The 144,179-nt window shown below is 47.9% G+C and overlaps 1 protein-coding gene across 4 annotated transcripts; it reads right to left on the bottom strand.

The window, feature by feature from the left end:
• Positions 1-37,892: 37,892 nt before the first annotated feature.
• On the bottom strand, positions 37,893-107,552 carry LOC119974650 (rhomboid domain-containing protein 2-like). 4 transcript variants are annotated; one of them, XR_005462546.1, is made up of 5 exons: positions 107,215-107,551; positions 88,913-89,311; positions 83,916-84,072; positions 77,496-77,647; positions 37,893-41,681 (listed from the first exon to the last, which is right to left on the bottom strand). XR_005462546.1 is itself a non-coding variant. In XM_038813722.1 (4 exons), exons 1-4 carry the CDS (start codon positions 107,441-107,443, stop codon positions 41,636-41,638), a joined length of 831 nt encoding a protein of 276 aa, XP_038669650.1. In that variant the 5' UTR covers positions 107,444-107,552; the 3' UTR covers positions 37,893-41,635. The 4 variants fall into 4 exon arrangements, 2 of the variants coding, with proteins under 2 accessions (XP_038669650.1, XP_038669649.1); XR_005462545.1 differs by lacking the exon at positions 37,893-41,681 and adding an exon at positions 44,537-44,709; XM_038813722.1 differs by lacking the exon at positions 77,496-77,647 and having other exon boundaries at positions 107,215-107,552.
• Between the last annotated feature and the right edge of the window lie 36,627 nt (positions 107,553-144,179).

Raw genomic sequence — 144,179 nt, 5'->3', positions numbered from 1 at the left:
GCCCGGTAATGCTTCCTTATCAAGATTTGTCCAATTCGGGGCAGCACGTGGCACAGTGGTTAGCACTGCTGCCTCACGGCGCTGACATCCCAGGTTCGATCCCAGCTCAGGGCCACTGTCCGTGTGGAGTGTGCATATTCTCCCCGTGTTTGTGTGGGTTTCACCCCCACAACCCAAAGATGTCCTGGTGAGGTGGATTGGCCACGCTAAATTGCCCCTTAATTCAAAAAAATTAATTGGGTACACTAAATTTATTTTTAAAAGAGTTATCCAATTCCGTTTTGAAAGTTACCTTTGGCAGCGCCCTCTGCGTGTGTCAACAGGGACTAAGAGGCTGGGGTGAGGGATAGGAAAATCATGGAGAAAGAGATCAAGATGGTTTCTTCCCACCTCCTTGCCCTTTTGCCAGTGGAGGCTCCAGTGCAGTGATGGCAACCTGCCCAGCAAGCATAGCAACGTAGGAGAAAATGTAGATCATTGAACCCGCTGAGTCCTCTCCACCATTCCAATAGATCATGGCTGGCCTTTACACCATTTTCCAGCGCTATCCCCATAATCCCTTGATATTATTAATATCCAGAAGTCCATCGATTTCTGTCCTGACCATGCTCAGTGATTGAGCTTCCACAGCCCCCTGAGTGAAGAAATTCCTTCTCAGCTCAATCCTAAATGGCCTGACTCTTAATCTGAGACTCGCTCCCTTGGTAGTAAATTCACCAACCAGGGGAAACATCCCATCCATATCTCTCCTCTCACACCTTGGAGGAATTTGATAGGTTTCAATGAGGTCACCTCTACTTCTTTGAAACTCTCGGGAATACAGGCCCAGTTTCATCAATCCCTCCTCAGAACCTCCTTTGCACTCCCTCGATGTAGGAACGCCAACCCTCCCGGAATGGCAGGGAGTCTCCTAGGATTGTCGTTAATCTCCCGAGTGCCAAACAAAGCCTTCTGGCAGATTTCAAACCGCGATATCAGTGGTGAAGGGGGCGGGCGCGCAGACAGGACTGGCCACCAGTCTTTGTTTGGTCTGCTCCATCCTTAATGGTGACACTGCAGATGTGCGTGTGAGTGGGGCCTGTGGCTGTACATCCTCAGGGCTTGCCAAATGTTCAGACTTTCCAGCCGGATGTGGCCACTTCACTTCCAAAAGTGTGGTTCTGACTGGCCACAGCAGCTCTCTGGTCCGAGATGTTTCAGTGATCCAGGGGAAGCAGGAGCTGGAGCTGGGAGTGTTCAGGATATCTTTCTCCTTAACCCAGGACAGCCCAAAAACCAGGTTAGAGGGCTTATCGTCAGAATAATGTGCACTTATTGTGTTAGCTTCTTCAGGCAGGGAGCTATTTCGGGCAGGGATGATCCTCTGGGAATGAGTTGGTATCGTCAAACGTTTCCAGATGTGCTCCTGCCAAGCCACCGGCTTTCCATGACATCACGTCCGGCGATATTTCCCGGAATATGTCCTCCAGAATTGACTATCCCACCTTTATGGCAAGTACATCCTTCCTATAATATTCACAGGAGGCCCGAGCAGACTTAAACTCAAAGGTTTATTCAGTTAAAGTAATGCGAGGCCACACCCTGGCAGCCAGTGCATCCAGTACAAGCTGGGACAATCCAAAGATACCGGTTCCAATCCTGGCTGGCTTTTATCTGTCCGATTCAACGGGCCCCGCTGTTTGGCCTCTGCCACTCAACGGGGAAGCTCGCATTCCACGAGTCCCACAGGGAGATCAATTGGAACATCCCCCGGGTCTCATGGGGGTTATTACACTTCCTCAGAGGAGGAGACCAAAACTGTACACAATACTCCAGGTGTCGTCTCACCAAGGTTCGATATAACTGCAGCAAGACATCTTTGCCCTTGCACTCAAATCTTCTTGCGATGAACGGCAACATACTATTGACCTTCCTAATCACTTGCTGCAGTTGTATATGTTAGCTTTCAGTGACTCATGAACAAGGACACGTAGGTACCTCTAGACATCAACACGCACCAATCTCTCACCATTCAAGAAATATTCTGCCTTTCTCTTTTTTCTACCAATGTGAATAACGTCACACATATTCACATTGTACTCCATCTGTCATATCCTTACCCAGTCACTTTGTATGTTTAAATCCCCTTGAACAGGCCAGCACCAATCACCCCCCTATCCCCAACCCACCCCTGCTGTATCTGCAGCTCACTAGGTGACAAGAGAAGCATGCAGAAGAGAAGGTCAGAGTAAGATGAGAAATAAATCCACCAGCAAGCCTGAGATCCTCCACAGGCCGAGGCTTGGCAATTTGCTCCCAATATCCTGGAGGCTGCAGGGAGGTGCTGGCGTGGTGGCTGCCATCGCCTCAGGTGCCAGCCGAAGGTAGTCTGCTGCTTCTTGCAGACTTCCATCCTGGCGATGCCGCCAGTTTTGAAAATGAAAACGGCAAGATGGCTTTACCCTCACACAGCTGCTAAAAATGGTAAACGCATGGGTAGTTGTCATCCACAGCCTGCCCAGCCATCCAGCAGTGACACGTTATCGAGCTTTTTAAATACCACCCCAAACGCGGACTGGGGGTTCCTGTTAGTCCCGGGTTGGGACATAAGTGTTGTAGACCGCAGGTGTGGCTTTACTATTAAGTTAAAATAAATTTGGTTTAACCTTTATCTTCATGTCTCCTGGATTACTACATACACTCTGACGGTATTGAGGAAGTGCTGCACTGTTCACGGTACCACCTACTGAGTTAAGCGTTAAACCCAGGTGGGCATAACAAAAGGTTCAGTGATACTATTTGTGAGAAAGAGCAGAGAGATTTTCCTGGTGTCCTTTATCCCTCATGAACACTGTAAGTGACTAAACCATACAGATTATAACTTTCCAGATTCTATTCTTAGGATTGTGTCATCAGCTAACCTGTGCCAGGGGCCACGACTTGGTCCCACCTCAGTTGGGGCATTACTAGTTCTCCCCAATCCCAACCAATATTTCTCAATCAACATTACAAAAACGGTTGATGTGGTCACTCTTACATGGCTGAGTGTAGGAGCTTGCTATTCACAAATATGATGGTGAGGTGGCACAGTGGTTAGTACAGTTGCCTCACCACACCAGACAATTTGGTTCGATCTCGGCCTTGGGTGACTGTGTGGAGTTTGAACGTTCTCCCCGTGTCCGCATGGGTTCACTCCAGGTGCTCCAGTTTCACACATAGATAGTAGAAACAGGAGGAGGCCATTCGGCCCTTTGAGCCTGCTCCGCCATTCTTTATGATTATGGCTGATTATCAAGTTCAATACCTTGATCCTGCCTTCCTCCCATATCTCTTGATTCTTTTAGCCCAAGAGCTATATCTAATTCCTTCTTGAAATTACACAACCTTTTGGCCTCAACTACGTTTTGTGGTAGAGAATTCCACAGATTCACCACTCTCGGAGTGAAGAAATTTCTCCTCACATCAGTCCTAAAAGGTTGACCCTCAATCTCAAACTATGATCCCTGGTTCTGGATTCCCCCACCATCGGGAACATTCTTTCTGAATCTACCCTGTCTAATCCTCCCACAGTACAAAGATGTGCCGGTTCGGTGGTTGGCCATGCTAAATATGTACCTTAGTGTCCAAAAGATGTACAGGTTCGGTGGGGTTGTGGGGATAGGGCTCAGGAGTGGGCCCAGGTCAGTCATTTTCAAACCCAGGGTCACGGCCGCAGGTGGGTCACAGGCGGGTGTCAGGAGGATCACGGGGCCATGTGTCATGCCATTCCCGATTGCGGGACAATGCTTCGGCTTTCCTGATTGCGGGAAGAAGTGCCCAATGGCGTGACCGGCTTTTAGAAATGCCAGCCGCGACCGGCTTTCAGATTACGGCCGTTCCGTGCATGTGTCAGTGCGCAGGCCCAGAGCCCAGTGGGACAGAATGCTTCCTCCTGACATCAGCGCGCTGACCCAGGTGCAGATCTTTTTATTTAATTCCTGGTGTCTTCCACCCTGGAACGGCGGCAGAGAGCAGGTCTGTAGCCACTGTAGCCACCTAAAATGGACACTGAACCAAACAAAATGGAGAATCGCTAAGACTGCAGGGAAAAACAGTTTAGCCAAGGCAAGCAGCCTGCAAACACTCATTAGCATTTTTGCAAGCAGCAAAACCAGTTTCTGGCCAGGTGGAAGATCTCAAACCAAAGGTGATAATGGCAGAACGTTTTACATACTAATGAGGCAGTCCAGATCTAGGCACACACAATGGCAACATTTGGGTTTGAATAAGATACTTTAAGTGGATGTCCAGACAGAGCGGCACCAGAAGTATCCACTATAGAAACCGCCCCCGCCATCGAGAAAGACCCTCACATTGGAGGAATTCAAAAGATATCGATTGGAAGCGATCCAATCGATACCTGAAGGTAAAGCCCGCCCAGGAAAAGGCAAGGACATTGGGGACCCCTATAAAAATAGACCCCCACACATGGTCCTGTCTGTTGTTTCGTGCTCCGGCTTTGACCAAGACCTTGAACGTGTATCCTGACTCCAGCCGTTGAGCACCAGCCGCCGAACCGTAAGTGCCAATACGACGCTCGCTACGCGAACCAAGCCCGCTAGACCCCGTGACCAGCACGCTTTCTGAAGGTTGCAGACCAAGACCGGGACGAAGGCCTCGCTCCCTGACCTTGCCTGTTCCTGTGTAGTTAAGTATTCTGTTTGCTTAGTTTAGTCATAGCTTAGTCCCTTAGTGTGTGCATGCGTATTTATTATAATTGTATAATAAATATTGATCGTTTGGAACTTACTAATCGGTGTATCGTTTTATTACTTTGAACCTGACCTTGAGATATTTGTGAGTTGTCTATACGGCAACTGGCGACTCCTGAGCTGAAAGATACATAGACAGAGCCTAGTGGTGTTAAGCAAACGGCCTTTAACAGAGGCAAGTTAATACACCCCAATAAACGCGTTTTACACCCATAGCAAAACGTGCAACAGGTCAAGCTGACATCACGTGTTCTGGACGCAAGAGAGATTTCCCCCGTTTTGCAGCTGTCACCAGTGCTGGTGCGAACTCCAGGGCCTCCAGGTGTTATGTGCAGGGCAGCACTGGGAAATGAAAGTTTAAAACCATCAAAACTTCAAAGACATTTGAAGACAAACTTCTTTATTTTGTTCAACGGATGCACTATGATCTTAAATCAGCAGCTGAGGTCTTTATCAGAAATGTAACATTGAATAACAAAGCAAGTGAGATCGTGAGGACCAAGCAGGCTCACCTGTCACATTAAAGATAAGTGAAAATAGTGGGTGGCAAAGTTCGAGGGGTGTGGGTCGTGAAGGATGGCAGGCATGGGTCACGAAGCTCGGCCAGCATGGGCCAATTGGTTAAAGTAGGTCCCGGCAAAAAGGTTTGAAAAACACTGGCCTCAGGAGACTGCTCTTTCAGAGAGTCGGTGCAGAATTGATTGTCCAAATGGGCTCTTTCTTCACTGTAAGGATTCTATGGCTGCTGCGTTTCCCACATTACAACGGTGACTACACTTCAAAAAGTACTCCATTGGCTGTGAAGAACATTGGGACATCCTGAGGTTATGAAAGGTGCTATATAAATGCAAATCTTTCTTACATAGCAGGTATTGGAATGTTTACTGCTCGAGTATCAGGGTGCACAATCACTGATGGAGTAGTCCAATTCTTTTCCAAAGTAACAGCCTTTAAAACTAATGAGATTCTGAAAATAAATAAACCACAAAATAATAACTGGGCTTTATTTCCCTACTATTTATGGATTTGACCAGCTACCAGGAAAAGCTAGTTGTTTTACATTAGCAACTAACGAGGAGGACAAGTGTTCATGTGATGATGGATCGTCCTGAAACACATAAACACTTCCTCCTCCTCATCAATCAACTCCAGGTTCCCCATGGAAAGTTAAACTTCCGTATATTCAGCCTGACTGCATAACCATCCATCAGTGAGTGAATATTATCACAATGAGAGTTTGGACAACCTGGCCTCCCCATTTAAAGAGGTACGTCGAAAGCAAAATACTGCAGATGCTGGAAGTCTGAAATAAAAACAGAAAACGTCGTACAGCTCAGCAGGTCTGGCAGCACGTGTGGAGAGAGAAACACAGTTAACATTTCGAGTCCATATGACTCTTCAGCGTTGAAGAGAGGGAGAAATGTGATGGATTTTATCTGTTTGAGAGAGGGTGGAGCAGGCGGAACATAGAAGAAGGTCAGTGATTGATGGGAGCTAGGCGAGATTGCAACAGAGATGTGAAGGTCACGATACAGGAAGCAATAATAGCAGGGGAAGGTGTTAGTAATGCCATGAAGGTAAGATATCAGAATATGTAAATGGACTAATAAAGGGCAGTGCTCAGTGAGACAAAAACATAAGGACAAGTGACAGGCGGCCACTTGGAACAAAAAATGTTCTTCATATTTTTTTTAAGGGTCAACATGGATGATGATGGTTGTTGAAAACAAACCTTGGCCGGTATTCTCCCCTACCCGGCGGGGCGGGGGGTCCGGGTGGGACGGAGTGGCGTGAACCACTCTGGCATCGGGCCTCCCCAAAGGTGCGGAATTCTCCGTACCTTTAGGGGCTAGGCCCACGCTGGAGTGGTTTCCGCTCCGCCGGCCGGCGCGAACGGCCTTTGGCGCCCCGCTAGCCAGGGCCGAAAGGCCTTCGCCGGCCGGTGGAAGTCCGCGCATGCGCCGGAGCATCAGCAGCTGCTGACGTCATACCAGCGCATGCGCAGGGATGGGGGTCACTTCCGCCCCCGCCATGGTGAAGGCCGTGGTGGGGGCGGAAGAAAAAGAGTGCCCCCATGGCACAGGCCCGCCCGCCAGTCAGTGGGCCCCGATCGCGGGCCAGGCCACCGTGGGGGCACCCCCCTGGGTCAGATTGCGCCCCCCCCCCCCAGGACGCCGGAGCCCGCCTATGCCGCCAATCCCGCCGGTACCAGAGGTGGTTTAAACCATGCCGGCATAAAAGGCCTGTCAGCGACGGGAGAATCGCCGCGGGGAGCCCGCCGGCTGGCGCAGCGCGATTCCCGACCCCGCCGAATCTCAGGGGGCGTGGAGAATTCGAGACACGGCGGGGGCAGGATTGACGCCGGACCCGGGCGATTCTCCGACCCGGCGGGGGGTCGGAGAATTCCGCCCCTTGTGTTTCATTAGAGTCATAGAGTTTTACAGCACAGAAGAGTCCTTTCGACCCATCATGTCTGAGTTGGCCATCAAGTACCTATCTATTTTAATCCCATTTTCCAGCAATAGTCATAAAGTTTCACAGTTACATTGTTGTTCTGATTTCAGTACCTACGCCACTGTATGAATTAGATCTATTTGGGACCCAGACATCAGTTCAACAACAGTGCAACACTTTCACCTAGTAAGACCTCCCAAAGGATCTTACCAGGAAGTGTATTATTAGGCAAAGTTTGACATTAAGCCACAGAGGGAGATATCAGGCCAGGTGAACAAAAACTTGGTCAGTAGGGTCTGAGGAGCATCTTAAAGGAGTTGAGTGGGAGAGAGCTTTAGAATGATAACTCAGGGCCTGGACATGGCTGAAAATTGAGGGACAAAGGAAATTAAAGATGCTTAAGAGGCCAGAATTAGAGGAAGGCACAGTTCTCCAAGGATCGTAGAGCTGAAGAAGCTCCTGCGAGAGAATCATGCGAATGGTTGCACAACATGAATATGGCATAAACACACCAATGAGAAAATTGAGTCTCTGTTACAAAAACTCAACCTCAATGGATGTTGATTTGTAACCAAAATCAAGAATAGCCTGAGTGGTTTATGGCGCAGAAAGGGTGTGAAAATTCTTTGTCCGTAGCCATAATTATGTCAGCACTTTACCAGCCACAGCCTTTGAGAAGGATGTGAAAACAATGAGAAGGCTGTGTTTGTTCTCGAGGAGCTGAAGACAAACAGCTCGGGGGAAATTTTAAAACAAAAAGCACACATCAGATTGTGTGCTTCAGGGTCATAAATTCACAAGTTCATCAGCAACAAGCAGCTCAAGGTGTTTTTCTTTTTGTCCCTGGTTCTCAATTTACTGCTGAAAACAAGAAAACGGTGTTTGAGGAAGATGTAGAAACCATCCAAGTTTTGTTGGAGTTTACCCTGAAATCTTCCGGATTTGAAGGTTCGTCTCCCACACACTGCAACCCTGTAGGATTGAGTCATTAAAATAGATTGTGTGCTTTATTTACTTTTCATTGAACAATTTTATTTAATAGCCATCATGAGATTGGAAACGGAGGAATAGGCTATTTGACTGGGTGAGGCCATTAGAAGTGCGAGGTCACATGATAATGTCGGCAATCGTGTGCTTTACTGATTTGCCTGTGATTCAATCCTGAGTATCTAACATTTTATTTGATTAAGGGGCAATTTAACATGGCCAATTCACCTACCCTGCACATCTTTGGGTTGTGGGGGTGGGACCCGCGCAGACAATGAGCAAACTCCATACGGACAGTGACCCGGGGCTGGGATCGAACCTGGGTCCTCGGTGCTGTGAGGTAGCGGTGCTAACCAGTGCGCCACCGTGCCACCCAGAGTATCCCTTGATTAGATTCCAGTTAATTGACTAAATTTCCTGCTTGTTTTTGGCGCCCAATGACTTCCGATGCTCTCAAGTAGATGCGCATGAAAGTCTGGTGATGGGAGGACTGAGGTAGTTATGCAGCCACCCACAGCCTGCTGACCCTGTCATGCTAACAAGAGAATGCAGCAAAACAAGGGGCATTGTGCGGTCGCACATTTGGCAGGCGGGGTGCGAGTTTTATTTTGATGGTGTGATGAACGTAAGAAATTGGTATATATATTATTGTAGGCAGTGAGGAGCCCCAAAAAGGTGAGTCAAAAGTACTTTATTTCCTACTCACAGTTTGTAAATGTAGCAACTCCGCAACAGTTCAAGTCCCAGCTGGGACCATCCTGGGATGCCGGCTCCCTCCAGGGCCGGTTTTTATCTTGAGGAATTAACGAGCCGACTGTTGGCCTCCACCCCTCAGCGGGGGAGCTCGTATTCCACAAGACCCATGGGCGATCAATCGGGTCATCACCATGGGTCTCATGGGGGTTATAACATGTATTGCATTTTCTATCTGTTGCAGTAAGGTTTTTTAAGCCTGAGTTCATGTCTATATCTCTATTGAATAATCTGGGTTAAGGTATCCACACTCTGTGGCTGCAAAAGGTGGAATTAAGATGTCATAAAAGTGAGATCATCATTCATTCCAACCATATGTATGTTTACAAAGAGAGGCCTAATAGATTTTTGTTTATAGAAATAAGATTCCCTAGAGATTAGGTGGTTTAAGACAGTGTCTTCAGACTTGGGTAAGCAGGTAAGGGGATTTGAATGGGATAACGATTATGTAATTAACGGGAGGAGCCAAGTCTATAGCAAGCAATTTAGTTTAGTTTCGCAAAGACAGCAAGACTTGCAGCTGGTGCCTGAAAGAGATTCTTTGTCTCTCCAAGTAATCTATATCCAGACGACAGCAAGTATCCTTGTATTTGCTAACTTTATTTATAAGTGGTGTTTGACCTGTGATGGGCTTTGCTTAATTGGAGATAGAGAAGATATCAGTTAGAAGTGAAAGCATTTTCTTTTTATTGTTAAGAATTGTTTAAAGCTATTTTTCTGTGATGTTAATGTAGTTTAATCCTGTGTTAATAACAAAGTTTGTTTTAATATAAAAGATACCTACTAGTGAGTGGAATCATCCCTGGAGTGAAGCATCCTTTCCTCACAGTTTTACAAATTTAAAAAAGTGTTTGAGGTTCCTGTCTGGTGTCCGAACAGAAGTTGGCGTCTGGTCTGGGATCTTAACAATGGAGTTTTGCCTCTTTGCTCCGTGTCTTGTTGGGAAGTTAGGTCAGCCTGCAGTGGTACGCAGAGTGCCGAGGTTCATCAGGTTCGATTGTGATTGCCCTTCCATCAGGCTGACTAACTTTGCAGCAACAAAATTCACTCATTGGTTTCACCCCTGTTTATTTACAAACTGATCTGGGTGTGGATAAGGCACTCATTACCCTTCCCGCCCGTAGGCCCATTGTGGCCCTCAAGCAGTCAAAGAATGGCCACTGATGAACATCATTCTGCCTCCGCTGCCTTAATAGGCTGGGCAGTGGAAGGTGGGCAAGAGTGGGATGGGTGTTTTCTCACCAAAGGTGGTCAAAGAGTTGGAAGGAGTGGGGTTACACCCTTAGGCAGGGTGTCCTGTGCTCATTGGGGAAACCTCTCTCCACTTGTACCTCTCCACCTGGCCTCCAAAACCCTCCCTCCTTGTAAACACATATATGGTTGGAATGAATGATGATCTCACTTTTGTGACATCTACCCCCACTCCCAAGGGTGCCTCCTCCCTCACTGGTCAAATAGCCCGGGTTTACCTGGGTCCCCTCACCATCAAGCATCTTTGTGGCTATGCCTGCAGTCCCAGCAACAATCACTACTGATCCTAATGCTGTTGGGACGGTAAGAGCTGCCAGACAATCAGATTGACCCGCAGCTCTTCAGGGCGGCCTTCCTTGTTAAGGAAGGCTTGTTAAGGCCATTGATAAGGGTAATATTGTTACAGCCTTTTTTAAACTTGATCGATTTCTGATTGACTTTTATAACAGGGGGAGTGAGCAAAACAGCACGCTGGTAAAATGTATCCCCTATGGAGGAATTTTTTTTAAAGACTAACATACAGATATAAAGATCCCCCGCCCCTGAGTAATAACTTTAACACAATTACTCAAGAACCTATTCTGAAGCAACTTATCATGCAAAGGAACAGATGACACAAAGGTTGGTGCAGTACAGGTAGAAGAGAAGTTTGAGGGCATGTAGGAGTAGTACAGAGAGATAAAGAAATAGAGAGAGAGATAGAGAGAAATATATGTGGAGATAAATAGAGAGAGATAAATAGGTAACATTAGAGATAGAGTGATGCATTCCATTCAACCCAGTGAGAGACCTGAAGACCTACTCACTCTTATGACCAATAATGCATAGTCTGTGTTTTGCAATAACCAACTCTCCACATTCATTTAAAATTTTTGTACAAAAAGAGAGGATAATTGTTAGAAAATGACAAACATACAGTACAGTTTAAGGAATGAATGACACATTGAACCTCTCAAAACCTAGGATCGAATATATATTCTACTTGACATTATCAAACCCCTTAGAATGATATCCCACAGACTGGCATTTAGCCAGTAAATACATTATAGAGTTTCCTTTATGTTCCATTGGATACTTAATCTTCAGTTAATGGAGGTTTATTGACCCCAGATTCTTTGAATGTTGAATTATGAATGCTTTTATAAATAACACTGCGAAATGTTTGAAATATGCAGAGGAGTATGCAGTGTTCCTGATAGTTGCATAGTAAGTCTATGGAGAAACACATTCTTCAGTTGTATGCTGATCTAACTGGAAATAGCAAAGTACTGTCACAATTCACTTCATCTGTTCCTTCACCAACAGCTTGGATTTACATACCGATTTTGGCATAGAAAATTACCCCAGAGGTGACTGCTGAGGGAGCATTCAGAACGAGATATTGATCTGGACGACAACTCCATTCTTTCGCTTACAATAATAATGATCTTTAATAGTGTCACAAGTAGGTTTACATAAACACTGCAATGAAGTTACTGTGAAAATCCCAGAGTCGCCACACTCCGCTGCCTGTTCGGATAATGAGGGACAATTCAGAATGTCCAATTCACCTAACAAACACGTCTTTCGGGACTTGTGGGAAGAAACCGGAACACCCAGAGGAAACCCACGCAGGCATGGGGTGAACGTGCAGACTCCGCACAGACAGTAACACAAGCGGGAATCGAACCTGGGGCCCTGGTGCTGTGAAGCAACAGTGCTAACCACTGTGCCACCGCACACCTGGTACTTTTACCCACACAAAAAAAAACTCTTGATCTCGTTGCAGAATATTCCAGTTGGTGCAGCAATCCCACTCCCAGCTGGAAATTATTGAATCTTGGTAATGCCAATGTGTGACTGGTACCAGCGATGTGTTCAGAACCAATACAAGGCACTTTGTTCTGTTCTGGCCCAAATGGGACTTATTCCTGAGTAATTGATTCACACTGGCACTGTTCATTTTTTTCCAAAACGATTATACAACACTGACCAGGAAGAAAATGAGTCCCCCCCCACGCCCCTCGCTGTTCCAGACAGTCATCCCCTCCCTACTCCAGGCAGACACCCACTCCCTACTCCAGACAGACTTGCCCTCCCTACTCCAGACAGTCATCCCCTCCCTACTCCAGACAGATACCCACTCCCTACTCCAGACAGACATGCCCTCCCTACTCCAGACAGACATGCCCTCCCTATTCCAGACAGTAACCCCTACCCCAAACACCTGCTCCCTACTCCAGACACCTCCTCCCTACTCCAGACAGACACCCCATCCCTACTCCAGGCAAACACCCCGTCCCTACTCCAGGCAGACACCCACTCTCTACTCCAGGCAGACACCCGCTCTCTACTCCAGGCAGACACCCGCTCTCTACTCCAGGCAGACACCCACTCTCTACTCCAGGCAGACACCCACTCTCTACTCCAGGCAGACACCCACTCTCTACTCCAGGCAGACACCCGCTCTCTACTCCAGGCAGACACCCGCTCTCTACTCCAGGCAGACACCCGCTCTCTACTCTAGACAGACATGTCCTCTCTACTCCAGACAGTCATCCCCTCCCTACTCCAGACAGACATGCCCTCCCTATTCCAGACAGTCACCCCTACCCCCAACACCCGCTCCCTACTCCAGACAGACACCCCATCCCTACTCCAGGCAAACACCCCGTCCCTACTCCAGACACACACACCCTCCCCGATCTAGACACCCCCTCCCTACTCAAGACAGACAACCCCTCCATTCTCCAGATACCTCCTCCCCACTCCAGACACACACACCCTCCCTGCTTCAGACACCCCCTCTCTACTCCAGACAGACAACCCCTCTCTACTCCAGACAGACATGCCCTCCCTACTCCAGACAGTCATCCCCTACCCCAGCCACCCGCTCCCTACCCCAGACACTCACACCCTCCCCGATTTAGACACCCCATCCCTACTCCAGGCAGACACTCCGTCCCTACTCCAGACAGACAACCCCTCTCTACTCCAGACAGACACCCCCTCCCTACTCCAGACACACACGCCCCCCCTACTCCAGGCAGACACCTCCCTACTCCAGACAGACACCCCCCTCCCTACTCCAGACACACACCCTCCCTGCTCCAGACACCCCCTCCCTGCTCCAGACAGACACCCCCTCCCTGCTTCAGACAGATACCCCCTCTCTTCTCCAGACACCTCCTCCCCACTCCAGACACACACACCCTCCCTGCTTCAGACACCCCCTCTCTACTCCAGACAGATACCCCCTCTCTACTCCAGACACCTCCTCCCTGCTCCAGACAGGCATCCCCTCCCTGCTCCAGACAGATACCCCCTTCCTTCTCCAGACGCCTCCTCCCTATTCGAGACACACACACCCTCTCTGCTTCAGACACCCCCTCTCTACTCCAGACAGACACCCCCCTGCTCCAGACAGACAGTCCCCCCCCCCCCCACACCAGACATTCCCCTGTGCTATCCTCATAATCACCTATCTTGCAAATCTTTGGACACCAAGGGGCAATTTAGCATGGTCAATCCACCTAATCTGTACATCGTTAGACTGTGGGAGGAAACCAGAGCACCCGGAGGAAAACCACGCAGACATGGGGAGACGGTGCAGACTCCTCACAGACAGTAGCCAATATTTATCAACATGATCTGGAGTAACAGGGAAGAAAGCTGTAAATTATTCCACAAAATTACCATTTGCTTTGCGTATCAAACAATCGGACCATTTGATCATCGCAATCTGTGGCTGGCTCCTCGGATCAATGTCCCACCCCACTGCTCGTGACTCAGGTGCATATTAGAAGGCGCCCGTCACAAAGGGCAAACATTACTCAAAACAAAAACACCAGCAATGCTCCACCTAAAACAAGTTTCAGCCACATACAATGCTAGAGGCATTTGCAAATCTTTTGACACTGCTGAAGCAGGTGTTGACTTGACATGACTCAGAGGCACCAAGCCCTCTTGAGGCGTGTCACACCTGCGTTAACTCATAATTTGTGTCACTGGAACCACCTCAGGATACAAACACTCAGAACAATTTTGCAATGTAGACATTCCTAGTGTAATCTTTGACAGCATTGCCCTGTACTGTCTCCTCAATATACCGACCCGCCTGTCAGTAGAATACAGCTTCTAATTTATTCCATCAAAGCGCTTAATAATCATAGAATCATAGAAGCCCTACAGTACAGAAGGAGGTCATCCGACCTACCAAGTCTGCACCAACCCTCCAAAAGAGCACCCCTACCAAGGCACATTCCTCACCCTATCCCCGCAACCCTATCTAACCTGCACATCTTGGGACACTAAGGGGCAATTTAGCACGGCCAATCCACCAAACCTGCACATCTTTGGACTGTGGGAGTAAACCGGAGCACCCGGAGAAAATCGACGCAGACACGGGGGGAAAGTGCAAACTGCATACAGTCACCCGAGGCCGGATTCAAACCCAGGTCCCTGGCACTGAAAGACAGCAGTGCTAACCAGTGTGCCACCCTGAACACGTCTATTAAATCCCATTCTAACTGTGATGAATGGTATCAGTAATTGCTGTAACTGTACCTTGCCTTTAATACATTGGCCCTTTAAGAACGGGCTTGGAACCCTGGGGGACTCCGCCTCTGGCTCCGCCCCCAGGAAACGGTATATAAGGTGATGCTCACTGGGCAGCATGCTGTGAGCACACTTCTCGGCAGCTGTCTGGGTCTCTGGTAATTAAAGCCTTTGAATTACCAATCTTCTCTCCTTTTTCGTAATTGAGGGTATCTCAATTTAATTACCCGACACATCAAGATGGACAGCGCTCTAAAGCCGGAGAAACTCAACCTAGACGCTCGGTCGCCGGAGGCCCCAGAAATGTTTAAATATTGGCTCCGTTGTTTTGAGGCCTATCTAGACTCCTCAGAGACTGAAGTCGACGGCGCTCGCAAGCTGAGCTTACTACATGCCCGGGTGGGCCACCGACTCTCCTCCGTGATCGAGAACGCTACGACATAAGAAACTGCGGTCGATATACTAAATAAACGCTTTGTAAAGCCAATTAACGAGGTACACGCCAGACATTTGCTCTCGACCTGCAGCCAGCGCTCCGGAGAAACTCTAGACGAATACGTGGAGAGACTCACTGCGCTCGCGAGGAACTGCAATCATAAAGAAGTGACGGCAGACGTGCACATGAACTTACATATTCGTGATGCCTTTGTGTCCAGTATCAGGTCCTCGTACATCCGGCAACGGCTCCTAGAAGACGGGGCAAAGGACCTCCAAGGCACGGTAACACTCGCCTCTTCTCTAGAAACAGCCCACCGTAACCTCCGTACACACTCCGCGGACCTTGCGAACCCCTCTCGATCCCCTCCAGACTCGGCCACGCTACAGACCTGCGCCACGCGGCTGTCTGCTCACTCCGGGGGTTCCCCATGCTATTTCTGTGGGCAAGGCCAGCACCCACGCCAGCGTTGCCCGGCCCGATTTGCAACGACTGCGGGAAGAAGGGGCACTTCGCTAAAGTCTGCCTGGCTGGGCCCAAAGGCCGCAAACAAAAGCCTCACCAGGCCCAGAAATCAAGCTCCCGGCCTCACAGGCCCCGCAACGCAGCCGCGCGGCGGCCAGACACGCCTACTTCCGCGTGTCATCGACCTCGTGCGAGTCATGGGGGCGACCATCTTGGCAGCGGCCACCTTCGAATCCCGACACGTGCGACCGACGGCGGCGGCCATTTTGTGACTCCAGGCGGCCATTTTGTGACTCCGACTTAACCGAGGACTCTGACTACCCGCAACTAGGAGCGATCACGCTCGATCAATCGTGGCCAAAGCACCTGCGGAACTCAATGATGTGGGTACAAATCAATGGCCACGACACTCCCTGCCTATTCGACTGCAGGAGCACAGAGAGCTTTATTCATCCAGACACGGTAAGGCGCTGCCTCCCAAACTATCGCCCTCGCTTCAGGGTCCCATTTGGTACAAATCACGAGGTATTGTGTCGCGGACCTCGCGATTCAAGGCGCTGAATACACCCGTTTTAAACTCTACATCCTCCCTCACATCTGCGCCCCCATGCTGCTCGGTCTAGACTTTCAGTGCAGCCACCGGTGCCTGACACTGAGGTTCGGCGGACCCCTGCCCCCACTCACGGTATGCAGCTTGGCGACACTCAAAGTTGCGCCCCCCCCCTCTTCGCGAACCTCACTCCCGACTGTAAGCCCGTCGCCACTAGGAGTCGGCGGTACAGTGCCCAAGACATGACTTTTATCAAGTCAGAGGTTCAGCGGCTACTAAAAGAGGGGGCCATAGAGGCCAGCAACAGCCCTTGGAGGGCTCAAGTATTGGTAGTCCGCTCTGGGGAAAAGCAACGAATGGTAGTGGATTATAGCCAGACCATAAACCGCTTTACGCAACTCGATGCGTACCCACTTCCCCGCATAGCGGAAATGGTGACTCAAATCGCCCAGTATCGAGTATTCTCCACGGTCGAACTAAAATCGGCCTATCATCAACTCCCTATCCGCCCAGAGGACCGCCCCTACACGGCTTTCGAAGCAGCCGGTCGGCTGTTTCACTTTCTCAGGGTCCCTTTTGGTGTCACAAACAGAATCTCCGTTTTCCAGAGGGCGATGGATCAAATGGTGGACCAGTACGGCTTACGGGCTACCTTCCCGTACTTGGACAACATCACCATCTGCGGCCATGACCAGCAGGACCACGACGCAAACCTGAGGAAGTTCCTCCAGACTGCCCGGGCCCTCAACCTCACATATAACAAAGAGAAATGCGTGTTCCACACAACTCGGCTAGCCATCCTCGGCTACGTCGTGGAAAACGAGGTCCTAGGCCCAGACCCCGACCGCATGCGTCCCCTTAAGGAACTCTCCCGTAGCCTCAAGGCACTCAAATGGTGCTTGGGGCTTTTCTCCTATTATGCCCAGTGGGTCCCCAAATATGCGGACAAAGCCCGACCACTCATTAAGACCACGGTTTTTTCCCCTGACGGCTGAGGCCCAGTCGACTTTCAGCCGTATCAAGGCCGACATCATCAAAGCCGCCATGCACGTGGTGGACGAAGCCATTCCCTTCCAGGTAGAAAGCGACGCATCAGACGTCGCCCTGGCTGCTACCCTCAACCAGGTGGGCAGACCAGTAGTGTTCTTCTCCCGAACCCTCACCGCCTCGGAAATTCAGCACTCTGCAGTCGAGAAGGAGGCACAAGCCATAGTGGAGGCCGTGCGGCACTGGAGGCACTACCTAGCTGGTAGAAGGTTCATCCTCATCATCGACCAACGGTCGGTTGCCTTTATGTTCGATAACACACAACGGGGCAAAATAAAGAATGACAAAATTCTGAGGTGGAGGATAGAGCTCTCCACCTACACGTACGATATTAAATATCGCCCGGGGAAGCTCAACGAGTCCCCAGATGCCCTGTCCCGCGGCACGTGCGCCAACGCGCAAAAGGACCGCCTGAGAGCCATCCACGATGACCTCTGCCACCCGGGGGTCACCCGGCTTGCCCATTTCATCAAGTCCCACAACCTACCTTACTCCACAGAGGAGGTCAAGGCCATGACTAAGGCATGCCAGATCTGTGCAGAGTGCAAACCGCACTTCTATCGACCAGACAGGGCTCGCCTGATAAAGGCCTCTGGGCCCTTTGAGCAACTAAGTGTGGACTTCAAAGGGCCCCTCCCGTCCACCAACTGCAACATCTATTTCCTCACCATTATCGATGAGTTCTCCCGCTTCCCTTTTGCTGTCCCCTGCCCCGATATGACTTCGGCCTCCGTGATGAAGGCACTGCACAGCATCTTCACACTGTTTGGTTTCCCCGCTTATATCCACAGCGACCGGGGTACATCGTTCATGAGCGATGAGGCACTCGAGCAGAACGACGAGTTATAACCCGCGGGGAAACGGGCAGGTGGAGAGGGAGAATGCGACAGTTTGGAAGGCTGTCCTTCTAGCCCTACGGTCAAGGAGTCTCCCAATCGCCCGCTGGCAGGAGGTCCTACCCGATGTCCTACATTCCATTAGGTCGCTCTTCTGTACAGCCACGAACGAGACCCCTCACAATCGTTTGTTTGTCTTCCCCAGGAAGTCCACCTCTGGGGTCTCGCTTCCACGTTGACTGAAGACTCCGGGACCAGTCCTACTCCGGAGACACGTGAGGAGCCATAAAACAGATCCGATAGTCGAGAGGGTCCAATTGCTACACGCAAACCCTCAATACGCCTACGTCGAGCACCCTGACGGCAGGCAGGACACCATCTCCCTGCGAGACCTGGCACCCGCCGGCTACCCTGCCGACCACCCCCCCCTCCTACTGACGCTCCCCTCCCCGCACCAACTGCCGACCCCGACAGCGCCCCCCCATAGCGCCCCCTGCCCCCCAGCTGGCGCCGGCACCAATCACTCTAGACACACCGGATAACCCCCCCCCCCCCCCCCCCCCCTCCAAAGCGGGCAAAGGCTCAGTCAACCGTGCTCCCGGATATACCATCAATGAAACCGACTGTATCCACGGCACCACCACCGGAGCGGAGAAGGTCAGCACGGACGGTCAGACCACCCAAAAGACTGAACGTATAACTCCACTTTCACCCCCGACAAACTATGTGTTTTTTTTTAAACAGGGGGTGAATGTGATGAATGGTATCGGTAACTACTGTAACACATAGGGCAGCACGGTAGCATGGTGGTTAGCATAAATGCTTCACAGCTCCAGGGTCCCAGGTTCGATTCCCGGCTGGGTCACTGTCTGTGCGGAGTCTGTACATCCTCCCCGTGTGTGCGTGGGTTTCCTCCGGGTGCTCCGGTTTCCTCCCACAGTCCAAAGATGTGCAGGTTAGGTGGGTTGGCCATGCTAAATTGCCCGTAGTGTCCTAAAAAGTAAGGTTAAGGGGGGGGGGTTGTTGGGTTACGGGTATAGGGTGGATACGTGGGTTTGAGTAGGGTGATCGTGGCTTGGCACAACATCGAGGGCCGAAGGGCCTGTTCTGTGCTGTACTGTTCTATGTTCTATTACCGTGAGCGGTATCCCATGCCTGGCGAACGTTTCTTTGCAGGCTTTGATGACTGCCTTCGACATGAGATCAGACAGTTTCACCACTTCTGGGTAACTGGAGAAGTAGTCGACCAAATACAGTGGGTAACACCAAATACCACAAATGCTGGAAATAAGAAACAAAAACAGAAAATGGTTGAAATATTCAGCAAGTCTGGAATAGCTGTGGCGAGTGAAACACAATGGATGGGATTCTCCAGTCTTGTCCATGGCACGACCCATTGCGAGAGAGAATGGAAAATGTGGCATTCCAGCCGAAACTCAAATTCATTCTTAGTGGCACCGGAAAATCCCAGGGAATCCGATGGTTCCTCACGTCAGAAGGCGTGAACAACGGGAAAAGCTGTTGACAGCGGCGGGACTGGGAGATCCAGCTGCCAGCCAATGGAGGGTCACCTCTGCCCCCCCCCCCCCCCCCCGCAAAACGCATCACTGGGAAAGAGGAAAATCCCACCCAGGACTGGGCGGAACCTTCCGCTATTTTTTCAGAATGTCAGTTTCAGTGGCATGTAGCTCTCCAGGTGCATAGCCCAGATCTCCCTCCAGGTTCGCTGAGAATCAGGGAAATGGGCGGGATTTTCGATACGCAATTGGATGGTGAATCATGGGTGAGCCGAAAATCGTGACTGGCCCTGGGTGGAATGGCAATGGGCCATGGGCCCCCGCCCCGACCACCCCCGGGACCAGGGTGTCCAGGCACAGACCACCATTGCCATGGCCTGCAAGGTAGCCAGCTTGCTGCGCAGCCCACTGACAGCGCGTCATGACCCATGGTTGCGGACGATGACACCGGATGCCCCCACCCCACCAGCCCAACATTCACACCCCACCAACCGCTCCCCCAACCCCACCACCCATCTATTCCACACCCTATCAACTGCAGCCCCCCCCCCCCCCCACAACCGATCACCATCGCTGGTGGGACATCACGCGGCCCACCCAAGGGGGACATCCAAAGTAGCCCCAACAGGAGGTTGCCCAACAGGAGCCGCAGAGCATACCGCTGGCATGGGTAGTACCCTGTTGGCAGGGATGGATGCTGGAGCCAGAGGCCCCTGCAGTGATGGGCACCGCCGGAACCTGGGGTGTGGTGCAGGGGGCAGAATGCAAGGGGAAGAGGCCGGGAGTGAGTGTCGGGATGGAGGAGGAGGCAGAGCGAGGGTACATGCGGGGGCAAGGGCTGCACTGCAGTTAGGGCCACCGTATAGCCATTGGGCCTGATTGGGAATGGGGGTACACACCATGCTAACAAGTCTGCCTTTCAACCCCTGCAAACAAAGAACCTCAGAATCCAATCAGGAATTGTGGCCTTCATCCCAGCCACCGCAGCCCTGGGAGATGCATTGAGGCAGGGCGAGCAGGGGCTGCTCGGGAATACCCTGAAGCAGCAGAGCCTGTCCCAGAGGAACAGAAGCCAGCGGTGAGGGTGGAGAACTGGCCACCCAACAGGCCGAGGAGGAGGCGGAAATAAGATGCTGCATCAGCCCTCGTGTGTACCGGCGTCGCCTGTTATTTGAGGACCTGCCGGGCCGGACATGCCGCCGTAGACTCTGGCTGAGCAGGGTCACGGCACACCGGGAACCGCGACGATATGGGGGAGGACACCTACTCCCAGTGACCATCAAGGTGACGGTCGCCCTGAATCCTTATGCCACGGGGTCCTTCCAGGCTCCGAGTGGGGGCCTGTCTGGGATCTCACAGACCTCGGTGCACAGGTGCATCCACACCGTCACGAAGGCCCAGTATTTCCGGTCGGCACAATATATCAAAATTAATGTAGACCCACCCAGCCCACGAGGATGTCCAGGCAGCGGGGTTCGCCACTTTCGCCAGGATGCCCACGGTCCAGGGTGTGAGCAACGGGGGGAGAACTGTGGTTGAGAAGTGAGAAGGAGAGGGAGGGGGAGGTGCAGGGTACTGAGGCGATGAGCGGTGTCTGACCTGGGGGCCCCGGCCCGTGCCCTTCCATTGTCTGCCCATCTCTCCACCATCCTCCACTCGCAACCCCCCCCCCCCCCCCCACCCCCCCCCCCCACCCCCCCCCCCACCCCCCCCCCCCCCCCCCCCCCCCCCCCCCCCCCCCCCCACCCCCCCGCCCCCCCCCCCCCCCCCCCCACCCCCCCCACCCATGCTCCATCTACAGCCAGCCCAGCCCAGTGCATCCCTCACACCCCTCTGAAAGAGCACCAAGGCAGGTTGGAAATTTTGTGCAGAGGTGTTTATTTTGAAAATAACAGGAGAACATCTCCATCTAAAAGAGATGGCTAGGGAAATTGCAGATGCACTAATGATGGTTTACCAAAATTCACTAGACTCTGGGGTGGTCCCGGTGGATTGGAAATTAGCAAACGTGACACCACTGTTTAAAAAAGGAGGTAGGCAGAGAGCAGGAAATTATAGGCCAGTGAGCTTTACGTCGGTAGTAGGGAAGATGCTGGAATCTATCATCAAGGAAGAAATAGCGAGGCATCTGGATAGAAATTGTCCCATTGGGCAGACGTAGCATGGGTTCATAAAGGGCAGGTCGTGCCTAACTAATTTAGTGGAATTTTTGAGGACATTACCAGTGCAGTAGATAACGGGGAGCCAATGGATGTGGTATATCTGGATTTCCAGAAAGCTTTTGACAAGGTGCCACACAAAAGGCTGCTGCATAAGATAAAGATGCATGGCATTAAGGGTAAAATAGTAGCATGGATTGAGGATTGGCTAATTAATAGAAAGCAAAGAGTGGGGATTAATGGGTGCTTCTCTGGTTGGCGATCAGTAGCTAGTGGTGTCACTCAGGGATCCGTGTTGGGCCCACAATTGTTCACAATCTACATAGATGATTTAGAGTTGGGGACCAAGGGCAATGTGTCCAAGTTTGCAGATGACACTAAGATGAGTGGTAAAGCGAAAAGTGCAGAGGATACTGGAAGATTGCAGAGGGATTTGGATAGGTTAAGTGAATGGGCTAGGGTCTGGCAAATGGAATACAATGTTGACAAATGTGAGGTTATCCATTTTGGTAGGAATAACAGCAAACGGGATTATTATTTAAACAATAAAATATTAAAGCATGCTGCTGTGCAGAGAGACCTGGGTGTGCTAGTGCATGAGTCACAGAAAGTTGGTTTACAGGTGATTAAGAAGGCAAATGGAATGTTGTCCTTCATTGCTAGAGGGATGGAGTTTAAGACTAGGGAGGTTATGCTGCAATTGTATAAGGTGTTAGTGAGGCCACACCTGGAGTATTGTGTTCAGTTTTGGTCTCCTTACTTGAGAAAGGACATACTGGCACTGGAGGGTGTGCAGAGGAGATTCACGAGATTAATCCCAGAGCTGAAGGGGTTGGATTACGAGGAGAGGTTGCGTAGACTGGGACTGTACTCGTTGGAATTTAGAAGGATGAGGGGGGTCTTATAGAAACATTTAAAATTATGAAGGGAATAGATAGGATAGATGCGGGCAGGTTGTTTCCACTGGCGGGTGAAAGCAGAACTAGGGGGCATAGCCTCAAAATAAGGGGAAGTAGATTTAGGACTGAGTTTAGGAGGAACTTCTTCACCCAAAGGGTTGTGAATCTATGGAATTCCTTGCCCAGTGAAGCAGTTGAGGCTCCTTCATTAAATGTTTTTAAGGTAAAGATAGATAGTTTTTTAAAGAAAAAAGGGATTAAGGGTTATGGTGTTCGGGCCGGAAAGTGGAGCTGAGTCCACAAAAGATCAGCCATGATCTCATTGAATGGCGGAACAGGCTCGAGGGGCCAGATGGCCTACTCCTGCTCCTAGTTCTTATATTCGTATAATGGTTTGTGGCCTAGCCCTTAACGCTATCAATTGTGCTGCATCCATGCAAATTTAACTGGTGTCTTCCTTTCTGGCCTTACATACCCTAATGCTCCACCTAGATGGATCTCCAGGTGGTACATCAGGGATGGAGGCAGCCTGCTGCTATTTCTCTCCTGTGATCTGGATGCCCTTTGGCGACTGGACCTGTATGGGCACGGCAATCGCTCAGGTTCCCCAGGTGGCGTGGTGCCACCCTGTTCTGCCTGCTGCCCATTGGATATGCGAGGGACTGGAGGGAGGGAGTCCAAGGTACTGGGGTGTTCCAGCGCCTCCATTGCGGGAGTCACCGGCAAAATCCCCATCACACCCTCCACCTTCAGAGTGCCCAATGAACCCCGTGCTTCTCCGTGGGCCAGGGGGCCACTGGAGAAGACTCCAGGGCTTCCCCGATCACCTTGCGCTGCCAGTCTTGGGAGGCTCACTCTCATCTCGACCAGGTTGTCCATGCCCGTGGTCATGGAGCACAGGGTCTGGGCCACCTACCTCTGGAATTGTGCCACATTACTCAGTGACTGTGCCACCTCTCTGAGACTGGCTCAGGTCAGCCAGCACTCGGGCAATGTTGATGACGCCCTCAGCCATAACCCGTTGTAACTGGGCCAAGCTCTGGAGTTCTCTGGAGTTTGCCCCAGGCCTTAGACATCCTGATCCATGGCCGATACCATCACCCCCATGCAGTGTTGGCACACACGTTCGGCACTGTCCCCTGCCCCTGCAGGAGGGCGGAGTCCTCCAACTGGACCTGCAGGTGCTGGATGGTTGCTGACAGCACCTCAGGTTGTCTCTGGCTCTGTGTCTGCATCGCCAACATCGATGGGACCGCCCTTTCCAGAAGCCGACACCCACATGGACAGCAGCTAGTCCCTGATGTCGAGCCACCCTCCAACCGTCCGCCCCCTCGGGCGTTCCTACCTCCTCCTGATGTACCGCTGCACATATGTGGTGCACACCAGATAGTGCCCCAGGCACCTCTACACTGAAGCCTCCTACCGAGGTGAGTGTCTCTGGGATGGCGGAGGGTGCTATAGACAACTGTGTCGGACAGTTGGTGTCGTCCTGGACTTGTGCTCCAGGGTGTCTCAGGCTGGCATTTGGGGGCTCTCTTTGCTTTCCTTTACTGCCTCGTTGCTGGAATCTGCTTGGGATTGGGGTCGGAGGCGGCGACAGTAGAAGGGCCTGCCTGGTCGCCAGGTGATCCTGCAAGACACAAGACATGGTGCATCATTGGAACATGGGTTGGACTGGTGGGTGGTGTGTGGTGGTTTGGGGTTGGTGAGGGGATCGTGTGGGGGGATCATTCCACGCCTGCCATAGGGACTTTGCAACTCAGCAGGGGCTCACTTGTTGCCCGATGCTGACCTCTGCCTCGGCGACTGCCCTCTCTCCTAGCCCACAAACCAGGTTCAGTGCGACGGTGTGGGGCCGCAGGTCCAGCAATCCCCCTCCAGTCTTCACTCTCTCCCATCGGTTATGCACCGCCTTCTCTTGGGAGAGTGGGGAAAGACAGAAAGCGCCCTTCAGAGGAGAGGAGGCAGAGCCCGTTGATCTTCCGGGAGCAAGCCCGTAAATGGCGGAGCCACGGAGGGGACACTACCAGCCATGATATTCCACCATAGAACTTCCTATCTCCAGATGTCAGAGGTCTAGTGCCAGAGATGACTGACTGTCCCGGGGGCAGAGGGCCACCTGTGCCAGGTGATGCAGGCGTTGGTACCACATGGTCTGGGAGTTCACTGTGGCCTATGGCCCTGAAAGTTACTGGCGCTGTGAATTTCTAAGCCAGTGGATCGTTTCAGGGCTACACAGGTGACTTGGGCAGCATCTCCCAGTCTGCAGCACACAAGTACATAAGATGCACTCTTTGCAAGGGCCCACATGCACATCAATTTGGACTGAGACCTGGCGACCGTGCATGCTTCGCCCACATAACAGGCATGGCCCCAGGTGCAGCCTGTCATCAACTGCACCCACATGGCTCTGCACTCCCCATGGTGACAATGGGGCACCATTTGTGAACCGCAAGGGGTACCACTCCCTCAATGTCCAGATCGTCTGTGACCATGTGATGCAGATCATGCAGGTCATAGATCATAGAATTTACAGTGCAGAAGGCCATTCGGCCCATCGAGTCTGCACCGGCTCTTGGAAAGAGCACCCTACCCAAGGTCAACATCTCCCCCTATCCCAATAACCCAGTAACCCCACCCAACACTAAGGGCAATTTTGGACACTAAGGGCAATTTATCATGGCCAATCCACCTAACCTGCACATCTTTGGACTGTGTGCCCATTTCCCAGGGAGCTGAGAACCCCGGTCCGATCCCGGCGACTGGTCTGTGTGGAGTTTTCACATCCTCCCCGTGTCTATGTGGGTTTCACCCTCACAATCAAAGATGTGCAAGGTAGGTGGATTGTGTGTGAGTGGGGTGAGGGTGGGTAGTCTGACACATGCAGCCCAGGAGGTGGGTAGCTGGTGGCTTCAGTGGCCAGGGCACCCGGCCATGGCGGCCAGTATGAGTGCCGGCATGTGGTGCAGGGTGGGGGTTTGGCCGCCCTCCGGGTGGTGAAGGTGGGGTTATGGGTGTGTGGGATGGGGGTTGGTGCCAGGGGTACAGTGCTGCCTACTCGCCCTGGTCGCCACTGGGGAGTGAAGTGTGTATATGCAGCTACAGCTTGTCAACCTCCTGCGTGTCAGTCACGAACCCGGCGACTCCCACACTGTTTCCCATTGGAATCGATTGTGTTCCACATGGCTAACCCCTTAACGGTCATTGAATCGGTTCAGGTGCGGCGCCAGTTGCACTGTCATGGAATTCCACGAATCCTGCCCCGGCATCAACACTTAGTCTCAGGAACGGAGAATCCGCCCGATGGTCAATGGACTCAACAAGGCCGCAAACGAAGCAAGCATCTTGGGAGTCCGTGAACTGGTGCTCAGACTGGAGTCCATCACCCACCTGTGCCACCTTGAGATTACGAGTGCCGTCGGATCCAAGCAGGACTGTTTTGAGCTGGATGACATTTGGTGTGACCGGACGTCCTCCATCGCGGGATGTGCCAAATCATGGGGTGTCATCCAGCCCACTCCTCCATCACCCAGCATGTCCCCGATCCTGGTCAGCCTGGCAGCCACAGCCCACCTCTCTGCCAGCCACCCAAAGTGACGTTGGTGGAGGTGCGGATTCCTGAGCAGTGGCTCCGTGACGACAGTCGCTACTCCAAACGGGGTAGAGCTGCAGTGCGAGGCAACCATGTTCCAGACTTTGATTAGGTTCTGGTAAAAGACGGGCAACGCCTGCAGGGATTTCCGAAGACCCCTCAGGTTTATGAACAGGAGATGTACATTATAGTTCAGGCCGTGCAGCTGGCAAAAGAAATACGTCGCCAGGCACACCATCTAGAAGGGGGCTTGATGTAAAGATTTCATACTCCAGTATTGCAGGAGTGACGTAATTGGCACATTTGACTCATCAAGGAAGGCTCAAGGTGCTTATTAGGCAATTGGGTTCCCCTGTGACAGGCGAGGAACACCTGATTCTTGTTAAGACAGCAATGTGCAGCCACCTTCATACTTAGCAGGCACCCCATTCCCCATGTTCTCATGGACTGTGGATTAAACGAGCCTCACACTTTGGACAGCCAAACTTTATGCCCTTATGGCCTGGCTGCCAAAATCAGTGGTATTTCTCTTCCAGACAGATTATGTCCTGAGGATACACTTTGCAGCCTGAGGGTGGGGCTTCATTCTGACTGCACTCATCCACCCCACCCCCATTGTGTTCTGCCCTCATTTAGCTGCCCAACATCCCTGGTTAGAGTCTCCTTTTCAGCCTGGCATTTCACAGAACCCCACCCAGGGACGACACAGTCACTGTGCTGACCCAGTGATTTTACCCACTCCTCCCCATCTCAAGCTGTCACGATAGAAGGGCAATCCCTCAGTGGAGAAATGACTTCAGGCCCAGCAAGGGGGACCTGAAACCATACACATCAGCCGCCAGACCCCTTGAAACCTGGAGGACCACAGCAATGAAGGGCTGCCAAGGTCAATGGGCAAACCCCTCAATCCCCACCCCTGAAATATTGAGACACAGCCTCCCGCCCCCCCCAAATCCCCAATCCCCAATCCCCCATCCCCCATCGGACCCGAGATCCTTATCTGTGTCCGCCACATACTCGGCAGTGCCGCCTCTCCCATTTATACCCACGATAGGGTGCTGGCAACCTGAGCACTTACCTCCAATATCCCCTCAGAGGGGAGGTCGCCGGGTTCTCGCTCTCACACAGCTGTTGTAAATCAGCGTGATGTCACACTGGCGCCCGATGAATTCTCGGGGGGGGGGGGGGGGGTAAAGTCCTGGTGATAGGGCTCACTAATGATATTTTAATGTATTTAAATAAGGTTCTTGACCTTCCTGGGCAGGAGCCTCATTATATTATTAACAAGGGTGTGGAAACGCGATTTCTCTGGTGAGAATCTCGTTGCCCGATACTTGTGGGATTTTGCACCCGCGCTGCCATTCTCGCTGACGGCTTTAATATGTAGTGAAATATATCAAAATGCTTCACAGGAATATTATCAAACAAAGTTTGACATTGAACCCCCACAAAATCATATAGGACAGGGTTGGTTAAGGTTTTTAAGGAGTGTCTTAAGTGAGGATGAGAGGCAGAAAGGGAATTACAGGTCTCAGAGCCTGGGCAGCTGAACCTGTTTAATGTTTTCTAAAGGTTGAGGCATTCAGTTTCTAGGCCCCACCTTTTGCGCAAGGCACATCAATCTCCTTCGAGCCAGCACTTCTTGAAACCAGTACAACAGAGGAAGTGAACCTCGGGCCTTATCCCTATTCGACACGTTCAGGTTCTGACTGGGAAAACTGGGGGAGGTTGTAAACTATTTCATGTACCATTGTCTATTGCTCCGTAATAACTTTAGTTCAGATTACCAAAGGCTCGTGCAGAAATGCTTCACATTCTAGTCTGTTATCAACGCAAGAGCTTTGGCTGTGGATTTAGTAGAATTTTTAACTGTCAGCTCCAGTGTACAATGTTCGGTTCAGTATGTAGTAAAGGAAATAGCAAAGAAAGAACTTGGGTGGAGAACGTTAGCAGCTGGATTCACAGTGCTATGAGTGTGGTTACGGATCTAAAATGGTGTCCATATACACATACTTATGGGGAAATCACACTAGTTGCTATATTGGTGCAGACGTTTGGGCTCAGAATGCTGGGGAAGTATGCTGACCTGGCAGATCACAATGTTCATCAGTGTACCACGCCAATTTGACACCAGCCACGCCATGGAGCTCAACAATCCAGCCGAAGTTCCCTCTTAATCTAACGGACCTGAACACTTGTAAACCCGTGAAGCAACAGGAAGGGTCCTAGTCCCTTCCCTCACCACTAGTTTTATTTAAAGGGTTTGGGATGATGGAATGGGTCCAGCAGAGAGGAAATCCAGGAGATTATTTATTATTTCGAGGATGGTTGTTGGTTCAATTTCTTCTAGCTGTTGCTACAATTTTATAATTGTTTGGTGCTTTCTACAGTTGCTCCAAGTTGCATAAGTCTACAGGGAGTTGGTGTGGCAGATGCTCAAGACGTTTTTGATGACTTCTGCACAAAACCAATTGCTTCCAAACATGAATTCAATGGTAGCCCTTCACTTTAGAATGCCATATTACACTGAGGATGAATAGAGGCCACGTATAGCAGGACAGACTGTTGGAAGAGGAAGGAGAAGGAGGGAGGGAAGGACTCTTAGCAATTCTCCTACCTTAGCCTGAGGGGGAAACAGTGCGTGTGATGTCCTTACTGTAATGATATGTAGATAGGTACACCAGTGAAGGGTTCATTATTACATCTCAGTGTAATTCAAACACGAGAGGGCACCACCAGTTCCCAGTATAAATATCAGATCTCAGGGAATCTTGGGTAGTGTTAGCAGACGAGAAGTATTGATCACAGCTCAAGAAATAGTTTAGATTAGAGAGAAGTAGCACGAGGACATCATTAGTTAATTCTAGATTATAGATTACTGTTTAACAGATTCAATCTTACTTCATTATAAATTTTAGCTCTGTATGATTGACTAAGAACAAGAAGATTCTTCACAAAATCCGAACTATTAAAGATAATTTTGAAGAAGAAAAAAGAAAACGCATTTTTTCTACTAACCTTGTAAGCTACTGGCAACTGGTGCTCAACGCACAGTAAAACTTCAAAGCCCAGGATGGAAGGTATCTAGGCACCTCAACAGCTTTGGTTTACTGGTTAATGTAGACAAGAATTGGAGGGTGTTTAATTAACAGTTCAAGCTCTATGCTGCAGTCCTTAGTCTGCAGGAACAGCCTGAAGAGAGCCATATCGCATTGCTGCTCACTGTAGCAGGTCCCCAAACAATTGAAATTTTCAACACGTTTTTCTTCAAAAGTGAGGCAGATAGCGAGAATTTTGACAAAGTTCTCAAACAATTAAATCGGCATTGCTCTCCTAAAAAAATGAAACCTTCGAACTCTATATATTTTGTACACGCACCAAGAACGTGGGCAAGCTATTTGATATCTTCCTCGCCAACTTGTGGTTGAATGCGCAGTCGTGCAATTTTAGTACCCTCCAGTCGTCAATGATATGTGACCAGATTGTTTTCGGGATTTCCAACGATAAGGTGCATGAACGACTTCTAAGGGAAACAGAGCTTCAACTTGAAAATGCTATCCAAATATGTCATGCTAGTGAGCTTGCAACAAAACAGATCAGCACATTGAATCTCCGGCATTTTGGGAGAAGGTAGAAGAGGCGCCGACGTCATTAGTGTGGTGATGCAGTCGAATAAAAAACATTCTCCCAGTGCGTGCGGCCATTTTGAGCAACTGACTCGATCCTCCATTTTATGACGCGATGTGGCAAACAGCATTTGCCATGGCAATGTCAAGCGTTTGGAAAGACATGTTCCAACTGTAATGGCAGAAATCATTTTGCAACATAACGTTTTGCCAGGGTCTGAACAAACAAAAAGTATCAACACAGTTGATAAAATGTGCCTCGAGGACACATTTTTTTGTGGGCATGATTTCCAGTGACGACAAGGAGACTCAATTCATGACAAACGACAATGTGTTTGTAACAATTTGTAGCAATAGTGAGTTAAAGGCAAATAATCATAAGTAATAATAATCTTTATTGTTACAAGTAGGCTGCCCTTAACACTGAAATGAATTATTGTGAAAAGCCCCTCGTCGCCACATTCCAGCGCTGGTCGGGTACACAGAGGGAACATTCAGAATGTCCAAATTACCTAACAGCACGTCTTTTGGGACTGTGGGAGGAAACCGGAGCACCCGGAGAAAACCCACGCAAACACAGGGAGAATGTGCAGACTCTATACAGACAGTGACCCAAGTCAGGAATCGAACCTGGGACCCTGGAGCTGTGAAGCAACAGTGCTACCCACTGTGCTACTGTGCCGCCCTGGATAAGGATAAATGGATAATACAATTAAAGATACATGACACAGTGATAACAGTCAAACTCGACACGGATGTGAGGGCCAATCTCATCAATCTGTCAGATGTAAAAAAGCTGCAAATTGAACTGAAAGTAGTCAACAAAACAGTATTGTTAAGAGGTTATAATGGAAATGAAATCACGTCGTTAGGAGCATGTCTAATAAAGATTATCAGAGCTCGATGTCAATGTAAAAGACAGAGTTTACACGTTGAAATTTTCCGTTGCAGCGGTGGATCGCAAATCTCTGCTGGGAGTAGAAGCTTGTGAGGAACTACAGCTAGTTAAGCAGGTTTACAGTAAAGGGGATGTGATGACACGCACAAAGCAATTCTGTACATAATATTATACATGACCTCCAACCACCAGGCGGCAGTGTAAACCCACCACATGACCCTGTGTCTGGGGAGTTGGGAGCAAGTCAGGATAGGCGTATTTTGCAGTAGGTTTATAATAGTTAGTTAGTGTTAGTAGTTTGTTATTTTATTTATTCTAGTTATCTTTACCACGCAGTTGTCTCATAATAAATTATTTAAATTAGATGATGTATTGTGCATCTTTCATATCTGCCAGTCTACAGAACATGACAACTGTGTCATGAGGGAAAAGTCCTTATCACCAGCTACACAGTGAGCATCTTAGAACCAGGCGCAAATGGAGTAGGAAAGAAGTGGAAGAGAAGGAACAGGAAGAGAGCAGGCAGCCTAGTCAGCCCCTTTTTGTCTTGGTTGACTGTGAAGAACTATTTGGAGTCTGATATCAGTAACCACAATCCCAATTCCCATTCACCAACTGTCACACGCCTTCCCTTTCCTCTGTTACTGACCATCACAGGCCTCACTTGACCACAGTGCAAAAACAAACATTCCAAATTAAATTTATAAATGACCTTGTCATATTACATAGAAAGGTCAACTATTCAGCTTTATGTATTCCCTCAATGCCCATCTTCCTTGGACCTTTATAAACATTACTACGCAAGAGTTTGCAGCGTGGCTGGTTTAAAGCTGGGGGAGACCGCAGGTGACCTTAACGGACAACCTCAAAGGCCCGGTACCGACTGCACTATGAGTGGCAGCAGTCTGGGCCGGCTGGCTAACTGGGTACTGGCTAAGTGTGATAATAATGATTGTTTTCCTGAGAGAGGGCAGCAGATACGTATACTCCATGGTGATACTGCCGCTCACCCAATAATTATAGTAATGTATGGAAGGGAAGATCACTGCACTGCTGTGACATCCTGGAGCAACACTCCGAGTGTCTCTACACCACAGGGACTGCAGCGGTTCAAGAGGGCAACTCACCACCACCTTCTCAAGGGCAATTAGGAATGGGCACTAAATATTGGCCTTACGGGGATGTCCATGTCCCGTGCAAAAAAAACCGCAAGCCTCTTTTGCACACTGCAATTCACAGACATGTTGGAGGAAGCTGATCTTACCGGAGCAGTCTGAGTTTCCATTGCAGCATTGCCGACCAGTGCTCCAGTGGAAGCTGTGATAATCAGCGTCTGACACTGCAGCATGGTTGGGTCCCCAAGTGTGCAAACAGAGTCGATCATCACCCTCACACTGGAAAGGGATAGACTCAGAGCTCTCCACTTCTGAGTCCACCTCCGAGGGTGGTGAGTGCCTGGAACTCGCTGCCGGGAGAGGCGGTGGAAGAATATACGATGGTGCAGTTTAAGAGGCACCTTGACAAATATATGAATAGGCTGGGAATAGAGAGATATGGAGCCCAGTAGTGCAGAGGGTTTTAGTTTTGACAGGCATCATGATCGGCGCAGGTTTGGAGGGCCGCAGGGCCCGTTCCTGTCTTGTACTGCTGTATGTTCTTTGCTCTGAACAAAGCCCTGTGGCAAGTGGGTGTTGGACCCCTCCATGCTCCTTGACATTAACTGCTGGATTTCTGACAGACTTCCCAAAACTCCAAACATTTTGTCCTGCACATCCAACTGCGTTCTTCTTAACCAACTCTTCTGTAGTGGAGCCTGTGTGTGTGTGTGTGTGGGATCACCCTTGCACCTGTGCTATACATTCCCCTTGCTCTGCCTGAAGACCAGACAAGCCAAGTGTCTCACCATGTGCGCTGATCCTGCCTGTAAAATACAGCCAGTGTCAGCATCTGGACTGGTGGCTGCGAGTGTGAGAGCAAGTGAACTCACTGTCATTACCATCATTCCGTTCCTGGTGTTTCCCTGGTCAGGTTGCAGCTCTTGGGTATCTGAAAGGAAAATGTCACAGACCTAGGCTTGTGGTACGGGGAGGGGAGGAAAGAAAGAGGCACAGGATTAATACCATCATTGGTAAATCAGGAGAGCCTGAGAGATGAGGTGAAGGTAGGCTGTGAGGAGGATTGGGTAAATGGATATCATTGTCTTCACAGGCTTCAGGCCTGCGACAGGTCCCAATCTCAGAAATAGGCATCCCAGTAGCAGGAAGTCTGTCAGTGAGTGTTGGGCAATATTATTGGCTGACATGGCAGTCATGGTTGAATAGCTAGCAGTATGTGCAAGGTTAGAGATCCGGCTGTGAAGCTTGTGGTTGTACCAAGTGTGTCAGGGTGCATGAAGCATATCTCCATGAGGTATATATCCTGATTAGTAGAGATGGTTGATGGCTGAGTAATGAGGGGATTTGAGCAATGGCTTAGATGATTGGTGCCTTTGGGAAGATGTGACATTTGAAAACGCATTCGCTGACATAAGAACATAAGAACTGGGACAGGGGTAGGCCATCTGGTCTCTCGAGCCTGGTCCGCCATTCAATGAGATCATGGCTGATCTTTTTTGGATTCAGCTCCACTTTCCGGCCTGAACACCAGAAGCCTTAATCCCTTTATTCTTCAAAAAACTATCAATCTTTACCTTAAAAACATGTAATGAAGGAGCCTCAACTGCTTCACTGGGCAAGGAATTCCATAGATTCACAACCCTTTGGGTGAAGAAGTTCCTCCTAAACTCAGTCCTAAATCTACTTCCCCTTATTTTGAGGGTATGCCCCCTAGTTCTGCTTTCACCCGCCAGTGGAAACAACCTGCCCGCATCAATCCCATCTATTCCCTTCAAAATTTTATACATTTCTATAAGATCCTCCCGCATTCTTCTAAATTCCAACAAGTACAGTTCCAGTATATCAACCTCTCCTCGTAATCCAACCCCTTCAGCTCTGGGATTAACCTAGTGAATCTCCTCTGCACACCCTCCAGCGCAAGTACATCCTTTCTCAGGTAAGGAGACCAAAACTGAACACAATACTCCAGGTGTGGCCTCACTAACACCTTATACAATTGCAGCATAACCTCCCTATTCTTAAACTCCATCCCTCTAGCAATGAAGGACAATATTCCATTTGCCTTCTTAATCACCTGTTGCACCTGTAAACCAACTTTTTGCAACTCATGCATGAGCACACCCAGGTCTCTCTGCACAGCAGCATGCTTTAATATTTTATCATTTAAATAATAATCCCTTTTGCTGTCATTCCCACCAAAATGGATAACCTTACATTTGTCAACATTGTATTCCATCTGCCAGACCCCAGCCCATTCACTTAACCTATCCAAATCCCTCTGCAGACTTCCGGTATCCTCTGCACTTTTTGCTTTACCACTCATCTTAGTGTCGTCTGCAAACCTGGACACATTGCACTTGGTCCCCAACTCCAAATCATCTATGTAAATTGTGAACAATTGTGGGCCCAACACTGAACCTTGAGGGACACCACTAGCTACTGATTGCCAACCAGAGAAACACCCATTAATCCCCACTCTTTGCTTTCTATTAATTAACCAATCCTCTATCCATGCTACTACTTTACCCTTAATGCCATGCATCTTTATCTCATGTAGCAACCTTTTGTGTGGCACCTTGTCAAAAGCTTTCTGGAAATCCAGATATACCACATCCATTGGCTTCCCGTAATCTACCGCACTGGTAATGCCCTCAAAAAATTCCACTAAATTAGTTAGGCACGACCTGCCCTTTATGAACCCATGCTGCGTCTGCCCAATGGGACAATTTCCATCCAGATGCCTCGCTATTTCTTCCTTGATGAATCTTCCCTCCTACCGAAGTTAAGCTAACTGGCCTATAATTACCCGCTTTCTGCCTACCTTCTTTTTTAAACAGTGGTGTCACGTTTGCTAATTTCCAATCCGCCGGGACCACCCCAGAGTCTAGTGAATTTTGGTAAATTCTCACTAGTGCATTTGCAATTTCCCTAGCCATCTCTTTTAGCACTCTGGGATGCATTCCATCAGGGCCAGGAGACCTGTCTACCTTTAGCCCCATTAGCTTGCCCATCACTACCTCCTTAGTGATAACAATCATCTCAAGGTCCTCACCTGTCATTGCCTCATTTCTATCAGTTGCTGGCATGTTATTTGTGTCTTCCACTGTGAAGACCAACCCAAAAAACCTGTTCAGTTCCTCAGCCATTTCCTCAACTCCCATTATTAAATCTCCCTTCTCATCCTCTAAAGGACCAATATTTACCTTAGCCTCTCTTTTTTGTTTTATATATTTGTAGAAACTTTTACTGTTTGTTTTTATATTCTGAGAAAGTTTACTCTCATAATCTATCTTACTCTTCTTTATTATTTTTTTAGTAGCTTTCTGTTGCCCCCTAAAGATTTCCTAGTCCTCTAGTGTCCCACTAATCTTTGCCACTTTGTATGCTTAACCACTTCCCTGAGGTGATTACATTTCTTACAGCATTGCTGCCAGATCCATTGTGATCAATGGGCATTGATTGGCGAAGACTCGATGGGCCAAATGGCCTACCTCAGTTCGTACGTCTTATGGTCTATAGTAATTCTGTATTTTTAATGCCTATACAATTTAACCCCACCTTGTACTTCAATAATTTTTCACACTCTCAGTGTGCTTCATAATGCTCTGCAGGAAGGAACTATTTTTTGATGTAGCGATGTAGGAAAAGTGACAACCAATTTGTGCACAGCAAGCTTCCGCAAAAAACAATGTGATAATGAACAGAACATATGCTTTTTAAAATGCAAGTTGAGTGATTAATGTTATTGAACCACACACGAGGCACAATTTCAAAATAAAGAGGATGCCTTGCCATTGATGCCACGAGGTTCACGCCCACAAAGAGTGAGAACCTAATTTTAATGCATTTTAATCAAGTTACATACGATTAATCAGTCCACCGTCACATGGTCCCTCCTAACTTAATAGTCATACTTCGCAAACGTGACGTCACATTGGCGAAGTTTACAACTTTTTTAGAATGGGATTTAGTCAAGGGGTTGCCTCCTGGGGTGCAAAGGTAGGTATGAACCCCAAGGGAGAGGCATATGCCTGGGCAGTGCCGTGGCACAGATTGACACTGCCAACCTGGCATTGCCAACCAGTGCCAAGTGGCAGTGCGAAGGGTGGGTGCTCATGGTGGGGAGCCTCGATAATTGAATGGGGGGGGTGGGGGTGTATGGCGTGTGGGGGGGAAAAGTCCAATAATTCTGCAGGAAAGGGTGGAGAGGGGGTTGGAAGATCCCCCGATACCTCCAGGGTGGCGTGGGGGACGGGGGAGAAGAGTCAAACATCAGTGCTGATTGGGACACCCTTCAAAGATGGCGTCCCAATCTCTGTGAAGCCGGGTACAGAGGGATAAACCCTGTCCACTCATTTCTTTCTCTCAAAGAGGCTCAAGGTTTGGAGGACAAAACTAGCCTGTGCACTACAATTGGCAGGTGGTGGGAAGGGAGAATCCCGCTGCCAGTGAGGACATGCTGCCGAGGAACACACAGCTGGGGAACTGGAGTATCCAGCCCCACTTGTGCGAGATCCAGATTATGTGGAATTGCAGGGATAGTGCAGGGGAGTTGGCCGAGGTAGGATGCTCTTTCGGACGGTCAGTGCAGACTCGATGGGCTGAATGGCCTCCATTTGTACTATAGGGATTCTAAGATAACACTTTACACAGTCAAATAAATGCACAATGAAAGAATTTACAGATGTTGATGATAGAGAGAGAATTGGGCGGAATTCTCCACTCCCCAAGTGGCGTGGGAGAATCGTGGGAGGGCCTCCCGACATTTTGTACACCCCCCTGGTGCCCCCAGCGATTCTACCCCACCCCCCCCCCCCCACTCCGGCTCGGAAAAAGCACCGCTCGCCGTTTTTCACGGCGAACGGCGATTCTCCGAGGCCGATGGGCCAAGCGACCGGCCCTTCACGCCTGTTTCACCACGGCAGCAACCACACCTGGTCGCTGCCATCGTGAAACGGGCAGCAGATGCCTGTTTGGGGCACCTAGGGGCCCGATTTGGACGGGAGCACCGCGACTGTGCTCGGGAGGGGACAGGCCCGCAATCGGTGCCCACCGATCGTCGGGCCAGCGTCCAAAATGGATGCACTCTTTCCTCTCCGCCGCCCGGCAAGATCAAGCCACCAAGTCTTGCCGGGCGGCGGAGGAGAAAGACGGCACCGAGCATGCGCGGGTTCATGCCGTCTGCACGTTGATGTCATCCGCGCATGCGCGGGTTGGAACCGGCAACCCGCGCATGCGCGGATGACATTAGAAAAGCGCCGTTCCCGCGTCATTCCAGGCACGACAAGGTAGCGGCCGGGAACGATGGGGGCCCGCTCCTAGCCCCCCGGGTGGGGGTGAATTAGGTGCGGGGAGCGGGCCCCCGAGGCCGTTGTGAAGCTCGGCCGATTTCATGACGACCATCCCGATTTTTAATCGGGAGCGGAGAATACCGCCCAAGGAGGTTTGGGGAACGAATTCCAGATCTTACTGTCTAGGAAATTACAAGCACAGCCACAAGTGATTAAAACCGGGAATGTGAAAGAGATACAGATCTCAGAAGGTTATCGGGCTAGAGGGAGTGACAGAGATGGCGAAGGGTGGGACCATTGAGCAATTAGAAAACAAGGATGAGAATTTTAAAATTAAAGTGTTAGTGGATTGGGAACCAATGCAGATCAGCAAGCACATGTGCAAACAGAATCTGGTACAAGTTAGGTTATGAGCAGCAGAGTTTTGGACGAGTTCAATTGGAAGCTGAAAGATGGGAATCCTGCGCGGGGAGCTTTGGAAAAGTCAAGTCCAGAGGCAACAAACATATGGATGTGGATTTCAACAGAAAATGAGCTGAGACAGTAGCAGAGTCAGGCAATGTTACAGAGGTGGGAGTAAGCAGTCTTGCTGATGGAGCATTTATCTGGTTGCTATGATCCGACAGGTAGTAAGTGCCATTCAAACCAAACTCTAAAGGTAAACTTGGCAAGCTATCACAACTCTTTTCTTTTTGTATTTCACCATGAGATGATAGGTGTAGGTGTACAGAAGTCAGGAGCTACAAATTCCAGTAATTAAAGCATTTATTAACAAAAAGAAAAGAAAACTTAAACACACAAGATTACATTTGCATAGTTAAAATTGTCTTGCTATTCCCCCTCCAAAAAAAACATACTTGGCTGAACTCACAAATATATACTCTTTTAGGCAACAGTCCCATATAGATATTAAAATGTCCAGTAATATTACCACAAGGCACAACTACCATCACTAAAGTGAGGCATACCCCATATTTCATTCCTCCCGTCCACTGTTCTGTAGAACTTCAAACTTCAGATACCAGATTGCTGCTTGCACCCCAAAATATTTCTGTATTTCTGCTTTCTGAAAAACAGAGTTTTGAGGTTATCTGGAAAGCCTTACCTTGCTCCTCCAAAGTTCTTTCTCAGCACAGAGAAACACTCCAGGAGGTCTTAAATGGCCACTCCCAAACACAGCACTCACATCTCTCTTTAAATATTTTTCCCTCTTTCATCTTTTCCCATTGTCCTTATCCTTCTTTGAAATTTACCTTTCCCAGAATGTAAAAATATTTTGTCTCTTTAGTGACTCTGCTTTTGGATAAAATAAATTTTAATAACTTTGTCTTATTATCTATAGCCTGTTCCAAGTAATTAACTTTTTTTACTTCACTTGGAAATTAAACAACTGAACATTACAAAGTTTCTTTATCTCCTAATGCAAATTTCTACCTATGTCTCATTTTCTTGTAGAACATCCACCTTGGCCATATTGATTTCAAATGCCTGTCTTTTATACCTAGCCCTTTTGATGTCCTTAACTCTGTAGGCACTCAGTTCCCAGTTTAGTTAATTTAGTCTCACACACACACACAGCCTCACAAGCCTGCTTCACAGGATACAACATGACAGTAGACCCTCAAAATATATATATTTAAAATACCCTCTCCTCATTCTTAAGCTTATTTCAGGGGTCAAAGCAGACACCAAGGTTGGTTCAGCTTCCGACAGCAGCCAAGGAGAAGAATGGTGTTGGTGGCTAGGGAATAGTGTTTGCAGCAGGGACCAGAGACAATGGCTTCCCTTTAATCTGTGCATGGCCATGCAACTATTGAGTGGTTAGAAAACAAGGATGAGAATTTTGCTTTATTAGTGGATTGGGCGCCACGTCTGAGGAGATGAGCTAGTATATTGTTGAAACATTGTTGAAGCTTTTCATCTTGCACTCATCCGGACAAACACAAGAATGCCAAATTTCAAACAATGACAAACATTTATACTGGAGGACAAAAGGGTGCTGATTGGTTGGCAAATCAACATTGATTGGCAGAGGCATTGCCCTGGAGAAAGGACAAGGAACATTGGCTCCCCAAGCTCCCAGGTAATTCAAAAAATGGCACGAGGCTTGAACATATTCATTCATTTTGTTTGCAGAGTGGGAATGTATGTCCCTTCTCACAAGTGTAAGTGAGCTACATCATGAGCTTGGTTGATTATCTTAAATGTTTTCTTTGTGTAACTATTGACACACTCAGGATTGTTCAGTAAGTGTTGCCCAATCACAGAATCACATCTAACAACAGAAGGTTTTTTTTTGGGGGGGGGGGGGTTATACAAGCGCATGCTGGTTGAGTACAGTTTGTACTCTGCCTATTATAAACAATGAAAGGAACATGCTGTTTGATTCAGTCAACTAATCACTAGGATGCACAACCCACATAAATGGTGTTGCACTGGCAGACTTTCATAGATAACGTTGTTCAATTGTGTGGTAGGCAGAATGTCTTTTTGGACTGTGGCAGAATAGTTGGAGGAAATATTTGCTCATGCAATAACTGACATAGAACACACAGTGTGACAAATCTGGACTGTGGAGGGAGTTGAGAAGGTAGTGATTAGGTAGAGTTGGGCGTTATCAGTGAAAGATTTGATGTAAAAAAACTCAAGTGGCCGAGTCAATTTTTTCAAGTCTTTAACCTTGTGGCTGACACAGGACAGTACCACTGAACCTCGAGCGATGCGCACAACATCCTCATTTTTATTAATTCCAAGACGACTCCAGTTGATATTACAAACCGGTCATCATGTACTAATTTCAGATTCTTCCACCAATGAGGCATCCGTGAATTTCCAAGCCTCAAAGCTCAACTAACAAACAACAAATGAGAAGTATAAGTGGACATGGACGTACAACCATAATTGCCCATGAGTGACATAGAAGTCAAAAATGGTCGGGCAGAATTCCTTTCTTCAAAATGACATTGATTCCTCAGTTCTCTGCTACCAACCCATACACACACACACACACAGCATTCACTGACTAGATGGGGTGTGGGGGTAAGATTTGAGGGTTTCAAGGTATAAAACCCTTCTAATTAAAAACTCTTTTAATTTCTAGCACTAGGGTCCTCACTTGTCCTTCCAACAATGTACAAATAACTAAAATAAAGTGATAGATGACCCTATGGGGGTTGCATTAGGACAGAGAAAACAAAAATGGGACAAGATGGAGGAGAAAGTTCACAGGTCATCTGTCGCTTCTTCATTAGTTTTGCTTTCACTGAACACTGACAGTTGTTCTTTTAATAACACATTCTGTTCTACCTTTGTGCCACTATCAGAACCTTCTTCAGTACCTCAGTTGGCTGGACAACTGGTTTATGATGCAGGGCGTGTCCAACAGCGTGGGTTCAATAATCGTACCGGCTGAAGTTATTCATGAAGGCCCTGCCTTCTCAACTTAGCCCCTCCCCTGAGGTGTGATGATCCTCACCACCAGTCAGCTCTTCCCCCTCAAGGGAAAGCAGCCGATGGTCATCTGGCACTATGGCGACTTTACGTTTTACTAACTTCAGTTATCAATGCTACCGTTAACACTCCCTCTGTGTCTTGTGTCCATGGCGGCTTTGTCAATCTCTCCTTAGCCCCGATCAATTCCAGACCTTCTATTTGTTCCACTTCCTCCACCCTCTCTCCAACAATATAATCCCTCACATTTTTACCCCACTGCAGCTCTGAAGTCAGACTGACTCAAAACATTGGGCGTGATTTTCCCACCACGTCGCATTCAGCACTGATCTGGGCATGCCGGGTGCATTGCGGGAGAGGCCAAAAATCGAGCTTCACGCCAGGCGCAAAACTGTGCGCGAGCAACCCAACCCATGGCGCCCGCCGTTATCTGGAGCCATTAGGCTCATTCAAATATGCAAGGCCTAGTTAAGCCGCATACTCCCAGTCACCGAGAGACATCAACCGCACTGGTGAGCCTCAGCTAAGCACCGAGTAAGAACCTTTGCAGAGTGCATTCACTTTCGGGAGGAGTGACCCCTGAAACACACTTGAAAAAGGCGCCCCAATCTGAGGAGCTGATCCCGCTGGTGAGTTGAGCTCCTGACTAATGAAAAAATTCCGAAGTACGGACTAAACCGGGGAGAAATTCCCAAGGCCCAAAACAAATGACTAAGTGGGTGAATCGAAGTCTGGATCTCACCCTAAAAGCTGGCGGGAAAGACCCTGCCAAACTCACCCAAAATTATGTTTTGGGGAGAACTGCACCAATAACTGTTTCTCTCTCTGCTGATGCTGCCAGACCTGCTGACTCTATCCAGCATTTTCTGTTTCTATTTAAGGTACTGATTACTAGTATGTGTAGATCAAGCAGAATTTATTGAGCAAGATTTTACATAAAAATTATCACAAAGTAGTGAAGACAACAGAGAAGTTCTTCATCCCTCAAGTTCGCAGGAGTCCTTGAGCATTGCCAGCACAGGCGATGTCTCTCTTCTCCGTCTTTAAAGTGATGTTGTACTGCGTCCAGAAGAGTCATACTCCACCTCACTAGAGCCATATAGACGAAAGACAAATGTTCATCCCTTGTTTCCTTGGATCCCTCAGAGTTTATATTCCATTGCAAACAAATAATACATTTCCTCTAGGTACAATAGTCACAAACAAAGTCACATTCTCTTGTCAACTTACTTTAACCCATTCCTACAAATAACAAAACCATTAGGAACACTTCATATCATATCATAGTGTGGGGGCAGCATGTGGCGGAGTGGACTGCGGCGCTGAGGACCCGGGTTCGAATCCCGGCTCTGGGTCACTGTCCGTGTGGAATTTGCACATTGTCCCCACGTCTGTGTGGGTTTCACCCCCACAACCCAAAGATGTGCAGGTTAGGTGGATTGGCCACGCTAAATTGCCCCTTAATTGGAAAAAAATAATAATTGGGTACTCTAAATTTATATAAAAAAACAGCACCAGGGACCTGGGTTGGATTCTGACTTTGGGTGACTGTGGAGTCTGCACATTCTCCTCGTGTCTGCGTGGGTTTCCTCCGGGCACTCTGGTTTCCTCCCACAGTCCAACGATGTGCAGATTAGGTAGATTGACCATGCTGATATTATCCGTTAGTGTGTCCAAAGGTTAGGTGGGGTTATGGGAATAGGGCAGGAATGGGCCTGGGGTTCTCTTTCGGAGGGTCAATGGGCCGAATGGCCTCCTTCTGCACTGTAGGGGTTCTATTCTATTCTATGAATATCAGAAAATAAAGGTTTCCTTCTGGTAGTCATTTAATGGGAAACGCAAGGAGCGGATTCTCTGATCCTGAGGCTAAGTGTTCATGCCATCGGAAACAAGAGGCCAGCACGGCGCTGGAGCAGCCCACGCCGCTCCAGCTGCTGATCCCGGCATCAACTGGGCGCCACGGGGTCCACGCATGCTCAGTGGCACCGGCGCCAACATGCGCATGTGCAGTGGTTCCCTTCTCAGCACTGGCCCCGACGCAACATGGCATAGGGCTAAAGGGGCCGGCGCGGACGAAAGGAGGCCCCCAGCCTGAGAGGCCGGCCCACCGATTGGTGGGCCCCTATCATGGGCCAGGCCACAACGGAGGCCCCCCCCTCCCCCCGGGGTCGTTCCCCCCCTCCCCCCCCATAGGCCGCCCTGGACCCTTCAACGCCGAGGTACCACCGGCTGAGAGCAGATTAGAACGGCGCCGGCGGGACTCGGGTTTTTTGTAACAACCGCTCGGCCCATCTTGGGCCGAGATTCGGCGGGGGCACGCGTAGAGCAGCCCTGACCGGCGCCGCACTGACCATGCCGGCGCCAATGACGCCAATTCTGGCCCAGGGCTGAGAGAATCCCACCCAAGGTGTCATTCTAAGAAAATGCTATTTTTAGCCATTTCTTCGAACAGAGTCTAGGCAACTTAAGGTGTAAAACAATAGCATCCCAACTGCATTGACTGCCCATTATCTCACTAACAGAAATTTATACTAAACCATTTAAAAAGAGGTTAAGGAACAAAATCCACAGATGTCACAGACCAACAGCAAACCCTAAAATGAAGTAGAATTATCAAAATCTTACACAAATGACATGTTCACATGCACTCATCTGGATAAGGTACATCCAGTGACTCAGGATAACACGTCCTTACTAACCGCCCCCCCACCCCCCCCCCCCCTCCCCCCCCCCCCTCCCCCTCTCAAATTTGGAAGAAATCCCTGCCACTGTTTTCCACCTTTGGCAAACATCTTGGCTAATATTAGGCTTGACAAAGGTTGAAACAAATAGTCTACCTGGGGCTCTCCACATCTGCTTTCTGTGCCATTGTGGAAGCTACATGGCAGGCCAGCATTCCTTTCCCCTTGTTCCTTACTATTACTTTTGCATATAGAGCAAGTAGCCTGACAAAACTCATTAAATCGTTTCCCAACGGTGCAAGTCAGGTTCAAACATGCAGCATCCCCGGGACTCAAACACAAGACCACCTGGGCTGGAGATGCGTCCTTATCCGATTGGCTGTTGATTCGCATGTCAACTGAATGCAAAATGAGCCATTTCACGTACTTCAATTGCTCCATCATCCTAGTTGTACCGGAGGCACTGCCAGATGACATTGAAATAGACAATGTGCCAGTGGAAAGACAAGCTCTAAAATTCTATGATACTTTGCAACTAGAAACAATGCTTCCATGTCATCTGTGCTAATAGCGATGATTCTAATGCAAGCACAAATAAGAAACCGATTATTAAAATAACTAAAAAATGCAAACTATTGAAAGTGTGACAAGATTTTTAATCCAATATTTGGGACATACATTGTTGTGCATTTTCAAATCTTTCACACTTTCAATTTGATGCCAACAATACAACTCACAATGAAGCAATATGCACTTTTCTACTATCCAACCGGCTTGAACCAGCACTTGGGAACTTTTGTACTTCTATTGTCTGATAACAGATAATCTAACAATAGCATGTCATCTGGAAGAATAGTGTCCTCTGTGATGATGGCATAGCACCTCTATGTTGTGCAGAGGCCTCTGTCAGTAAAGGACCAGAGGGTAGAACCTAGTTCATGACAACAGAACAGGAACCTTCACAGTCTTTTGTAACAGCAGGGCTCTTATAGTAACTTTGCTGGAGCCCAGAAGAATGAAATGGTAACTTTTCAGAATATTGATAATCACGTTTATGGTCAAAAGTGTGTGCTTGTCCAAGTGTGTGTCCAGGTTCATGGCTGTGCCCACGTCCAAGTGTACATCCAAGATCATGGCCATGCCCATGTCCAGATGTGCATCCAAGATCATGGCTGTGCCCATGTCCAGGTGTGCGTCCAAGATCATGGCTGTGCCCATGTTGTGATGTGTAACCGAGGTCATGGCAGTGTCCATGTCGAACATCATATTTAAGTCTAGGAGAATATTCAAGACCATAACTGGGACTCTGTTGATGCTCAGGTCCAAACCAATGTATCGGTTCGTTTGCAATCTGTGAATATTGGTAGTACTGGGAATCAGTGGCTGGAGGATAGTAATATTTTTGAGTGGGATAGGACCCTGGTTTAGGATTGCACCTGAAAGAAAGAGAAAAAGTTATTGCAATGTTGAACTGCTGTGAAGATTATATAGATAGATATTTATCCAGCAAGTATTGGCTGCAGATATGCAAGCCAACATCATGTTCAGTTTTAAAGTGTGAAGTTGTAGAAAATGACTTGAATCACAACATCCAGATCAATGCCAACAAATTATATTAAAAAAAACATTTTTCATTTGCAAGCAACTAGTTCCTGATGTAACACTGTCCATTCCATTGGAACCAAGTAGCCCATATATGGCTAGGTGTGCAGGAACTTTTGGCAAAAGCTACCCTGCTGAAAATGTATACAGGCAAGTATATTGTAGCTATTGTGTTGTATAAACACCGAAATAAATTGCTGGAGCAGTGTAAGGCTTGAGATAAACAGTGAGAAATCACATCAACCATTGTCCAAATAGTGATTGCACCCAAATTAAACCCTTCAGATTATGAGGCTGTTATTTTGCAATAAGCATTAAAATCAACAAGATTTTAGTGATAAAGCCCAATTCTAACTTCCAACATTAACCCTGTGCTCCCTCTTGAAGACATCTCCTTGAAACAGGAAGATGCTTCAACATGTACATGGGCGGCATGGCAGCACAGTGGTTAGCACTGTTGCTTCACAGTCTGTGCTGTATTTTTCTATGTTCTATGTCTGTGCAGAGCCTACACGTTCTCCCTCTGCCTACGTGGGTTTCCTCCGGGTGCTCCGGTTTCCTCCCACAAGCCCTGAAAGATGTGCTGTTAGGTGAATTGGACATTCTGAATTCTCCTTCTGTGTACCCGAACAGGCGCCAGAGTGCGGCGACTAGGGAATTTTCACTGTAACTTCACTGCAGTGTTAATGTAAGCCTACCTGTGACTCTAATAAAAGATTATTACTATTATTATAGGGTGGGATTCACTGCTCCTATTGGCAGGGCACCTGAATTTCCCGGTGGTGCGGGTTGGCTTCAATGGGGAATCCCATTGACAAGTGGTGGGAGTAGAGAATCCCGCTGCCAGTGAATGGCACGCCAAATTCCTTGTCCCCGCGAACAGCGGGAGCGGGTCGGACTTGCAACACAGAATCCAGGCTGTAATTTCTCCCAGTAGATTCAATTACCATAAAACCGTAAAGCTATGATACCCACCTTCCATGAACAGTATGAGATTAAAATATACAACAAAGTCATGCTGGGTATATGTGACTATATAAATCCAACAGAAAATATTAATGTCCAGCTGTAAAAATAGCAAAACATTGGGAAATTTACCCAAAGGCGGATTTAAAAAGTCAGTCGATGTGACATTTAAAACCAGGAGGATTCCAATCGCCTCTCAGATCGTGCACAGTCAGCTGATCTAAGGTAGGTCAGCATGGAGCTGCCCCATTTGGTCAAAAATGATCAAATCGGCAGGCTCTGATGATGCAGGCTGGAAGCAATCATTTTTTAAAAATTTTGAATACCCAATTATATTTTTTCCATCTAAGGGGCAATTTAGCTTGGCCAGTCCACGTAACCTGCACATCTTTTGAGTTGTGGGGGTGAAACCCACGCAGCCATGGGGAGAATGTGCAAACTCCACACGGACAGTGACCCAGGGCCGGGATTCAAACCCGGGTCCTTAGCACCGCAGTCTCAGTGCTAACCAATGCGCCACATGCCATCCCTGGCTGGGAGCCATCATGTCGGTAATACATGAGGATCTGAGCTAGAATTTTGCTGAGATATGTTGCCCAAGCTTTTCATCTTGCAGTCGGGGACAAATGCAAGAATATCAAATTTCAAACAATCACTACAATGTTAAACAACAGCAGAAAAGGGTGCTGATCGGTTGACAAATCAGCTCCGCTTGACTGAGGTGCTGTAATGGCGAAAGGGTAACAGGAAACAATTGGCTCCTCAAGCCGGAGTAATTCAAAAATGGTGCAAGGCTTGAACATATTCCTTTTGTTTGCAGAGAATGGGTCCCTGCATACAGATGTATGTTGCTTCTTGCAAGTGTAATTGACCCACATTAAGAGCTTGACTGATTATCTTAAATTAGTTCTGGTTCCTAGTGTTTGAAACAAACGTGTTGGACTTTAACCTGGTGTTGTAAGACTTCTTACTGTGCTCACACCAGTCCAACGCCGGCATCGCCACATCTTAAATTAGTTGTTAGTGTAGCTATTCGCACACTCAGGATTGTTCAGCAAGTTCTGCCCAATCACAGAATCACATCTAATAGTAGTTTTGTTTTGAGCTGGTTGAAGAAGGTGTGTACTTTATCCTCCAAATAACAGAAGGAACATGCTGATTAATTCAATCGGCCAACATACCCAGCATCACACTGGCACAGAATTTCATAGACGACGTTGCTCAAGTGTGTGGTAGGCAGAATATCTTTTTCGACTGACGGCAGCATCTTGTTAGCAGAAAATATCACTCACATAGCCACTGCATAGTATCAGATTCCTTAACCTGCTGTTTAAATGTTTGAGGTACTTTGGCTTTTCAGGGTAATTGGAGGTATATCAGGCACATTTCAGGACCAAAGGTGGCCCATTTGCAAGTTTGCACAATACACAGTGAACAATGAAACATAAAACATACAGTGCAGAAGGAGGCTATTCGGCCCATCGAGTCTGCGCCAATGATCTGATCATGAAAGTTTTGCTGTATTCGAATTCGATGTCAATCTTGCAAAATGAGGAAATGGCTAGGGCCCCACGTACAAGATTGCCAGTAAAGCCAATCTCAGAGCGTGGACTATACTAATCCCAATGTGTAAATTTACTGGCAATGGTAGGTGAAGTGATCTCAGGGACTGGTTCCGATCACCTGAAGGGGCCCTACGAGGCATTTTCCTGAGTTTCTTTTTCCTCAGTGTCACTGGATCTTTGCTTTTCTCGGGAAGTGCCAAGGCTACCGGGGACTATAAAGTGTCTAGTCATCATGACCGTGAGGCAGCCTTGATGGACCAGCTTGTCTTTTCCTACCCACCATGTTGTATGTTTGTAAACAGTTGAATAGTCTGTTGACATGCACTGTCATGCATGGGACCTAACAAGTTGGCCAAGATACCCAAGGATACCCCGTGGCAATTGGAACACAAGGTTAACACATTCGGAAGAGATGATTTTAAAACTCCCTCAAAAACGATAGTACGCAGACATTTATTTACAACGTTTAGAAAAGTGCCCTTTATTTTTATAAATGTTATTAAAAGGGGATCAGGGATTATGGGGAGAATGCAGGAGAATGGGGATGAGAAAATATCAGCCATGATTGAATGGCGGAGCAGACTCGATTGGTCAAGTGGCCTAATTCTGCTCCTGTCTTATAGGTCCGTTAGAACCATAACTACCTAAATTCATCACTTTTCCAAATGAAAACAGAGTTTTAAATCTTCTAAATTACAAATAAGATGGTTGCCACTGTAGAATTTATTACATGGTACTCTTTGCTGGAAATGTTAAATGGTTAATGAATTACTAGCTTCAGCAGAATGCTCTTCAGCTTTAAAAGGGGACAGGTGGAAGAGAGGGTGGAATGCGACTGCCCGCTGGGAAACACAGGGAGCCACTCAAAATTCCGCTGGCGTAAGAGGCCCTAAAATTCCTCCCTATAAGGAGGCAGAGAATTCGATGCAGCGACGATACAATGGCTGTGTTCATGGTAACGCTCACAACACTGAAGAGAGGAGAACACAATAGAGAATCTTAACTTTTGAGAAGGTGGATTTTGAGGGGATGGAGAGAAAACTAAAGGGGGTTGATTCGGAGCACATTCTTAAATGGAAGCAAAGCAAAGGATACTTTTAGGATGCAATGTATATCATTCGAAAAAGAAACAAGAGAAAGAATTTTTGTCCACTGTACAAATTGCTGCAGTCCAGGTATTGTACACCCGATAAATTAGCGTGTGAAAGGATCACACTGTATTTTGAAATCTATTAGTGATTGCAAGGCGATGGTAAAGGAAGAAATCTGATGCTACCGTTACTCTTGTGTAAATTGAGTAGTGATAATAAGGTCATAATCTAGTGGGATGGTTCAAATGGCCAATGATATCGGGAGAGCTGTGGTCTCCTTGTGGTTCGATATCATACTTTGTTTTACAATGATCCTGTGAAGCGCCTTGGGACATTTTGTTACATTAAACGTGCTTTATTTCTGTTGATGGAGCCAGGAAATCATTCATCCTTTTTGTAATAATATCGTGAGTTTTGATGAAAGGATTTTATTTAATTCTGACTCTCCAATTCACTGGCAATGTTATCTGAACAGCAGGCTCCATTGTTACACTGGAGGCTTAATGGCCCCTTGTGATTGCAGCAAGTTTATTCATGATAATGGATAGTTGATGATGTGAAATAGCACTGGAAAATATGCCACAGACCCTTCAAATAAATGAGCAACTGAATAAAATCAAAGGTAAGTCTGACAAGCTGACTAGTAGTCTACCATGGGGATCCATCTGCAGAAAATAATCTATCTGCTAAACTCAGTTCAAAAATGTTAAAACAAGGAAAGCAGTGGAGAGTATCATTTTAAAATGTGGAGTGAATTTTATGATGAGCAAGTAGCTACAGAATCAGTTTCCCTTTTTACAATAATGCCATGGTAACATTGACAGGTGTGCATGTTATAATTCAGGCCACTTCTCAATACACCTCTCATTAAAAAAAAACAGAAAACGCTAGAAACATTTGACCAAGGAATATGTGCAATGAGAACATCGATGAAAGATTAGCAACCTTAACCCTGTTTCTCGCCTCTCAGATGCTGCTGGATGTGCTGAGGTTTTCATTTTTTTTTCTAACTTCCAGTATCTACAGTGCCTTGGGTTTTGTTTCCAAATATTCGTCATTTGTGCTCACTCCAAAAGCCAACTTCGACAACCAGAAGAACAGCAGTGGACCATTCAATCCTTTGAGCCCATTTGCCATCCAATTGCAGCTGATTTGTCTCGTGGTTCCATTTACCTGCTTTGATCCCATGCCTGATAATTCCCCTTAACTAACCAAAATCCTATCATTCAAAATCATCTATAACTCAATTTTCCATTACCCTAGCCTCCTAGGCTCTTTAAAGAAGAGTTCCAGATTTCCATGGCCCATGTGAATAAGTGCTTCCTGACTATATCCCTGAAGAGCCTTGCTCTAACTTTACAGGTTAAGTTCTATAAGCAAACCTGCAGTTTCTAAGAAACAAACTTGTGTGCAAGATTTCTGGGGTAATGGACTATAGCGGAATTAATCCATGTACCATCGGAGTAACAGCTGAAAGGGCTAGATATTACAAAAGCTATGGGCCCTGACAATATTCCGGCAATAATATTGAAGACTTGTGCTCCAGAACTTGCCACACCACTAGTTAAGCTGTTCCAGTACAACTAGAACACTGGCGTCTACCCGGCAAGGTGGAAAATTGTCCTGGTGTGTCCTGTACACAAGAAACAGGATAAATACAACCTAGCTAATTACTGCCCTATCAGTCTATTCTCCATCACCAGCAAAATGATGGAAGGAGTCATTAACAGTGCTATCAAGCGACACGTACTCACCAATAACCTGTTCATGGACGCTCATTTTGGGTTCTACCAGGGTCGCTCAGCTCCTGACCTCATTACAGCCTTGGTTCAAACATGGACAGAAGAGCTGAATGCCAGAGGTGAGGTGAGAGTGCCCGACCTTGACATCAAGGCAACACTTGACCCAGTATGGCATCAGTAGTCAGAGCTGCTGCTTTACAGCACCACGGTCCCAAGTTCAATTCCCGCTTAGATCACTGTCTGTGCGGAGTCTGCACATTCTCTCCGTGACTGTGTGGGTTTCCTCCGGGTGCTCCGGTTTCCTCCCAAAGTCCCGAAGGAAGTGCTTGTTAGGGGAACTGGACATTTTGAATTCTTCCGAATAGGTGCCGGAGTGTGGCGACTAGGGGATTTTCACAGTAATTTCATTGCAGTGTTAATGTAAGCCTACTTGTGACAATAATAAAGATTATCATCAAGGACCTCTAGGTAAACTGGAATCAATGGAAAACAGGGGGAAACTCTCCACTGGGTTGGAGTCATACCATCATCTCCTAACACACAACAAAGTCAGCTTATCACTGTGCCCGCTGACTTGCCATTGCTGCTCAATCCACTAATGCCTGGATTTTAAAATTCTCAGGGCCTCACGGTAGCATGGTGGCTAGCATCAATGCTTCACAGCTCCAGGGTCCCAGGTTCGATTCCCGGCTGGGTCACTGTCTGTGTGGAGTCTGCACATCCTCCCCGTGTGTGCGTGGGTTTCCTCCGGGTGCTCCGGTTTCCTCCCACAGTCCAAAGATGTGCGGGTTAGGTGGATTGGCCATGCTAAATTGCCCGTAGTGTAAGGTTAATGGGGGGATTGTTGGGTTACGGGTATACGGGTTACGTGGGTTTAAGTAGGGTGATCATTGCTCGGCACAACATCGAGGGCCGAAGGGCCTGTTCTGTGCTGTACTGTTCTATGTTCTATGTTCACCTTCAAACTCAAATAACTCCATAGCCTCTGCACCTTTCCTGCCCTCTGTAACCTCCTGTAATGTACAATCCTCTGAGAACTCTGTGCTCCCCCAATCTGACCTCTTCTGTACAACCCCCCACTCCACTTGTCCTAGCAGTGGCAGTCTTGCCTTCAGCCACCTGGGCCCTAATTTCAGAAATGTCCTCCCTAAAACTCCAAGACATTCCTTGAAACCTACTTCTCCTGATTACATGTTTAGTCACCCATCCTGACATTCCTAATAGCTGCTCCTTAATCAGTGTTAATCTTTGGCTGATTACTCCCCAATGAAGTGTCTTGGATATTCCCCCACATTAAAGGCATTATATAAATGCAAGTTATTTTTGTGACTACCAATTACATTTAAAGTAGGAAATGGGAAACCATATAATCAAACTTATGAGATGAAATGTGCAGAATTTCCATAATTTGAAACAGAAAGGATCTGCGCCACAGAACCACAAAAGGGCATTTTGCTTGGTCTTGGCAATAACTTGCATCTTACAAGAGGCTCAGGATTTTCATCTTAAATATAATTATTATAATGGAGTACGGTAAATACCGAACAATCCTTACCCTCTGACCTAGTTTATAGAAAAAACAAGCTGCAGGTTTTCACATCACATAGCTGTAAGGCACCAGACATCTAATAAATCATCACTTGTCATGGAAACCATATGTGTCCTGTTGAGAGAGCTTGTGAATAATTGTATTATCTCAAGCATTCAGCCACGGCATTTTGAGGACTAGTTGGTTATATATATTTTAAGAACAGGCTCTGCTGAAGTAGGCAGGTGGAATTAGTCTACAGGACCAAGACACACAAGGGAGATCCAATGCAGAGTTTCTTTGATGGGAGCTTTGGACAAAATAATAGAGCACCATTAAATAAACATTGTTCTAACGGATGTCCAGAGGTTGTTAGCAAACTGTGGCAACAAAACATCTGAAAATAATCCATCAAACTAAAGACCCAAGCTTACAAAACTGATGCTCAAAGCAACTTGGACTTTACTACTGTGCCAGCATTGGATATTTTTCAACTATTTTTCAACTTGTATTTCAAGAATGTTAGATTCTATTTATAAAAGGGTTAACTCACAAGGCTGCAATTTCTTACTGAACTTGATTTGGAGTCGAAAGAAGATTGTATTAACAGCGAACATCAGATGCCTGCTAAACGTGATCATGACCCCATCCGGGGAGAAAACGTCAGAGGTGAATGCCTCCCTGGACGCAGAAAAGGCCTTCAACAGACTTGAGTGGGGTACTGGAATGGTTTAGGTTTGGGCCAGGGTTCACCTCGTGGGTGAATCTACTGTACAACGCTCCCATGGTGAGCATACAGACAAACACCACCAGCTCTGGATACTTCCTGCTGCACAGAGGCACGGATGCCCTTTATCCCTGCTCTGTTCATCCTGACAAATGAGCCACTGGCGATCACTCTCAAAGCTGGTTTAGGCTCTCAGGGGCTGGTTTAGCTCAGGAGCTGGTTTAGCTCACTGGGCTAGATCGCTGGCTTTAAAAGCAGACCAAGCAGGCCAGCAGCACGGTTCGATTCCCGTACCAGCCTCCCCGGACAGGCGCCGGAATGTGACGACTAGGGGCTTTTCACAGTAACTTCATTGAAGCCTACTCGTGACAATAAGCGATTTTCATTTCATTTCATTTCAAGCGGCGAAGGGGTTGAGAGGTATCCAAAGGGGAGACAGACAGAATAGAGTCTCAATCTATGCAGATGACCTGCTTCTCTACATTTACAGCAACCCTGGGGGAGCTTACTGACAAGTCCTAAAAGGGAACAAACTGAGGTATAACCAAGTCCAAAACTTCCTCCACAAGGAAACAACGATATTCCCCCAGATACCGGGACGCACACTACTGGATGACTGTGGACGAACTAGGGGAGGGGAACTGTGCAGACATGTACGGATGACTGCTGGAGGAGGTACGCTCACCCTTGGACAAGACAAGGAGGAAATGGGAGGAAGAACTAGGCAGGGAGATAGGGGGAGGACTCTGGATCGAAGCAATGCACAGGGAAAACTTTACCTATACATACGGAGGGCTGAGTCTAACACAGCTAAAGGTGGTGCACAGGGCGCACCTAACCAGGACGAGAATGAGCGGGTTCTTCCCAGAGGTGTGGTGCAAGTGTGAACAGTGCCAGGGAGGCCCGGCCACCCATACCCACATATTCTGGACCTGCCCCATACTTGTCAGGTACGGACGTCCTTCTTTAAGGCAATGTCGAGGATTGTGGGTGGAGCCGTGCCCACTGATGGCGGTCTTCAGGGTATCAGAACAGCCAGAGCTCTTTATGAGAGGGGTAGACACCCTAGTCTTTGCCTCCCTGATCATACGCCGCGGAGTCCAGCTTGGCTGGCAATCGGCAGCACCACCCAAGGCTTCAGACTGGCTGTACGATCTGGCACAATTTCTCAGGGTGGGGAAAATAATGTTTGTCATCAGAGGAACACAAAATAAGGAAGAGAAAGGAAGAGGAGGAGAGCAAATCAGGGTGGGCGTGAGGAACAGGGGGATGAAAGCATCAAGGGAGAATGCAGGTCAAGTAGGAAAGGCGGAGAACTACAAGGGACAAAGGGCAACAAAAGAACACGTCCAGCGTACACGTCCCCTCCCCACACAGGGACCCTCCTCAAATAGCTGCGTGGAAACTCACCTTCCAGCGGAACACAGCCAGCTACAGATCCCCACATGACAGAGTGGACACACTCCGGGCCATTGTCTGGCCCCAGCCAGTGCACAACAGCCACCTCTCTCTTTTGAATCTTGAGATGAAACACAACAGGCAGAATTCTCCGTTCCTGGATTCGTGAACTTTCATGACAGCAGAACCGGCACCGAACCTGGACTGATTCAGCGACTGTGGAGGGGCTGGCACCGGCGCCACATGGAACACAATCGATTCTAATGAGAAACGGTGAGGGATTCACCGGGCCCGTGATTGACACTCGGGAGGCTGACAAGTTGCAGCCACATATGCACATTACAGTCCCCACACATACTCATCCCAGCCAACAAGATGGCACTAGTTGCGTGGAGCACTCCCATCCTGCTGATGGGTTGGCTAGGGCCACAGAGCACCTGGGGGAGGGGGGGGGGGGGGGGGGGACCACCATACGACCTGTGGCTGTACGTTCACAGTGTGCAGTCAGCGGCAAGCGCAGCTGCATGCTGCTTGCAGGCCATAGAAATGGTGTTCCGTGCCCATCCAACCCACAGCCCACCTCGTGGCCAACCCCTGCTACTCCCCTCGGTCCTGGTTGAAGTCCCCCGGCCAGCGGCACAATTGTCAGCAAACTATGGTGATGTTGGACACTTTCATATTCCCTCTCTTCCTCAGGAGCCACGATTTTAAAAAGCACAAGTGAACCTCACCGGTTAGGAATCCAGCCCATCAGAGGCGGATATTTGCGGAGGCACTGGAGAATACTCGGTTGGACCTACTTGTAGTATTGTGTGAATCAAATAATGGCATGATGGGAAAACTAGTCAAGTCTTCTTGGTACAAGTGAATTTAAACTGATTTTCATATAACCCAAGGCCCAGAATACAGAGACAGCCGAGGTCAGCATGTCTTGGGAACTGGGTGACTCTGAGAGTCTAGATAAGGCTTGGAGCTAGAAGTAGTCTTTATACATAACAAGCTGAACAGCTGTCTCTTTCTGTATGTAAACAACTTCTTCCCTTTCTTAAAACAAAGACAAGATAATGATATGAAACTCAAGTCCCCTAAAGGTCAGAAGGTGACGCCATTGTAACGATTATTACTTATGTTTTACTTTCAATCAAATTCCTGACCAAGCTGTATTCATGTTATCTTGATCCTATAATGTATAAGAATCGCCTTCTTTTCTGTACTATCGCAGACTTGGGACGGACTACGCAGTTTGTAATTGACTGCCTTCCGACTTTCCAAGTTTCTGCCATTTCTGCTAGCAGTTCTAATTAGTGAATAAAGTTCAGTTTTGCTTATCTAATGAATGCTGTTTGAAATTCTCTATCACAGTCAAGACGCGGGGAAAATATAAAATACAACATACTGATGATATGCAAATGGTGTTTACTGTACATGTATTCTGGAATTCATTGACACCATTGTCGAGGCAACTGAGAATTGCGATTGGGCATTCGAACCGATTCTCCGTCCAATTGCGCTTCCCAATTCCGCCCCATAAATATAATAGTTAAACTACAGCAATTGTAAAAATCTTGTAAATACATGTTTTGATCCTGGGAAAAAAAGTTAGTCACCATCAGCTGTGAGAAGGCGGGAGGGAGCTGGAGGTGGTGGTTATTATTGTTGTTGTCAGTAGGTAATTTTTGTTGGGCAGGTGGGAGTTATAAGATCGGTCGGGGAATTTTGTTGATTTTTTAAAAATATAAATTGTTATTATGAAACTGTGCTATGTCAGAGCCGCTTTCTGGGCTGTTTGATGTTGTTTTTGTTATCAGTGGAAACCTTTAATAAAAATATTTTTTTTAAAAGGTTGCAGTGTGGGACAGTGCCACATTGGGTTAGCCCTGCTGCCTCACGGCACCAAGGTTCCAGGTTCGATCCCGGCTCTGGGTCACTGTCCGTGTGGAGTTTGCACATTCTCCCCATGTTTGCTTGGGTTTCACCCCCACAACCCAAAGATGTGCAGGGCAGTTGGATTGGCCACGCTAAATTGCCCCTTAATTGGAAAACTGAATTGGGTATTTAAAATTTATTTTAAAAAAGGTTGCAGTGTGCAATCTTAAGCATTTCATGGTAATGTGGGAAAATGGCTCCCTTACCACACCCGAGGACCCATTTCATTTAACCTTGGAAGGCTCGGCAAAGGCCACTGCAGGGAGCCTTGTGCTCACACATCAAAGGGCAGTCACTATGATTGTCAGCTCAGTGGACCACAAGAACATAAGAAATAGGAACAACAGTATCCATTTGGCCCTTCTCTGTTATTTAATACAATCTAATCATGGCCTTAACTCTACTTTCCTGCCTACCCCTTGTATCCCTCGGCATCCTGAGGTCAGAGATCATAGCATTTACAGTGCAGAAGCCGGCTATTCGGCCCATCGAATCTGCACCAGCTCTTGGAAAGAGCACCCCACTTAAGATCACACCTCCCTCTATCCCCGTAACCCCACCTAACTCGAGGGCAATTTAGCATGGCCAGTCCACTTAACCCTGCACATCTTTGGACTGTGGGAGGAAACCGGAGCACCTGGAGCAAACCCACGCAGACATGGGGAGAACGTGCAGGCTCCGCACAGTGACCAAAGCCGGGAATCGAACCTGGGACCCTGGAGCTTTGACGCAACTGTGCTAACCACTATGCTACCATGCTGCCCCTCAAAAATCTGTCGAACTCATCCTTGAATATATTCAATGACCCAGCCTCCACTGCTCTCCGAGGAAGAGAATTCCAAAGACCAAGGGCCTTCTGAGGGAAGAGATGCCTCCTCATCTCAAACAGGAGAGCCCTTATTTTTCAACTACACCCTCTATTTCTAGATTCCCCAGGCGAGGAACTATCCCCTCAGCAGCAAGCTTGTCAAGCCCTGTCCTCAGAATCAAGACCAGCTCTCATCCTTCGAAACCCCAATGAATACAGGCCCAACTTGATCAATATTTCCTCGGGAGACAACCTTTCTGTCCCAGGGACCAGCCTTTTGAACCTTTTCTAAACTTCTTTCAATGCAAGTATAGCCCTACTTTTTTTTTTTAAATTTAGAGTACCCAATTATTCTTTTCTCCAATTAATGGGCAATTTAGAGTGGCCAATCCACCTAAACCTGCACATCTTTGGGTTGTGGGGGCGAAACCCACACAAACACGGGGAGAATGTGCAAGCTCCACACGACAGTGACCCAGAACCGGGATCAAACCTGGGACCTCGGTGCCGTGAGGCAGCAGTGCTATCCACGGTGCCACCGTGCTGCCCCAGGAGGACATAACTGCACATAGTGCCCCAGGGGCAGTCTCACCAATGCCCCGTGTAGTTATAGTAAAACTTCCCTACTTTTATACTGCAATTCCTTGCAATAAAGGCCAACATTCTATTTGCTTTCCCAATTACTTACTGTACCTGAATGCTAACTTTGTGATTAATTTACAAGGACAACCAGATCCCTCATTCTGCAGTCTCTCAACATTTATACAATATTCTCCCTTTCTATTCTCCACAAAGTGGACATCACCACATTTTCTCCATCAGTTTTTTGCCTACTAGCTTAATCTATCTGTATTCCTTTGCAACCTCCCTCAAAACTTGCCTTCTTACCTATTTTTGTATCATCAGCAAATTTGACTACAATGTAGTTGGTCCCTTCATCCAATACATTAATACTAATCATAAACGGAAGGTGGCAGAGATGTACACCATCAGATTATAATTTGAAGTCATATCTCATCTCAGTTTTTTTCTGTCCATTTTCCCAAAAGAAATAATGCACCGGGAACAGACAAAGGATTCTCTATTCTGATTTCTAGTTCTTGCTATCATTTAACTAGCTATTTGGTAAAGTTGCCAGGGAGATCATAGGGGGTGCTTGGTCCTTAGGATTTCAAAAATTCATTGTTTATTGAATGTGGTCATTGATGGTAAGGTACATTTTTTGTCCTGGAGAAAGTGATGGGGAGCCATCTACTTGAACTACTGCAATCCATGTCGCTTACAGAAATGGAGGCAAATAGTTCCAAGATGGTGACAAAGCAAGCGTAAAGGGGTAGCAACATATCCCTAGTTAGGATGGTAGGATTTGGAGGGAAACCAAAGACTCCCTTTCTGGAGTATAGTTGGAGCTGCCTTCTTACAGGCAAGTGGAGAGTATTCCATTACACTCCTGACTTGTGCCTTGGAGATGGTGGATAGGTTTTGGGGAGTCAGGAGAGTTGTCTGCCGAGGAATTCCCAGCCTCTGACCTGCTCTGGTAGCCACAGTATTTATATGGCTAGACCAGTTCAGTTTCTGGTCAATGGTAACTCCGAGAATGTCGATAGTGGGCGATTCAGTGATGGAATTGCTGTTGAATATCAAGGGGTGATGGTCAGAATCTCTCACGTTGGAGGTGGTCATTTTCTGGCACTTGTATGGCACAAATGTTACTTGTCACTCGTCAGCCCAAGTTTGAATGTTGTCCAGAGTCTTGCTGCATGCAAGCACAAACTACTGTATTTTCTAAGGAATTATGTCCAGTTCTGGGCCACACTATAGGAAGGATTAGAGAGTTTGCAAGGATGGTTTCAGGATGAGCAATGTCAGTTAAGGCTGGTTTGGAGGGGTTGGGACTCTTCTCCTTGGAGAGAAGGCTAATGGGAGATTTGATAGAGATGTTCAAAATCATGAGGGGGCTGGACAAAGTTGATAAGAGTGAAAGAGTTCCCGCTCGTAAAAGAATCAAGAACGAGAGGACACAAATTTAAAGTGATTTGCAAAAGAAGCAAATGTGATGCGAGAAAAAAACGGTTTCACACAGGCAGTGGCTGGGGTTTGAATTGCAGCGACTGGAAGCAGGATCGACTGAGGCATTCGAGAGGGTATTCGATGATTATTTGAATGGAAGCAATGTGCAGAGGTATGGGGAAAAGGCAGGGGAATGGCACTAAGTCATAATGCTGAATTGGTGAGCCGGTGCAGTCACAATGAGCTGAATGACCTCCTTCTGCACCGTAACAATTCTGTAATCCTGTGCTTCTAAATTGCAAATGAAATATGCCTTGCTCCATCCATCAACAAACATCCCTAATTCCAATGGCAGAAGTCATCAATGAAGCAGCTAAAAGTGATTGGTTCTGGGACATTGTTTTGACAGACTGCAGTGAAGAATGAGGGCTGGAGGGGTATTTTGTTATTTTCTTTTATGTGTTTAAATAGTGCAGGGGAAGAGGGGCAGGCCTTGCACCTAATAGCCTCCACATTTATTCCGGGCTTGCCCGCCCCACCCCTGACCAAAAACCTAAGCTGCGGATGGACAGTTTTAAAAGGTCAAATTTGCTGAGCTGGGAAATCTTGAGGCTTGGGGGAAAAATCTGAGTCATTGGGTCCGCGGGCACGGCAGGGTGGCACTGCTGCCTCAGCGCCAAGGACCCAGGTTCAATTCCAGCCTCGGGTGACTGTGAAGTTTGCAATTTCTCCCCGTGTCTGCGTGGGTTTCTTCCAACAGTCCAAAGATGTGAAGATTAGGTGGATTGGCCCTTAGTGTCCAAAGATTTGCGGTTAGATGGGGTTACAGGGATAGGGTGCTCTTTCAGAGGGTTGGTGCAGACTCGATGGGCCGAATGGTCTCCTTCTGCACTGTAGGGATTCTATGGATATTGACTGTGGAAGTAGATGGGTTTTGTGTGTGTTAAAATCTCACCCTTAGATTCCAAAGAGAACCTGGTCTCCCTATACTTCATACGGTTTCCAGTTCTGATTGTCCCTGCCTCCCCCCCAACCAAAGACATAACAGGAATCCTGACATGGAACGTTGTGATCCTCATTTGAATACATTTAAATATAATTATCAGGTCTTTATTCCTGATCGTTTCCCCCCTGCCTAGTTTCCCCCCTGACTGTTAAGATTGTCCATTCACATCAGCACACGTCATGGCAGGACCTCCACAGAATGTACCTGGTAAGCAGAACCCACCAGAGATTACATCAAATTTACAGTGCAGAAGGAGGCCATTCGGCCCATCGAGTCTGCACCGGCTCTTGGAAAGAGCACCCCACCCCCTATCCAAGGTCAACACCTCCACCCTATCCCCACAACTCAGTAACCCCACCCAACACTAAGGGCAATTTTGGACACTAAGGGCAATTTATCATGGCCAATCCACCTAACCCGCACATCTTTGGATTGTGGGAGGAAACCGGAGCACCCGGAGGAAACCCACGCACACACGGGGAGGATGTGCAGACTCCGCACAGACAGTGACCCAAGCCGGAATCGAACCTGGGACCCTGGAGCTGTGAAGCGATTGTGCTATCCATAATGCTACCGTGCTGCCCCCAATGTATGGAAGGGGTAGTGATGGGGGCAATGCCATGGGAAGGGGCGGGTGTTGCGTGGATGATTGGTGGTTCTATTTTGTATTATTTTATAATAGGCACCCTGATCTTTTAAAAACGAAGTTGCTGGCTCCGATTGAAATCATGGGATCCACTCCCTCACTTTAAAATAAAAATGAATTCCTAACAATCTGGCAGAGGAAGCCGCCCTTGGGGCCAGCGATTACGGTGCTGTATTGACCGCCCACTGCGCCAGTCTGCAAAAACTAAAGGAGAAAATTCCGCCCTCAGTCTTGGTTTAACCTCGTATTTGAAAACCACCACCTCCCAATAGTGCAGTCCTACCAGCGCCACACTGGGAGTATCAGTCTGGATATTGGAGGTGGTCATTTTCTGGCACTTGTATGGCACGAATGTTACTTGCCACTCGTCAGCCCAAGTTTGAATGTTGTCCAGAGTCTTGCTAGATGCAAGCACAAACTACAGTATTTTCTAAGGAATTATGTCCAGTTCTGGGCCACACTATAGGAAGGATTGGAGAGTTTGCAAGAATGGTTTCAGGATGAGAAACGTCAGTTGTGAGGCTGGATTGGAGGGGTTGGGAAAATACTGTAGTTTGTGCTTGCATGCAGCAAGACTCCGGACAACATTCAAACTTGGGCTGACGAGTGGCAAGTAACATTCGTGCCATACAAGTGCCAGAAAACGACCACCTCCAATATCCAGACTGATACTCCCAGTGTGGTGCTGGTAGGACTCTACTATTGGGAAGTGGTGGTTTTCAGATACAAGGTTAAACCAAGACTGTATGGTGCCAGAAAATGACCACCTGAAGTGAAATTTCACAACTCAAGAGGCAAAAGTGCTACCACCGAGCTACAGTCGCCCAAAATAATATATTAATCTGCATTTGTGGTTTCCTCTAACAAAGGCTGATTGAATATGCTAATGCCTGTTTAGTGCTGAATATTTAGTCTTGTTCTATCCATTAATGTTCCTGATATTGCCTTGTTAAATGCATAAGCTTTCTTTAAGTGGACTGGAGCAAATGTCTCATGTAATTAACATCTTGGGAATCCTTTCTGAAATAACAGGTCTCATTGACAGCCGTGTCTGAACTGAAGTATTTATTTCGGTTCGGGTGAGTTGCACAGCCTGAATCTTGGTCATTCATTTGACGGCACAGCCATCTGGCCAGGAACTACTCATTTGTGGGTTTGCATGTCAGCCAGCGCCCAGCTCACTGGGCAAGTCTGAAGCAGCAGCAGCAATAACAGAAGCATTGTAATTATGCCATCAAAGCTTTGGTTTGTCTACTCTTCAACCACTGGGTTTGGCACGTGATAAAATATATCACAGCTGGAGGAGGCGATTTAAAATGTGACTAGAATGATAGTGGTGTTATATTACAGGTCACTCAGTAGGGGGAAGAGAGAGTTGCTGTGGCAAGATACGCATTTTACATGCAGTCTGGAGCACTATGGATAATGATGGTAAAGCTCCAACGCTCTTTCCATCACTGAGCTGAACAGGAATCGCCCCTGCAATTACCACCTGCCATTGCCACGCTTATGAAAGATTTGCAGGTTGATGCTAATCCGGTTTGGCAGCGTTAGGAATATGCCTTCCTTTGCCATCAAGTCTTGGGGAGGTCTCGGACCCAGAACTTCCAAGTCAGGAGGCAGGGGAGCTACCCACTGCATCACAAAACCTCCAAGACTAGAATGATGCCTCATGTAATTAGGAGTATAGGCCCCTACACTTAAATATCAGGCTTAAAAGGATAGGGTTCCGGTGTTTAAATTATGACAGGACTGTAAAGTGGGGCCTCTTTATTCAAACTTAACTCATTTGAAGTGCCCACTTATCAGACTGGGCACTTTAAAGGAAGATGGTTGTGGTGGTTGGAATCATCTCAGCTCCAGAACATCACTCAGGGTAGTGTCCTAGGCCCAACCATCTTCAGCTGCTTCATCAATGACCTGCCTTCCATCATAAGTCAGAAGTGGGGATGTTTGCAGATGACTTGCACAAGTTCAGCACCATTTGCGACTCCACAAATAACGAAGCAGTCCGTGTCCAAATGCAGCAAGACCTAGACAATATCCAGGCTTGGGCTGACAAGTGGCAAGTTCGCGCCACACAAGTGTCAGGCAATGACCATCTCATACAAGAGGGGATCTAACCATCTTCCCTTGACATTCAATGGCATTACCATCGCTGAATCCCCCACAGTTAACATCCTGGGGATTACCATTGATCAGAAACTGAACTGGACTAGCCATATTAATATTGTGGCTAGCAAGGCAGGTCAAAGGCTAGGAATCTTACAGTGAATAACTCACCTCCTGAAACCCCCCCCCCCCCCCCCCCCCCCCCACCCCCACCCAAAGCCCGTTTACCAACTGCAAGGCGCATATCAGGAGTATAGTGGAATACGCTCCACTTGCCTGGATGAATACAGCTCCAACAACACTCGAGAAGCTTGACACCATCCAGGACAAAGCAGCCCTCTTGATTGCTCCTCCTCCCAGAAACATTCAATCCCTCCACCGCCGACAAACAGTGGCATCCATGTGTATCATCTGCAAGTTGCACTGCAGTAACTCACCAAGATTCCTTAGACAGCACCTTTCAAACCCACGACCACTACTATTTAGAAGGGCAAAAGCAGCAGATACCTGGGAACCCCACCACCTGGAGGGTTCCCTCCAGGTCACTCACCACCCTGTCTTGGAAATACATCGCCGTTCTTTCGCTGTCACTGGGCCAAAACCCTGGAACTCCCTCCCAAACAGCACAGTGGGTGTACCTACACCTGAAGGACTGCAGCAGTTCAAGAAGGCAACTCACCATCACCTTCTGAAGGGCAACTACAGCTGGGCAACAAATGCTGGCCTAACCAGCGACGCCCACAGCCCGTAAATGAAATTTTCTAAAACTTTGCCCCATGTATATGGGTGTTCATACTGCATACCAGATTTTGTGCTGAATTAATGTAGCTTAGTACATTATTATGCTGAATAGATCGATTGTCTGATTTATACAGTTATCTAAACAGGGGTGTATCCTCAGCAGTTCAAATGAGCAGCATCTCACCATAACACAATGATTCTTTTACCTGTGCCCTCATGTTGTTCTTCTCACTATTACGGGCCAACGACTGCACAATTAATTTGCCTGCCCTGCATGCTTCTCTGTCCTTTCAATTGCTCTGCAGTCTGAACTGTCGCTAACGTTGCCCTTCTTGCAGAGGCGGACAATGACACGGTCGCCCTCAATAAGGGTCTTCAAACATTTCTTCAGGGTATCAACTTTCTGCGCAATTGCCAGAACACCATGTATCAAAATAAAGAAAATACACACTAGTACCGTGCCAACTGTATGCCTGTTTTGCTGATACATTGGATACAGTATATTTTCCTCACAGTACTTCCAGACAAAACATTAATTACCAAAATTACAAAAGGTTTGCCAGGAGCTTAACGTTCTCCTGGTGTCTTTTTCATTACTTGCAGTTTTCGTTATTTTCACCTAAGTTTGGAACAAATTTTGCTTCTAATTAACTTCAATTTTTATACTTTAATTTGGTACAGTAATTAATTAAAACCAATAACAATACAGATTTACAAGTCTTCAGAGTGAACTTGGACTATGCAGAAGGTCGAGGGAATCTCCCCCTACGTGGGAGGTGACACTTGAAAATAAAAGAATAGAAGCATATTTTAAAAGGTCAGTTTAAGAGTGTATCAAGGAAGAACAAAAAAATAAACTTGAGACCAGTAACAGTAACTCAATAAAGAGGTCGGGAATAACCAAACAACTATAAAATAATTCAAGAGATCCAAGGCATTCACCACAAAGGATGAACTTGGAATAAACAAACGTGTAAAACTGGGAAGGGCCCCACCCTCGATGAAATTGCAGCCACTTGGGTGTCTGGTGAGGACCATGAGTTGATTCCACCTGAAACCCCTGCTGTTTAAATTCTTTTCCACTCTCTGGCCCAGGGATGCTGAGGTCAACTGTAGCACCGTGACAACTAGCCAGAGCATGATTAGCTAACTCTGGAGACCCCAAGAATCTGACCTGTGATGTTCCTGAACACTAAACCCCTGGGAAGCACCGTTTACAAACTAAGCAGGAGTAGGCCATTCAGCCCCTCAAACATACTCCACCGTTCAATTAGATTTGTGCCTCCATCTGCCTTAGTGCCATAATCCTTTAATTACCTACAATTCTAGCCTTGGGTGACAGATAGTCTGGAGTTTCCACGTTCTTCCACTGTCTGCATGGGTTTCTTCCGGGTGCTCTGGTTTCCTCCCACAGTCCAAAGATGTGCAGGTTAGGTGGATTGGCCATGTTCAATGTGCGGGGATGGGGAAGAGGGGTGAGCATGGATAGAGTGATCTTTCAGAGTGTCGGTGCAGATTCGATGGCCCGAATGGCCTCCTTCTGCGCTGTAGGGGTTCTAAAACTAATGTCATTTATATGGATTTTGAAATATCAATATATAACTTGCGATTTAAAGTGCTTTGAAAAAATAATGAAGAGAGGGTAGCCAAGAATGTGTGATGAATATAAGAAATCATACTTTATAGTTTGTATTTTTGCAATAATTTTATTAAAACCTATGTTAGAATGCTTTCAGGCAGCATGTCTGCTGGAACGGTGTTTATAAATGAGGTAGTGATATTTGCACAGAGAGAATTAATGCAATGTTGGAACAGTTTGAGCCTGGCTGAACAAATCAAGGCACATCTTGTTACAAAAGAAAAAAATTGCTGTGTGCTTGGAGGGTAGCTCGTGTAGCTAATGGGAGGGGCAAGGTCTGGCTCGACAAGGGAGTTGTTTCCAGGGCTCTTAGCTGAGCAAAACATTTTCAGCTTGGTCTTTAAAAAAAAAGTTTCTCTTTCCAAGGATTCTGCCTAAGATAGCAAGTAAAACCTGGTTGTTAACTTTATATACACAAGTGGTATTTGAAATATATGGGTTGCTTCATTGGAATGTAGAGGCAGGTTTCAGGAAGTTAAGATGTTGTAACTGTGAACTGTAAAGATCTTTATTTGTGCTAATGTGCTTAATTCTGTGTTCAAATTAAAGTTTATTTTTAATATAAAAGCTGTCTGGTCAGTGTTATCACTCTTATGGTGCAGTAACTTTTCCTCATAGTTTTTACCAAGTACAAATGGTTGGGTTCTAATCCAGGGTCTCAACCAAAATTAGGGTTCTGGTCTGGTCCCATATCAATTGGAAAGAAAAATGGATTAAACACAGGTTTTTCTGATCAATGGGATATGTTTTTTCGTTCTCGGGAATCTGTGCTGTACTTTTATTTTCCATTAATATGATTTGGACACAAGACACAAATGAGCTTGAAGTATGTTGACAACGTCAAACTAGAGGGCACGATAAACTGCGAGGTACAGGAGAGGACACACTTTAAGGTGAGTAGGCTGATTTGACAGAAGATTGGTATCAGTACAGAAATACGAAGCAGCAAATTTGAAAAGAGGCTGAAATACCTCGAATAGATGAAATGCAGATCAGGATCTAGAGATGTAGATATATGGGTCTTTAACAGATAGCAATACATGTAGGAAAGGGTATTCTAAACGGGAATAATTCTATAATTAATACTGAATTCAACAGGACCTTGTATTGAATTTGTACATGAAACTGGTTACATTACAATTTAATTTCTTAGCATTTCATTTTAGGAAGGATATTAAAAAGTGATTGAAAGATATGTAACTGACTCCAGAGGTCGCAGATATGAAGAAAGGCTGAGGAAATTCCAGCTCTTTTTTTAAGAACCTGAACAGAGACAGTTATTGGGTAGCTCACAAAAGTGTTCAGTACGAGAAGTTTTGCGAGGATAACGAATGAAGTAAACCACGTAGCAAGTTTGGGAAACAGCATTAAAAGATGAGAAGTAAACAAGCAATGGCTAGAATTTCAAGAATTAATACACAGGTCGCAACAAATATACATTCCTTTGAGACACAAAGGCACCACAGAAAAAGGGGTCCAGCCGTGGCTCACACAAGGAGTTAAATAGCATTATGAGTTTTTCCTTTGATCAAATGTTGACGGAGAGAGTAGCAAGCCTGAGGATTGGAAGGATTTTAGAATTCAGTAAAGTGATCCAAGAAATTGATTAGGAAAAAGAGAAGAAAATATAAGACCATATGAACTAGGAGCAGGATTAGGCAATTGAGCCCTCGAGCCTGCTCCACCATTCAACGCTATCATGGCTGATCTCCCTCAGTCTCAACTCCACTTTCCTGCCCATTCCCCATAACCCTTCAACCCATTACTAATTGAAAATCTGTCTATCTGCTCCTTAAAATGTACTCAAATGTCCCAGCATCCACCGCACTCTGGGGTACTGAATTCCACAAATTCATAACCCTTTGAGAAGTAATTTTTCCTCATATTTTAAATCTGCTGCTATCCTAAAACTATGACCTCTTGTTCTAGATTGCCCCATAACAGGAAGCATCCGCTTTACGTCGACTTTGTCAATACCTTTTATCATCTTATATACCTCAATTAGATCTCCTCTCATTCTTCTAAATTCGAGAGAGAAGACACTCGAGAGAGAGTATATGATAGATTAGTAAGATATTAAAGCAAATTGCAAACAGGATACAACATAGGCTATGGGGGCTGACAGCAATTCGAAATAGTATTAAGGGTTTGTGCTCCAGAACTAAACGCATCCCCAGTCAAGCCTTTCCAATACAGCTACAACACTGGTATTTACTTGATAATGTAGAAAACCACCCATGTATATTCTGTCCACAGAAAACAAGTCAAATCCAATTTGCCAGTAATTGCTGTATCAGTCTACTCTCAATCATCAGCAAAATGATGGAAGATCATCAACGGTGCTTGCACAGCAATAATCTGATATGGAGTTTAAGTTCTGTCAGGACCACTCGATCTCATTACCCACAAGGACAAAACTACTGAACTCAAGAGGTGAGGCGAGAATGGAGTCCCCTTGACATTAAGGCAGCATTTGTCTCAGTTATGGCATGAGCCCGAGTAGAACTGAGGTCAATAAGAATCAGGGGAAACACGCTAATGACTGGACTCGAGTCTAGCACAAAGGAAGATGCTTATGGTTGTTGGAGGTGCAAACATCTTAGCCCCAGAATCTCACTGCAGGAGTTCCTCAGGAGCGACCATCTTCAGCTGTTTCATAAGCTCAGTAGGGATATTCAAATATGGCAGCACAATGTTCAGCACCATTCACAATTCCTCAGATACCGAAGCAGTCCCTGTCCATCTGCACCAAGACCAGGACAATATTCAGGCTTAGGTTGACAAGCGGAAGTAACATTGGCGCCATCAATTTCCAGGCAATGACCATCTCAAGCAAGACAGAATCTAAACATTTCTCCTTGACATTCAATGCCATTTTCACTCCGAATCCCCCATTATCAATACCCTCTGGAGGGGGCAGGGGAGTTACCATTACCATCATCTAGGACAAAGCTGCCTGCTTGGCTGGTGCCCTATCCACAAACTTAGTACTTACTCTCTCTACCACTAATACGCAGTGACATCTCTGATGCATTATAACAACTCACTAAGGCTCCTTGCTTTCTATAGATATGTCAGGAATAAAAGAATGACTAGGGTAAGAGTAGGGCCAGTCAAGGACAGTAGTGGGAAGTAGTGGGAAGTTCTGCGTGGAGTCCGAGGAAATAGGAGAGGTGCTAAATGAATATGTTTCGTCAGTATTCACGCAGGAAAAAGACAATGTTGTCGAGGAGAGTACTGAGATACAGGCTACTAGACTAGAAGGGCTTGAGGTTCATAAGACGGAGGTGTTAGCAATTCTGGAAAGAGTGAAAATAGATAAGTCCCCTGGGCCGGATGGGATTTATCCTAGGATTCTCTAGGAAGTTAGGGAGGAGATTGCTGAGCCTTTGGCTTTGATCTTTAAGTCACCTTTGTCTACAGGAATAGTGCCAGAAGACTGGAGGATAGCAAATGTTGTCCTCTTGTTCAAGAAGGGGAGTAGAGACAACCCCGGTAACTGTAGATCAGTGAGCCTTACTTCTGTTGTGGGCAAAGTCTTGGAAAGGTTTATAAGAGATAGGATGTATAATCATCTGGAAAGGAATAATTTGATTAGGGATAGTCAACACGGTTTTGTGAAGGGTAGGTCATGCCTCACAAACCTTGTTGAGTTCTTTGAGAAGGTGACCAAACAGGTGGATGAGGGTAAAGCAGTTGATGTGGTGTATATGGATTTCAGTAAAGCGTTTGATAAGGTTCCCCGCGGTAGGCTACTGCAGGAAATACGGAGGCATGGCATTCAGGGTGATTTAGCAGTTTGGATCAGAAATTGGCGAGCTCGAAGAAGAAAAAGGGTGGTGATTGATGGGAAATGTTCAGACTGGAGTCCAGTTACTAGTGGTGTACCACAAGGATCTGTTTTGGGGCCACTGCTGTTTGTCATTTTTATAAATGACCTGGAGGAGGGCATAGAAGGATGGGTGAGTACATTCGCAGATGACACTAAAGTCGGTGGAGTTGTGGACAGTGCAGAAGGATGTTACAAGTTACAGAGGGACATAGATAAGCTGCAGAGCTGGGCTGAGAGGTGGCAAATGGCGTTTAATGCAGAAAAGTGTGAGGTGATTTATTTTGGAAGGAATAACAGGAAGACAGAGTACAGACCTAATGGTAAGATTCTTGGTAGTGTGGAAGAGCAGAGAGATCTCGGTGTCCATGTACATAGATCCCTGAAAGTTGCCTCCCAGGTTGAGAGGGTTCTTAAGATGGCGTACGGTATGTTAGCTTTTATTGGTAGAGGGATTGAGTTGTGGAGCCATGAGGTCAAGTTGCAGCTGTACAAAACTCTGGTGCGGCCGCATTTGGAGTATTGCGTGCAATTCTGGTCGCCGCATTATAGGAAGGATGTGGAAGCATTGGAAAGGCTGCAGAGGTGATTTACCAGAATGTTGCCTGGTATGGAGGGAAGATCTTATGAGGGAAAGCTGAGGGACTTGAGGCTGTTTTCGTTAGAGAGAAGGTTAAGAGGTGACTTAATTGAGGCATACAAGATGATCAGAGGATTAGATAGGGTGGACAGTGAGAGCCTTTTTCCTCGGATGGTGATGTCTAGCACGAGGGGACATAGCTTTAAATTGAGGGGAGATAGATATAGGACAGATGTCAGGGGTAGGTTCTTTACTCAGAGTAGTAAGGGCGTGGAATGCCCTGCCTGCAACAGTAGTGGACTCGCCAACACTAAGGGCATTCAAATGGTCATTGGATAGACATATGGATGATAAGGGAATAGTGTAGATGGGCTTTAGCGTGGTTTCACAGGTCGGCGCAACATCGAGGGCCGAAGGCTGTAATGTTCTATGTTCAATAGAGCCTTTCAGCCCCATGACCTCTATCACCTAGGAGGGCAAAGTTAGCAGATAGATGGGAACACCACCCACCTGCATGTTCCCCTTCAAGACACTGACCATTCTGCCCAAGAGCTATATCACTATTCCCTTTTTTTAAATAAATTTAGAGTACCCAATTCATCGTGGCCAATCCACCTAGCCTGTACATCTTTGGGCTTTGGGGGTGAAACTCACGCAAACACGGGGAGAATGTGCAAACTCCACACGGACAGTGACCCAGAGCCAGGATCAAACCTGGGATCTCGGCGCCATGATGCAACAGGGCTAACCCACTGCGCCACCGTGCTGCCCTACTATTCCTCAATTCTAGTAGGGTTAAAACCCTGGAACGGCCCCTTTACAACCACTGTGTACACCTGCACAGATGGACTACAGCGGTTCAAGACAGCAGCTTACCAGCTTCTCAAGGGCAATTAGAGCTGGCCATACCAGTGATGCTCACATCCCACTAAAATTCATTTAAAAAAGATGAGATTACCGAACGTAATGCCACCCCATTAGAGACAGAGACAAGTGAAATGATAATGGGTAATAAGGATATGAGGGACCAAGACCTCATCCTGTATCATTTTAAAGATAAAAATATACAGTGATATGCTCATTGCTATCGCTAACAATTTCAACCTGGACAAATATCCAAAAAGGTTGAATCTATGGCTGTCCGTGACCCTCAAAACTAGATGGCAATGTCAGGGAAAGTCATACACCATTATCTCCATATGTGCTCTAGCAACACACTGTGGGTAGCATAGACCAAATTCAAAAAGAGCTATACAAAGGCCATCTGCACTTCATAACCCAGGCTGGCCAATGCGAGTCTGTTCACCCATTAAGACAGGACCCCACAACCTTCCTTTCAATTCTTAATGGTTGAGGCATTCAATAATTTTGGGGACCTAGTCGAAGGATACAAATCCCTTGTCAAAGCCAGAGTTGATAAGTGGGGTCATGTGACATGAACCTCTAGCTTGTTGAACCAGTAAAATTGCCGGATGGAACTGCAAAGTCAGTCTGCCATTTTACCATCTAACGAGCAGCATCACAAGCATGGAGCTCTGGTCCAGGTTGGACACATACACGCCACATCATCACTGCTCCTATTGGAAAGTCCCTAACATTGTCTTCAAGACTGATTCATCTTGGCATGGCCATCTCATTGTGATAAGTTAACACCACCGGAAAAGTGAATTAACCAGCATCGGTTTTCAGCTCGTTGGACTACATTGGACTTTGATTCTGGACTCTGGAACCCACGTGAAACAATATTTATTTTCGCTTCGGCCTCTGCACTGTAAATGTTTCCTTTCTCTATCCATCTTTTACTTTATAAAAGTGGTTTAATAGCTGCATTGTTTTTATCTGCCAGAATTCCTTACATTCCTGAACAGTTTATCAAGAACTGGAAAGTAGAATACAAGAATGGAGGAAGGGAGAAAAGATGAAACTATCGGCCATTTAGCCAAACTAATATCAGGAGTCAGCAAAATGTTTGAATCCATCATTAGGGCCAGGGTAACAGGGCACTTGAGAAAAATCATCATTTAGCAGAGTCAACAGAAACTTAGGAAAGGGAAATCATGTTTGACAAGTCTGTTGGTGCTTTTTGAGGATGTAACTCGAAGATGGATAAAGGGAAGGCAGTGGAGGAGTGTTGCTAGATTTTCAAAAAGCAGTCAGTAAGGTGCCACACAAGAGATTATTACACAAAAATAGAAATCATTAGATTGGGCAGTGGATTATTCTAATGGATTGAAACCAGACAGGAAACAGATACTGTAGCAGGAAAAGGGACATTTTTGGGTTGGGACGCTGTAACTAAGGATATGTAACTACGCCCTAGCTACTTACAGTCTATATTAATGACAGAGATAAGGGAACTAAGTAGAACAGTTCCATCTTTTGCTGACAGTACAAAGTTAGGAGGAAGATGCAACAAGGTTGTAATGATTTTAGACAGGTTGGGTGCATGAGCAGAATGATAGGCTAATTACAATGTGGCAACGAGTGAAGTTAAAGGCGGGAATTTTCTGGTCCTGTCAGGAGTGGGCATCATCACAGGCAGGAGTGGGCATCATCACAGGCAGGATGGAAAAATTTGGTGACCAGCCACGGCTCTCTCCACATTTTCCTCTCCTATCTGCAACAATACCAGCCACCGTCAGGACTGGAAAATCCTGTCCAAAGTGTGAATAAAAAAGTAGAGTTATTTTCTGAATGGTGACAGACCGAAGGGACAGATTCAAAAGGACCTGGGTACCCTTGTAGATGAACCACAGAAAGCTAACATACAGGTACAGCAAGCAATTAGTAAGGCAAATGCTATGTTAGCATTTCTTAAAAAGGGATTGACGTAGAAGACTAAAGAAGCCTTACTAGTTACACAGGGCTTTGATGAGGCCAAACCTGAAGTATCATGTGTAGTTTTGTACCCTTACCCAAAGAAGGACATACGTGCCCGAGAAGGAATGCAGTGAAGGTTCACTGGACTGGTTCTTGGGATGAGTAGATTATTCTATGAGGAGAGATAAGTAGGAGAAGACTATATTACCCAGAGTTTAGAAGAATGAAAGATGTTCGAATGAATAAAGGAGTTTTTCAGGATGGATGCGGAGGAAATGTTGCCCTTGGCTAGGCAATCTAGAACACAGTGTCACAGTCTCGAAATATGGTAGGAGGGGGGGTCAGCAATTTAGGACTGAAATGAGCAGAAATTTCTTCACTCAAATGGCTGCAAATCTTTGAAATTCTCTAACCAAAGAGCGGTGGATGCTCAACTGTTCAGTATATTCAAGACCGAGGTTGATACGAGATATGGGAGGATGCGGGAAGAGAGAATTGAGGTAGATTATCAGTTATTATCTTGATGAATGGCAGACCAGGCTATAAAGTCAAAATGATGCACTTCAACTCGTATATCTAATGAAGTGTTTTCACTGATTGGAAAAGAGACAGTCTCAGGTGCATCACTACAGCAAAAGTGGTAACGGGCTTTATTCGCCATGGAAAGGCGAATAAGGACATGGAAAGTTATCAGGACATGGGAAGTTCCACCAAAAGTGATATTGAGGCAAAAACTCAAACATCATTAAAAAATAATTGGATAAATATTTGTAAAAGTAAGTAAAAATTACAGGATTGGGATTAGAATGGATAGCTCCAGTTGGAGCATGGATGCAGACAAGGTGGACTGAACAATCATTTTATATACTTCAATTTCAATGGCTCATCAAGTCATGATGTATTCTCTTAAAATACATCACTAAAATATATTTAAATATGTAACATCCTTGGGATTAGTTCTTTGTTTTAACATTTTAAATTGCTGAATCAGACTATTAGGAACCTGAATTACTGTTAATAGCAAGAATAATTTTGAATCAAATAAATAGATTGATTTCTATTTGCCTTGCACTGCTTGGTTGACTTTTCATTTTGGGCAGCTTCACCACCTCCAGATATGCAGTAGTGCTCACTTAATGTGACAATGAGCAAATCAATAATAATAATCTTCATTATTGTCACAAGGAGACTTACTGCACTGCAATAGAGTTACTGTGAAAATCCCAGTCACCACACTCCGGCGCCTGTTCGGGTACACTTGAGGGAGAACTCAGAATTTCCAATTCTCCTAACAGGGACTTGTGGGAGGAAACTGGAGTACCCGGAGGAAACCCACACAGACACTGGGAGAACGTGCAGACTCCACACAGACAGTGACCCAAGCCAGGAATCAAACCTGGAACTCTGGTGCTGTGAAGCAACGGTGCTAAACGTCTGCAAAAACAATCCGGGTGATGCTGAAGTCTTCTCTTAAATTAATAATTCTATTGATTTGTAAATCACTTTATATTAATTGAAATTTTCAATGGAACAACTTTAATGGTGTGTTAAAATCTTCATATTGCTTCCAAGTATTTTGTCATTTTAACCATTTGTCATGTGAGAGTGCCTTTAAGAAATGGATGTTTAAGCAATGTACCTTTAAGAAATGCAGTGATGTCAGAGTGTGGGTGGAGCTGGGCTTTTAGCTCAGCCATTTTGAAGTTTTTAGTTTTGGTTTGAGAGAGCAGCTGAAAAGTGCCAGACTGGTTTGCTGACAGCTGCATGAAAGAAAAGAGCTTGTCTGGTGATTTCTGCAAATCCAAGGACTATAAATATATTGAATGTAACCTGGTGTGCTCCTATTAAGGATTGAAGTCTTTTGGAGGTTTAAAAGAACAGTTTGCAGGATTGGGTAGTGTTGTATTATTTTCGGGGTTATCTTTGAAGTAAGGGGTGTTAAGAGATCCAATGTTTATTTTAAAAGGTTAAGTTGAGTTCATGGAATAAACATTGTTTTGTTTTAAAAACCACGTGTCCATAATTGTAATACCACACCTAGGGAACAAGACGTGTGCTTCAAAAGCAACAATCCAATAAAGGGTTGGTTGGACTCCACGATACATTTTGGGGTTCTGAAAACACCTCTCCCATAACACACTACAAATCTCAAAAGTTACCAATGCATTTACAATTTTTAGAATGAAAAATCAAACCTCAATAACTGCTTAAATGATTCATATCCTGAGTGTTTATTAGTAGAGGCAGTGGAAAAAAAACGAAGAAAGCAATTCGGCATGAAGGAGCGAAACAGATACAATAAAGCAGCCAAACATGAACTTAAAATAAGCAGAAAGCATTAGACCTGAATAAAGCAAAGCCTAAAACACACTGAGCTTAGCGTGCGTTTCCTACAAATCCTTTCCACTAAATTAGGCAGCACTCGATTCCCTTGCATTCAGTCACACAGAAAATGTTTCTGTCAGGGTGGCCTAAATGCTTTCCCTTTGTTTCTTTACCCCATAATGGGAGGCTGTTGGCCTTCGGTTGGCACCTTAACAGGTAGCATGGCTAAGATTAGTAACTACATAGGTTTCCATTGACAAAAGATCTTGGGTGCATAATGCAAAAAAAATTAATCTTTCACTTTGAGTACTCTGTTTTTGTGTTAGATTGATTAACAGTGGTAACTGCATTCTTACTGTTTGGTGAAACTGAATCTTTAAAGAAAGGATACCAATACTGTAATGTGTAAAATAACACTGCAAGTCAGGAGGATTTTACAGTTGGATTCATTCCTTGCAAAAACAATAATTAAAAACATGCTGAAGAATACCACAGCCAACCCAGAATAATGGATACAATCACATCAACCCATTCTGAATTAATAGCTTTTCACAGAAGCTGTGTCACGCAAGCCCTTTTAGAAAATGCACTAGATAACTGGATTGGAGGACTATTGGTGAGCAGTGAACAGAGAGAAGGTGCTGCAAGAAGTAGATATGGTGTTTTGGTTTGGCAATACTATATAATTATGAATTAATTTGGGATTTGGTTCTCCATTCAGAGATTATTAATGAACATCCCTCTTCATATAACTAGTGCTGAAGATTAATCTGAAAATAATTATGCAGAAGCTAGCTGTGATTAACTGACATACATCTCAATGTAAAAATCATTGTAAATGCGAAACTAGAGAACAGTTAATAAGAATTATGAAAACAGTGGCTGGTACGCTCCGGCTGTTAGGATTCTCTTTTCCTTCTGTGGCAGTGTACCCTTGACATGGTTTCCCGGCGGCGTGGAGGAGCTTCAATCATAGAATTTACAGTGCAGAAGGAGGCCATTCGGCCCAGTGAGTCTGCACCAACCCTTGGTAAGAGCTGAAGCCCACGCTTCCACCCCATCCCTGTAACCCCGCCTACCCTTTTGGACACTAAGGGGCAATTTAGCACAGTCAACCAACCTAACCTGCACATCTTTGGACTGCGGGAGGAAACCGGAGCACCCGGAGGAAACCCATGCAGACACAAAGAGAAAGTGCAAACTCCACACAGACCGTCACCCGAGTCCGGGATTGAACCCGGGGCCCTGGAGCTATGAGGCAGCAGTGCTAACCACGTGGCACTGTGGGAAATCCCACTGTCAAGCAGCGGGAAGAGAGAATCCCGCTGCCAGTGAACGGCACACCGCCAAGAAACATGCAGCTGGGGGACCAGAGAATCCAGCCCGGTATTTTTAAAGGCTTAGTTGTTTTTGAATAACAATAGATTCAGGAATAATTGTAAGGGATAGGTGCAAAAATTGTATCAATTAAATATGCAATCAACCCAAGATTAACAGATTCTAAAATTTGAGTGAAAACTTTTTTTTTTAAAAAAAGCTCACTTGATTTTGTGGCAGTAATGATAACAAAACTGTCAGCATTTTGCCACAATTACTCCATCATAACTGACTGCAACTTCTGAAGTCTACACGTATGCAGTTGAATATGGAAGTCTAGAAATAGCTGTCAATGATTCTACATTTCTCCATAGGTGCACCATTGAAGTTCACTCAGGCTGCAGTCAAGTAGCAATCAGAGATCTGATGAGCAGTTGCCATTTTATATGTTACCTATAAAAACCCTTGAGAAGGTTACACCTTGTCAAATTAAATGAAAATTAGTTTTTAAATTACACACTAAGTGTACAATTACTTCTGAACAGCCTCACCTGTCCCTGAAAAACTAATTTTAGATTTGTAGATGTCAAATTTCTCAGAGATAATATTCACTTTTTTATGATAGTCCAACTTTTAATTTAATCTCGTGTCCCAGTTTTTTCACACTCAGAAGTTTTAATTAAAAATTGAAATGAAATCAGCACATTTTACTTCCTGGTTTGCGGTGGGAGAATACCCCAGTGTGATTAGCTGCTTACCCCCCTTGATTACATCACCACCACTGGGCCCCAGGGGATGCCCCAATTCAACACCACATTCAAACCAACAGAAAATCCAGGCCGCAGATCACTGACCCGGAGAATCGGCTATAGCTTTTGTAAGCTACATTTTGTCTCCTCTCTTGAAACATCAGGGACAATATGGTGATCTGACTCAGCCTCTGCTAACAAAGTTCATGGCTTCACTGGCTGGTAAGAATTTGGGGTGTCCCAAGGTACTAAATGATGCTATACAAATTTTAGACTTTCTGATCTTAATTATACGAGAGCAGCCCAATGTTTCGAGCTCTCTTAACTTTTGCTTTCCTCCTATCCTGCTTATTTACGGTTGGGCTGGTTGGTGCCTCCACACAATACAACAGGATCAAAGAATTTACCAATCCCAATTTTATCACTCTATGGTGTCACATGATGGGAGTTTTACCATCAACCAAGAACAAACTCATTAACTGCTCCACTCGGTAGACACCATTTTTTCCTTGTAGAATTAAAATTATGATGCTTTTCATAAAATGTTGATACTTAAGCTCTATTTGATACAAATTTATAATCTAACATTTTTGTAGTTTAAGCACCTATCCCACTACAAATTCAATGTTTTGCTCCTCCTCATAAAAGGTCAGATAACATTGATAATGCATCACTCAAATTGTAATGCACTTGGCAGGCCGCACCATCTGCTATACCAATGGGAGTTCCCATTCAGCTCCCATTTAGTGAACCCTTGATCCCTTCCGAGGGGAGTAGAAAGGGAAGAAAGAGAAAAGGGAAGTAAAAGATGGCGTGAGGAGGGCCGAAATGGATATTGGGACCTGACGCAATATAAGGAAGGAAAAAAGATAAATATTAATTACGGATTGTGTACAGCTTAAACTGCCTGGCTCTAGGCAGCATTGACAGATCCATAGAAGAAACAGGCTATAAACGCATTCTCCTGGCAAGATACACAGTATGAGGTGGTGCAAAAAAGACCTAGAAGCCTAAAGATAACAAAACTATGTACATATTGTCTAATTCTTTAATTTTCCTTATTAGGGAGAATGTTGTACAGTTGGTTCTCATCACCTTGCTTCATTGATATCATCTGGCCTGTATACATTTGACATGGTTCACAGCTATTTAAAGTGCATCGGATTCCGAGACAAAAGGACACCAAATTCATTACTGAGAAATCCTCTCTCTGAACTTATGCAAGTCACTCCCAACTGGCAAACCACCTGGAAACCAAAATATTTCTGTTAGACAGGGTTTGAAATAACTACACATTAGAAAGAGAATGAAGCATTCATTTGTTTTTCCTCAATGGAAGGAGGGCCCCACAGAAATTCTTAAAATATAATTGGGATTTAAGGTACTAATTACAATTAAGACAGGAAGCTAAAAATTAAGACATTGCACTAGTAACTCTTCCTAACCACATATTCTTCATTTTTTCCAATAAATTTGTTCTCAAGGCGAGTAATATTAGAGATGGATATTAATGTTGGTAAACATTTGAAGTTGAAGTTTAGCATGCTAGAACGTGCAGCAAGAACCCTCTAATCTATCCCAACAACAGAACTACAACTCCTACTGAGTCAGTGAGACCTTTCTTCCATTTCCAACACTTGCTATCCAAGATGTCATCTTAGGTGTACTGTTTATTTAACACTTGATTGTCTCACCTAATTAATTGCTACAGGTTACGCATTCATATACCTTGATGGTAACTTTCTGGCTATGCAGCCAGCTATAATCGAGTCATGTTTACATTTAGTTGGCACTCCGAGAGACTGAAAACTGGGTGTTGCCTCCCCAAGTTCACACCTCCAAATTTACTTTCATTATATCTGTGACAGAAACGCATGGTGAGATTCTCTGGTCTCCCTGCACTGTGTTTCTTGACAGCGGGAGGCAGCCTGCCATTGGCTGATGGCAGAATCTTCTGGTCCCATTGAAGTCACCCACGTCACCAGGAAACCCATGGCTGGGTGCGCCATCGATGGGACCCAAAGATCCCGCTGGCGTGATCAGCCAGAAGATCTCACCCATAAGATTCACACAAAGAAATAAAACTGGTTCTATAATTCCAACAAGTGGATCTCTAACCAGGAGAAAGACAGATGGATTTAGTCTAAATTTGGGGAGTCGAATAACTGGTTTCACAGCGCTAGTGTAGAAGCTGACTGTGCACCATCTCCCCTATCAGAATACAGGCTTTAGCAAAGAATGCTTGACTTAAATGAGAATTTGAAGAAATAATTTACAATTGTCTGTCTACCATCCTTCTGAGAATTTAGTACTTTATCATCTGGTAAGTGGATTGCGTCCTTGAAAATGGGCTGGGATTTTCCGCTCCCGTTTTCATCAGGCAGGTTCAGCAACAAGAGCGGAAAATCCCGAGGTACCCAAATCGCGTGTCATGCCAAAGCGAAGGCATGACGGGATTATCCCCTCCCTCTGCGAGTGATGTAACCCATTTCCCGCCACTCATTTACATACTATAGCAGATCATTATCAGGCCTCTGTACCTGAATCATTCCCTACCGTAAGAAAGTCTATTCACATCGGCATGAGGCATGAATCACGACTGACACTCATGACGTGTGCCTGGCAAGCAGACCTCCCAGATGATCTCAGGTGAGTGCATCATTCATGGGGGAGAGAGGTGGCAGAGGAGGTTGGGGGAGGTGGCTTCAATCCTGCTTTTCACATCTGCTGTTGGCTATTGCCAAATTTAGGAAATATTCCACCCATGGAATGATCCAGTCCATTCACCAGAATTTTCAATATTCAAATCTCCCATTTTAAATACGAGGTTAAATGTCAGTGAGTGGGTCATGATTGAAATATGATAAAAAGCTGGCTTTGTATAGCCAGCACATATTTCACTTACCAGCATTTCAATGCTATTCTTCCCTGATGCTAATAAACATGATAATCATTTATTACACTACAAAAAGAGAGAACAATGGCCAACCATACAAGAGAATCACAATATTCTGGTTAAACAATACAGATAAGTTAGATGCACAAATCATGTGTGAATGAGTGCAGTTTTTTCAAACCAATAAAAATTATGTTGGCTTCATCAAAGCATTAAGTCTGTAGTTTGATGACACCAAACATTTGGGAAAATGCATTCTGCGTTATTACATATCTGATGCGGGATGCAGGGGGCTGCAGCAGCCACTGCTTCTCCAACGGCGCTGCTGTTCAAGAGTTTCTGGTCTATGATTGGCCAAAACTAACAAAAACAGTTAACAAAAGCAGAAATGTGTTAAATCATAGCTTTTTGGCCGTGATCTACTGGCCGCATTGTCCCCGAATGGAAATGTGGCGCAGCTGGTAGATGCCGTGAGAGACCTCCCGCAGGCTTCCAAACAGCAGGTACGTCTCGCGAAATATACCCAGGTCTCGCGAGGTGTCGCGATCAGGATCCCACCTACAATAGGCAGGACCAAGCCTCTCACTTCTAAATAGGGTTAAAACCCACTTAGGCATGCTGACCTGGGAGCTATCATTCTCCCGACATTTTCCAGCATCCCCTGGGAGGCCCCAGCCGGACGCCATTCATACTGGCCCACACAAATGCTTACAGGAGGCCCCGGGCGGTCAAGGACAGGGCAGGGATGGCCCCCTGGCCCTCCCCCTTGAATGCAGGCACCATGGCACTGCCAGACTGGCACCTTGGCACTGCCATCCTGGCACTGCCAAGGTGCCAGGGCACTGCAAGGCCAACAGGATCATTGCCAGGATGCCCAGGTGGCACTGTCAATGGTCATGGCCTGAGGGGGGCTACGCACATGAAAGGAGGGTAAAGGGGTATGAAGGAGGGTAAAGGGGTATGAAGGTGGTGGATGGGAGTAGGGCGATATGAAAGGGTGTGCAGAAGGTTGGGTGGGGGCTTTCCGAAAGGAGGCGTGGGAAGGCCTGAAAAAGGAGGTCCTCAGCAATCCCATAGCGTGGTGTCATCATTTGGAGGGGGGGGGGGGGGGGGGGGGGGGGGTCCCCGATCTCGGAGGAGCCGGTCTGCCAGTGAGTTCAGTTTCCCAGTGATGAAAATAAATCAAAGCGTGGGCTTGACGAAGGAGAAGCTCCCCAGGGCCCAAAAAAGTGACCACGTATGTTTTAGATAGTGGTGGGGAACTCGCGGCAAAACCCGCCACAATTACTTTTCCATTAGATCATGCCCTTTGTAACGGTTTCCTTTAAATAAAAGGCGAATACTGATGATGAGTCTATGTCCCACGTTTAATAGTTAGTTTGAAAATTCATTCAGAAGTTAGAGCTGTGATTAGTAATATGCCAAACTATGTGAACACATTTGCATAATATACACTGGCCTCAATCTCAGACCTTACTGCAAAATAGTATCACTTTAATTCCCATCCTTCAGGATAGGCTACAGTGCACAATGTTTGCAAGTCAAGTATTGTCACTGTGCTTGTAATCGTTTCCAAAGAAGGACCGTGGCATTGTCCAAGAGACAATCGCTCAGTTGCTTACAGTTCTGTCTCAAGACTGGGAAAGATCTTCTAAATGCAGAGTATCCTGTTGTTACATTAATTTACAGTTCAGACAGGACACTACTGGACATTGGGTAGGAGCGTGGATGGTGGGGGAGTTGCAAGGGAAATTGGATTCAGCAAGTGTCCGAAGGGCACATAAATGTAGCAAGTGACACAATGGGGAACACTTTAATTTGCATCCAAAAAATCCATTTTAAAATTTACAATACTGAAAATAAATAAATCCTCACGGCACCGAGGACACAGGTGGATCCCAGCCCCAGGCCGTGGTCCAGGTGGAGTTTGCACATTCTCCCGGTGTCTGCGTGGGTCTCCCACCCACAACCGAAAGATGTGCAGGGTAGGTGGTGGATTGGCCACACTAAATTGCCTCTTAATTGGAAAACATTTTTTGGTACGTTGTTTTTCTTCTTTTCACCCTCGCCATGGCAATCACGTCTTTCTTACAATGTGGTGACCAGCGCTGTATGCAGTGCTCTAGCTATGATCTAATAGTGTTGGAAACAGTTCAAGCATAACATACCTGCTTTTATATTCTATGCCCGGCTCATAAAGGAAAGCATGCCATAGCGACCTGTCCTGCTATCTTTAAGAATCTGTGGATATATACTCTATTCTTCTGTTCTTCCACACTACTCAGTATGCTCCCATTCATTGTTTTTTTGCCTTGCTGCACCTCCAAAATACATTACTCTGGGTTGAATTCCATTTTCCACTTTACTGTCTAACTAACCAGATTATCTATATTTTCCTGCAGTCTAAAGCTTTCCTCTTCACTACCAACCACACAGCCATTTTTTTGTATTATGTGCAAACTTCTTTATGATCCCTATATTTGAGTCTCAAGTCATTAATATAAATGACAAAAAGCAAGGGACAGAGTTCTGAATATTCTTTTACAGGGGGTGTCGCTGGAGCACCAGATTTTGTTGTCCATCCGGAATTGCCTTCAAGGTGGTGGTAGCCACTTTCTTGATCAACTGCAGAGCATGTGATGCAGGTACCTTAACAGCACAATTAGGAAAGCAGTTCCAGTATTTTGACTCAGCAACAGTGAAGGGATGGTGATACTGTTCCAAGACAGGACTGTGAAGGTAATTTGCATGTGATGGTGTTCCCACACATTTTCAGCCCTTGTCCTTTAAGGTGTTAGAGGTCACGGGTTTGGAGTGTGCTGTCGAAGGTGCTTGGGCAAGTTGCTGCAAGGCATCTTGTCAATGGTACACGCTGCTGCCAGTGTGCATCCTGTTACGAAGCCTATTTTGGATACAATTTGGCACCTGGGCACACCACCAACTGGAAGTTCCTCTCCAAATCACTCACCATCCTGACTTGGAAATATATCACCGTTACTTCACTGTTACTGGGTCAAAATCCTGGACTTCCCTCCCTAACCATCACCTTCTCAGGGGTAACGAGGGATGGGCAATAAATGATGGCCTAGACATCAATGTCCACATCCTGTAAATTAATTTTTAAAAACTCTTCCTTAGATCCCATGGGTTATTGTATTTTTGACCAGCCTGCCCTCAATCGCACTTGTCACCTTCTCAAAAAATTAAATTAGTTAAATATGATTTGCCTTTAACAAAGTCATGATGAATTTCCTTGATTAATCTACATTTTTCTAATTGAAGGTTTATATTGTCCCTTAGAATTGATTCCAATAATTACCCAATTAAAGTTAAACTAACTGGCCTGTAGTTACTTGGATTTTCCCTCGGTCTCTTTTTAAAGGATAAACCCAGAAACTATAGGCCAGCTAGTTTACTCTCCTTGCCAGAGAGTAGAAACTATAATCAGGGACAAAATTAACAGTCACTTGGACACGTGTGGATTAATTAAGAAAGTCAGCAGAGATCTGTTAAAGACAAATCATGTCATGAGGTAGCAGAAGGGGTTAAGGTAAGTAATGCTATTGACGTGGTCTGTATGGAATTCCAAAGGGCGTTTAAGTGCCACACAATCAATCTCAGCAAACTTGAGGCTCATGGAATAAAAGGGATAGTGGTGCCATGGATACAAAGTTGGCTGAGTAACAGGAAACAGAGAATAGCGGTAATAGATTGTTTTTTTGGACTGGAGGAAGGTGATGCTCCCCAGGAATCTATGACTGCTGCTTTTCTGGATATATATTAATGACTTACGACTTGGGAATGCAGGGCACAATTTCAAAATTTACAGATGACACAAAACTTGGGTAGTATTGTGAACTGTGTGGAGGATAGTGATAGACTTCAAGAGGATGTCGACAGGCTGATGGAAAGGGCCAACTGGTGGCAAATTAAATTTTGATGGGGACAGGAGAATTGATAAAGGTGTTCAAAATCAAAGGGGTCTGGGAAGAGTAAATAGGTAAAGGGTGCTCCCTTTGGGAGAGGGATCAAGAACTAGAGGGCACTAATATAGAGTGATTGACAAAAGAATCAATGGCGACATGAGAAATCAATTATTTATGTAGCGACTAGTTAGGATCGAGAATGCACTGCCCACAAAGGGGGTGAAGGCAGTTCAATCGTGGTTTTCAAAAAAGGAATTGGATCAGCATTGCATGTAAAAGATTTGCAGGGTTACAAGAAAACAACAGGGAATGGGACCAGATGAATCTTGCAGAAAGACGGCACAAAATCACCAAAACAATTGGTCTCCTGCTGTGCTGTAACTGCATCATTTGATAGAAACAAAAGCAAATACTGCCACAACTGGCTTTTTTGGGGGGGGGGGGCACAAAATTAGCCAAGCGTTGGCAACCATCCCTACTGTGTACCATGTGAGCATCAGATAAGGACAAATTTATATTAATTTGCACTAGCTACACAAAGAGCCAACACTCATTGCTTAGAATGGCCACTTGGGTGAGGTACAGGAGGCCAGTCAAGAGTTGGTGGAACTGTACCTGGGGAAGAGCAACGGTGAAAAGGAAGAAACACTTGCCTTTAAAAAGTAACTTTATTGGAGTAAAACAGCTGCTTACCTGTTGGTTACATCGACATTTCTCACTTCCCATAGAGCCGAATAAAATGTGATCCCCGGTATGTCCCCCATAAGGTTGAATGGAAAATACCTTTCCATAGATGCAGCAGTCATCTCATGCAGATCCAGATAAGGAAAGTACCGTCGCCCGTAAGCATCTTGTAAAGGGAGCATTATTAAGGACAAATATGATAGTTCTAATTAAATACAATAACTGACTTAATTTCTTTACTCAGGCATTACAGTTAAACATTTCTTCAAGAGACTTAGGATGAAAGGCCCACAGTGAAGAAAATTATCAAGACTGAAAATAGCATCGGTTAATCAGCAAATAATTATCAAACCTGGGATTGTAAAAGCCTGTAAACTACAAGAGGAAGACTGAAAGACAATAAATTTCATTAAAGTCCTGGTAAAAGACTGAAGTAGAAAAATAAACAACACAAGTAAATGTGAGGTTATCCACTTTGGCAGCAAAAATAGGAAGGCAGATTATTACTTGAATGGGTGTAAATTGAGAGATTTGGTGTCCTTATGCATCAGTCGCTGAAAGTAAGTGCGCTGGTACAGCAGTACAGCAAGCAGAAAAGGCGGCAAACTGTATGGCCTTCATAGCGAGAGGATTTGAGTATAGGAATGTGTTACTGCAATTTTATAGGGCATTGGTCAGGCCACACCTGCAGTTTTGGTGCCCTTATCTGAAGAAGGGTGTTCATGCTGTGGAAGGATGTAGCGAAGGTTTACCAGGCTGATTCCTGGGATGGCAGGACAGTCATGTGAGGAGAAACTAAGTCGGTTAGGATTATATTATTTGCAGTTTGGAAGAGCGAGAGGAGATCTTATAAAAACGTCCAAATATCAACAGGATTAAACAGGATAGATTCAGTAAGAACGTTCCTGATGTTGGGAGAGTCCAGAACTAGGGGTCATAGTTTGAGGATAAAGGGTAATCCTTTTAGGACTGAGACGAGGAGAAATATTTCTCCACCCAGAGAGGGGTGAATCTGCAGAATTCACTACCACAGGAAGTAGTTGAGGCCAAATGTTGTGTAATTTCAAGAAGGAAATAGATATAGCTCTTTGGGCTAAAGGAATCAAGGGGGGGCGCGATCAGGGCATTAAACACGATCATAATGAATAGCAGAGCAGACTCAAAGGGCCTCCACCTGCTTCTATTTTCTATGTATGTATGTATCCCAAGTCTTGATTCAAGCAGCACGGTATCACAAGTGGATATCACTGTGGCTTCACAGCGCTATGGTCCCTGGTTCGATTCCCCGCTGGATCACTGTCTGTGTGGAGTCTGTACATTCTCCCCGTGTCTGTGTGGGTTTCTTCCGGGTGTTCCGGTTTTTTCCCCACAGTCCAAAGACGTGCAAGTTAGGTGGATTGGCCATAATAAATTGCCCTTAGTGACCAAAAAGGTTTGATGGGGTTATTGGGTTACAGGGATAGAGTGGAAGTGAGGGCTTAAGTTGGTCGGTGCAGACTCGATGGGCCAAATGGCCGCCTTCTGCACTGTATGTTCTATGTTGATTTAGCCACAACGAGGATCCGAGGAGAGGAAGAGTTAGATTGGCTTATTTACGGTGTAAAGGAATAAGAGAAGAAAATTCAACAGTAGCATGATTCAATGTAAAAATATCAAGGACATAAGCAGCAAGCCTGAGGACTGGGAGAAATTTTAAATTCAGCAGAGGAGGACAAAGGGTTTAATTTGGAAGGGGAAAATAGAATATGGAAAGTAAGCTTGCAGAAAACATAAAAACTGACTGCAAAAGCCTCTGTAGAGATGCGAGAGAAAAAGAATTATGAAGAATGGTGTAGGTCCCTTAATTAGAATCAGGTGAATTCATAATGGCCAACAAAGAGACGGCAGCGCCCTGGAGAGGGTGAATTCTTCCTCCTCTTGCGCATGGCTCAGCCTAATTCAGCTGAAGGTGCTGCACAGGCCACACATGACAGGGGCAAGGATGAGCCGGTTTTTCGGAGGGGACGACAGGTTAGGGTGGCCCGGCAACCCACACCCACATGTTTTGGGCATGTCCGGACCTGGAGGAGTTTTGGAAGGGGGTGGCGGGGATTTTGTCGGAAGTGGTTGGGTCTAGGGTCAGGCCGGGCTGGGGCTCGATCTTCGGGGTAGCTTCGGAGCCGGGAGTGCAGGAGGCAAGAGAGGCCGGCGTTCTAGCCTTTGCGTCTCTAGTAGCCCGCCGCAGGATTCTGTTACAGTGGAGGGATACATGGCCCCCGAGTTCGGAGACCTGGGTCAACGACATGGCTGGGTTCCTCAAGTTGGAGAGGATGAAATTTGCCCCGAGGGGGTCGGTACAGGGGTTCTTTCGGCGGTGGCAGCCCTTTCTCGATTTCCTGGCGAAGGGAGTGGTCGGTCTCTGCAGCAACCGGAGGGGTTGGTTTGGGGGGGGGGGGGGGGGGGGGGGGTTTGTTTTTGCGGCGGTGGGTCTGTTATGTTATTTTCTTCTTTCCTGTATTGCTATTTGTTATTATTTATTTTGGGGGAGGGGGGAAAAGAGTTCTTTTCTTGTTTTGGTGTGGAAACACGCCTTGTTTGTTTTAAAATTGCGGGGAGAAAAATTTGCTTTTGTTATTGTTATAAAAAAACTTGAATAAAAATTATTTTAAAAAAAACAAAGACGGCAGACCAGTTGAACAATTACTTTGGATCTGTCTTCACCAAGGAGGACACAAATAACCTTCCGGAAATACTCTAGGGGACAGAGGGTCAAGCATGAAGGAGGAACTCAAGGAAATCCTTATTAGTCAGGAAATTGTATTGGGGAAATTGATGGGATTAAAACTCAATAAGTCCCCAGGGCCTGATGCCCTGCATCCCAGTGGCATCAGAAATAGTGATCGCATTGGTGATTATTTTCCATCATTCTATATACTCTGGGAAAGTTCAAATGGATTAGAGGGGAACTAAAGTCACCCCACATTTTATTTTAAAAAGGAGGGTGAGAGAAAACAGGGAATTATAGACCAGTTAGCCTGACATTGGTGGTGGGGAAAATGCTGGAGTCAATTATTAAGGAATGACTGAGCATTTGGAAAGTGGGTGCCAGATCAGTCCAAGTCAGCATGGATTCACTAAAGGGAAATCATGCTTGACCAATCTTCTGGAATTTTTTTGAGGATGTGACCAGTAGCATGGACAAGGGTGAACCTTGTGGATAAAGTGTGTCTGGACTTTGAAAAGGTTTTTGACAAGGTCCCACACGGGATTAATGAGCAAAATTAAAGCTCATGGTATTGGGGGTAACGTATTGACGTGGATAGAGAGCTGGTTGGCAAACAGGAAGCAGAGAATGGGAATAAACAGGTCTTTTTCGGAGTAGCAGGCAATGGCTAATGGGGTTCAGTGCTGGGACCCCAGCTGTTCACAATATACATTAATAATTTGGACGAAGGAATTGCATGCAGTTTCTCCAAATTTGTAGATGATACTCAGTTGGGTGGCAGTGTATGCTGTGAGGAGGATGCAAAGAGGCTGCAGGGTGACTTGGACAGGCTGGCTGAGTGGACAATTACTCGGTAAATGCAATATAATGTGTGTAAATGTGAGGTTATCCACATGGTGGCAAAAACAGGAAGGCAGATTATCTGAATGGTGGCAGTTTAAGAAAAGGGGAAGTGCAACGAGACCTGGATGTCAGGGTGGAACACTCAAGGTTGGCATGCAAATACAGCAGGCGGTGAGGAAAGCTAATGGCATGCTGGCCTTCACAGCGAGAGGATTGAGTATATAAGAGTATGGATGTCTTGCTGCAGTTATACAGGACCTTGGTGAGGCCATACCTTGAGTACGGTGTGCAGTTTTGGTCTCCTAGTTTAAGGAAGGACATTCTTGCTATTGAGGGTGGCCAGTGAAGGTTCACCAGACTAATTCCTGGGATGACAGGACTGACATATGAAATGAAATGAAATGAAAATCGCTTATTGTCACGAGTAGACTTCTAATGAAGTTACTGTGAAAAGCTCCTAGTCGCCACATTCCGGCGCCTGTTCGGGGAGGCTGTTACGGGAATCGAACCGTGCTGCTGGCAAGAAAGACAGGATCAACTGGGCTTGTACTCATTGGAGTTTAGAAGAATGAGGGATCTCATAGAAACATAGAAAATCCTGATGGGACTGGATAGGCTAAATGCAGGAAAAATATTCCCAATGTTGGGGATGTCCAGAACTAAGGGTCACAGCCTAAGAATAAGAGGTAAGCATTCAAGACCGAGATGAGCAAGAACTTCTTCTCTCAGAAAGTTGTGAACTTGTAGAATTCTCTACCATAGAAAGCTGTTGGGGTCAGTTCGTTGGATATATTCAAGAGGGAACTGGATGTGGTCCTTGCAGCTAAAGGGATCAAAGGGTATGGTGAGAAAGCAGGAGTGGGATACTGAATTTGCATGATCAGCCATGATCATATTGAATGGTGGTCATATCCAAGGGCCGAATGGCCTACTCCTGCACCTATTTTCCATGTTTCTACAACACCAGAAAGATGTAGGCATAACAACCAGCTGGAGGCTAGAATAGGGAAAGATTGCCTCAGAGATGCCAAGCTTATTTTCCTATGCACAAGTCTCAGAGGTGTTCGAAAAAAAGTTAGAAAAACAAGTCCAGATGTGCAAAGAGCGTTCCAATAAAGAGACTCGAGTTGATACGTAAACAACACAGAACATTTCCTGATTCCATAAACAAATAGCAGCACCAAGCGAATCAGGTGCAACACTGGCCAAATCTTCGTGCGTCACTCACGTTTCTTGTTATCTGAAGATGGGTGAAAAAGATGGCTCAAACTTTGGGACAATGGCTGAAGAAATCTCTCCATAAAGTATCCAGTAACCTTTTGATGACAGCTGGTCAAAACAGATTACGGTCGGACACTCAAACCTGCTGGAGGGAGGATAGATTTTGACCAAACACAAAATTAGCATGATATTTCAGATTTATTTAGCAAGATTTTTTGAGGGAGGAAAAAAAGGATACATACTAATCCTGCTCCCAATCCACAAACGTTGCCCAAGATCGATGTTTCCGGTATAAAAATTGCAAGGAATAGTAAAATGAATGGGAGGTAAATCAATTTGATGGTTGTTATAAAGACAACGTGCTTCATAGGCGACAGGAATACCGACATCCCCACATGGGAAAATACGACTACAGTAAATCCCTGAATGTCTTTTAGGTTTTGCAGTCCGTAAATTATTGAACCAAACAAAACATAGAGAATTCCAGCGAGAACTGTAAACAGGAGATTGAGGTACCCGTACTTGACTGTTCCAATGTTCTTCTCCATAGCACCACCGAAATACCACAGCATTAAAACGTTGCACACCAACGCACTCATGCTCTTATGGATGAACGTATAAGTAAACACCTTGTATACTATGGTTAAAGAAAAAAGAAATACATATTAGAGGTACAATATAGTTTCGAGAATAGTGGCTGATGTTGAAAGCAACAGTAAATTCACTCCATTCCCAGAGGACGGTGACCCCCCCCCCCCCCCCCCCCCCCCCCCCCAACTTGCATCCTGTGCAGGTGGACATGTTAATTTGGGAGGATGCATTAGCGGACTATTCAACTATGGAAGCTTGACAACTAAGCCAATGCCAGTTTTCTTTTACCACTCAAACACACACTTATTTAGCACTGGGCACAGAAAAACAATCAGAAACTGAAATCATAAGGGATTTACCTTTTCTTACACTTGGGGCCCCAAGGTTACCTGTCAAACATCAATAACCATAGATTGAATTGATAAATGCCTGAACCTGGTGGCTCAGTACTACAATAAATGGTTAGCTTACCCACCTCAAATTATCAAGGTGCCTTGAGGAAGCAATGTCAGGAATTTGGGTTTAAGACCAAGCAGACAGGACACTGACATAAATTCCTAACTACGGCATGATTATTTAGGACCAATGACCAGAGTGCTGAACACAGAACATGGATGTTTTGTCAGATCCATTTGAGTGTCCCATTACACAAGGGACAATGTAGCATGCTGTTCTCTGTAGCTCTTTGTACTTATAAAAGTCCTCCCAAAGGGCAGAAGAAAAAAATTGCAATAATTATTCCAATATACCACATGAAAGTGTACAGTTTTAAATGGAACGCTAATTGCCAAGAGCTGGAGAAAAAATAAAATGCACTGTCACAGCTGTCACCAAAACAGAAAGATATAGTGTCTTCATAATTTTTTCTTTTCCCAAATTTTTGAAAAGAAAACTTAACACACATTGTGGCAGTGCGGCCATTTTAAGGGAGCGGGCTCCATGGGCCATGAGACCAACTCAGACTAATCGCGCATGATAAAGGTTTCCATCGCAGCTTACAGACTTTGTGAATGGATGGGGGTGGGGGGGGGGGGGGGGGGGGAAAGGAGGAGGAGGAGGAGGAGGAGGAGGAGGAACAATTGAGAAAGTAGAGAAGCTTCAGCAAGAGTCGGGAACCATTTGAATGGCTAGTTAAAATATCCATCATTGGTAAACTAGATCCGTTTGACCAAGAGGCTGAGGTTTGGAGTCCAGCTTCGCTATTTTGTTTGAACCATGAACAAATTCACAGATGAAGGCAAGCAGGTGATACTTTAAGAGTTTGTGGGCCCCAAATGTATAATTTGATTAGAAACCACACATCCTCGGATGTACCCGACTCGAAGGCCTTTGATCAGACAGTGAAATTGGTCAAAGAACATTTCAACCCCAAGCCCTCAATTATCCTCTCCAATTTTATAAGTTCAACTCTGCAGTGAGAGTTCATGAAGAGTCTGTCTGAGGCTTCATATTCAGGCTTCGCCAGCTCGCTAAGCACTGAGTGAGTGAGTTCGGAACCACGCTTAGTTATATGTTGTGTGACCAGCTGGTTTGTGGGATCTGCAACCTTAATATCCAGAAGAAGCTTCTGGCTGAAACCACCATAAAGGACCAGGAAAAAGACAAGGCGTCAACCCAAGGTCAGAGGTACACCTGTCAAAGAGTCTGTTTGTCCGATGCAACCGAAAGGACACATTCTTTTTTTTAAATATTTTATTGAAGCATTTGTAATTTTCACCGTTTAACTCATTAACATTTCTTAAACGACCGCACGCGCCTACACACCTAAAAAACAAAACAAAACAGTAAACAACGTTCCCTACTCCCCCGCCCTATTACCAAGTTCCCTGTCCTTATCTAACATTGCCATGCCTCCTGTTTTCCTCCCCCCCCCCCCCCCCCCCCGCGCCTTACTGCTGACGTTCATTTCCCTTGAAGAAATTTATGAACAGTTGCCATCTCTGGGCGAACCCCTGAATTGATCCTCTCAAAGCGAACTTGATTTTTTTTCCAGGCTGAGAAACTCTGCCATAATGCTGAGCCACAATCCTGACTTTGGGTGCTCCACCCCAGCAAAATCCATCTCCGGGCACCAGGGAGGAGAAGGCCAGGACATCGGCCTCCCTCCCCACCTTGGCCCCCGGATCTTCCGATACCCGAAATTCCCAGTTCTGGACTGAAGAGTTACCCTCCCTTCCAGGACTTCTGACATAACATCCGCAAATCCCTGCCAGAATCCCCTCAACTTCGGACAATTTCGCCCAAAACATATGTACGTGATTTGCCAGGCTACCTCCACACCACTCACATCTTTCCTCCACCTCCTCAAAGAACCTGCCGTCATGTGGGCCCTGTGGACCACCTTGAACTGGATCAAGCCAAGTCTGGCACACAACGAGGATGAATTGACTCTCTTCAAGGCTTTTTCCCACAGTTCAATTTCCAACTCTCCTCCTAGCTCCTCTTCCCACTTCCTCGTAACCTCCAAAACCCTCCCCTCTCCAACCCGTTTTTGACATCACCTTGTCCTGTAGTCCCCTCAGTTGGAGGCGAGGTAAGCTTGGTACTTGCCTCCGTACAAAGTCCCGCACCTGAAGGTACCGAAAGCTGTTTCCGCCCAGCAGCTCGAACTCCTCCTCTAAGCCCCCAAGGTTGGAAAGCCCTCCTGGCCGAATAGGTCCCCAATTCTCTCAATCCCTGCCCGCTGCCTTACCTTAAAACCCCCCCCGGGGGCAAAACGGTGGTTGTCACAGATCGGTGACCAAACTGACGCCCCCTCCAGTCCCATGTGCTGCCTCCATTGCCCCCACATCCTTAGGGCTGCCACCACCACAGGGCTTGTAGATTACCGAGCTGGCGAGAATGGCAGGTGTGACGTCAATAAAGCCTCCAAGTTCGTACCCTTGCAGGATGCTGCGTCCACTCACTCCCAAACCGACCCCTCTCCCACTACCCACTTCCTGACCATCGATATGTTGGTCCCCCAGTAATAGTTAATAAAGCTCAGGAGGGCTAAGGCCTCCTCTCCGCGACCCCGTTCCAGGAGTGCCTTCTGCACCCTCGGGGTTTCACCAGCCCACACAAAACCAGAGATCGCCACGTTCATTTTCATGAAAAAAGCCTTTAGGACAGAAACCGGGAGACATTGAAAATCTAAGAGCAGTGTCGGAAGAACCGTCATCCTTACCGTCTAGACCCTCCCTGTCAGCGGGAGCATGTCCCATCTGCAGCAGTCCCTTTTCATTTGATCGACCGCTTTGCCCAGATTTAACTTGTGAAGCTGGCCCCAATCCTTAGCCACTTGAATCCCCAGATATCTGAAACTCCTCTCTACTCCTCTCAACCACTTTAAAAGATAACTCCTTCAATCATCTTTATGCTCCCGTGCCTGGATCACGAACATCTAGCTCTTTCCCATATTTAACTTGTAGCCTGAAAATCACCCAAATTCTCCTCGTACCTCCATGATTTCGGCATCCCCCCCACCAGGTCTGTGATATAGAGCAGAAAATTGTCCGCATAGAGAGAGAGCCTGTGATCCATCACTCCTCACTATCCTCCGCCAGGCATTCGATGATCTAAAGGCCATCGCTAAGGGCTCTATGGCCAGGGCAAAAAAGTAATGGGGAGAGTGGGCATCCTTGCCTCGTTCCCCCTACAGAGACCGAAGTATTCTGACCGGACTCAATTGGTTCTTGCATTCGCCAATGGCGCCTGATATAACAGCCAAACCCAATCCACAAATCCCTGCCCGAACCCATACCTGCCTAAATATCCCATAGGTACTTCCACTCCAACCGGTCGAAAGCCTTCTCCACATCCATGGCTACTACCAAACTCAACTTCACACCCCTCCGCTGGCATCATTATAACATTAAGAAGCAGTCTAATATTGGACGTCAGGTGCCTGCCCTTCACAAATCCCGTCTGATCTCTCCCCCCCCCCCCCCCCCCCCCCCCCCCCAACACGATTACCTCCGGTATAGAGAATTACCTCTATTTGAATCCTCTATTTGAGTGGCCAAGATCTCGGTCAACAATTTAGCATCTACATTCAAAAGGGAAATTGGCCGGTACGATCCACATCTCTCCGGGTCCTTGTCTCGCTTCAGAATGAGAGAGATTGATGCCTGAGACAGCATTGGGGGAAGCACTCCCAGCTCCATGGACTCATTAAAAGCCTTAACCAGAAGCAGCCCCAGTAACCCAGAAAACCTTTTATAAAATTCCATTGGGAATACATCATGTCCCAGGGCCTTACCCGATTGCATCGCCCCCAATCTATCACCTCCCCGAGCCCAATTGGGCTCCCAGGACATCCACCAGCACCTCATCTGCCTTCGGGAACTCCAGCCTCTCCAGGGATTGATTCATACCCTCCTCCTCGACCGGGGGTTCAGACTCCTATAGTCAACTATAGAATTCACGAAACACGTCATTAACCGCCCCCGAGTCCACCACTACCATCCCCCTCATATCCTTTATTTTCCCTATTTCTCTCGCCGCCTCCTGCTTCATCAGCTGATGTGCCAGCATCCTGCTAGCTTTCGCCCCATATTCATATATTGCCCATTTTACCCTCCTCAGCTGTCCCTGTGGAAAGGAGCCCAAATTCCAGTTGGAGTCTCTGACACTCCTTTAGGAGCTCCTCATTCGGAGACTCCGCATATCTCCTGTCCACCTGGAAGATTTCTCCTACCAACCTGTCGAGCTCCGTCCGTTCAGTCTTCTCTCTATGGGCCCGAATCGAAATACATTCCCCTCTATTAACCGCCTTCAATGCCTCCCACAGCACCCCAGCCGCGGTCTCTCCCGTGTCGTTGTTCTATATATACCCCCGAATGTTGTCCCTCATGCGCTCACAGCTCACTGGGCTAAATCGCTGGCTTTTAAAACAGACCATGGCAGGCCAGCAGCACGGTTCGATTCCCGTACCAGCCTCCCCTGAAAGGAGCCGGAATGTGGCGACTAGGGGCTTTTCACAGTATCTTCATTGAAGCCTACTCGTGACAATAAGCAATTTTCATTTCATCTAATCTCCACGGCAGGTGCTGGGACTTTCCCGTGCTTACCCGTACCCGTAGGTCTATCCAATGTGGCGCGTGGTCTGACACCACAATTGCTGAGTACTCAGTGTCCTCCACCCCCGCTAACAGTGTTTTATCCAGTACAAAGAAATCTATCCTGGTGTATACCTTGTGTACATGGGAATACAATGAATATTCCTTGCTCCTTGGCCTCCCAAATCTCCACGGATCAACCCCTTCCATGCACTCCATAAACCCCCGCAGTTCTTTCGCCATTGCTGATACTTTTCCTGACCTAGAATTCGACCGATCCATTCTCGGATCCAGGACCGTGTTGAAGTCATCCCCCATAACCAACCGGTGCAAGTCAAGGTCCGGGATCTTTCCCAGCACCTTCCTGACAAACGCGACATCATCCCAGTTGGGGGCATATATATTTACCAACACCACTGCCATTCCCTCCAGTTTCCCGAGAACCATAATAAATCTGCCTCCCGGATCTGTCTCCATTTTTCCCCACCTCAAATGCCACCCTTTTGTTAATCAAGATGGCCACCCCCCTTGTTTTAAAATCTAGTACCGAATGGAATACCTGCCTGACCCATCCCTTCTTCAGTCTAATTTGGTCTCTCAGCTTTAAGTGTGTCTCCTGTAACATGGCCACGTCTGCTTTTAGCTGTCTCAAGTGTGCGAACACACGGGCCCTTTTAACCTGCCCATTCAGTCCACGATCGTCCCACGTAGCCAGTCTGGTCCGGGGGGGGGGCCTCCCCAATCGATCAGCTATGACCTTTCCTAGGCTCGCCCTTAGCCCATGTCCCACACCTCCCCTCTGCAGCTACTGCCATCTGGTCTCCATCTCCTAAAAGTCGTCGAGTCGTCAGCAGATGTGGTCGAACCTTGCTTCTCTGCCATTGCATACACCAAACTCTTGAGCTTCACTCCCAACCAACTTTTGACTTCTTTCACGATTGTTACTTGGGTACAGATCCATAAAATAAGGGTCGCCTTCTTCTCCTCTTGCTTTTATCCACTGATGTCGCAAAATTCCCACAGGAATCCAGCTTAAAAGCCATTAAAAAACCACCAAGAGCGGGAGCTGGTAAATGTGCAAACGTTCACTCCATAGTGGCCACCAAAAGTCCGAAGGGGGCACATTCAACCACCTACCGCATGAGGCAAAGTGCGCCAATGCAAATAAAATAGCAGCAGCCTGTCATAATGGGGAAGCGGTCTGAAGAAGAGTATGCAACAAATTGGTTGAATGCAGTCCAATTGAATAAGATAGCCCTAATTGAAATTGTCTTAAGTATAAAACAGCAAACCCCTTAAAATGGAAATTGATGCCGGTGCTTCAGTGACCTCAGTGGGGGAGCAGACTTTCTAATATCTTTGTGCAGGATCTCATACTTTAAGCTTGAAGAGTGCTACAGTCAAGCCTGCTATATATACCGAGATCCTTGGAACCACCAATGGCCTATAAAGGGCAGGTGGCCAATCTGCCTTTGGCTGTCGAGGAAGAGCATCGACCCAATCTGATGGGAAGAGACTGATTACAAAAGATTTAGCTCAATTGGCTGGAAATCTTGAAAATATCCAATGGCATCCTCCGAAATGTCCTAAAGGAGGTATGAAGACGTCTTTCACAAGGAACTGGGTTGGATTAAAGGTGCCAAAGCCTTTGTCAATCTGGATTCAACGCCCAGGTTCTTCAAAGCTAGACACATTGTAAACTATAAGCTAACCATAAATCAGGGTGCTCAGGTTGATCAGTATCCGATTTCCCGAATCAAGGACTTCTACGCTAAGCTGGCTGGGGGGGTGCCTACCTATTCTAAATTTGGCCTCAGTCACGCACACCAACAACTAGAATTGGATAATGAATATGCCACAATAAATACCCACAAAGACCTTTTTCAACAGCCTGCGCTATTTTCCAGCGTACAAATGAAAAACCTCCTCCAGGGATTTCCCAAGTTGATGGTCTACCTTGATGGCGTTTTAGTCGCCGGCTACACCAGAAGAACACCTGGCCAGCCTAGAGGAAGTATTAGAGAGGTTTCAGGACAGGGGTGTCTGCCTCAAAGGCAAAAAGTGTACTTTCCAGATCAGATTTCACGTTGAACCCTGGAAGAAATGGTCAAGACTATATGAGATGTCCCTGCACCCAAAATTGTCAGCGACCCAAATTTCTCCTCTGTATAGGAAATTATACTGGAAGGTTAATTTTGAATTTAGCCACAACATTGGCACTACTACACCAACTACTAAAGAATCAGTGGAGAACTCCAAAAGGAAGACTTCGGAGTCGTGAAGCAAATACCACAGTCCTCAAACCTCTTGGTGAATTTTGGTCCCTAAGAACCAATCGCGCTGACAAGTAATGTGGCCCCTTAAGATATAGGGAGAGTTTTATCCCACAAAATAGGAGATGTTGCCAACTGGCCAACCTTCACAACCCACGCTATGTTCGCTTAAAAGGGGAGCCTGCTTTATCCTCACAATCTCACTCTAATCAGGTTTACAGGAGGAGGGTACAAAGTGCATATCAGGTGCAGATTTCAGCCAGTTACTTTGTGCGGTCTTCATCTTTGTGAGAACAGAAAACGCAACCATACGCATGTAGGTGGTCATGAAGGCAATAGCAACAAAATGCTTGTTTTACTTAGCATTGGATATTCCAGGGAGATGTTGCTCCAAACTGCTGACAGCCTCATGAGCTTTTGGGGTGCTTTAATGTGCTGTCACAGGCAGGATACAGCAGAGAAGGTTTTGAATTTGGAGTCAGCTGTAAATTAATAACGGATCTTTTACCACTTTCCTGCACTATCCTTATATCCCTCAATACCCAATTATCTCCTAAGGTGGCAATCTTTGGGGTGTTGGAGGACCCGGGAGTCCAGGAAGAGAAGGAGGCCGACATCGTGGCCTTTGCTTCTCGGGTAGCCCGGCAACGAATACCGTTTGCATGGAGGGACTCAAAGCTCCGAGGACCGAAGTATGGCTATCGGACATGGCGAGCTTTCTCGGTCTAGAGAAAATTAAGTTCGCCTTGAGAGGTTCACTATCAGGGTTCACCCGGAGGTGGCAGCCATTCATTGACTTCTTCGTGGATAATTAATCGTCAGCAGGGAGGGGGGGGGCTAGGGTAGAGTAGAGTAGTGGGTGGTTTAGGCAGGTCCTTGCGAGAATGGAGTCATGGTTTGCACTATGCGTTATTTGCTTTTCTTTTTGTACAGTACTATACAATGTCATTGTTTTATATGCCAAAAATACCTCAATAAAATTGTTTATCAAAAAAAAAATCCACGTATCTATTGACTTCTGTCTTGAATATATAAGTTCCATCCCACTATCAGACTCACCATGGAATACTCTCCAAAATCAGTTGCATTCTTTTACACACATCTCCATCAAGGACGGTCACCTCAGCACTTCGCTTTACCGCAAGCCCACAGAACCTCACGATGCTCCACTTCTCCAGGTTTCACCCTAAACACACTAAAGAAGCCATCCCCTAGGGACAAGCCCTCCGTATACACAGGATCTGCTCAGACGAGGAGGAGCGTTACAGACATCTACAGATGCTGAAAGATGCCCTTGTACGAACGGGATATGGCGCTCGACTCATCGATCGACAGTTCCAACACGCCACAGCAAAAAAACCGCACTGACCTCCTCAGAAGACAAACACAGGACACAACTGACAGATTACCCTTCGCCGTCCAGTACTTTCCTGGAGAGGAGAAACTACGGCATCTTCTTCACAGCCTTCAACACATCATCGATGAAGATGAACATCTTGCCAAGGTCATCCCCACACCCACACTACTTGCCTTCAAACAACCGCGCAACCTCAAACAAACCATTGTTTGCAGCAAACTACCCAGCCTTCAGAACAGCGACCACGACACCACACAACCCTGCCAGGGCAATCTCTGCAAGACGTGCCAGATCATCAACATGGATACCACCACTATACGTGACAACACCACCCACTAGGTACGCGGTACATACTCGTGCGACTCGGCCAATGTTGTCTACCTCATACGCTGCGGGAAAGGATGTCCCGAAGCGTGGTACATTGGCGAGACCATGCAAACGCTGCGACAACGAACGAACGGGCATCGCACGACAATCACCAGGCAGGAATGTTCCCGTCCAGTCGGGGAGCATTTCAGCAGTCAAGGGCATTCAGCCTCTGATCTCCGGGTAAGCGTTCTCCAAGGCGGCCTTCAGGACACACGACAACGCAGAATTGCCGAGCAGAAACTTATAGCCAAGTTCCGCACGCATGAGTGCGATCTCAACCGGGATCTTGGATTCATGTCGCATTACATTCATCCCCCACCATCTGGCCTGGACTTGCAAAATCCTACCAACTGTCCTGGCTTGAGACAATTCACACCTCTTTAACCTGGGATTACCCTCATCTCTGGATCTGTAAAGATTTGATTACCAAGCATTGTCTGGCATCTTTGACTTTGTCTATATATATGTTTCCGGAACATGTCTCTTCATTCACCCGAGAACGGAGCAGTGCTCCAAAAGCTCGTGTTTGAAACAAACCGGTTGGACTTTAACCTGGTGTTGTAAGACTTCTTACTGTCTTGAATATATTTCAAGAAAACTTGAGGATAGACAAGTCCCCCGGGCCTGACGGGATATATCCAAGGATTCTATGGGAAGCAAGAAATGAAATTGCAGAGCCGTTGGCAATGATCTTTTCGTCCTCGCTGTCAACAGGGGTGGTACCAGAGGATTGGAGAGTGGCGAATGTTGTGCCCCTGTTCAAAAAAGGGAATAGGGATAACCCTGGGAATTACAGGCCAGTTAGTCTTACTTCGGTGGTAGGCAAAGTAATGGAAAGGGTACTGAGGGATAGGGATTTCTGAGCATCTGGAAAGACACTGCTTGATTAGGGATAGTCAGCACGGATTTGTGAGGGGTAGGTCTTGCCTTACAAGTCTTATTGACTTCTTTGAGGAGGTGACCAAGCATGTGGATGAAGGTAAAGCAGTGGATGTAGTGTACATGGATTTTAGTAAGGCATTTGATAAGGTAGGCTTATGCAGAAAGTAAGGAGGCATGGGATAGTGGGAAATTTGGCCAGTTGGATAACGAACTGGCTAACCGATAGAAGACAAGAGTGGTGGTGGATGGCAAATATTCAGCCTGGAGCCCAGCTACCAGTGGCGTACCAGTGGGATCAGTTCTGGGTCCTCTGCTGTTTGTGATTTTCATTAACGACTTGGATGAGGGAGTTGAAGCGTGGGTCAGTAAATTTGCAGATGATACGAAGATTGGTGGAGTTGTGGATAGTGAGGAGGGTTGTTGTCGGCTTCAAAGAGACATAGATAGGATGCAGAGCTGGGAAGTGGTAGATGGAGTTTAACCCTGACGAGTGTGATGGCGTCCTGTGGAGGAACGAGCCTGAAGGCACTGGTAACGGCGCCGTTGCCGCTCCCTCCAATGAGGTACACTATAAGCCCGGTGGTGGCGGCTACCCTCAAGATTTGGGGGCAGTGGAGGCGACATAGGGGGGGCTCGGTGGAGGCCCCGCTGCGGGGGAACCACCGGTTTGTCCCAGGGAACATTGATGCCGGGTTCCTGGGGTGGCACAGGGCAGGCATAAGGAAGTTGGGAGACCTGTTCATTGACGGGAGGTTTGCAAGCCTGGGTGAGCTGGAGGAGAAGTTTGAGCTCCCCCCGGGGAATATGTTCAGGTACCTTCAGGTCAAGGCGTTTGCTAGGCGGCAGGTGGAGGGGTTCCCTTCGCTGCCCTGCAGGGGGTAAGGGATAGGGTGCTCTCGGGGGTGTGGGTCGGGGATGGGAAGGTGTCCGACATCTACCAGGTGATGCAGGAGGTGGAGGAGGCGTCGGTAGAGGAGCTGAAAGCTAAGTGGGAAGTGGAGCTGGGGAGCAGATTGAGGAGTGGACATGGGCGGACGCCCTGGAGAGGGTGAACTCCTCCTCTTTATGTGCGAGGCTTGGCCTCATCCAGCACAGGGCTCATATGTCCGGGACGAGGATGAGCAGTTTTTTTGGGGGTGAGGACAGGTGCATTAGGTGTTCGGGGAGCCCAGCGAACCATGCCCATATGTTTTGGGCATGCCCGGCACTCGAGGAATTCTGGAAGGGGGTAGCAAGGACGGTGTCGAGGGTGGTAGGATCCAGGGTCAAACCAGGCTGGGGACTCGCGATATTTGGAGTTGGGGTGGAGTCGGGAGTGCAGGAGGCGAAAGAGGCCGATGTTTTGGCCTTTGCATCCCTAGTAGCCCGGCGGAGGATCTTGTTGCAATGGAAAGACGCGAGACCCCCAAGCGTGGAGACCTGGATCAATGACATGGCGGGATTCATTAAGCTGGAGAAGGTCAAATTCGCCCTGAGGGGCTCGGTACAGGGATTCTTTAGGTGGTGGCAGCCTTTCCTCGACTTTCTGGCTCAACGATAAGGAACTTGGTCAGCAGCAGCAGCGACCCGGTGGGGAGGGGTTTCAGGGGGGGGGTATTGTTTATGTTAATTTAATTATTGTTAATTTATTTTGTTGTTTATTGGGTTTGTGGGGGGTGGGGGGGTTTGTTATATGCGTTGTTACGGGTGCTGGGGGTGTTTATTATTGTTATTATTATTATTGTTCTGTTGCTATACATTTTTCAAAAAATTTCAATAAAAATTATTTTATTTTTTTAAAAACCCTGACGAGTGTGAGGTTGTTAATTTTGGAAGGACAAATGTGAATGCGGAATACAGGGTTAACGGTAGGGTTCTTGGCAATGTAGAGGAGCAGAGAGATCTTGGAGTCTATGTTCATAGATCTTTGAAAGTTGCCACTCAAGTGGATAGAGCTGTGAAGAAGGCCTATGGTGTGCTAGCATTCATTAGTACAGTAGAGGGATTGAATTTAAGAGCCGTGAGGTGATGATGCAGCTGTACAAAACCTTGATAAGGCCACATTTGGAGTACTGTGTACAGTTCTGGTCACCTCATTTTAGGGGGGATGTGGAAGCTTTGGAAAAGGTGCAAAGGAGATTTACCAGGATGTTGCCTGGAATGGAGAGTAGGTCTTACGAGGAAAGGTTGAGGGTGCTAGGACTTTTCTCATTAGAACAGAGAAGGATGAGGGGCGACTTGATAGAGGTTTATAAAATGATCAGGGGAATAGATACAGTAGACAGTCAGAGACTTTTCCCCTAGGTGGAACAAACCATTACAAGAGGACATAAATTTAAGATAAATGGTGGAAGATATAAGGGGGGGGGGGGGGGGAGATGTCAGAGGTAGGTTCTTTACCCAGAGAGTAGTGGGGGCATGGAATGCACTGCCTGTGATAGTAGTTGAGTCGGAAACGTTAGGGACCTTCAAGCGGCTATTGGATAGGTACATGGATTAGGGTAGAATAATGGTGTAGATTAATTTCTTCTTAAGGGCAGCACGGTAGCATTGTGGCTAGCACAATCGTTTCACAGCTCCAGGGTCCCAAGTTCGATTTCGACTTGGGTTGCAGTCTGTGTGGAGTCTGCACATCCTCCCCATGTGTGCGTGGGTTTCCTCCGGATACTCCTGTTTCCTCCCACAGTCCAAAGATGTGCAGGTTGGGTGGATTGGCCATGAAAAATTGCCCTTAGTGTCCAAAATTCTATGATTAACCTAGGACAAACGTTCGGCACAACATCGTGGGCCGAAGGGCCTGTTCTGTGCTGTATTTCTCTATATATACACACAGGCACAGACACACACAAATATATAGATCCATACCTCTTTAGGAGAATTCCAAAGATTCCCATCCTTTTGAATAAAAAGAAAACTCTCCTCATCTCAGGCCTAATTGGCCACCCATTATACTGAGACTGTGACACAGTGTCCAAAATTCCAAAAGATTTTCTTACCAGTTGTATTCAATTAGTATTGTACTGCTGATTATTGCACTCAGCTCCTGTGCAATCATCAATCTTGCAATAGGGTCTGAAGCTTCAGCTGTACGACGTGACTGCTTCCAACTATTAGATGGTGATCAACACCCTGATACTCCAGTGCAGTACTGAAAGAGTTTAAAGATGTGCCTTCTTTCAGATACGATGTTATGTCAGTTTTCACTGAAATCGAGTTTTTAAGATTGGAGAGGATCATGTCATTGAGGAGTAGCTGGAGGATCATGACAAGTTTCGGAGGGCAGCCAAATTGTTTTTTAAAAGAATGTTTTTATTGGGTTTTACGCATGACATATTTAGTGTACACACAAAAAGAAACCAAAAAGAACAAAACTCAAAACCAAAAGCCCTAGGGTGATATGATACTAACAGGGGAAGTGTATATACAGAGAAGCAAAGAGGAGAGAATTTCATTACACATGCCATGAGAAAGCCTTTCTCTCCCCCGCCTTTTTTCTGCTTTTTTTGTTAAATACAAAGCAAGCAAAAACCGAACCGGGTGGGTCACTTGCATCTCTTGGTTGGTTTTCTTTGTTTTTGTGCATTTGCCTCCGCTTCTGCGGTCCGTCGTACTTTCTTCTTGTACTTTCTTACTCTCTTTTGCCCTGCTGTGTGGTCGTTGTCGTTTCCTGGGCTTTCCCTCCAGTTCGTATTCTCTCCTTTTTCCTCCCCTCTGCAGTTCTCCTCCCGTCGTCCTTCCTCCCTCCCTGTACCCCCACCCCTTCCCTGCCCCCCTCCCACTCTGCTGCTCCCCTTTCTTTTCGGCTGTGTTTGACTACTCCCTCTTGCACTGCCCACAACCACCCCCCCACGCCCAGTCCTCCCTCCCTTCCTTTCTTCTCTCATGCCTTGGCTATTTTCCCCTGGCTCTTGGCTACTTGTTTATCTATTTGGTTGTTCGTTGGCCACAAACAGGTCCCTGAGAGTTGGGTGATTGGCTCCTATGTTCTGAGGAAGCGATCTTCTGATCCTCGGATGGCGAATTTGATTTTCTCCATTTGGAGAAATTCCGATAGGTCGACAGTCAGTCTGCAGCTTTAGGTGGTGCTGCTGACCGCCAGCCGAGTAGGATTCTACACCGGGCCATCAGGAAGGCAAAGGTAAGGGCGTCCGCCCTCCTCCCCATGAAGAGATCTAGCTGGTCTGAAACCCCAAAGACCGCCACTTTTGGGTACAGCTGCACCCTCATCGCCACCATTTTGGACATTGCCTCGAAGAAGGCTATCCAGTATCCAGCCAATCTGGGGAAAAACCAGAACATGTGGACACCATTTTTGTACAGGGCTGCTTTTGCCCTGTTAAATTCCGCCCATCTCCTGGCCAGATCAGCCCCAATGTCCGGAGATATCCTTATGCATGTCCTCCCCAGCTACAGTTCTTGGACTTCCTGACCCAACGCAGGATTCTTTGTCTGTCCTGGTACCGGTGAGGAATTGAATAAACGAATGTGATATAAAATAGTTAGTTAAAATATTAGTTAGAATAATGTAGATGTGAGCCAGTCTGATAGGAGTGAGTTCACAAATAAAGGACAAAGGGATTCAGAAAGCATGGCCAGGAAGGGGGGAGGGGTGCCTCGTGGAGGATGGGGGAAAGGATGCTGGGTAACAAGAGGCCCAGGGTTGAGGAATGCGAAGTGAGCTAATCAGGATATATGGCCAGGTCAGGAGGTGTATAGGATGACCTATGGGAATCTTGTATGTGAAACTTGATGCCATTTGAATGATATTTGCAGAGATTTCTTTGTCTCCGATTTCACTCAGTTCTGGAGCTTCAGAAGACGCCTGTGTGTTCTGAGTCTCTGTGGAGGGAGTCAGCCTTGCAAGTTGGTTAAAAATAAATAATACTATACCTACAAATCCATCTCGAGTTTTATTGAGGCCGGACTGACGGGTAAAGAACTCAATATTGTCACCGGTGCAGTTTGGCTACTACTGCCCTCGGCTGTTCCCCAGCACCGGGTTTCGGTCACAGCAATCAGTGTGCCCTATCCAGTTCTGATTGGTGGGGAAAGTCTCCCATCCCACCAGGTTGCCAAGCATCTGAGTCCATGCAGACCATGGGATCTCCGCCTTTGATTCCCGCCGGTAGGCCCACAATCAGCAGGTTTTGCCTCCTTGAGCAGTTCACCTGATCCTCCACTTTATCCCTCAGACTGCCCTGTGTCGCCACCTCTTTCTCTAGCCCCACAATCAAATCACTCTGATCGGTCGCGGTTTTCTTGTCCTTGATGGCAGCCTCTTGGGCTGCCAGTCTCTTGTCCATGCTGCTCAGGGTGAGCTGTATTTGGGTCAGAGTCACGGCCACTGCGTCCTTCACTGCAGCTGGAATGTTTGCTTTCATCTCAGCCTTTTATCTCCTGCTGTTGCTCCCTTAGGGCCTCCATAAAGGATGCCTTCCAGCTCTCTTCCCCCCCCCCCCCCAACCAGGTGCAGAAGAGGTTTGTCCTTGGCTGCCCTGCTCTTCCTACTCCGGCAAAACCTGCGCTTTGCTGCCTCGTGTGTTGGTTGGCTCGTCCGAATGCTGCCGTTCCTGACCCCTTCCAGTCCTGGTCTCTGATCGGCCCCTTGTTTGGCTTTTTCCGGGCATCTTTTCTTATATTTCCCCTCTCTTTCTTCCTTCCTCTATCTTTTTACGGTTGGGGAATGAGTTGCTGCGTTTTCTGGCACATTTTCATTGAAAACTGGCTATTTTTCAGGTCCACGGGAAGAGAGCCACCAGATGTGCAACTGCTCAGCATATCGTCGTCACGGGCAGCCAAATCTGAAGAGGATACTCCATAAGCCTTCACGGTTCACAGAGCCAAAGGTTATTGCGAGGTCAGAAAAAGCCACATACATCAGTTAAGATCATTGGCGGCATGGTGGCAGTGGTTAGCACTACTATCTTACAGCACCAGGGACCGGGTTCAATTCCAGCCTTGGGTGACTATCTTGTGTGGAGTTTGCATGTTCTGGGGCAGCACAATGGTGCAGTGGTTAACACTGCTGCCTCACGGCGCCGAGGTCCCAGAGTTCGATTCCGGCTCTGGATCACTGTCCGTGTGGAGTTGACATTCTCCCAGTGTTTGCATGGTTTCACCTCCACAACCCAAAGATGTGCAGGGTAGGTGGATTGGCCACGCTAAATTGCCCCTTAATTGGAAAAAAAGAATTGGGTATTCTAAATTTACAAAAGAAAAGAGTTTGCAAATTCCCCCAGTGTCTGTGTGGGTTTCCTCCCGGTGCTCGGTTTCCTCCCACAGTCCAAAGACGTGCAGGGTTAGGTGGATTGGCCATGATCAATGTGCAGGGTTACGGGGATAGGGTGGGGGAGTGGGCCTTGGTGGAGCTCTCTTTCAGAGGGTCGGTGCTGACTCAACTTTGCACTAGAGATTCTAGATCTGTGGAGCCTCACGATGTTCAAAATGGAACTGTTACTCTGGAAAGAGCTGTTCAGCCATTGGGAGGAAACAGTTGAAGAAAATCCTGGCAATCATCTTCCTTGTGGCAGTCAGTAGGGAGACTCCGTTGTAGTTACCACATTCTGACTTGTTTTCCCATCTTGAATATAGTCAACATCACAATGTGCTCAAGATTCCTTAATATGCACTCTTTCTTCACAGATGGACAATACAGCCATGCCAGAAGTGTTTCGCCACTGCTTTTCAGAATTTCAGCCAGGATTCCATCTGCTTTGTGATTTTCAGGTGTCAAACGGCTTTTTCAACTGAACTCCAGACTGAGGTAGAATTGAGACGAAGCCGGATGAAGTACCAGGAATGGGGGTTGAGGACATTTGAGTCAGACAGAGGACGGGATTCTCTGGTGCCCCAGCGATGTGTTTCTTGACGGTGGGATTCTCTCTTCCCACCACTTGTCAATGTGACTTCCCATTGAAACCACCCCAAGCTGCCGGGAAACCCACAGGCGGGGTGCGCTCCCAGCGGGAATAGGCGATCCCAACATCTGGAGAATTCTGGCCAGAATCGCAGTTAAGATGTTTTTCAAAATGTTCTCTCTGGCAAACACAGACTGCCTCCCTGAACTTGATGAGCTCCTCTCTACGTTTGGCTTAGCAGGTTGTGGCCCTTGAGCGTCTGGGCCACTGATCATCACAACGGCACTGAAGATGCTCCTCTCAACATCAAGATGATGTTTTTTTTCTTGGGCGAGACTGGTTATACTGCAAATTCTGTCTCAGTCTGCTACATTTAAAAGTATCTCACCTATCTACTGCCCTTCCCCAACCACTACAATGATTGAGAATCTGAGCCTGTGTTGAACTACTGGTTCAAATGCTTTTTCAGCTTCCACCCATTTCCGGCTATAGATCGGACACATACCTGCGTATGACCACACACACACATATACTATGCTCACGTCTCACAGTAACACCCACCTACTCACTGCATACCCAATCCATCATCCAAATGCTTTGAGACTTGGACGATGCTACCATTGTACCGCTGGGTGCTCAAGTATGTCAAATGGAACTTTTAACATCTCACTATCCAGGTGCCCAACTGGGCCCTGAACAAGATGAAAACAGAAAATTTCCCCAGCATCTGCGGAGTTAATGTTTCGAGTCCAATAGGACTCTTCTTTGGAACCTCTGGTGCTCCAGTTTCCTCCCTCAAGTCCCGAAAGATGTGCTTGTTAGGTGAATTGGACATTCTGAATCTCCCTCTGCGTACCCGAACAGGGGCCAGAGTGTGGCAACTAGGAGATTTTCACAGTAACTTCATTGCAGTGTTAATGTACGCCAACTTGTGACACTAATAAATATTATGAATTGGAGAAATCTGATGGGTTTTATCCTGTTGAAAAAGAGTTTTATGCTGTTGAAAAAGGGTGGAGTGGGGGAGGTGGGGTGGTCAGTTGGGGGTAAAAGGGAAGGTCAAGAGAGGTTAGGGGTCAGGATGGGGAGGGGTGAGATTAAATGACAAACGTGTCATGGAACAAAAGACAAAGGAATCCCCCATACCACATAGCCTCACGATTCTAGGGCTCCAGGACCCACACCATCCTTACCTTGCAGGCGGCTGTGGAAGTGGCCGAGGGTAAAGGTGTGCCCGTCAAACATATTGCATCTGCAGCTCAGGTAGAATATGATCCATCCGAGCAGGGCTGTGGAGACGTTAGCACAGGGCAGCACGGGGATCAAGGACTTGACTATCTGCACCAGGCTGGTCGGCTGGCTGGGCCGCTGCTGCTCGGGACGAGGAGACGGCTCCTCCCTCCTGCCCGCCATGGCCCTCATCTTCCTCCTGCTCGCCCACCCGCGCTGCTGCCGCTGCTCCCCTCAGGAGAGTTGCACCCCGCCCGCGGCCCGGCTTCAAGGCCTCAAAGTGACGCAGCGCGCGTGCGCGCCCGGAGACCACAGCCCGGACGCCATGGCAACCAGCCGCCTGCCCCCGCCCCCCCTACAAATCTCAAAATGTTCTTCCTCTTCCCACTGCATTATACTTCCAACTGCGTTTAGACCCTTTAATCAATGGTTTTTAATTAAACTTTACTTCTGAAGTATATAAGTATATTTTCTTTCTTTCTGCTCTTTTGCTGCTGGGGCTTTGGCCCTTCACTAGAGGGTCACTTATAATGTGCTCATGGCAGATTATGGCTTGCCAAAGTCACTTACCTTGCGTCCAATTAAGTTCCTTTGAATTCTGTCCATAGTGTGCCACAACACCCTGGGCTAGCACACGGTCAGTACCAGTACCACTGGTCCAAGGTCCTTGGGTCATCCAACCAGACTCTCTTCCCCTCTTTCGCGGCGGGGCGTCCCGGGAAAGGGAGCATGCAGTGTCCATGGGCACCCTCGAGGCCTTCCGTGCTTGGTGGGCACCGCAGGGGTTGGACTGCTTTATCTTGGTTTGATGGTTTTTAAGTTTCCATTTCCTCTTTATTCCTTTTGGGCTGCTCTCCGTTTGTACACGGTAGCACAAGTGGCTACCACTGTGGCTTCACAGCACCAGGGTCCCAGGTTCGATCCCCCGCTGCGTCACTGTCTGTGCGGAGTCTGCCCATTCTCCCCGTGTCTGAGTGGGTTTCCTCCGGGTGCTCCGGTTTCCTCCCACGGTCCAAAGATGTGCAGGTTAGATGGATTGGCCATGCTAAATTGCCCTTAGTGTCCAAAAAGGTTAGGAGTAGTTATTGGGTTACGGGGATAGAGTGGAAGTGAGGGCTTAAGTAGGTTGCTGCAGACTCGATGGGCCGAATGGCCTCCTGCACTGTATGTTCTATGGGAACGGCCCCTTTTAATTTGTGCACCAGTTAATTTGTGTTCTTTTAATTAGTTGATTGGGCCCTATAAAACATATCCAAGGTCCTTGGTTGAGCCCAGTGAACTACGGCCACCAATGTTTGTGTAATAACCCCCTCGGGGCCCACGGGGATACCATGATTAATCTCCCCATGGGACATGTAGAATATGAGCTTCCCCGCTAGTGGGCGGTGGCCCACCCAGCTGAGGTTCATAAGAACTTAGTACTGTATAAAGGCCGGCCCAGACAGGGACCGACATGTTGGTTATCCCAACGAGACTCTACTCCAGGGGTGGGCAAACTACGGCCCGCGGGCCGCATGCGGCCCGCCAAAGGTCTTTATGCGGCCCACCAAGTCATTTAAAAAAAAAATTTAATTTTTAATTTTTTTTTAAGGTTAATGGGGGGGGGCTGTTGGGTTACTTACTGGTATAGGGTGGATACGTTGACTTGAGTAGGGTGATCATTGCTCGGCACAACGTCGAGGGCCGAAGGGCCTGTTCTGTGCTGTACTGTTCTATGTTCTATATGAGGCGCCCAGAATCATAACCGGGTGAAGTAATTATTTTACTTAATATACTATACGGCCCTTTAAAATTGTGAATTTCTGAATGTGGCCCTTGCACGGAAAAGTTTGCCCACCCCTGCTCTACTCTGTAAATATATTCGCTGCCACAGGCAGACTTTCTGTGACTGTAAATAAATCGATGTTCACCTTACCATTCGGCTTCCTGGGTCTTAATATTGGTGACGAGTAAAAGAAACTACTCCGATTCTGGACATCCCATCCACTCCGGGGGTTTGCTGTGCAGCAACGCGTTGGGCAGTCTTTTAAATATGCCGCCTTCAGGAAATTAGAGGAAGATTGGACTCAGTGCATAGAGTGGATGAGGTAGTTTTTCGAGGCCAACGGCATCCTTGAAGAGGACCGACAGGTAATCGTCCTGATTGCCTGCGGGCTCCAACCTTCGGCACTATAAAAAGCCTCACGTACACAGCTGCTAGGATTCAAAATTCTTTGACGAATTGGTAGAGCTGGTGTCTAACCATTACGATCCAAAACTATCTGTGATCGTGCAACGGCACTGTTTCAATATTGTGTGTGGACTCTTGGGGAGTCCGTTACGGGTTACTTGACTCGACTCCGAAGGCTGGCTGACCAGTGCGAGTTTGGGTCAACCCTTTCCAAGATGTTGACGGATCAGCTGGTGTGAAGAATTAATAACATGGCTGTGCAGGGGAAGCTATTGGCAGAGCCAATTTGAAGAGAGTTATTGAACTAGTACTTTCCGCGAGACCACAGAAAAAAGGGTTCAGGACCTCCCAAGGTTCCATGGACTACAGTATCCATTGTGTTCCTCGATCCCTACACTCCAGCGACCTTCCAGGGCAGTGCTAAAATAGTCAGGTCACCATCAAAATCGCAACGGAGAGTACAACACTACGTCTGGAGTCAACATTCGAGGGCCACCACAGACGAGTGGGACACCTCCCCAGAGGACAAGCGGGAGATTCGGCAACATTGCCAAGCCTAAGGGCGGAGAATGCTTGGCAACCAAAGCTGCCAGAATTGGCAGAGAATGCGCTGCCCTGGACAGACGATGAGGTCGTCTCGAGCCATGGCCTTTCACCTGAGGAGGAAAATATGATGTAATTAAAATGCATCATTGCCCTGAAAGTGGCGCCGATTCGCATTAAACTGCAGGTAAATGGACAGCCCCTGGTGATGGAGAAAGACACAGGGGCTGCTGTTTCCATCAGCGGTCATCTGCCGTTCCGCCAGTTTCACACGGGAATGCCATTGAATCTGTGCGACACCAAGGCCAGATTAGCGACATATCCTGCGGAACCATTATGCATCATTGGAACCACCATGCACTCAGTGGCCCACTAGCAACAAACAGTCAGGTTGTTTTTGATAGTAATGCAAGGGCCCAGACCCATCCTGCTGGGCCATGATTGACTGCCAATACCCCGCTTCGATTGGTTGCAGATTTTCTGGATGGGTACCGGAAACGTGAATGAGATCCTCGGAAAATATCCAGAGGTATTCCAAGAGGGCCTGGGCAAAATAAAAGGAGCCAGCACATGCATTTATGTGGACCCAAAGACCCAGCACAGATATTTCAGGGCACGACCAGTTCCCTATGCCTGGCTCACAAAGATGGATACTGAGTTTCACAGCTTGGAGATTTGGGCATCATAAGCCTTGTGTGATTTGCGGAATAGGTCACACCAGTGGTTCAGGCGAGGAAGCCGGGCAAGTTAGTTCGCCTCTACGGGGATTAGAAACGGACTGTAAACAGGGCATTCCCCCTGGACACCAGGCTGCATGTGGAGCACACACATAGCGTCGGCCTGGATTCAGCACGAGGCTCTATAGCTGGAAGCGTATGAAAACACTTTTCAGCATCGCCCAGGGTTCCAGATAGCTCATGCTGACACCATCAATTGTCTTCCGCTGCCTGTGAGCCCTTTCCCTCCACCAATGGGGGACGAAGCCACGGCAACTTTAAACCATGTATACACTGCCAGTAACTGCCACACGTGGGCACACAGAGATCCCACATTGGTGATGTTTCATCACATTAGCGGAATACAGGGTACTCCCCCAGGCAGCCCTCCAGCCATGTGTTTTGAAATAGGAGGAGTTGAGCGTCGAAGACAGCATCCTCCTGTGGAGAGCTTGTGTGGTCATCCCGCAGATGGACCATGAATTGATCCTGCAGGACCTGCATAGGAGTCACCCAGGGGCTTCAATTATGAAGATTTTGGCAAGGTCTTATGTCTTGTGGCCAGGGATCGATGGTGACATTGAACAGGTCGTCAAAAGACACCCAGCGATCAGTACAGGGGTTCGTTAGGCGGTGGCAGTCTTTCCTGGACTGCCTGGCGGAACGGTAGGGAAATAGGCCGGCAGCAGCAGCAACCGGGGGGGGGGGGGGGGGGGGATTGGGTTGGGGGGGGGATTGGGTTTGGGGGGGAGGGAGAAGTGTGTACATGGGTTTGTGGGATGTGGCGGGTGTTATCTCTTTCCTTTCTGTTGTTTGCTTTTTTTTTAGTTTTCGATTTAGTAGTTGCTTTTGTAGGGGGTTGGGTGTTGTTCTTGGGTTTTTACAATGGTTATTCTGTTAATATTGTTTTGTTGTTTATATTTTGTGAAAATCTTAATTAAAATTATTTTTTTTAAAAGACGCCCAGCGTATTAAGAACACCAGAAACACCCTCCTTCAGCCTCTCTTCACCTTTCAGAATGGCCAAGAAGCCCCAGGGTAAGGCTGCATGCGGATTTCGCGAAGGCTGAAACCTCCACCCCAACCCCATCTGCAGCTCCGGCAGGTCCGATATCCCAAATGTGCCCCCCCGAGGATTGGGCTCCAAATCCATTTGTAAAATTGCCGACATGGTGCTGAAGAACAAGCCCCAAAACCTCTCCAGCTCAGGGCAAGACCAGATAGGCAACACAATAGCACAGTGGTTAGCACTGTTGCTTCACATCACCAGGAACCCAGATTCGATTCCCGGCTTGGAGTCTGCACGTTCTCCCCGTGTCTGCATGGGTTTCCTCCGGGTGCTCCGGTTTCCTTCCACAAGTCCCGAATGACGTATTTGTTCAGTGAATTGGACATTCTGAATTCTCCCTCAGTGTACCCGAACAGGTGCCGTAGTGTGGCGACTAGGGGATTTGCACAGTAATCTCATTGCAGTGTTAATGTAAGCCTACTTGTGACACGAATAAAGATTATAAAAAGAACATGTGAAAATGATTGGTCGACTCCACCCACACTCCATCAAACAACCGGCTCATCCTCAGCCTCAATAGATGTGCTCTGTACACCACCTTTAATTGAATCAACCATAATCTCGCCATTAAATCCCCAAGGTACCCCCCTCCTCCATGCCCGCTACCAACAGCACTCTCTCTAACAGCGTGGAGGGTGGCATCACTGGGAACGCGGAAAGATCTTCCTTGTAAAATCCCACAGCTGCAGATACCGGAAAGTTTTGGTCCGTGGGATCCCTTATTGCTCCATAAACTCCTCCAAACTTGCGAACTTCCCAGGAACAAATCCCTCATTCCTACCATCTCTTTGTTCTCCCAGCCCCGGAACCTAGCATCAGATCTAGCCAGTTTAAACAGGCGCCGTCTTCACAGCCTCTAACTGAAAATGCTGCCGAAATTGCCTCCAAATCTTCAAAGGTGCTATCACCACTGGATTGCCCGAGTATTTCCCTGGGAATAATGGGAGTGGTACTATCACTCCCAGGGCAGCACGGTAGCACAAGTGGATAGCACTGTGGCTTCACAGCGCCAGGGTCTCAGGTTCGATTCCCCACTGGGTCACTGTCTGTGTGGAGTCTGCACGTTCTCCCCGTGTCTGTGTGGGTTTCCTCCAGGTTCTCCGGTTTCATCCCCCAGTCCAAAGACGTGCGGGTTCGGTGGATTGGTCATGATAAATTGCCCTCAGTGACCAAAAAGGTTAGGAGGGGTTATTGGGTTCCGGGAATAGGGTAGAAGTGAGGGCTTAAGTGGGTCGGTGCAGACTCAATGGACCGAATGGCCTCCCTCTGTACTGTATGTTCTAAAATCACCAGCACCCACAACCCTCCCTGACCCCTTACATGAATCCGCCTCCATCTTAACCCAAATTTCCTCTTGGTCCCCATATTAGCCCAGCACCTTCTTGACGATCGCCGCCCAGTAGTAATAAATCAAATTCAGCAGAGCCAAACCATCCAACTGCTGACCCATCTGAAACACCATTTTCCGAATTCTGGCTAACTTGCCCCGCCCAGATAAATGAAGTAATCAACCACTCCACCCCCTGAGAAAACACCTTCAGCAAAAACACCGGCAGGCCAATTTGAATAAAAATAGAAACCATGGTAAAAATATTCTTCTTTATCGATTGAACCCAGCCAGCCAATTACAGAGGGAGGCTATCCTACCTCTGTAAATTTGCCTTGACCTTACCCACCAGGCTCCTGAAGTTTAATTAACGGAGCTGGGCCCAATCTCGAGCCACCTGTCCTCCTAGATACCTAAAGTGGGAGGTCGCCACCTGGAACGGCAACCCCCCCAAATCCACATCCCAAATTCCAATTGTTCATATGGACACTCACATTGGGCTCCCTATAAAGCAACTTAACCCACGACACAATCTTGGGCCCTATCCCAACCATTTCCAACACCACAAATGGGTAACTCCACCCTATCAAAGGCATTCTCTGCATCCAGCGCCACAATAACACCCTGCTCCCCCCCCCCCCCCTTCCCGATGGGGAGAGCCCCACATTCAACAAACGCCACACATTGAGGACAACCACCGGCCCTTCACAAACCATGTCTGGTCCTCCCCAACCAACTGCGGAAGACACTCTTCCATCCTGAGCGCCAGCACCTTAGCAAAAATCTTGGCATCCACAGTTAGTAGAGATATCGGCCCGTATGACAGCACTCCACCGGTTACTTATCTTTCTTCAATAAAAATGAAATGGAAGTCCGCCTCATCGTCTCCGGGTGTGTTCCATCTTGCCTCTGCTTCTTCAAACATCTCCAACAGCAGCGGCACCAGCTGGTCCGCAAAGCTCTTTAAAAATTCCACGGCACTGACTTCCGGTTGCGGCAATGAGTGAGTGAGCCGCACATTCGGGGGCTCTCACTCCGGCGGGGCTTAAGGACCTTGTTCCCCGATATAGCGGGACTGTGGAGCTGTGAAAGGACGGCCACGGAGGTGCGGAGGAGCGGGCAGCGCTGTATGGAACCGCGGGAGAACAGGAAGCAACGGAAACGGGAGAGGAAGGGACAAAGGCAAGGTGCAGGGGAAGCTGACCCGGCGCCCAAGATGGCGGACCTGCGGACCTCGGACCCAGCAATCCAGCAAGCGCTGGAAAACGTGCTGCAGGTTATTAAAAGCAGCTTTGAGTCGTTGAAGCGGAATAACTTGGACCCACTTCAGAAGGCAGTGGATCAGCTGAACCAGAGGCTGGATGCCCAGGACGAAAAAGTTAAGGAGCTGGGAGAGGCGGTGGAGGAGCAGGCGGATGCGCAGACGATTGTGGCGCTAGAAGTCGACGGGTTGAAAGAGAGGCAGAGAAGACTGCTGGACAGAGTAGAGGAGTTGGAAAATAGAGCCCGCAGACAAAATCTGAGGATCATCGGCCTCCCGGAGGGGGCTGAGGGAGCTGATGCCACAGCGTTTGTGGCGGACCTGTTGATGCAGCTGATGGGGGCTGAAGCCTTTCCACGACCGCCGGAGCTGGAGGGGGCCCACAGAGTGCAGGCGAGACAGGTGCGTCCGGGGGGTCCCCCCCGTCCGATGGTGATTAGATTCCACAGGTTTGTGGAAAAGGAGCGGGTGCTGCAGTGGGCAAAGAGCGCCAGGAGCAGCACGTGGAATAACAGTGTTCTTTGCATCTACCAGGACCTAAGCCAGGAGGTGGCCAGGTGGCGAGCAGCCTTTAAACAGGTTAAGGAGGTGTTGTTCCAGAAGCACGTGAAGTTTGGTCTGCGTTCCCGGCCCGTCTTTGGGTTACGCATCAGCGTCAACACCACTACTTCTCCGAGCCCGAAGGTGCGATGGACTTTGCGAGGGATCAGGGGCTGGTCCCGAAAAGAGGTCCCACAGATGCAAACTAGGGTTCGAGAACTACCGTTTGAAGGGAAGCCGATTGTGCCTAGACTGTTGGTCAACTGTTTACTGTTTTAAAGGTGCCATGTGGGGTATTTGGGTTTTTTTTTAGTTTTTTGTGTGGGCAATTTTTGCCTGGGGGTGTGTGGGGGGAGGGGAGTTCTCCTCCCCCCCCCCCCCCCCCCCCCTCGTATGGTCTTTTTCCTGTTTTTGTTACTTTTATTTTATTTTCCTGGGTCTTTCTGCTGTGATGGATACCTTTTGTTGGGCTCGCTGAGTGCACTGGAGCCGGTATTGCAACATAGGGGTGGCCGGTCAGCAATGGGGATTAAAGACGTGGGTTGGGGGCTTTCGATTTATTTATGTTTATGGTTTGTTAGGTTTGTTTCGGGTGGGGGGGGTTGTAGGGGTAATGTGGTATTGCAGAGTTATTTTATTAATGCTCGGAAAGGGACGTGGGTTAAGACTTTTCTGTGTATTCGGCGGAAACTGCATTGCACCTGGAGCAGCCTCGCGGGGCTGTTTGAGGTTTACATTTTGTTTGACATTCCTGTGTTAGTGAGATTGTTCCAGTGGGTTGGAGGGGGTGATGGTGTGCTGGGGAGTGGGGATGAGGTCGGGGAAACAATGGGAATGAGACAGGTGGGCGCCGGAGTGATGAGTCACCGGGCTAGCAGATTGGCTAGTCAAGGGAGTCAGGTGGGGGGAGAATACAGCCAATGGATGGCAGGGGTGGGGCTACCGGGGGATGTTGCTAGAGGGGGGGAGGGAGGGGTGTTATTCTGCTGACGTGGGAGGGATCTGAAGTAGGTCATGGAAAGGAGGTCGGGGGTGGAGGCGGCCAAGAGGCGAGCCAAGAATGGCGCGGCGCACGGGCTGGGGGCGGGCCCGAGAAAGGTTATGGCTGACCGGCGTGGGGGGGAGTTGTGCCCCCCCCAACCAGGCTGATCACCTGGAATGTCAGGGGATTAAATGGGCCAGTTAAAAGGGCACGTGTGTTCGCGCATTTGCGGGCTCTGAAGGCGGACGTAATTATGTTGCAGGAGACACATCTGAAAGTGTCTGACCAGACTAGGCTAAGGAAGAGCTGGATTAGCCAGGTCTTCCACTCGGACTTGGATTCTAAGTCCAGCGGGGTAGCAATTATGATCAATATGCAGGTTCAATTTGAGGCGGAAGGCATAGTCACAGACAGGGGGGCAGATTCCTGATGGTAAGGGGCAAACTGGAGGGGAGAAGAGTGGTGCTGGTGAACATATATGCTCCGAACTGGGACGACGCGGACTTTATCAAAAGAGTGCTGGGGAAGATCCCGGACCTGGACTCATGTAGGTTGATAATGGGGGTGACTTAAATACGGTCCTTGACCCGGGGCTGGACCGGTCGTGTCCCAGAACGGTAGACTCCCAGCAATGGCAAGGGAGCTGAAAGGGTTCATGGAGCAAATGGGGGCAGTGGACCCCTGGAGAGCCAGACAGCCGACAAGAAGGGGCTACCCATTTTACTCACTTGTTCATAAAGTATACTCTAGGATTGATTTCTTTATCTTGAGCAGGGACTTATGTAGGGGAGGTAAAGAATACGGAATATTCGGCAATCACTATCTCGGACCATGCCCCGCACTGGGTGGACCTGCAGGTCGGGGGGGGCAAATTACCAACGCCCGCAATGGAGGTTAGACGTAGGATTGTTGTCGGAGGAGGGGATATGTGAGAGACTTTCGAAGTGTATGCAAAATTACTTGCAGGTGAGCGATACGGGGGAGGTTTCAGCAGCGACCCTGTGGGAGGCACTGAAGGCAGTAGTGAGAGGGGAGCTGATCTCAATTCGGACTCACAGGGTCAGGGCGGACAGAGCAGAAATGGACAGATTGGTTAGGGAAATTAGGGAAACTTCGGAGCCCCGGGAAGCGCCGGAGGAGATGAAAAGGTTCCTGGACGGGCTAACATTCCCAAAAGTAGGCGGGGGACTAGTGGACGGGCTGGGGGCCCCGATTAGAGTGGAGGAGGTATTGGGGGGCCTGAAGGCCATGCAGTCGGGGAAAGCCCCGGGGCCGGATGGATACACAGTAGAGTTTTACAAGAAGTTCTCGGAGTTAGTGGGACCGGTCTTGACGAGGGTTTTTAATGAGGCAAGGGACAGAGGGACCCTGCCGCCGACGATGTCGCAAGCCACCATCTCGCTGATATTGAAGCGGGACAAGGACCTGGAATCTTGCGGGTCATACAGGCCAATCTCCCTGATCAACGTAGAAGCCAAGCTCCTGGCAACAGTCCTGGCGATTAGAATTGAGGACTGCGCACCGGAGGTGATTGGGGATGACCAAACTGGGTTTGTGAAAGGCAGGCAGCTGACAGCTAACTTGAGAAGATTGCTTAATGTGATCATAATGCCCCCGACGGGCACGGAAGTGGAGGTAGTGATGGCAATGGACGCTGAGAAGGCCTTCGATCGGGTGGAGTGGGGCTATCTGTGGGAGGTGCTCGGACGGTTTGGGTTCGGGGAGGGACTGGTGAATTGGGTCAGAGTACTGTACCAGGCCCCAAAGGCTAGCGTTGGGATGAACAGGGTAGTGTAAGATTATTTCAAACTACATCGCGGGACCAGACAGGGATGCCCACTCTCCCCGTTGCTGTTTGCATTGGCCATTGAGCCGTTGGCAATTGCGTTGAGAGCTGCAAAGGGATGGAAGGGAATGACCAGAGGCGGGGTGGAACATAGCGTCACTCTCTATGCGGACGACCTGCTCCTGTACGTGTCGGACCCACTGGTCGGGATGGAAAATATACTGGAAACACTGAGGAAGTTCGGCCGGTTTCCAGGGTACAAATTAAATATGGCCAAGAGTGAGATGTTTGTGGTGCAGGCAAGGGTCCAGGAGAATAGACTGAAGGAGCTGCCATTTAGGCTGGTTGAGGAAAGTTTCCGGTACTTGGGGATACAGGTGGCACGAGACTGGGGCAGGTTGCACAAGTTAAATTTGACCAGGGTTGTGGAACAAATGAAGAGGGAGTTTCGGAGATGGGATGCACTACCACTGTCACTGGCGGGGAGGGTGCAGACTGTAAAGATGACAATCCTCCCTAGATTCCTGTTCATCTTCCAGTGCCTCCCAATCTTTATCCCACAGTCCTTCTTCAAAAGGACTGGCAAAATCATCATGAGCTTTGTCTGGGCGGGAAAATCCCCACGGGTGAAGAAGGCAATGCTTGAGAGGAGTCGCAGCGAGGGAGGGCTGGCATTGCCGAGTCTGATCAACTACTACTGGGCGGCTCACATAGCCATGATAAGGAAGTGAATGGTGGGTACGGTGTCTATCTGGGAGCGGGTGGAGGCAGCTTCGTGCAGGGGCACCAGTTTGGCAGCCCTGGTCACGGCTCCCCTACCGCTATCACTGGCCAGGTACTCCACCAGCCTGGTAGTGGGGGCGGCCCTGCAGATATGGGGCCAGTGGAGGACGCATGTAGGGGAGGTGGGTACGTCTGTCTGGGCTCCAATATGTGATAACCATTGATTTGCCCCCAGGAGCATGGATGGGGGGTTTCGAACATGGCGGCAGGCGGGGGTGAGGAGGGTGGGCAATATGTTCCTGGAGGGGAGCTTTGCGAGTTTGAGGGGCTTGGAGGAGAAATTTGGTCTGGTAAGGGTGTGGTGAATGTAATTCACACTGTAATATATATGATACCATATTATTGTAAGCGCAGTTGCGTTGCCCGACCACTAGGGGGAGTAGCGCTGGGAATGCATAGGAGTTTGTACAGGGCTCCACCCTTGGCTCCCCCCCACGGCTCCTCCCCCTGGACTGCTGTATAAAGATCGATGCCCAGAGCCAGCCGACCAGTTCATCCAGGGTTCATCGTGGTACAGGCTGGCTCTGTTGTAAGTAGATTAAAACCACTGTTCATATCTTAAAGCATGAGTCTCGTGAATTGATGGTCTCATCAATTTAATCTACTTAAGAAACAGTCATGATCAATCATGGAATCAGCCCTCAAGCCTGAGCGACTGGAACTCGACCCACAGGATGCAGAGGCAAAATAAATTTTTTCGCATTGACACCGATGTTTTAAGGCCTACCTGGCTGAAGCAAGCACCACAGAAACGACGGAGGAGCAGAAACTCAGCCTGCTGCCTGCAAGGGTGAGCCACCCTTATCCCATATCCACTCAACTAAACCTTACCGGCTCATATACTGAAGCCCTAGCTCTACTCGATAAAATGTACGTGAGGCCTGTAAATGAGGTATACGCGCGACACGTGCTTACTACTAGCCACCAGCGGCCTACGGAATCACTCGAAGAATTCCTCAGAGAACTAAAAACTCTATCTCGGGACTGTAACTATCAGGGTGTAACTGCTGCAGAGCATAGAGAACTTGCTGCCCACGATGTCTTTGTTGCAGGCCTGAGATCAAATTACGTGCGCCAGCGACTGCTGGAAAAGGGGGCCCAAAATCTTGAAGATACTGTTGAACTTGCTACGACTATGGAGGACTAATTTTGCAGCCTCACCTCGTTCCCCGCGGACCCCGCGACCCTGTCATGGCCACCCGACCAGCGAATCCCTCAGGCCTGCGCCGCGCGGCCGCCCAGCCACAATGCTGCCCCCAGCCTGCCACTTTTGTGGCCAGCCCCAGCACCAGCGGCAGCACTGCCCAGCCCGCAACGCGACCTGCAGCAGCTGCGGGCGAAAAGGACACTATGCCAGAGTGTGTCTGGCGAAGAAAGCCCCAGCCTCTAACCCTCCCATGGCTCAAAGCACTCGTTCACCGAATTCACAGGCCCACAGGCCCCGAAATGCTGCAGCCTGTATCGCGACTCCGCCCCCACCCAACATATGCGACTCATGGGGGCGGTCATCTTGGCAATCCTCCTCCATGCGGCCGGCCATGTGCGACTCATGGGGGCAGCCATCTTGGCAATCCTCCTCCATGCGGCCGGCCATGTGCGACTCATGGGGCGGCCATCTTGGGATCCATCCCCTTCAAACTCTGAAACTCACCTCGACGACTATGAACTCAGAGGGCAGTCATCACGGGGCCACTCCAGCACAGCTGATCGAGCCGCCGACTACCCGCAACTCAGCGCAGTCACACTCGACCAATTGCGCCCAAAGCACCTCCACAACTCGATGGCGACGGTCCAAATCAACGGGTACAGCACGCCGTGCCTTTTCGACTCCGGGAGCACTGAGAGCTTCGTACACCCAGATCTGTTAAGACGCTGTTCGCTCCCCATTTTCCCTGCGTGGCAAACTATCTCCCTCGCTTCGGGCTCCAACTCTGTTCAGATCCAAGGGCGCACCGCCGCGACTCTCACAATCCAAGGCGCTGGCTATTCTAACTTCCAACTCTACGTCCTGCCCGAACTCTGCGCCCCACTCTTATTGGGACTCGATTTTCAATGTAATCTCAAGAGTCTCACCCTCAGTTTCGGCGGACCCCTACCCCCACTCACTATCTGCAGCATAGCCACGTTGCAAATCTCCCCCACTCCTCTCTTTGCCAACCTCACCCCGGACTGTAAACCCGTATCCACTCGCAGCAGACGATACAACCTGCAGGATAGGGTGTTCATCCGATCGGAGGTCCGAAGGCTCCTCAGTGAGGGGATCATAGAAGCCAGCAACAGCCTCTGGAGAGCTAAGGTGGTGGTCGTCAAGAGTGGGGAAAGATTCCGCATGGTCGTTGATGTAACCATCAATTCTACGGCCATGTGCTTGTAGGATTAGAATAGCGGTTTTAATATACTTACAATAGAGCCAGCCTGTTAGCCGTTGAACTTTCGGTGAACTGGCTGGCTGACTCTGTGGCACGGATCTTTATACAGCAGCTCCAGGGGGAGGAGTTCTGGGCGGAGCCAAGGGGGAGCCCAGTACAAACTCTCGAGTACTCCCAGAGCTACGCCCCCTGGTGGTCAGGTAGTGCAACTGCACTTACAATATCGGTACATATATATACTGGGAACGGAGTGACATTGGTATTATAATACCGTGTGAATCTCATTCACCACAGTTGTAGACTATAGTCAGACCATTAATAGGTTTACGCTCCTCGACACGTAGCCCCTCCCCAGGATTGCAGACATGGTTAACCGACCCGGACCGTATGCGTCCCCCTCTTAGAACTCCCTCTCCCTCATTGTCCCAAGGCCCTCAAACAGTGCTTGGGATTCTTTTCCTACTACGCCCAGTGGGTCCCTCAGTATGCGGACAAAGCCCGCCCACTCTTTAAGGCCGCACTATTTCCCCTGTCAGCTGAGGCGCGCCAGGCCTTCAACTGCATCAAGGAGGACATCGCCAAAGCGGCCATGCGGGTGGTGGATGAATCCACCCCCTTTCAGGTTGAGAGCGACGCCTCAGAGGTAGCTCTAGCAGCCACATTAAATCAGGCAGGGAGACCAGTCGCATTCTTCTCCCGAACCCTCTCTGCTTCGGAACTCCGACACTCGGCAGTCAAAAAGGAAGCACAAGCCATTGTAGAGGCTATTCGTCTCTGGAGGCACTACCTCGCAGATAGGAGGTTCACTGTCATCACCGGCCAAAGATCGGTTGCCTTCATGTTTGACAACTCGCCAAGGGGCAAAATTAAAAATGATAAAATTCTGCGGTGGAGGATCAAACTCTCCACCTATAGCTACAATATTAAGTATCAACCGGGGAAGCTCAACGAGCCCCCAGGTGCCCTATCCCGCAGGAAGTGCGCCGGCGCACAGAGCGACCGCCTAAAAATCATCCACAACGACCTCTGCAACCCGGGGGTCACACGGCTCGCCATTACATCAAAGCCCAAAATCTGCCTTTCTCCACTGAGGAGGTAAAAGCTGTCACCAGAGACTGCCCGATCTGTGCGGAGTGCAAACCGCACTTCTATAGACCAGACAGGGCCCACCTGGTCAAGGCTTCTAGGCCCTTTGAACGCCTTGCGATCGATTTCAAAGGACCACGCCCCTCAACTATCAAGAACGTTTACTTCCTAAACGTTATAGACGAGTTCTCCCGCTTCCCCTTTGCTATGCTGTGCCTCGATACGACCTCCCACACAGTCATTAGGGCCCTGCATAGTATCTTCACCCTGTTTGGTTTCCCCAGCTACGTACACAGCGCCCGGGGTTCGTCCTTCATGAACAACGAGCTGCGTCAGTACCTGCTCAACAAGGGCATCGCCACGAGCTGGACTAACAGCTAAAACTCCAGGGGGAACGGGCAGGTGGAGAGGGAGAACGCGACGGTCTGGAAGACCGTCCTACTGACCCTCCGGTCCAGGAATCTCCCAGTCTCCCATTGGCAGGAAGTCCTCCCAGAACGCTCCACGCTATTAGGTCCCTCTTATGTGCCGCGACCAACCAGACCCCTCATGAGCGGCTTTGATTTTTCCAGGGGCACTACCACGGGGGTCTCTCTCCCAGCATGGCTGAAGACACCGGGCTCTGTACTCCTCAGGAAGCACGTTAGGGCGCACAAAACTTACCCCCTTGTAGAGAAGGTGTGCCTGCTTCACTCAAACACCCAGTACGCCTTCGTACAATTCCCTGACGGCCGTCAGGACACCGTATCCCTCCGGGACCTAGCACCCGCTGGATCCAGCATCCCCACTATCACTGCAGAGGTACCCCTCACTCTACACACCACCCAGCCGCCCCCTCGCGCTCCTGATCCCACTAGCTCACTACAATTGTTTCGCGCACCCACACCGGCTAAATCCCAGCGCCCCCAGCCCCCAGTCGAACCAGACGGGTATGGAGCTCGGATGCAATCGCCCCCGGAGTCCGCCATCGTACCCCAACCCACAACACCCACCCAGCCACCACTAGAGGCTGCAACCCGGTGCTCCGCAGATCGCAGCGGACGACTCGACCACCGGATAGACTCAATTTGTGAACCACCACCCCCGCCGGACTTGATTTTTTTTGTAGGGGGTGAATGTGGTGAATGTAATTCACACTGTAATATATATAATACCATATTATTGTAAGTCCAGTTGCGTTGCCCGGCCACTAGAGGGAGTAGCGCTGGGAATGCATAGGAGTTTGTACAGGGTTCCACCCTTGGCTCCGCCCACGGCTCCTCCCCCTGGACTGCTGTATAAAGATCGATGCCCAGAGCCAGCCGACCAGTTCATCCAGGATTCATCGTGTTACAGGCTGGCTCTGTTGTAAGTAGATTAAAACCACTGTTCATATCTTAAAGGATGTGTCTTGTGAATTGATGGTCTCATCAAAGGGGAAATGATTTCAGGTACTTACAGATGCGGGACTTTGTCCGCAGACAGATCCCATCCGTCCCATGCCTCCCGCCAATAGGGATCCAAGACAGAATAGTCTCTAGAGGAGAAGGAGGAGAGGGTAGAGTCTCAGATATTTATAAGGTGCTCATGAAGGGGGAAGAGACCCAGACGGAGGAACTGAAACTCAAATGGGAGGAGGAGCTTGGCGGGGAGATGGAGGATGGGCTGTGGGCAGAAGCCCTGAGTAGGGTAAACTCAACCACAACATGTGCCAGGCTCGACCTGATTCAGTTTAAGGTCGTTCACCGGGCCCACATGACGGTAGCTCGGATGAGCAAATTCTTTGGGGTAGAGGATAAGTGCGCTAGATGCGGGGGAGGACCAGCAAACCACTTTCACATGTTTTGGGCATGTCCTAAGCTTAGGGGGTACTGGGAGGGATTTGTGGGGATCATGTCCCGGGTGCAAAAAACAAGGGTAGTGATGAGTCCAGGGGTGGCAATTTTTGGGGTTTCGGAAGACCCAGGAGTCCAGGGTGAGAAAGAGGCCGATGTTCTGGCCTTTGCTTCCCTGATAGCCCGGCGACGAATACTGCTGGCATGGAGGGACTCAAAATCCCCGAAGACCGAGCTATGGCTTTCGGACATGTCAAGTTTTCTGGGTATGGAAAAAATTAAGTTCGCCTTGAGGGGATCTGTACTGGGGTTCGCCCGAAGGTGGCAACCATTCATCGACTTCTTCGCAGGAGAGTGAACGTCAGCAGGAGGGGGTGGTGGGGGGGGGTGGAGATTAGAGTAGAGTAGGAGGGATAAATCGACGGGTAGTGTCGATGGGAGAGGAGTGGGCTTGTGCAGTATGGTTCGATTGAAGTTGATGTTTGCACATTTTTGCCTTTTTTGCTTTTTTTTTGTTGTTATCTGTAACTGTTTATAATGGCGAAAAATACCTCAATAAAATTGTTTGGTAAAAAACAAATTCCACGGCACTGACGGCAGGGTCACAACACTGGACGAACTGAGGGAGAGATTCCAACGAGCTAAGGGCAAAAAAACTCAGATACCTGCAGCTTGAAAACTTCCCACAGAAGGAGACAAGGACATACCCACGACCACCACGACTACTACTAGAGGAGTTACTGGACGCAAACATTCTAGATAAAGGATTCTGTAGCGAAATGTACGAACGACTGCTGGCGAGGGCCAACACTGTACTGGAAGCAACAAGGAAGGAATGGGTGGAAGACCTGGGGCTCGAAATAGGGTAGGGACTATGGAGCAAAGCACTACATAGGGTCAACTCCACCTCCACGTGCGCAAGACTCAACCTAACGCAGCAAAAGATGGTACATAGAGCCCATTTAACAAGAACCCTAATGAGTAGGTTCTTCCCGGATGTGGAGGATAGATGTGAACAGTGCCAAGGAAGCCCGACCGACCACGCCCACATGTTTTGGTCTTGTCCCAGACTTGCTGGATACTGGGCAGCCTTCTTCGAGGCAATGTCCAAAGTGGTGGGGAGAAAGGCGGACGCCCTTGCCTTTGCCTCCCTGATCGCCCGCCGTAGAATCCTGCTCGGCTGGTGGTCAGTAGCACCACCTAAAGCTGCAGACTGGCTGTCCAACCTATCAGAATTTCTCCAAATGGAGAAAATTAAATTTGCCATCCAAGGGTTAGAAAATGGCTTCTTCAGAACATGGGAGCCATTCATCCAACTGATCCGGGACCTGTTTGTGGCCAACGAACAAACAAATAAATAATCAAGGAACCAAGAGCCAGGGAAGGTAGCCTAGACATGAGAAAAGATAAGGAAGGGAGGGAGGACCCAGGGGAGGGAAAAAAGAACAAAGAAAGTACAGCACAGGAACAGGCCTCATCGTTTTCCGCAATTCCACCAACCTTTGTGTCGTCCGCAAACTTACTAATCAGACCAGTTACATTTTCCTCCAAATCATTTATGTATACTACAAACAGCAACGGTCTCAGCACTGAACCCTGCAGAACACTATTAGTCACAATCCACCAATCAGAAAAGCACCCTTCCATTGCTGCTCTCTGCCTTCTATTACCTAGCCAGTTCTGTATCCATCTTGCTAGCTCACATCTGATCCCATGTGACTTCACCTTTTGTACCGGTCTGCTCAGACCTTGTCAAAGGCCTTACTGAAGTCCATATAGACAACATCCACTGCCATACCTGCATCAATCATCTTTGTGACCTCCTTGAAAAACTCTATTAAGTTAGTGAGACACGAGCTCCCGTTCACAAAACCGTGCTGCCTCTCGTGAATACGTCCACTTGCTTCCAAATGGAAGCAGATTCTGTCTCAAAGAATTCTCTCCAGTAATTTCCCTACCACTGATGTAAGGCTCACCGGCCTATAATTCCCTGGATTATCCTTGCTACCCTTCTTAAACAAAGGAACAACATTGGCTATTCTCCAGTCCTCCGGGACATCACCTGAAGACAGTGAGGATCCAAAGATTTCTGTCAAGGCCTCAGAAATTTCCTCTCTTGTCTCCTTCAGTATTCTGGGGTAGACCCCATCAGGCCCTGGGGACTTACTCACCTTAATATTTTTCACGACGTCCAACACCTCGTCATTTTGGATCTCAATGTGACCCAGGCTATCTACACACCCTTCTCCAGACTCAACATCCCCCAATTCCTTCTCTTTGGTGAACACTGATGCAAAGTATTCATTTAGTACCTCACCCATTTCCTCTGGCTCCTCACATAGATTCTCTCCCCTGTCCTTCAGTGGGCCAACACTTTCCCTGGCTACCCTCTTGCTTTTTATGTACATGTAAAAAGCCTTGGGATTTTCCTTAACCCTATTTACCAAAGACTTTTCGTGACCCATTTTGGCCTTTCTGACTCCTTGCTTAAGTTCCTTCCCACTTTCCTTATATTCCACACAAGCTTTGTCTGTTCCCAGCCTTCTAGCCCTGACAAATGCCTCCATTTTCTTTTTGACGAGGCCTATAATATCGTTTGTTATCCAAGGTTCCCGAAATTTGCCATATTTATCCTTCTTCCTCACAGGAACATGCCGGTCCTGAATTCCTTTCAACTGGCATTTGAAAGCCTCCCACATGTCAGATGTTGATTTACCCTCAAACATCCACCCCCAATCTAGGTCTTCAGTTCCCGCCTAATATTGTTATAATTAGCCTTCCCCCCAATATAGCACATTCACCCTAGGACCACTCTTATCCTTGTCCACCAGCACTTTAAAACTTACTGAATTGTGGTCACTGTTCCCAAAATGCTCCCCTACTGAAACTTCTACCACCTGGCCGGGCTCATTCCCCAATACCAGGTCCAGTACAGCCCCTTCCCTAGTTGGACTATCTACATACTGTTTTAGGAAGCCCTCCTGGATACTCCTTACAAACTCTGCCCCATCCAAGCCCCCAGCACTAAGTGAGTCCCAGCCAATATTGGGGAAGTTGAAGTCTCCCATCACAACAACCCTGTTGCTTTTACTCCTTTCCAAAATCTGTCTACCTATCTGCTCCTCTATATCCCGCTGGCTGTTGGGAGGCCAGCAATAAACCCCCCAACATTGTGACTGCACCCTTCTTATTCTTGATCTCTACCCATATAGCCTCGCTGCCCTCTGAGGTGTCTTCCCGCAGTACAGCTGTGATATTCTCCCTAACCAGTAGCGCAACTCTTCCACGCCTTTTACCCCCCTCTATCCCGACTGAAACATCTAAATCCTGGAATGTTTAGCTGCCAATCCTGTCCTTCTCTCAACCAAGTCTCTGTAATGACAAAAACATCATAGTTCCAAGTACTAATCCAAACTCTAAATTCATCTGACTTACCTGTTATACTTCTTGCATTAAAACATATACACTTCAGCCACCAGTCCCACTGTTTTCAATAACATCTCCCTGTCTGCTCTTCCTCAGAGCCATACTGGCCCTATTCCCTAGTTCTCCCTCAATTTTTTCACCTTCTGACCTATTGCTCCGGTACCCACCCCCCTGCCATACTAGTTTAAACCCTCCCGTGTGACACTAACAAACCTCACGGCCAGGAGATTTATGCCTCTCCAGTTTAGATGCAACCTGTCCTTCTTATGCAGGTCACACCTGCCCCGGAAGAGCTCCCAGTGGTCCAGATAACTGAAACCCTCTGTCCTACAGCAGCTGTTTAGCCACGTATTTAGCTACTCTATCTTCCTATTTCTAGCCTCACTGGCACGTGGCATAGGGAGTAATCCTGAGAATACAACCCTAGAGGTCCAGTCTTTTAACTTTCTGTCTCGCTCCCTGAACTCCGGCTACAGGACCTTCCTGCCTATGACGTTAGTACCAATGTGTACCACGACCTCTGCCTGCTTGCCCTCCCCCTTCAGGATGCCCGCTTCCTGTTCTAAGACATCCTGGACCCTGGCACCAGGGAGGCAACATACCATCTTGAAGTCTCTTTCACGCCCACAGAAGCACCTATCTGTGGCCCTGACTATGGAGTCCCCTATGACTATTGCTCTTCTGCGCTTTGACCCTCCCTGCTGAACATCAGAGCCAGCTGTGCCACTGCTCTGGCTGCTGCTGTTTTCCCCTGATGGGCTATTCCCCCCAACAGTATCCAAAGCGGTATACCTGTTCGAGAGGGGGACAACCACAGAGAATTCCTGCACTGACTGCCTGCCCCTTCTGGTGGTCACCCATCTCTCTGCCTGCACCTTGGGTGTGACCACATCTATATAACTATCTATCTATGATGCTTTCCACAATCTGCATACTTCTAAGTGCATCCAACTGCTGCTCCAACCGAACCATGCGGTCTGTGAGGAGCTCCAGTTGGGTGCACTTTCTGCAGGTGTAGCCATCCGGGACGCTAGAAGCCTCCCGGACCTGCCACATCTCACAGCCAGAGCATTGCACCCCTCTGACTGACATTGCGTTAACTAATTAATAAATTAAATTTAAAAATCATTTTTTTAAAAAAGAGTGCAAGAGGGGATTGCCAAACACAACAGAAAGGAAAGGAGAGCTGCAGAGACGGAGAGTGAGGAGGGGTGTGGTAAAGGGGGGGGGGGGGGTAGGGAGGGGGGGTAGGGAGGGGGGGGTAGGGAAGGGGGGGAAGTAGAAGGAACGACGAGGGGGCAAAGAATAATAGAGGGGAGCCAGAGGGGAGGAAAGACGAGGGAACACAAACTGGAAGGAGAGCATGGGAAACGACAATGACCACAATGAACACAGCAGGACAACAGAGAGTAAGGAAGTACAGGAGGAAGGAACGATGGATAGCCGAAGCGGAGGCAAACACACAACAGCGAAAACCGACCTGGAGAAACAAGCAACATGAGAGGCATCTGCCCAGGCACCCCGCTCAACCAGTTTTATTTTGTTTTGCTTGTGCTGTATATTTTCTTTTTTTTTAAAGCAGAAGAAAAGAAGCCCCCCCAAATACATGTAAAATATATTTGTCACTCTGGTGCTTCTATGTATATACACTCCCCAGTTTTTACTTTCCCATCCCTTGGTTTTTTATTTATGTGTTTCTTATTTATGTAGTGTTTTTGTTTTTTGTTATTCTTTTTGTGTCCACCTGTAAATATACCATGTGCAAAAAACCCAATAAAAAACATTTTTTTAAAAAAATTCCACCAGGAACTCATCTGGTCCCAGTGTCTTGCCCATCTGCATTTTCCCTATGGCCATCCAAAATTTCTCAATCCCCAGTAGCTCCTCCAAACTCTCCCTATCCTCCTCCTCCACGAAAGGGCACTCCAATCCCTCCAAAAGCTCCACCACATCCAAACAAACTGCTGGCCTTCTACCCATATTTGTACGTTGTACATTGCTCCTTTTGTCTGCCTCAACCAGTGCATCATTTTACCTGTGGACAACAGATCGAACTGTATCTGCAGTACATTCCAACTGGCCAAAAGCTCTGGGCTGGGATTGCCGAATACTTGTCATCAACATCCAAAATTGTGCGCTTGTGGAGCTCCTCCCTTGCTTCCTTCTCAACCTGCACCTTGTGCGAGATTATCTCACCTCTCAGCACCGCTTTCAAAGCCTCCCACTGCACCAACGGCTAGACCTCCCCATTTTAATTAAACTCCACATACTCATCTATCACCCTCGCCACCTGCACACAAAACCTCAGACCGCCAGCAACCCTAATTCCAAACTCTATACCAGCCGTCGCTTCAGCCCATTCTTTAATACCACAACCAGAATATGCCGGCCGGTCTGCACATGCACGGAACCACGCTGGCAATTCCGCGCATGTGCGAGATCACACCAGCCCTTTGGCCCATGCTCAAACTCGCGCAGTCCCTTCGGTGCCCCTCCGGCGTCAACCTAGCCCCCGGAAGTGTGGAGAATTCCGCAGTTTCGGGGGCTGTTGATGCCGGAATGGTTGGCGTCGGTTCTCCCGCCGACATGGGGACTTAGTCCCCAGAAGGGAGAATCCTGCTGCTTGGCTTCGACCAATCCAAAACCAATCCCCTCCCCCTAGAATCAACTGATGTGTGTTCATATGGGCGATGGCCGTTAACATCGTCTTCATGAACCCTACATCGTCCCAATTGGGAGCATACATGCTAACCAACACCACCAACCTTCCTTCCAAGTACCCGTAACTATCACGGAACTGCCCCCCTGAGCTGCCACCATCGTCTCCATCTGAAACCGCATTCTCTTGTTAATCAATATTGCTACCCCACCGGGCTCTACTATGAAAGCCCGAGTGAAACACCTGGAAAGTTGTAACTTCAGTTTGGGATTGTAGTAAACCATTAGCTCTGACTTCTTTAAGGCTTCTTTTCCCTCTTTATATACACTTTTGCATTTTTCTTTCCAGTACCATACCTATATGGCATATAACAAAGTGTGCAATGACTTCAATACTGTTGTTAAATTTGGAACTAATTTACCATAATAATTGGGCAGCGCAGTGGTTAGGTCTGCTGTCTCACAGTGCCAAGGACCCAGATATGGGGCGGGATTCTCCCCTACCCGGCGTGACGGAGGGTGCCGGCGTAGGGGAGTGGCGCCAACCACTCAGGGGTCGCGCCTCCTCCAAAGGTGGGGAATTCTCCCCACCTTTGGGGGCCAGCCCCGCGCCGGAGCAGTTTGCACCGGTAGACTGGCGCAAACACCCGGCGCAGTCGGAAGCGGGGCTGGCCGAAAGGCTTTCGGCGGTCGGCGCATGCGCCGGCAGTGACGTCAGCGGCAGCTGGCCGCTGACCTCACTGCCGGCGCATGCGCGATGCGGGGTTCTCCTCCGCGTCCGCCATGGCGGAGGCCGTGGCGGCGCGGAAGGAGAAAGAGTGCCCCCACGGCACTGCCCCGCGGAGTGAGCGGGGGGCCCCGATCGCGGGCCAGGCCTCCGTGGGGGCACCCCCCCGGGTCCGATCGCCCCCCGCCCCCCCCAGGACCCCGGGGGCCCGCTCGCGCCGCTGAGTCCGCCGTTTCCGAGGTGGTGTACACCTCGGCGGCGGGAGAAGGCCTCCCAGCGGCGGGACTTCGGCCCATCCGGGCCGGAGATTTAAGGTTAGTTGTTAAAAAAAGAAATCCCGCCGGCGCCAGCTGTTTTCACAGGCTGCCGGCGGGATTTGCACAACGCCGGTTTTTTACCGGCGGGAGAATTAGGAGACCTGCGGGAGCGGAAATCACGCCGCTTCCCGCCAATTCTCCGACCCTGCGTGGGGTCGGAGAATCCCGCCCATGATCCCGGCCCCGGGTCGCTGTCCGTGAGGACTTTGCACATTCTCCCCCTGTCTGCATGGGTCTCACCCCCACAACCCAATGATGTGCAGGGTAGGTGGATTGGCCACGCTAAAAATTGCCTCTTAATTGGAAAAATTTAAAACAAATTTAACGTAGTAATTTATTAATCCTAGGAACAACCTCAGTTGTGTCACATTCTGTGCCACAAACTGTGCCAGCCTGCGACCAGAGGAACTGAGAGCAGGCTTACGGCTGCAGTACTTTATACTTCCAGTTAGTGGGAGGAGCCATGGGCAGAGCCAAGGGTGAAGCCCAGTACAAGCTCCTCATCTCCCCCTGTGGGCAGAGCCGCGCAACGGCTCACATACAGAGCCCACAAGGACATAATACAACACAATGCAATACAGTGTGAATTACAATGCAGTATAATTCACCACATTGCTCATACTGTGTTAAGATGGAGAACTAAAGTCCGCGCAAACACCCTGCTGATGTCATTGCAAATCATGTGGTGTTCCACCAGTAGGGGTGTATTACTTAAATACATAACACGATTTGCTTCTTGCACTGACGGTGCTTCATGGGCAGGTGACAGCCAAGCTGACCTCCTGGGCATCTGCCTTCCAAGCTGGAAAGTTGAAGTTGATGTGCTTCTTTGAGCCACCCCTGGGGGACAGGTTGGCCTGCGCTCCCCAAATAAGGGACTGGTGCTGAAAGCTGGTGCTGCCTTCTTCTTGAGGCTGCGGGCCTTTTCCCTGGGTTCCGGACATGTTGGAGGGTCTGGTTAAGACGGGTTGGGCTAAGAGTCTAATGAGTGTGCTGGACTGGTATTTAAATTTGGCGTTTAGAGGACTGGTGGATGAATCAGCTGCCAACCCGCCAGGGGAGTCGGAAGGGAAATCACCTCTTTAAGATATTCTAATAACTGTATCTGGTGCTTGATCCTTATATTCTGGTCGGCAGAACAGGCTATGCAGGAGCCGCCTGCCGCCGCACATAGGGCGCGATTCAATGGCCTGGTCGTGTCCATTAGGTGTCGGGACAAGGCTGTTGAATCTTGCGAGAGGCCTCTTCAACTGAATTTTGTGAGGTGTCTCAATCTGGATCTCGCTCTCGCTGTGTGTGATGCAGTTGCGCATATTTAATTGAGTCATAAAGCACATTTAAATATGCATTCGCCGGATTCACCTGAGACCCCAGATTCACTGACATCCCCAGCGAGGCCTCAACCGGGCGCCGTTTGATACTGGTTCACAAAGTCAGACCAAGTCGTGATGGCACCTGGGGGTCTCCCTAGGGAGTTGAGGCCCCAGGTTGGTTTGTGACAGGGCAAGGTGGTACCCTGACACTTCACCTCGTAGCACTGCCAGGGTGCCCGGGTGGCACACTATCAGGCTGGCAGCGCTAAGGTACCCAGGTTCCAGGTTGCCTATGCTCGGGATTGGGCCCGGGGGTGCCTTGCTCATAAGAGGTGAGGTGAGGTGAAGTGGGGGTGGGGTGGGGGGCGGTGGCTCAAGCACCCAGAAGAGGTATGTTGGGTGAAGTGGAGGGAGTGGACCAGAGGCCACGGTGGGAGGGCCGAGGGGAGATTCAAATATCGAGGCTGCCTTTAAAAATGGCGCCCCAATCCACAATTACAGGAAATTACTTAAAGAGTGGCCTCAACGGGAAGTTCCTCACCGAGGCCAAAAAAACCAGCAAAGTACCATTGAAAGTGGGATTTTCCTCAGCGCTGCATATTTTGCATCATTACTGTGTTTTAGATACATTGTAATCTATTTGCTTAAATTACTTGACTTGGAATCATAAAGCCATGCTGACTCAATGAGAACATTGGTCAATGCAGCGAGATCTGAGCACGTGAATTGCAAAAGGTTGGTGTGCAGGTACTACAAGTAATTCAGAAAGCAAATAGAATGCTATTGTTCATTGTGAAGTAAGGAGGTTATGCTTCAGTTATTGGTGAGACCACATTGGTGTACTGTGTAGAGGTTTGGTCACCTTATTAAAGGAAGGATGTAAATGCGTCAGAAGCAGTTCAGAGATGATTTTCTAGACTAATTATTGGAATAGGTGGGTTGTCTTAAGAGGAATGGTTTGACAGGGTAGGCATGTATTCTCTGGCATTTACAAGAGTAAGAAGCAACTTGATTGAAACCTTTAAGATCCTGAGTGATCTTGACAGGGACAGGGTGGATGTGTAAAGGAAGTTTCCTCTTGTGGGAGAACCTAGAACTGGGGGTAATTGTTCAAAAAATAAGAGGTTGTTGTTTAAGACAGAGATGAGGAGAATTTGTTTCTCTGAGGGTCATGAGTCTTTTGTACTCTTTGGGCGCGATTCAACTAAATGGGAACAAAGTCCCATAGCGAGTGCATTTAGCCACGTGTTTCCCAGCGCTCACAGCACCGAGAAACACATAGCTATCCAATGGCATTCACAATAAATAGGGGGCCACAATAGGGAATGCGCAGCCGAAGCCGCAACCCAGCCCTGTTTTCTACATCGAGGAGCTCCGCTCACTAGAACTCCTCAATGTATTTCTTTTTACCCAATTCTTTTTTTCCCAATTAAGGGGCAATTTAATCTAGCCAATTCACCTTCCCTGCACATCTTTTGGGGTGAGGCCCACATAGACACAGGGAGAATGTGCAAACTCCATACGGACAGTGACCCAGGTCTGGGATCGAACCTGGGTCCTCAGTGCTAACTATTGCACCACCGTGCCCCCCCATGGAACTCCTCAATGTAACAAGAAAGTGGGACACCATTTTTATATGGCATCCCGATCTGAAGCCCCTGACGCGACTCCCTACCTCCCCCCAAGTCTCAACACACCATGGGAGCACCCCGCAACCCCATCCCTCTAGCACCCCTCCAACACCCACACAGGGCACCCTGACCTGATCGCACCCATGCAAAAATGCCAACCTAGCAGTGCCCCTACGGCTGGCCGTGTCACCTGGGCACCTTGACAGTTCCAGACTGGCATCCAAGTGACACTGCTAGGCTTGCGCTGCCAGGGTGAGCAGGTGTCACCAGCAGTGCCAGGGTACTACACTGCCCAAAGAGCACGCAGTTATGGGGGCTCCAATCCCCTGGGAGACCCCCATGAGTGCCGTTCCATCTTGGGGGCCAGTTCTGAACAGCACTCGCCCCTGGTCTCTGAGGCGAAGGGGATGAATCCCAAATGGCATATTAGAGTGAGACGAGCGATTTTGCTCTAATATGTCGATTTGCTCCAATGTGATCCTGCCCACAATTTGCGGGATTTACATCGCAATGTCTCACAAGAACATGTTGGATTTCATGATGCATTAAAGCAATGATGCCTCGTAGCTCTTCAAACTTTTCTTTAATCTCTTCTTTCCTGCAATGTCTAAGTAAGCCAACAGAGGCATACCACCAGGGAACATTGCGTTCTGTTCAGTGAAGCCCTTCAATCTCTCCAGACAGTGCGCCTCCTCCAAAGTCACGGGCGAAGTAATCCAAGAATTCTGTGTGCAGATGACTGCCTAACTGCCCACTACAAAGCAGACATACAGATCGTGACAACGCGTTCTTCAGTGCTGTCAAAACCTTTCATCTCTGAATCAGCATGTCCAAGACCACGATGGTGTTTCAGCCATCAACACGCGCATATGAAGGACCTGATATAAATGCTAATGGCAACAGTCTCTAAGGTTGTAGAAGAATTTTCATACCTTGGCAATATACTCTCTCAGGATTCCACTATTGATATCAGTGCATGCTTTATGTCACTGGTTACCGCAAGGCATCAGGCATCTTGTCACTGGCACAAACACATCCAACCATGCCCTCGTGCAGTCTATGCAAACTCTTGAGAAACATGTTTGGATATCCTCCTTCGAGAGAAAGAGCATTAGACCAGTTATTTTCAAACTCATGGCCGCGACCCACAACAAAGATTCACCAAACTAATTCCTGGGATGGAGGGATTGTCTGATGGAGGAAAAATGAAAAAGTAAGTTCTTCCGATGCACAGCTCCATGATCGTATCTGGAAGGAGCATGGCATTAAGCTGAAGGCTAAAATCAAACTACTCAGCCACTGTCCTTACCATCCTGCTGCATAACACAGAATCCTAGGTCCGCTACAGTTGCTACATCAACGATCTGGAATGCTTCCACCAAAGGTACCTGAGGTCCATCACAAGAGTTCGATGGCAGGGTCAGAATGATTTTTAAAATTCTTTCATGGGGCATGGACGTCACTGGTTGGGCAACATTTATTGCCCATCCCGTATTGCCTTTGAGGGGGCAGTCAAGAGTCAACCACATTGCTGACGGTTTGTAGTCACATTTGGCCAGACTAGGTAAGAATGGCAGATTTCATTCCCTAAAGGACATTAGTTAACCAGATGGGTTTTTACAACAATCGGCTATGGTTTCATCGTCATCATTAGACTTTTAATTCCAGATGTTGTTGAATTCAAATTTCATCATCTGTAATGGCGGGATTCGAACCTGGGTCCCCAGAGCATTACCCTGGATTTCTGGTTTACTGGTCCAGTAACAATACCACTACGCCACCGCCATCACAAGCAACAAGGTCCTTCAACGAGCTGGACTCAACAGAATGGAGACCGCCCTCCAGAAATTTTAACTTAGATGACAGGCCATTTCTCCTGATGGATGATTATAGAATCCCCAAGTAGATCTTCTCTGGGGAACTGTCTCAGGACGAATGAGATCAAGGTGGTCAGTATAAATGAGACAAGGACTTCCTCATAATGAGCCTTACCAAATGAGCATTGCAGGCTGCCTCTCTTCGGAGAAGACTGCAGGTGACCAGCCCAGGTAGAAACATTTGGTTCAGCGTGCTTCAGGGACCATCTACAAGAAACTTGCAAACATCCAACATGCCCAGAGGAAGGCGTAGCTGGCGAGGCTCCACACCCCAGCCCCGACCATCAATCATGACATGACGTGCCAATTCTGTGGACACCCATGCTGCTCTCACATCAGACTTTGAAGTCAGGTGAAGACACATGAAGACAATGAAGTCACTTACAGTTGGGACATACTCAAATAACAAAGAGTCTATCACTGTTTAATGTATGATATTATTTATGCTGGTAAAGGGGAAATAGCAGCTTTTAATCCAAAATAGTGAATCTGATGCCCATATAAAGGAATATTTGAGGAAAATAATCTGGTAACTATCACCTCATGATGTGTATAATTATTGTGTGAAGCAATTACTATAGAAAGAAAATTGCTAGCCATATTTATTGTCTGCCTGCCTTTCAGATGCACTTAAATTTGGAACCTAGGAAAAGGAAAGGAGTAGCCCATTCGGCCCCTCAGGCTTGCTACGCCATTCAATTAGATAATGGCTGATATTAGATCATAGAACTTACAGTGCAGAAGGAGGCCATTCGGCCCATTGGGTCTGCACCGGCTCTTGGAAAGAGCACCCTACCCAAGCCCACACCCCACCCTATTCCCGTAACCCAGTAACCCCACCCAACACTAAGAGCAATTTAGTGTGGCCAATCCACCTAATCTGCACATCTTTGGACTGTGGGAGGAAACTGGAGTACCTGGAGGAAACCCACGCACACACGGGGAGAACATGCAGACTCTGCACAGACAGTGACCCAAGCCGGGAATCGAACCTGGGACCCTGTAGCTGTGAAGCAATTGTGCTAACCACTATGCTACCGTGCTACTTTCAACCAGATTGATTCTGGGGTCGAAAGGGTTTATGTATGAGGGGAGATGTAACAGTCTGGGCTTAATCTTGCTGGAGTTTAGAAGAATGAGAGGGGATCTGATTGAGGGATTGATAATATAAACTTGGACCAAATATTCCCACTTGTGGGGCAATATAGAACGAGAGGTCACAGATATAAGAGGTAGTAGATTTAGAACTGAGATGAGGGGACTTTCGGTGGCGGCTATGAAGGAGTAAGTCGCACATTTGGTGGCTCCCGCTCGGGCCGGACTTTTGGACCTTTCCCCCGATTTTCTACTGGTCTTGACTTAAAAAATTGATGACAGAGGCAATTGTGTACTGAATTCCCACATCGGTGCATGGAGAGGAGGACTAGAAGTGCTCGGAAGGCAGAAACAGAAACAGAAAGACAGCGAAGGCTTGGGCTGAAGCTGTAGGGGGAGAAAGCATGGCAGAGGACCCGACCTCTGGCTCAGGGACACAGTGGTCAATAGAGCAGCTGATGCAAGTTATTCAGGAAGGCTTCGCTAAGCAGAAATGGGGCTGCTTGGACCCGATAAAGTGTCAATTGAGCGGCTGGCGCTTAGATTGGATGTCCAAGATCGGGCGATCCAGAAAGTAGAGAAGGCGCTGGCTGACCAGGAGGAACATCAAACTGCGGTGGAGTTTGAGGTGGGGTTGCTGAGAGACCAGCAGAATAGGCTCCTAGAGAAGGTGGAGGACCTAGAGAATAGGTCCCGCCGGCAGAACTTGAGAATCGTTGGGCTCCTGGAGGGGTTCGAAGCAGCGGGCGCTAGGGTATACATCGCGGACATGTTTGAGAAGCTGCTGGGGAATGGGGCATTCTCCCGGTCCTTGGAGGTGGACAGAGCTCACAGAGCACTCGCGAGGAAGCCGCGAATGGGAGACCCCCCCGATTGCAATGGTGGTGAGATTCCACAGGTACTTAGATGAGGAGTGCATACTACAGTGGGCCAAGCAGACACGGAGCTGCAAATGGGACAACAGTATCCTGCTGATCTATCAAGACCTGAGTGCGGAGGTGGCTAGGAGAAGAGCGGGGTTTAACCAGATCAGGTCTACCATTTTTAAGAAAAAGGTGAAGTTTGGACTGTTGTGTCTGGCCCATCTCTGAGTTACGTACGAGGAACAGCACTTTTATTTTGAGTTGCCTGAGGACGCGCTGGACTTCGCGAAAAGGAAACGACTGGTGGTGGACTGAGAACTTTTGAACTTTGCTGCAACGTTCATGTTTTTTTAAAAAGTTTCTCGTTTTTCATTTTGTCGATACTGTCTGCAATGCCTTCTGTACTGATTTGGAGCCAATTGCAGAGATGAGTAAGTTAAGGTTTACAATTGCACTGTTGGGGGATGGAAGTGTGCTTGTTTAGATTTTGGACCTCTTACTTGATCTTTGTTCGTGTTTTTTTGTTCTTCCTGTTTTTTTAGAACATAGAACATAGAACAGTACAGCACAGAACAGGCCCTTCGGCCCTCGATGTTGTGCCGAACAATGATCACCCCACTTAAACCCACGTAACCCGTATACCCGTAACCCAACAATCCTCCCATTAACCTTACACTACGGGCAATTTAGCATGGCCAATCCACCTAACCCGCACATCTTTGGACTGTGGGAGGAAACCGGAGCACCCGGAGGAAACCCACGCGCACACGGGGAGGACGTGCAGACTCCACACAGACAGTGACCCAGCTGGGAATCGAACCTGGGACCCTGGAGCTGTGAAGCATTGATGCTAACCACCATGCTACCGTGAGGCCCCTAGTTTTCTGTTGGGAAATTGTGTTGGGATTGTTTGTCATTGGAATATGTATGAGCAATGGGGGGGGGGGGGGAGGGGAAACATTTTGGCGCCAGGGATGGGGGCCACCAAGCTAGCTGGGCGGGCTAGCTCACGGAAGCGTAGTGGGGTGTGTGCATATGTTAGGTTTATTAAAGGGGGTGAGTTATATTGTGTTGTTACTAGGGGCGAGGGGAGGAAAATGTTCTGCTGACAAGGGAGGGACTTGTGCTAAGGGATAGAGAGGAAGTTGGGGGCGGAGGCTGCCTGGGGACGGGCCGATAGAGGCGCGGAGCACGGGCTGGGGCTGGCCCAAAAAACGGGATGGCTGATCAGCGAAGGGGGTGGGGCAATGACCCCCCCCCCCCAACTAGGCTGATCACCTGGAATGTTCAAGGGTTAAATGGGCTGGTCAAGAGGGCACGCGTGTTCGCGCATCTGAGGGGACTGAAGGCGGACGTGGTAATGTTGCAGGAGACGCACCTTAGAGTAGCTGACCAGGTTAGACTGAGGAAAGGCTGGGTCAGTCAGGTCTTTCACTCAGGACTAGATTCAAAGGCTAGAGGGTTCGCCATCCTGATCAATAAGCGGGTGGGGTTTGAGGTGGGTAGAATAGTCTCGGACATGGGAGGTTGGTACATTATGGTCAGTGGGAAACTGGAGGGAGCGCAGGTGGTATTAGTAAATGTGTATGCGCCAAATTGGGATGATGTTGAGTTCACAAAGAGGATGCTGGTGAAGATACCAGACCAGGATTCGCATAAGGTGGTCATGGGAGGGGACTTTTACACAGTTATTGACCCTGGCCTGGACTGATCAAGCTCAAAAACGGGCAGGGTGCCAGCAATGGCAAAGGAACTAAAAAGGTTAATGGAACAGATTGGGGGGGGGGGTTGCAGCCGAGGCTGAAGGGGGTCTTCTACTCACACGAGCATAAAGTGTACTCCTGGATCGATTTCTTTATTCTGAACAGGGTTTTACTGACGGGGGTGGTGGACACGGGGTACTCGGCCATGCTCCACACTGGGTTGACCTGCAGGTTAGTAAAGACAGTAATCAGCGCCCGCACTGGAGATTAGATGTGGGAATTTTAGCTGACGAAGGGGTGTGCGAGCGGCTGAGGAAATGTATTCAGAACTACCTGCAGGTCAACGACATGGGGGAAATCTCAGCAGCGGTGGTCTGGGAAGTACTGAAGGCGGTGGTTAGAGGGGAGCTGATCTCGATACGGGCCCACAGGGAGAAGCTAGACAGGACAGAGACGGACCGACTGGTAAAGGAGATAATACAGATCGATAGGAGATATGGGGAGACCCCAGAGGCAGGGCTTTTAAGCAAACGGCGGAGGCTACAGGCGGAGTTTGGTTTGTTAACCACAGGGAGGGCGGTGGAGCAGCTGAGAAAGATGAGGGGGGGCGATTTATGAGCATGGAGAGAAGGCCAGCAGAATGCTTGCACAGCAGCTTAGAAAGAGGGAGGCAGCCAGGGAGATAGGGAAAGTAAATGACGGAGATGGGATTCAGCAGGGGTGAATAAGGCGTTTCAGGATTTTTACAGTAGGCTGTATGGGTCAGAACCTCCAACGGGGCCGGAGAGGATGAGGCACTTTCTAGGGGGGCTGAATTTCCCAAAGGTGGATGGGGAACTGGTAGAAGGGCTGGGGGCCCCGATCGAGTTGGAAGAGATAGTGGAGGGTCTGAAGGCCATGCAGGCGGGTAAAGCCCCGGGGCCAGACTGGTACTCAGTGGAGTTCTATAAAAATTTCTCTGGGATATTGGGACCATTGTTGATGAGGACGTTCAATGAGGCAAAAGAGAGAGCGGTGCTGCCCCCGACTATGTCACAGGCCACGATTTCGCTGATCCGTAAATGGGACAAGTACCCAGAGCTGTGTGGGTCCTACAAACCTATATCCTTGTTGAATGTAGACGCCAAACTGCTGGCCAAAACTTTGTCCTCCAGGATTGAAGATTGTGTTCCGGACGTTATTGGGGAGGACCAGACGGGGTTTGTTAAGGGTAGTATCATCTGAGAGTACCTTTAAGAAATGGGTGTTTATAAATGGGTATGTATATAAATATCTGTAGTGAGAATATCTTTAAGAAATAGGTGTTTTTTACTGCAGTGATGTCAGAGAGTGGGTGGAGCTGGGCTGTCTGTCAGCTTTTTACTTTTGTTTTAGGCTGTTTGCTGCAGGGTGTGTTTTAGTTTCATTTTCAGTGTTGGAGCTGAAGTCAGACCAAGCAGGTGTACTGCTGTTCTCTCTGCCATCAAAAGACTATCTCTTGATCATCTGGTGAATTCAGAATTCTAAATGTTTTCAGTCGTGACTTTAACCTGATGTGCTTCTGGTAAAAGGCGTTTTAAGTCTTATGGATGTTAAAAGGAAAGCTTAAAGGATTCCTTAGTGTTGTATTCTTTGGGAGTTGTATTTGAATTACTGGTTGCTAAGATGTTCACTGCATGTTTTAAAAAGGTTAACTTGAGTTCATAGAATAAACATTGTTTTGCTTTTAAAAAATACTTTTCCATTTCTGTTGTACCACACCTGTAGAGTGGGCCGTGTGCTCCCCATACCACAATCTATTAAAAATTGTGCGTCAGGTGAAGCCCATGATATACTTTGGGGTTCTCTAAACCCTGGCCCATAACAGTAGGCAGTTGGTGGCCAATATAAGAAGGCTATTAAACGTGATCATGATGCCCTCCGGAAGGTAGGGAGGTGAAGGTAGTGGTTGCAATGGACGCAGGGAAGGCCTTTGATCGGGTAGAATGGGAATATTTGTGGGAGGTACTGGGACGGTTCAGATTTAGGCGGGGCTTTATTGACTGGGTCAGGTTGCTGTATCAGGCTCCTGTGGCAAGTGTACGGACGAATAGGATAACATTGGACTATTATAGACTGCACCGAGGGATGAGACAGGGATGACCCCTCTCCCCACTGTTGTTCGTGCTAGCTATAGAGCCGCTGGCAATTGCTCTGAGAGACTCAAAGGGCTGGGAGGAGCTGGTCCGGGGGTTGGTGGAGCACAGAGTCTCGCTTTATGCGGACGACCTGCTTCTGTATATATCGAACCCAATAGAGGGGATGGAAGAAATAATGAGGATTAAGGGGAATTTGGACGGTTGCGAGGTATAAGCTAAATATGGGGAAAAGTGAGATGTTTGCAATCCAGGCGAGGGGACAGGAGAGGCGATTGGGTGAGCTGCCGTTTAGATTAGTAGGGAGAAGCTTTAGGTGTCTCGGCATCCAAGTGGCGCAGGATTGAGACGGGCTGCATAAATTAAATCTGGCCCGATGAGTAGACCAAATGAAGGACGATTTTTGGAGATGGGACACGCTTCCGTTGTCATTAACTGGGAGGGTGCAGACGGTGAAGGTGACAGTCCTCCCGAGATTCCTGTTTGTATTACAGTGTCTCCGCATCTTTATTCTGCGGGCCTTTTTTAAACGGGTCAACAAAGTGATCACTGGCTTTGTCTGTGCGGGCAAGAACCCGCGAGTAAGGAAGGTAATGCTTGAGCGGAGTCAGGGAGAGGGCGGGCTGGTGCTGCCAAATTTTAGTAACTATTACTGGGCAACAAATATAACCATGATCAGGAAGTGGGTGGTGGGGGGAGGGTGGGCATGGGAGTATATGGAAGCAGCTTCATGCAAGGGCACCAGTTTGGGGGTGTTGGTAACTGCACCTCCCGCCGGAACGGTACTCCACCAGCCCCGTGGTGGTGGCGGCCCTGAGAGTCTGGGGGCAATGGAGGAGGCATGTGGGAGCAGAGGGAGCATCGGTTTGGTCTCCAATCTATAATAATCAACGATTTGCCCCGGGAAGTATGGATGGGGGAGTTCAGGAGATGTCAGAGAGCAGGGATTGAGGGGATGGGGGCTATGTTTATAGAGGGGAGCTTACCGAGTTTGAGGATGCTGGAGGAGAAGTTTGGATCGGCGAGGGAAAACAAATTCAGGTACCTGCAGGTGCGGGACTTCCTATGTAGACAGGTTTCAACCTTCCCGCTCCTACCACCAAGCGGGATTCAGGACAGGATAGTTTCTAGAGGGTGGGTAGGAGAAGGGAGAGTCTCTGACATTTACAAGGAACTTATGGGGTCAGAGTAGACGCAGACTGAGGAGCTGAAGCGCAAATGGGAGGAGGAGCTGGGAGGAGAGATTGAGGATGGCCTAGGGGCGGATGCGCTGAGTTGAGTCAACGCGTCCACAACATGTGCCAGGCTCAGCCTGATACAATTCAATGGCCCGGATGAGCAGATTATTTGGGTGGAAGACAGGTACGTTTTCACCATTTCATGGACAAGGAACAGGCTTTGTGGTGGGCCAAGAAAGAACGGAGCAGCAAGTGGGAGAACTGTGTGTTGCGCATCTATCAGGACCTGGGAGCGGATTTGGCCAAGAGGCGATCTGGGTTCAATCAGGCAAAAACAACCCTCTTTAAGAATGGGATGAAGTTCGGGATGCTGTACCCAGCCCGTCTGTGGGTCACACATGAGGAACAGGACTTCTACTTTGAAACGTCAGACAAAGTATGGACCTTTATGAAAGAAATGAAGCTGGAGGCAAATTAAAAGAGACTTAAGCCTTGGAGAAGTACTGTGGCGGCGATTTGTGGTGTTGGATTGTAAATTTAAGTAGTGCTGTGTGAGATAATGGGCTGTGTGGATGGTTAAAGGCTGCTTTGCCTTGCAGGGACCTTGTTAGAGGGGGAGATGTGCTTTGAATTCGGTTCTGCTTTTTTGGGTGACTATTTCTCTGTAGTGACTGTTTCTTCACTGTTTTTTCTGATGTTTGTTTACTGGGGAATGTGATGCTTTTGGAAGCATGTGATGTTTATTCGTGTGGGGCGGAGAGAGGAGAAAACAATAGGGAGACAGACTGTTTGGTGCCGGGGCGGGAGCTACCAAGTCAGCATGGGTCAGCTGACTCTCGGGAACACAGTGGGGGGTGAGCAGGTGAGCTTGACTTGGGGGATTGGGTTTATAGTGTTGCTGCCTGTTGCTAGGGGCGAAGGGGGGGGGGGGGGAGAAGCTCCTTTGCTGACAGGGGAGGAACTGGTACCAGGAGACAAATGGGAGATCGGGAATGGCGACATTACGAGTGGGGACTCGAGGAAGCGGAGGGTGCGAGCTCGAGGCTGGCCTAAAAAGAGTGATGGCTAGTCGGCAGGGGGGAGGTTGGAAGCCCCCCCCCCTCCCGTCCAGGCTGATGACATGGAACTTGAGAGGACTGAATGGGCCGGTCAAGAGGGCTCGCGTTTTCACACATTTGAGGAAACTGAAGGCGGATGTGGCAATGCTACAAGAGCCACACCTAAAGGTTACACACCAGACGAGATTGAGGAAGGGGTAGGTTAGCCGAGTGTTCCACTCAGGACTGACTCAAAGACCAGGGGGGTAGTGATCTTGATCAGCAAACGAGTGGCATTCGAGGCAGGGAGAATTGTGTCAGACAAGGGGGGTAGGTACATAATGGTGAGTTGGAAACTGGAGGGGGTGTGAGTGGTACTTATGAACATATATGCTCCGAATTAGGATGACATGGAATTTATGAGGCGGGTGTTTGGTAAGATCCCAGACTTAGAGTCACATAATCTGATCATGGGAGGGGACTTCAATACAGTCATTGATCCGGAAGTGGACCGGTCAATATCCAGGATAGGGAGGAGGCTGG

The sequence above is a fragment of the Scyliorhinus canicula genome, chromosome 12, assembly GCF_902713615.1.
Source record: "Scyliorhinus canicula chromosome 12, sScyCan1.1, whole genome shotgun sequence".
Lineage (NCBI taxonomy): Eukaryota > Metazoa > Chordata > Chondrichthyes > Carcharhiniformes > Scyliorhinidae > Scyliorhinus > Scyliorhinus canicula.
The sequence above is the reverse complement of the archived record's forward strand: the minus strand, read 5'-3'. Positions and strand labels throughout refer to the sequence as shown.

Bases quoted from the DNA above. Each gene is read 5' to 3' on its own strand.
- LOC119974650 (XM_038813721.1), bottom strand. From the start codon at position 107,443: ATGAGGGCCATGGCGGGCAGGAGGGAGGAGCCGTCTCCTCGTCCCGAG. The intron at 89,312-107,214 runs GTAAGGATGGTG...CTTTAACCATAG, and splicing joins CTTCCACAGCCGCCTGCAAG to TATACAAGGTGTTTACTTAT. The intron at 44,710-83,915 runs GTAAGCAGCTGT...TCTTTCTTTCAG, and splicing joins AATGTCGATGTAACCAACAG to GTGCAATCCTAAACCAGGGT.